Here is a 129,442-nt window from a genome sequence, read left to right on the forward strand (position 1 = left end):
AACTTCCTTCTGCAAGAGGCTATCCAACCTGCCCCACGCACAAGCTTCCTGTCAGGCTGCTTGGTAAACCACCATTACTCTAGGTAACCACTTGTATCTGCACTCTACATCAACTTCAGTACTGACGTCTTTATACATTACATTACACCCCTTGAATAACTTCAGACCAAGTGGGATCAAGGTTTCAAAGCTTTACTTAGAAAAGTGCAAAAAATATCTCACAGTCCAACATGTGACGTCAAAAAGGTTCGGAGCCTCTGGATGACATCATCGGGTGGTCATGCCCCTTGGCTATATAAGTATTGGCACCTGGCGGCCCTAGCATTACACCGGGAAAGAGCGCCAAGAGAGCATCGGAAGAAGAACAGAGGGAGAAGACAGCAGGGGAAGAAAGTGGGAGAAGAAAGTGGGAGAAGACAGCGGGAGAAGACAGTGGAAGAAGACAGTGGAAGAAGGAGAGCGGAGACAGCGGTGGCAGAAGTCATCAGCGGTGAGACCCCGACAACCAACGGTCAGGGTTGTCAGGAAGAGGCCCTTGTCCCCATCAACAAAGCACCCACCCTCCATGTTGAGGGCATGTGGCCTGGTATGGTCCAGGAGGGGGGTGCTTGCTCATCCCCCCCTTTCTTGACCTGCTGGGCTGCATGCTCGGATAAGGGTCTAGTATAGATTTTGGGGGACCCCCACAACATTTTTTTGCCGTGGGTGTTCCCCTTAAAAGTCATACCAGACTGAAGGGTCTAGTATGGATCTTGGAGGGAACCCCACATCGTTGTTTTTTTTTCTTCATTTTGACGTGGGGTTCCTCTTCAAGATCCTCAGCGCACAAGTCGCACTGCAAGTCAGATCATCACTTCTGGTGCGACTTCTATTCAAATCAATGGGCTCTCATAGGGAACCACTGATTTTGAATAGAGGCAGAGAAACGCCGCAAAAAGCTAGTGTGGTTAAACGTGCATTATTATAAAAAGCTACTAAAAGCACGTTTTTACAGCTGCTTTTTCCTGGTGTTGGTAGTGGCTTTGCAGCTAATTTTTTCTAAAGCCCTGTGTGCATAAGCACTTATATCCCTAATCCTAACTGAGGCTATGTGTTGTGCTAGCATAACTGCAAAAGGTAGAGTCCATATAGAATCAAGGAATCCTAAAGTGGCATTTTCCAATGTTGGTTTCACTGGTGAGGAACACCAGGTCCTGATAAGCTTTTACATCATAGAAGTAGCGAGTGACATTCTTTTACACCTCCTGGGTGCGGCTCTCTGATCTTATCCCTCATGGGGTTCTCTTACAGGCTCTAGACTGTAATTAACATGGATTTAACATGGATTGTTTGAGGATTTGCATCATTTAATTTACAGAACATGCCCACTACTTTGAAGATGTTTTTTTTTTTTTATTGAGAAGCAAACAACAAATAGGACCAAATAACAGAAAAAGTCAATGTGCATAACTATTCACCCCCCTAAAGTCAATACTTTGTAGAGCCACCTTTTGCGGCTATCACAGCTCCAAGTGCTTTGGATAAGTCTCTATGAGCTTGCCACATTTTACCACTGAGATTTTTGCCCATTCCTCCTTGCAAAACTGCTCCAGCTCCTTCAAGATGGATGGTTTGCACTTGTGAATAGCAATCTTTAAGTCGGACCACAGATTTTCTATTGGATTGAGGTCTGGGCTTTGACTAGGCCATTCCAACACATTTACATGTTTCCCCTTAAACCACTCAAGTGTTGCTTTAGCAGTGTGTTTGGGGTCATTGTCCTGCTGGAAGGTGAACCTCCATCCTAGCCTCAAATCACACACAGAGTGGTACAGGTTTTGCTCAAGAATATCCCTGTATTTAGCACCATCCATCTTTCCCTCAACTCTGACCAGTTTCCCAGTCCCGACTGCTGAAAAACATTCCCACAGCATGATGCTGCCACCACCATGTTTTACTGTGGGGTGGTGTTCTTGGGGTGATGAGATGTGTTGGGTTTGCGCCAGATATAGCATTTTCTTTGATGGCCAAAAAGTTAAATTTTAGTCTCATCAAACCACAGCAACTTCCTCCATACATTTTGGGAGTCTCCCACATGCTTTTTCGCAAACGCAAAATGTGCCATTTTGTTTTTTGCTGAAAGTAATGGCTTTCTTCTGGCCACTCTGCCATAAAGCCCAACTCTATGGAGCCTATGGCTTATTGTTGCACTATGTACAGATACTCCAGTCTCTGCTGTGGAACTCTGCAGCTCCTCCAGGGTTACCTTAGGTCTCTGTGCTGCCTCTCTGATTAATGCCCTCCTTGCCCGGTCCGTGAGTTTTGGTGTGCGGCCATCTCTTGGCAGGTTTGCTGTTGTGCCATTTGGTTATGATAGATTTGATGGTGCTCCTAGGGATCATCAAAGATTTGGATGTTTTTTTATAACCTAACCCTGACTTGTACTTCTCAACAACATTGTCCCTTACTTGTTTGGAGAGTTCCTTGGTCTTCATGGCAGTGTTTGGTTAGTGGTGCCTCTTGCTTAGGTGTTGCAGCCTCTGGGGCCTTTCAAAAAGGTGTGTATATGTAATGACAGATCACGTGACACTTAGATTGCACACAGGTGGACATCATTTCACTAATTATGTGACTTTTGAAGGAAATTGGTTGCATCAGAGATTTTTATGGGCTTCATAACAAAGGGGGTGAATACATACACACATGCCAATTATCAGTTTTTCATTTCTGGAAAATTGTTTTATGTATATATTTTTCTAATTTTACTTCACCAACTTAAACTACTGTGTTCTGATCCATCACATATAATTTAGATTAAAAAAACATTGAACTAAAGGCTGTAATGTAACAAAAAAAAAAAAGCCAAGGGGGTGAATACTTTTGCAAGGGACTGTACATGATTATTCATTGAACAGTGTAATTAGATGCTTGTCTTTAGTTCTGCTTTATGATTTATTAAAATCGATTCCAGCTGATACATGTGTGAATCCCAATGTAAGATCCTTAATACACGCAGTCACTCTTCTGCCATGTACTCTGGAATTCTATCAGGTCACTGTTCGTACTGCACAAACACGTGTTTTAAATTGTTTGTGGGGAACTCATGGTCTGTATTCCACAGAAAAACTTCCTTTTTCATTTTACTGCCTAGCCAAGTCTACACAGCACAAGATAAGGTGATTATGTAAACTTTCCATTGTCAGGTAACAGAATTTATAAAGGTAAAATGAATGATGAATAAACAGAAAGGTTTATTTAGGAAATCACAAGCTAAACAGTGAAAGACAGCCATGAGATCAAATCATGAGATTAGGAAGGGAAAACAAGTGTAGAATGTTTCTGCTCCAAGTCAAAGACTATCACTGTATTCTATCAAAAGAAAGAATACAGATATATGCAGAAAGAAAGACCGTACATACCCATGTATACTGCAAAATGTTATAAACATTATATTTTTAAACAAATGTAGCACCCTGGTGTTAGGCAGGGTGGCTAACAAATTTACTGGTAACTAGCCTGGCTAATTGTAAGGGGGATACACTGACTTTTGATGCACCTCTCTCTTCTGTCACTAGATGGCATTGTTGTCTGTGGCATTGGAATGACAGGGGGCATAGTGAATTTAGACTGGAAGTGGATAGGTTGTTTCAGCCAATTGGCAGGGGTTTTCTTCGGCCCCTTGGCCTGCTGGGAGAGCCAATTTATTCGGGAGGAGTCAGGTGATCGGGGTTCTGTGCCACCTGGACGGCTGTCTGGGTGGACATGTGTTACAAGGTTCCGGGTCACTAGGCCAGAATCCTGAGGTCTATCCTGGGAGCACCTGGCTGCTAGGCTGTCTGAAGCCTATCCAGGTATGAGAGAAGCAGCACGGGGTTGGGGCTTTTGGACGGAAGCCCAACCAAGTTGCAGCAGTTCCACCGGACGGGGAACTGCATCGTTGCCAGTGGTGAGAGAGAAGCAGTTGCCACATGGGACGAGCACTCCTGCATGCTTACATCACAGCGTGCTGCATTTTACTATTCTACTATCTCTATGATTGACAGTTCTACAGTGCTACACCCAGAAATCAAACCTGCCTTGTTCACTAACTAGCAGGGATACTTTCCAGCCAGAATTGCATTTATTTGTCTGTGATGACTAATGCTTTTTTCAACACTGTAAAGACTTAATGCAGCAGCTCTATAGGCATATAGGGAGTCTGGAGGTCCATGGTTAAGCACATTACGGATACCGACATGTGCTACCAAGGTTTCCCGGAACTCACCTTGCCTAACATATGTAAGCATTATATATTAAGTCACACTTAATAACTTGAGATGACTAACACGTGTGGATGACTGGGATATGGCTGAGCTCATGGGCATGCGTTTTTAAGTGACAACGTTGTCAGTTTTTACCATGTGCAATTTCCTATTGTTTATGCTTTCCTTTCAATGATAAATATTTTTTTCTACTAATTGTTCTAAAAAAGTTATATCAGGTTAAACCGCAGTTTGTTCCTTTTCTTTCACTGAAGGCAAGGACACCTTGGGTCCTATTCCCACTTCCCTTTTATTTTGACTACTTCTGTTTTGATAAGGAACACCACCCTATTAGGTGAGCCAGTAACCTGTTACCTGAATTGACCAACAACACTGGTCATCAGGACCCCACCAATTGCATTTTTTATTACAATTTGTATACCAGAGGCAAGTGAGGATAAAGGTCAGAAGATAAAGGAGACACAGTTGCCATTAAGGGACAACCACTTTGGTTATCAGAAGCCAGTTATGGAAGTCTGAAGAAGTACCAGAGCAGCCTTATTCACTAGCTGGGGACGGTGAACAAGTGGGAAAGCTTCCGCAGAGTGCTAAGCCAGGGACCCAGCGGGTTAGCAGGGGTGACGCTTGAGGAGAATACAGCGGGTTAGCTGTGGAAGAGCTCAGGGGATCCAGTGGCGACAGGGATCTTGAAGTCTATTGAGAGACTGGGAGTTTATTGAGTGCAGATCTACAGTTGGATACTGTGAGATGTAAGAGAAGATCCGCAGCGAAACACTGTAAGTTAAGTGTACAGATCTACATTGATGTTCTAGAGCAGTGGTTCTCAACCTGGGGGTCGGGACCCCCTCGGGGGTCAAATGACGATTTGCCAGGGGTCACCAGATCCTGGGCTGTTCCTGAAGCCCACGCTGCTCTCCCAGCCTTTTTGCGGCCGCCCAGCAGGACCCAATCTCCTGATTTTGGCATTGATGTCGCTGCGAGACACTACAAAGTCGATAACACTACCTGTGAATAGTGTTGCCATTAAAAGTCCCCACTACAGTTCTCAGATCAGCAGATGACCTTGATCAAGAGCACCTAAGTTGGCTGATCAGAACTCCCCCCCCAGCACTGCCACTGATCCCATCCCCCACCAGCACTGGCACTGCCACTCATCCCAACTCCCCGCCAGCACTGCCACTCATCCCATTTCCCCCCCCCATGGAAGGGAGAGGAACAAAGAAAAAGGAAGGGGAAAGAATAAGAGAAAGAACAAGAAAGACGGCTAGAGAGAGGGATGGGGAAAAAAAACAAGAAATTAGGATAGAGAGAGATAAAAGGAGAACAAAGAGAAAGAGTGGTACATCCTAAAATGTACCATAAGGGGTTTTAATACTGTATGAGTGGAAGGGACTCAGGAAGCGCTAAATGTCCATGGGTTAGGGGCACAAATTACTTGTCTTGCCTTGGGTGCTGACAACCCACGCTACAAAAATAATTTTACTGTTAGGGGTCCCCACAACTTGGGAAATTTTATCAAAGGGTCACGGCACTAGAAAGGTTGAGAACCACTGTTCTAGAGTTTAGTTGCCATAGGAGATAGCAGTTCTACCAAATACAGTTACTGAATCCAGTTTAAAGGCCCTCTACCTGTATAGCTGTCTGCCTATTTTTGTCTCGGAGTCTGCCAATTGCTATTGCATCTGCCTAAGGCTCGGTTCACACCTAATACCGATGCGGCTCACAGCAGGGGTCCTGTGCGTCCTGGTTCACCGTTTCAGGTCCGATTTCAGCCCAAATTTTCGGACCTTAAACGGACCAAAAGACGCACAGGACTCCTGTGCAAATTCCACAGAGAGAAAGTCACAATCTCCTGCTATTTCAAATTGGATGAGGGGATCCCTCATCCAATTCACAATACTGTGAACCGAGCCTAAGGGTGCCCTGGCCCTAAACCCTCTCTTCCTCAGTTCTTGTTAAGAGACAATAAATCTCTTTTGTTCGCATTCAAAAAGTGACTGGCGCCCATGTTTTCAACTTGCATTACACCCACGATGCCTATTAACCCATATTGTGAAGAAGGATGTCAGCTCTCTCTAACTCTGGAGGTCACCATTAGGCCTCTAGGGGTCGTGAACACCGCTACACAAGATTAAATATGTACACCTACAGTGCACAATTTCCAAAATCCATCTTCCAATTACAAATCTTAACTGGTGGTAAACATTCACATCTGAAGTTTAGGTGTCACAATTTTCACATTGTTATCGACCAATGTAAGTAGGTATCTGCCATACCTGTGAAATATCTGTCAAAGCTGGAAATCACTTAGTAGGTGCTGTTACTACAGTTATCTCCACTGTTGCCTTGTTAACACAGGAGGTCGCTCGCTAGGCACAGGTGCCATTTCAGAGAACACTTTGCATTTCTTCTTAATAAATGCAAAGCGTTTCCTGATTGCATGAGCTGGAGAGGTAAACCTGACAAGCTCCACATTGCCAAATCAGAAAATTGCAAAGGGGTCTCTGACTGGTACCCATGCCAAGCAAGTGACTTTGTGTGTTCACCAAGCAGCAGGGTAGCCACTTAGCATGGTAACTGAAAACCAGTGGTAATCAATGTAGTAGCAGTGCCTAGTACAGCAATTTTCAGCTTCCACAGGATCAGCCAGGTATGGCACATACATACTGCAAACCAAGATGTTTGTGAGACGCTCAAACTGTATGGGAATGAAGTCCTGTGCCCACTGTTGTGAGTGCTAGCCGGGAAGGAAGCTTGTCTATGCTCCAGGCAATGGTTGAGGTGATAGGTGTCCCAGGAGCCGCACATCAAGTCAAGACCTGTTGTATGTTAGTGAATGGCAGGCTCAACCTGGATCCCTGCCAGGCCACGCCCCCAAAACATTTCACCTTATCCACCAGAGCTTACCTATTAATTATTCCTGGTGGGCAGATCGAAATGCAATGGGTACGTGGCCTGGCGGGGGTCCAGGCTGAGACTGCCATTCACTATCATACAGCAGGTCTTGACTTGATGTGCAGCTCCCGGGACACCTATCACTCTCTACCATGGAACATATATACTTACATTGGACCAATGTGAATATGTAAAAATCGCCAATCGCTCCTATGCTATTTCTGTCTCTGTTGTGGCCGACAACAATACCTAGTGATCCTGGGTACAATGGAGCTTATGACCTCCTATGTGGCAGTGCTCAAGTCTGGTATTAAGTCGTTAGAGTATAAAGTGCTGACGACTTATCAGTGTATTGCTGCTCCTTTATTGTCCAATTAGCAGGCTGCAGATGGGTGGTAACATGACTGTAATCTCTAAAGTGATTTGGCACAAAAAAATGTCATACTCAACTTTTCTGGTGGCTGTACTGCGAAACACCGTTCCATTCACAAGTTCTCATGCCCAGATGTCTGCTAGGAATCTGACACTTTTGTAAGTGTCAATCTTGATTTCTCCGCAGCACTCAATGGTTCCTGTTTCATTGCTCTCTCCTGCAGTAGTGAGGGAAAAGAGAGGAACCAGGGGAGCTAAGAGGACCCATGGAGATTAACACTCCTGGAAATGTCAGTTTCCTATTAGGGATTCATAAATAGCCTGAAATATGTGCCGAGTGCGCTCCTGCAGGCACAAGCCTAAGACCTGCCCCGCCCTGCCCCTCACTTCCCTGTCAGGCGGAGTAATCACCGCCCGACAGGAGCTTCTTTGTCACGGCTGGTGTGACATCACTGAGAGGCCTCGGAGTCTGCCAATTGCTATTGCATCTGCCTGAGGCTCGGTTCACACCTAATACTGATGCGGCTCACAGCAGGGGTCCTGTGCATCCTGGTTCACCGTTTCAGGTCCGAGGCGGGATGAGAAAGGAGCATAGGGTGCTGCCAGTGCCACCCACCGGAGAAAGATCGAGGAGGAACCAAGCAGGTAATCACCCAAGTAGGCAGATTGCCATCTGCTGATGACATGATTAACTTTGAAGGGGGGGGCAGCGGCTGAGGGGAGTTTGCTTAATTAGCAATGGTATTTTTAATATGCAGCAGGAAAGGGGCTAATGTACTGTCACTGATGTATTAGTGACCAGTGGCAGTTAATTAACCCCTTTATGCTGCATTAGTGGCACCAGTGGGTTAATCAACACTGACACATATTACAAATAACATTGCTGATTAACCACTTGCCAACCCACCGCAGGTGGCAGCTACAGGCACCAGGACATACCCACTCATCGCTGCCTGTTTGGGGTGCATGTTCCTCCGACCTACTCCCCTGTGATTGTACACAGTGGGAGTCTGTCAGCAGATCCCAGCCAATGATTCATGGCTGGGACCTGCTGATCGGTTGTGCCCAATCACAGCCCAGAGCTATGTGCTGACAATCAACACAGGGCTCTGGACAGAGGGAACGATTGCTTTTTTTTTCTTTTCCATGCAAAGAATAGAATATAAACAAATCAATCAGTAGTAAAAAGCAGCACACATTACACATTGTTAGACACAGTTAAGTCCTTGATTGTCCCTAGATGTTAACCCCTTCCCAGCCAGTGTAACCCAACTTTGAAGCCTCCCCGCACAGCATGATTTCAGCACAGCTTGCAAACGACTCCTTTAATAGAATTCAATGCAAGCTGCTCTAAAGTCAAGTCACCCCCAAGTAGTGCAGGAACTTTTTCCTAAGTTGGAGCGACTTGAGTCGCTCCGATTAGAATAGTTCCATTGCACTGAATGGAGCGTGACTTGTCAGGCGACCTGACAAGTTGCCTTAGTGTGAACCATGCCTAAGTCACTGATCACTGACTCTATTTACATAGGGGGGGCTTGGGGAGCAGTTTTCCATCTTCGCCCTGGGCACAGCATGACCGTGTCCCGGCACTGGGTGTAGTTATCATGAAACGTGCGTATTTGCTGCATTCTTTACAGATATTTTACTAATAAAAGCATCAGAACAAAATGACAACTGCTTTGGCAAAAAACAAAACAAAAAACTGTGTACATAAAGTATGTGTATTTCAACATAGTTAACTATTTTTCTGGAGTTCATCTAGAATTTCATCCCATTCACAACCTGTATATTGACACTTCTCAGCATGATGCTCCATGACCCACTCCTATGGTAGTTCTGTGATTGCACTGTACCTGACAGCAGCCCTGTCTGATTCAGTGATTTGTAACCAATCAGTGTGGTTCCCGGTCATATGGTCACTAAGACAGTAAACAATAGTTATCAATCCTCTCTTCCATTGGCCATAGTCTCCTCTGTTTAGTCCTTCTCTCCCACCCTTTTCCTATCCTCCCACTCCTCCCATTCCCCCTTTGAGGTGCTCATCACACTTTGACCGTTGTTGTCAGATCTAAGAATTTTACAGTTTTTGTGTATTTAAAATGAATTTAAAGCAAAGACATGGACAGGCATTCACAGGATTTCTTTACTTAATCACACACAGGAATACAGGAACCATAGATGTTAAAGAAATACATAGCTCTACCAGAATATACACAAGTGAACATATTTACAATGCTTCCCCCTACTGGATGGAGAGCAGTATAACACATAACACTCCTTCCCCCTAGACCTCAAAGTCTTTGAGATAACTGGGAGGGTGAATATTTCTCCTTGGACGCCTAGAGACCACTGTTTAAGACAATTCCCTGGGACCCTCAGTTGGGTGCAATTTTTCTTCTTGTGCTGAGCCAGAGGGACTGAGAGAAACTGGCTCTGCAACAACATTTCCTGAAGGAATAGCACCTGTATCAACCAATGGTTCACCATGATCTGGCATCACTGGAATCCCAGTACCACTAGAACCAGCAGCAGGTCAAATTTCACCACTTCATTCTCGGATATGATTATGTGCCTTCGTAATATTCTACCATCAGTAATTTGTACTTTGCATGACAAAGGTCCTGTAGCCACAAGCACCTTTGCCGGTATCCAACGAGGCCCAGCAGCAAAGTTTCTGACATAGACAGCACTGTCAGGCTCAAACACTCTCACAGAAACATTACCATCCTATTTAAAATGCAATTCTTGCTTTTCTTGTAACTCCGATGTCAGATCAGGGTGTAAACGATCCAAACATGTTTTTAGACGACGGTTCATTAGGAGCTCTGCTTGACTACAACCAGTGCTTGAACATAGTGTCACATGTTGTTGCAGAAGGAAATTTGCAAGTCTCTGATATCAATTTCCTTGAACAATTCTCTTCAATGAGTCTTTGGTAGTCTGAACCAGTGGTGTAGCGTGGGTTGTCAGCGCCCAGGGCAAGGCAAGTAATTTGCTCCCACTAACCTATAGGCTTTCAGCACTCACTGAGTCCCTTCCTACAATAGTACTGACCAGCCTGATTCCTACTCGGACCACTACACTAACCTACCTGATTCCTACACTGACCAACCTGACCACTGCACTAACCTACCTGATTCCTACATTGACCACTACACTAACCTACCTGATTCCTACACTGACCTACCTGACAACTACACTAACCTACCTGGTTCCTACACTGACCTACCTGACCACTACACTAACCTACCTGATTCCTGCACTGACCCACCTGACCACTAGAGTAACCTACCTGACCACTACACTAACCTATCTGCTTCCTATACTGGCACCACACTGACCTACCTGTCCACTACACTACCTAAATCCTACACTGCCCTACCTGACAACTACACTAACCTACCTGGTTCCTACACTGACCTACCTGACCACTACACTAACCTACCTGATTCCTACACTGACCCACCTGACCACTAGAGTAACCTACCTGACCACTACATTAACCTACCTGCTTCCTATACTGGCACTACACTGACCTACCTGTCCACTACACTACCTAATTCCTACACTGTCCACTACACTAACCATTACACTACACAGACCTACCTGACCACTACACTACACTGTCCATTACACTGACCACTACACTACACTGTCCACTACACTACACTGACCACTACACTACACTGTCCACTACACTACACTGACCACTGCACTACACTGTACTGTCCACTACACTGTACTGTCCACTACACTGACCATACACTACAGTATTCCTATACTGACCAATACTGACTCTAACTGCTTGTCTATTCTCTCTCTCTCTGGCTGGCTGCTCCCTCTCCCCAGACCGTATCCACGACCCCCGGGGCCAGCAACATGTCCCGACTCTCATGACAGAGTCTCACCTGCAGCTTGTGACTTCCATCAGCCTGGAGGAGATGAAGACAGCACATCGATCCAGAGGAAAGGGGGAGCCTGGAGGAGGTGAATACAGCACATCGGTCCAGAGGCTAGGTGGAGGCGGGACTCCAGGAGCAACTGCGATCGTGCATATTCCAGCCCCGCAGTGATCGTGGATAGGCCAGCCCCACCGTGATCGCGGATAGGCCAGTCCCGCCATGGCTGCTGCACATGACCCCATTTGCCGAATCGCAGGGCGCCAGCCACAGGGACACAGGAAGTAAACATTAGGGGGACAGAGCCAGCAGTGACACACACTGCCTGGCGCGTGACCTAGTCACTTCCCAGGGATGTACTGAAGCTTTAGGTGGAGCATGACGGGCGGATTGACATGGTACACAGTTCTGTACCCACTTCTAAATAACTTCATCCATTTTAGGCCACATAACTTCTGGCTAACACTTTCATGCAGGCTATTCCAGGATGTCCTTCATGGAGAGCATGCAGTACTTGAGCTTGTCCTGCCTTTGGAATTACCACTCTGTTTCCCCATAATAGCCAACCTTTATAGGCAGACAGTTCATGTTGTCGTACTAAAAATGGTTTGAACTTCTCTTCAACTTTTGATTTGGGCCATCCCCTCCACACCCAGTTGAGCACACGGGCCAGCACAGGATCTTTAGCAGTTATACCAGCAATGTCTCTAGCATGTAACGGAGGGTTTGGAATGGATTCCAACATGGGAACCTCAGGCACAGGGGGGACAAGGAAATCAGGAGAAAACAAAGGCAACCGGCTCAACCCATCAGCATAAGTGATATTCTTGCCAGGACAATATTCAAAATCAGTCAGCATAAGTGACCATCTGATCATTTGTGTGGAAAGAATTTGAGGAGTGGGAGTACTTCTGGTGAACAGACCCAGCAAAGGCTTATGGTCTGTTACAATGGTAAACCTCCACCCATACAAATAGACATGAAACTTTTTTACCACAGACACAATAGCTAAAGCCTCCTTGACAATTTGAGCATAATTCCTCTCTTTCGTAGACAAGGTCCTTGAATAGAATGCAATAGGAGCCTCAACACCAGTTTCCAAAACATGACTCAAAACAGCTTCAATGCCATATGGAGAAGCATCGCAGGTAAGAGTGAGTGGTTTTTGTAAATCAAAGTGTACAAGTACACTTTCAGAAGATAACAGCTTTTTTGCAGCATTGAAAGCTGTAGAATGAACGACAGTCCACTTCCATGGAACATCGTTATCTAGTAAATAAGGATGCACTCAGGCGTGTTCGCAACCGCCGCAATTCGGCACTGCGCTGTTCACTAGCAGTGAAACATTTCCCAATATGTGCAGCCGCGGATCGGGAAAATGTCTCACTGCCTGTGATTAGCGCTGTGCAGTGCCGACTTCCTGGCGGGCTCTGCACGTGCAGTTGTGAACACACCTGAGCCCATCCTTACTAGTAAACGATGCAGGGGTTCAGCAACAGTAGCTCTGTCAGAAAAGAATGGTAAAATTTAAGTAACCCTATGAAAGATTGCAGCTCTTGTTTGTTTGTTGGGACTCGAGCTTTATGCATAGCTTCAACCTTAGAATCAGTTGGATTAATTCCGTGTTCATCAATTCTGTATCCAAGGAAATCCACGCTGTTTACCCCAAAAAACAACTTTTATTTTTTAAGTTTGAGACCAGCATCAAGAAAACGTTTCAAAACAAGTTGTAGTAGTGAAGCCAAAGACTGAATGCAATCTGCTCAAATAAGAACATCATCAAAATAAGGTACTACAGCTGGAAGTCCAGATAAGAGGTCCTCTATCAATTTCTGGAATATGCTGGGAGCAGTGGAAACGCCAAACTGCAAACGTTTTGCTCAAAAAGCTCCTTTGTGTGTTATTATTGTTTGTGCATCCGCAGCATCATCGTCCACAGGTAATTGTTGTTAAGCTTGTGCCATATCCAGTTTGGCAAATACCTTCCCTTTTGCTAACATAGTCAGAATTTTATGTACAGCTGGAATTTGATAGGGATGTTCCTGCAGTGCTTTGTTGATTATACATTTATAGTCAGCACAAATTCTAACGTCACCATTTAGCTTCAATACTGGAACTATTGGGGTACACCACTTAGGGTGTGTTACAGGTTCAAGTATACCTTGCTCCACAAAACGTGTAATCTCAGCATCGATTTTTGGTCTGAGAGCTACCAGGTTACTGTAGGGTCTAATTTGGAAGAAACAGGAGGGCCTTTATACATGCCTAGGCCTTCTTCAAAAAATGCACTAAAGTCCTCTATCACATTCTGTAGAGTAACTGGAGATACATTCTGAACTCCTGATAATGAAATTCCGAGGGTTCAAACCACTCTCTACCCAGCAAACTTGCTCTTTGTCCCTTAGTAATTATTAAGTGTAAGCATCCTCTGAAATTTCCATATTTAACTGGGACAAAGCAAGCACCCTCAACTTCCACAACTTGTTTGTTGTAGTCTACCCACTGGATATCACAGGGTGCTATTGAAGGAGCTTTGTGAGGCCATAATGTGGTAAACGTTTCTTCTGAATTCAAGGAATATGCATACCCTGAATCTACTTCCATTTTGCATGGAACATCCTGTAACACAATCTCGGTGTAAATCTTCAGTCCTGGTGTAGAGTTTTCCACTTTATACACATAGTCATTTGTATAAACACCTGTAAAGGTTTCATCATTCGGAACAACAATTAGCGCATTAATGGAGTGTGCTGCCGTTGGTATTGTATTCACATTTGTAGACCGATCTTTAGTCTGACAGACTGTTTGTATGTGACCTCTGCATTTGCACGTGTGACAAACTGCATTTCTAAAATGACATATATTACGCTTGTGTTTCCCGCCGCAGCTGTAACACTTCCCTGTAAATGGAACTGTGACATCAGTGTGTGGTGGAAAGTCCTTTGATTTAACATTTACCTTTGTCACTTGATATATATATGGTGAATTAACTTTGCTGGAGGAAGATTGAATTTCTTTTGAATGAATGTATGCAGCCTCATATGCAGGCGCTTCCTCTTGTGCAGTAATAAAAGTTAAGTTCTGTTTGGCTAGAAGAGTCTCCTCTGCAGTGCTTCATCTTGTACTCCACACACTAGCCTGTCCCTGAGCAAGGATTCTAAACTGGCACTAAAATTGCAATTTTCAGATAGCTTCGCAGTTCTGCAATATATGATGCAATGCTCTCACCTGGTTGTTGGTTTCGTCTGTTGAAATGGAAACGCCTCACTGTTTCAGATGCAGTAGGTGAAAAATGATTTTTTTAACAGTGCCAGTATTTCCTCATATGGGCAGTCTTTTGGTTTAGCAGGAGATATCAGTGAGTGGACAATATCAAAAGTCTTATCCAATAACACTCAGTAACACAGCTCTTTTCTGCACAGCATCGGCCACCTTATTAGCTTCTAGGAAAAACTCTAACCTGTCAGCATACGAGTCCCATGAAGATGGATTAGCCACACCAATTTCCTCCATGTGTCCCAGAGAAGCCATGCTGGAGATATTTATAGATGTGTCTCTAAAACACAAGTTCTGATTCTTCATTCAAGCTGATTTTGTGTGTTTCTGCAGTGTCCATCCACTGAAATCCCATGCTCATCTCCAGTTTTGTGTATTTAAAATGAATTTGAAGCATAGACATGGACAGGTATTCACAGGACTTCTTTACTTAATCACACACAGGAATACAGGAACCATAGATGTTAAAGAAATACATAGCTCTACCAGAAATATACACAAGTGAACATATTTGCAATGCTTCCCCCTACTGGATGGAGAGCAGTATAACACTCTAATACCGCGTACATATGACTGTTTTTTCCGTCAGAATAAACTCTGACGTTTTTTCAGACGGAGTTCCGACGGAGTTTCGCTAAAACGCACTTGCCTACACACGATCACCCTAAAGTCCAGTCGTTTAGAACGCGATGATGTACGACGGGACTAGAAAAAGGAAGTTCAATAGCCAATAGCTGCCCTTGCGTCGTTTTTGGTCCGTCGGAATAGCATACAGACGAACGGTTTTCCCAATAGAAATTAATTCTGTCGGAAAGATTTAAAACATGTTCTATTTCTAGGTCCGTCAGAATGTTCGAAAGAAAAAGTCCGATGAAGCCCACACACGATCGGAATATCCGATGGAATGATTCCGTCGGATCTTTTCTGCCGGAAAGTCCGGTCGTGTGTACACGGCATAATACATAACAGCTGAAGTTACTGGCTTTAGTATATATATTGAGTATATACTGGGTTTTCTCTTTTCTTATTGTTTCCAGTATTGTACGTGTGCATTTGTACTATTATGTTATGCCATGTTAAAAGTAATTTTTTTGTATGTTGTATTGTGCAACACCTGTAAAGCACTCCTGTTTTCTAAAAAAACAAAACAGAAAAAAAACACAATAGTTATCACATGCCTTTGTTTACAAATATGCTGGCAACTGTTTTTTTAAACCTCCTGGCGGTAATCCCTAGTGTGGCTCGGGGTTAAATTTCAGTACCATTAGCGGTAGAATCCTGGTCCAGGTAACTTGCCTTGTCACCAGGATCCTGCGATGTCCCCCCGCTGTGTCCTCCGCCCGATGCTCTGTGTGCCGGGCTCTGTTCCCTGCAAGTGTTGTGACACATGAGGGCTGAGCCCTGCGGCAAATTCAAAAAGTTCAAAATATATAACATATACAGTACACTGTAACCTTACAGATTACATTACTGTATCAAATCATTTCACCTCCCGTTTATCCCTAGTGCTTTGTCCACTGCCCTACATGCACTTTTATATTATATATATATATATATATATATATATATATATATATATATATATATATACTGTTCTTTCTGTCTGGAAACTTTAGATTGTCCATGGCAACCAAAAAGTGTCCCTTTAGTACACTAGAACACTTGCAGAATTGAGCAATAGTGATTTGTGGGGAAATTCATGTTATTATTATTGTATTATTTTTTATAATTATTTATAGTTATCTATTATAGTATAATTTATGATTTTGTGTTTCAAACTTTATCATACCCGGGATATCTACTAGACACTTGTTTGCACAGATTTAAGTGTTATTGCTAAGAATTACAGGCCTACAATATAAAACGCCAAATTTCTATGCAAAACAATTGTACCGCTTTGAGATTAAAAAGTCTGACATAATCATACTGCCAGGGAGGCTACTAAAGAAAAACCTGCAAAAGAAGACCCTAAATCCAAGTATAAAAATGCAGTAAATTTCTGTTTACAGTCCTTAGATGTGGAACATTTTCAGCAAATACAGAAAATGCTTGTTTGTATTGCCAAAAATGCAGTGTATTTGTCCATTTATGGCACTTTGAGACAGAATTCGAATGAGCATCTATGACTTTATGAATGTCACAGACTGTGTTCAGTAAAATGACAAAGAAGTTGGTCAGGTTATTATTACTGCCTGTGTCTTCCTATCTCATTGACAACCATGCCCCTAAATTCTGCTGTCTTAGAGCCCTTTCACACTGGGGCGGTTTGCAGGCCCTAGTGCGCTAATAATAGCGCCTGCAAACCGACCCGAAACAGCCGCTGCTTTCATTCCAGTGAGAAAGTCCCGAGGGCTTTCACACTGGAGCGGTGCGCTGGCAGGACGGTAAAAAAAGTCCTGCCAGCAGCATCTTCAGAGCGGTGAAGGAGCGGAGTGTTTACCGCTCCTTTACCGCTCCTGCCCATTGAAATCAATGGGACGGCGCAGCTATACCGCCGGCAAAGCGCCTCTGCAGAGGCATTTGCGGTGGTTTTAACCCTTTCTCGGCTGCTAGCAGGGGGGTAAAACCGCCCCTCTAGCGCCCGCATACCGACGGTAAAGCGCCACGTACAATAGCGGCGCTTTACCGCCGACAATGCCCCCGCCCCAGTGTGAAAGGACCCTAAGAGACAAGTGTCACTGACAACAATAAAAAATTACTTCTAAATCAAAAGCGACTGCACTTCCAAGTGCAATTGCAGTGCACTTGTAGTGCAAAGTGGATTTGCCTTTAGTAAATCAACCCCCCTGTCTTAGAGGGGTTGATTTACTAAAGGCAGATACTGGGGTCGATTTACTAAAATTAGAGAGTGCAAAATCTGGTGCAGCTCTACATGGTAACCAATCAGCTTCCAGTTTTTTTTGTCAAAGTTTAAGAGCCCATTCACACAGGGACGACTTGTCAGGCGACCTAGTCGCCTGACAAGTCGCCTCCCGTTCTGTGCTATGGAACCGTTCTAAGGGGAGTGACGCAAGTCGCTCCGACTTAGAAAAAGGTTCCTGTACGACTTCGGGGGCGACTTGGGGCGACTTGCATAGACTTCTATACAGAAGTCGTTTTGCAAGTCGCCCGGGCAGTCGTTTGCAGGTCGCCTCGCTGAGGCGACCTGCAAGTCGTGTTGCCCCTGTGTGAATGGGGTCTAAATGAACAAGCTGAAGTTAGAAGCTGATTGGTTTCTGTGCACAGCTGCACCAGATTTTGCACTCTCCAGTTTTAGTAAATCAACCCCAGACTGTGCACTTGCACTTGCAGTCTGCAAGAGCAGTTGTTCCAGTGCTTAGTAAATGAGAAGAAGATGCTCTGCTGATTTCCATCATCCAATCATGTGCGAGCAAAAATTCTTTTTTTTTTTTAATTTTCCTTGCATGCAATTGGGTATTCTTTGCAAAGTTGCAGCTTTACCTCATTTACTAAGCTCTGCTTAACTGCACTTGCAGAGTGCAACTACACTTTGCAAAAGTGCACAGTTTAGATGCCTTTAGTTGGTCAACCTCACAGTGTCTCCACTCTGGCTAGAGAAGCAATGGAGATATCCTTGGACAGCAGCATTGTCAGTCTGTGGGGAGGGTAGTGTTAGCCTAGCAGATTTAGATGGACTTGACTAACAACTTAAAGCTGAACTGCAGCTAACACATTTTAAGCAGTTACAAAGACAGTCCTTTGGGATAAAGGTTTTTTGTAAATGAATAAAAACTGACCATAGTGAGCACCCCTGTCAGCGTTAAATGGTTTCCATCAACACTCTATCACTTTTGCTGTTAAAGGAAGTTGAAAAAAATAAAAGACTTGCAGACTGGATGGATGGCCAGATGAAACTAAAGGGAAAAAAGGCTAAAAAAGAGAACGAATTCAACCAATACATCTAAGAATCAATAAGCAATGTTCATGGGGTCCTCTTGCTCTAAAGTTCTGGAAGATGTGTGTGCAGGTGGTTTGGTTCGAATTGCAGAAGGCAGACTCGGTGATGAATTCCTGTTTTGTATATTGTTTTTTCTTCTGGGGTAAAATGCCCTTCCAGCTAAAAAGAGAATGTTTTTCTTCACTTGCCTGTTTGTTTTTGCATCCTACCAATGTAATGTAAATTGATATTTTCACTTATTCAACATCTGGCCAGTGACCACAATTTGTGTTGATTCAGAAGTATGGCACTTGAGCAATCCTTTGAATGAAACATCAGTTCTAGCTGCAGCCAGGGGAATACTTCTGCACTTCGAAGGCACTGATCCGTTTCCAACCCGTACCTGAGACACTACAGAGCGCACGTTCCAGCGGCAGCACCTGCACCCCCGCGAATGAGCCTGTTATTTTTACCAGCTGTTACCCAGAAACACATCGCAACTGCCAGTAATGCCAGGAAGGATCGGGAAGAATCATTACATGAAAGTTAAACTGAGTTTCTTGTTTATCTCATCTTAGTTTCTTTTTTTCATATTAGTTGAAGTATAGGTCACCCAAATGTCTTCAATGTAATTTGCAAATTACTGATTACATTCCTGACAGATGATCATATATTATACAACCTGAGGGTACAATCACCTTTAGATCTATCAACAGCTGTGTAGTACAAGGCAGTGCTGGGACAAGGCCATCTGGTGCCCAGGGCGAAGATGGCAAACTGCGCCCCCCCCCCCCGGTATAAAGCAAGAGTCAGTGTCCTTTCAAAACCAGAAAACACATAAAACAATACAACAATACAATACAATAATACAATACTGTAGCTGCAGCACCGTCGCAGTATATGTGGTAGCGGGAGCTGGAGGGGGCTGGTGGTGGCAGGAGGTGACGGTGGTGGCAGGAGCTGGAGGGGGCTGGTGGTGGCAGGAGCTGGTTGGGGCAGGAGGTGATGGGGGCAGGAGCTCCTGCCACCACCAGCTCCTGCCCCCATCACCTCCTGCCCCAACCAACTTCTGCCACCACCAGCCCCCTTCAGCTCCTACCACCATCACCAGCTCCTGCCACAAGCTCTTCCTGCCCCCACCAGCTCCTGCCACCACCGTCACCTCCTTCCACCACCAGGCCCCTCCAGCTCCTGCCACCACTGTCACCTCCTTCCACCACCGTCACCTCCTGCCACCGCCAGCTCCTCCTGCCACCATCACCAGCTCCTTCCACCAGCTCCTCCTGCCACCATCAGCTCCTCTTGCCACCACCGTCACCTCCTGCCACCACTGTCACCTCCTGCCACCACCGTCACCTCCTGCCACCGCCAGCTTCTCCTGTCACCTGCTGCCACCACCAGCTCCTGCCACCAGCTCCTCCTGCCACCACCAGCTCCTCCTGCCACCACTGTCACCTCCTGCCCCAACCAGCTCCTACCACCATCACCAGGTCCTGCCACAAGCTCCTCCTGCCACCATCAGCTCCTCCTGCCCCCACCAGCTCCTGCCACAAGCTCTTCCTGCCCCCAACAGCTCCTGCCACAAGCTCTTCCTGCCCCCACCAGCTCCTGCCACAAGCTCTTTCTGCCCCCACCAGCTCCTGCCACCTCCTGCCACCATCACCAGCTCCTGCCACAAGCTCCTCCTGCCACCGCCAGTTCCTCCTGTCACCACCAGCTCCTTCCACCTCCTGCCACCATGACCAGCTCCTGCCACAAGCTCCTCCTGCCACCGCCAGTTCCAACTGTCACCACCAGCTCCTGCCACCTCCTGCCCACACCACCATCACCAGCTCCTGCCACAAGCTCTAACTGCCCCCACCAGCTCCTGCCACCTCCTGCCCCCACCAACTCTTGCCACCATCACCAGCTCCTGCCACAAGCTCCTCCTGCCCCGTCACCTAATTTATTTATTACCTTAAAGCAAGGGAGTCTAAGAATGCAGGCTTGCCCTGAGCTGGTCCATTTGTGCTGTGGATGCCTGGGCAGCTGCTGGGCTGTTACTGAATTGTCTGGGTAGACCACCGCCGGCACCACAAAGGCAAGACTCCTCCATTCCGCGGCCAACTGCTCAGCTACTGTATTTTCAAAGGCTGACGCGCCTGGCGGGATGCGCCATGACATCACTCGCATCGTAGTGCGCCACACATCTTCTGTCAAATCCGCCCCCTGGGCCCGGGCGGAATACAGGATCGGATCGGCTCGACGGCTCAGCTCGGAAGTCAGGCAGCTCGCCGGAACTTCAAAGCCGACCCGGTCACGGCTATTATTTACGGGCGCGTTTGTCCCATCATGGACATTTATGGACAGGGAGAAAGTGCCTTGTTTTTACGGCGGTTGGCAACACTGGTTTAACAGCACACTGCCAGCACTCGCCCCTTCCTACAATAAATTGCCCCGCCCAGGGCATCCGTCCCTTCCGCCCACCCCTTGTACCGGCCCTGGTACAAGGGCCTGAACACTTAGATACAAGATGAAGATGACTCCTCCTGCCAGCCGATATGTCACCACAGGATAGGATAATGACACAGCAAAATAGCAATAGTGAGAAAACATTTTTCTGGTTTGGCCAGGACATAGAGGTTTATTTACTAAAGGCAAATCCACTTTGCACTGCAAGTGCACTTGGATGTGCAGTCTCTGTAGATCTGAGGGGTAGATCTGAAATGAGGGGAAGCTCTGCTGATTTTACCATCCAATCATGTGCAAGCTAAAATGCTGTTTTATATTTTTCCTTGCATGTTCCCCTCTGATCTACAGCGACTGAACTTCCAAGTGCACTTGTAGTGCGAAGTGGATTTTCCTTTAGTAAATAACAGTGTCTCCCTATCTCCTGGACAGTCTCTGTATCTCCAGGGCGGTGTATCTGTTTCCACTGGGCAGTCTCTGTATCTCCAGGGCAGTGTATCTGTTTCCACTGGACAGTCTCTGTATCTCCAGGGCAGTGTATCTGTTTCCACTGGACAGTCTCTGTATCTCCAGGGCGGTGTATCTGTTTCCACTGGACAGTCTCTGTATCTCCAGGGCGGTGTATCTGTTTCCACTGGATAGTCTCTGTATTTCCAGGGCAGTGTCTCTGTATCTCTTGGGCAGTTTCTCTGTATCTCAAAGCTGGTGTCTATCAAGCTAAGCCAATGTGTATCTCCAGGGCAGTCTCTCTTTCTCCGGGGGGGAGTGTCATTTCAGGGCAGTGTCTCTGTGTCTCCAGGGCAGTGTCTCTCTGGGTCAGTATCTCTAAATCTCCAGGTTAGTGTCTATCAAGAGCAACCTCTCTGTATCTCCAAGGCAGTGTCTTTCTAGATCAGTCTATCTGTATTTCCAGGGTAGTTTCTCTGTATCTACAAGGCAGTTTCTGTATCTCTTGAGCAGTGTATCTCCAGGACAATCTCACTGCATCTCTAGGGCAGTCTCTATGTCTGTAGGATAGTGTTTCTCCTTTGTAGTCTATCTATATTTTCAGTATGTGGACAGGTGCAGTTTATTTCCTACACTGCAGGTGGCGCTCAACCACAGCAACCCTGCAGCTGGAGAGGAAGTCTGGAGGAACCTGGTTCCTCTATGGTTTCCTGGGTCACTGGGGAAGTGATCCGGTTGGATGCTGTTGCCCCATGTGACTCTGGCAGCCATCTTGGGTCAGTCAAAGGTCGTGGTTCCCGGGATTGGCACTCTTTATGCGAGTGGGTAGTGTAGGCAGTGCCGGGACAAGGTCATTTGGTGCCCAGGGCGAAGATGGCAAACTGCGCCCCCCCCCCCCCCCCCCAAACACACACACACAATATTTTCGAGCCCGCAGCACAGCATTGGAGCTGATTATGGCAGTCAGTAATTGCTTAACCTGCTATCCTCTAGCCTGCAGAGGCAGTATTAGGGCTAGAGGATAGCAGGTTAGGCAGTTCCTAATGGCTCAGTCCCTCGGATCAGTAAAGGATAATGGCCGACAGGCCCTCTTACCAGACCCAGGGAAACTGCCGCAGTGATCCTTCCAGATAGATGTTTGCTCACTCTGTGTTTCCCAGGGGCGACTCTGGTCAGTAGTGTAGCATGTCTGTACCCTGGTAGTGGCTCAGTGTGGCTCTCTCTGGTGGTTCTGGTTAGCAGCATGACTCTCTCTGGTGGTTCTGGTTAGCAGTGTGGCTCTGGTTAGCAGCGTGGCTCTCTGGTGGCGCTGGTTAGCAGCGTGACTCTCTCTGGTGGCGCTGGTTAGCAGCGTGGCTCTCTCTGGTGGTGCTGGTTGGCAGCGTGCCTCTCTCTAGTGGTGCTGGTTGGCAGCGTGCCTCTCTCTGGTGGCGCTGGTTGGCAGCATGGCTCTCTCTGGTGGCGCTGGTTGGCAGCGTGGCTCTCTCTGCTGGCGCTGGTTGGCAGCGTGGCTCTCTCTGGTGGCGCTGGTTGGCAGCGTGGCTCTCTCTGGTGGCGCTGGTTGGCAGCGTGGCTCTCTCTGGTGGCGCTGGTTGGCAGCGTGGCTCTCTCTGGTGGCGCTGGTTGGCAGCGTGGCTCTCTCTGGTGGCGCTGGTTGGCAGCGTGGCTCTCTCTGGTGGTGCTGGTTGGCAGCGTGGCTCTCTCTGGTGGCGCTGGTTAGCAGCGTGGCTCACTCTGGTTAGCAGCATGGCTCTCTGTTTGGCTTCCCTAGGTACACTCCTTTCTCTCTGTTTCTGTCTTTTGGAGCAGTTAAAGTATAGCACTCATTCCCCCAGCTTGTTTCTGGGTTCCGGGCTCGCTCTCTCTTTTTTTCCCCCAGCAGATTGCATGCTGGGAGCTGTAGTCTTTTCCCTGTGGAGAGCAATGGGTCGCTGTGATTGGCCCTGTGTTGTGGCCAATGGGATGGGGAAAAGAGCGGCAGGAAGCTGGGCAGCGAACCTAATGAGAGAGCTGCTATCTCTCCTCCCGCACTGCTGACAGGAGAAAGGGGGGGCGAGTGGGGGAAACATTCTGACATCCTGCAGCTCGCCTCTTCCCTGTCACGCCGCCACAATCAGAGCTTCACTGACGGGGGGTGGAGGGAGGGGGGCTTGACAGCACCCACTAAAATTGCCAGCTTTCTTTATGGCGTCACCCAGGTGCGGTCGCCCCCACCCCCATCCCCATAGCAACGCCACGCCACGCCACTGCTCCTATCCCGCCTCCGGCCAGCCTCTCGGTGTGTGACGCTGGGCAGGGAATACCAAGTGCCTGTCAGGGGGAGTATCTCCTCTGACAGGTGAGTAAATAAGTGAAGCGCTGATCTGTTCTAGGCTTGTGCCGGGTGCAGGAGCGCACTCGGCACATATTTACAGGTGTAGGTATTAGCGGCTGGTGCGTCCAGACAATTTTAGAAGCACACAGCCAGCATTTCACATGCGCCCCCTTTCCTCCAGTAAATAGTTCCGCCCAGGGCATCCGCCCCTTCCGCCCCCCCCTTGTACCGGCCCTGAGTGTAGGGCATGGTACCCCGTCTTTTGGGCACAGTACTAGTGATAGGGAAAGGTTCCTAAGAGGGGGAAAAGTGTAGGGTCACATTCCTTCTGGATATCTTCCTGATGGGGCATGAAATGGCCAGGCTGAATTCTGCCCCTCTCTACAGATGCTGTCATTCTGTCTGGAACCCGCTCTGTTCACTTTGCTGTAACCAGCATCTGGTTGGGCAGTTTTCCCATCAGTATTGTTGTGAATTTTTGCTACATTGCTTTAATTCAAGTTTATCACCACACCTGACTGTGTGAATTCTTGTCACAGCACACTGCTGCACCCCACCTACAAGTATATCTCCAGCGTAGTCTCTCTGTATCTCCAGTGTAATGTATTTATTAAGTTTGTACAAGGTTTAGCACAATTATTCCTACAGTTTCACTTTGTATATTGTGGCAGTGCTGTGCCCTGCCTGAGTATAAAAGGAGCTGTTGGCCCAGGATTCTCAACCAGGTAGATTGAGGGGTTCCAGGGTTTTTTTTTTTATTCAGAGATTTCCCAGAGATCTGGGAGGGATGAAATCTCCATTACTGGGTCCTGGTTTTCAGGACCACCAGCACACTGGTTGGTCAAGTGTATGCTGGGCTTTTTGTAGAGACCTGAGCATAGGTCTGGGCTCCACCCTCCTAAGGAGTCTGTGTGTGTGCAAAGGAGCAGCCAGAGGGATGCACACATGTATGGGAATAGACAGAGACCAAAGCCTAAGGGCCAGGGCAGCATGTGGCTGCTAGATATGCAGACAGTGTGGGTGAGAAAATGGTCTGTAGGAGACAGTGGAAGGCCCTATTGGCAATGCCGTATATGTAAGACAGGAGGCGGAATATCTACTTATTTCCTAAAAAGAGCCAGGAGGTTGGATATTTACCGTAATTTTGTTTTAATAGTGAAACATCCTGCGTGGAAAACCCATGGATTTTTTTTCTGGAACTTTGAACTTTCTTTTAAATAAAAGCGGTCCAACAAGCCCTTAAATAGCGAAATCTGGCGTGAACTATACTCGCTAGCAAGCGCTAATCTTGAGCTAGACAAAGCTAACCTTAAGCTTTGTAGATGCAAATTTGGTGTGGATTTTTATGAATGTGTTTTTCTGTCATATGATATATTTTTAAGGCTAGGTTCACACCATTGCGAATTGGAAGCAGGATCCCCTCGGCCAATTCGCAATAGCAGGATATTTTGACTGCCTCTCTATGGATCCGGTTCACATATCTCTGCTGCGGGTCCGGTGCGTTTTGCACAAAGCTGTGCGTCTTTTGTTCCATTTCAGGTCCGAATTCAGCCCAAAATTCTTTCTGAAATCAGACCTGAAATGGTGAACCAGCACGCATCGGACCCCTGCTGTGAGCCGCATCGGAACCCCTGCTGTGAGCCGCATGCGGGTCATACAGTGGGGACGGAAAGTATTCAGACCCCCTTAAATTTTTCACTCTTTGTTATATTGCAGCCATTTGCTAAAATCATTTAAGTTCATTTTTTTCCTCATTAATGTACACACAGCACCCCATATTGACAGAAAAACACAGAATTGTTGACATTTTTGCAGATTTCTCCCATCTCCGCATCTCTGGAGCTCAGCCACAGTGATCTTCGGGTTCTTCTTTACCTCTCTCACAAGGCTCTTCTCCCCTGATAGCTCAGTTTGGCCGGACAGCCAGCTCTAGGAAGGGTTCTGGTCGTCCAAAACGTCTTCCATTTAAGGATTATGAAGGCCACTGTGCTCTTAGGAACCTTAAGTGCAGCAGAAATTTTTTTGTAACCTTGGCCAGATCTGTGCCTTGCCACAATTCTGTCTCTGAGCTCTTCAGGCAGTTCCTTTGACCTCATGATTCTCATTTGCTCTGACATGCACTGTGAGCTGTAAGGTCTTATATAGACAGGTGTGTGGCTTTCCTAATCAAGTCCAATCAGTATAGTCAAACACAGCTGGACTCAAATGAAGATGTAGAACCATCTCTAGGATGATCAGAAGAAATGGACAGCACCTGAGTTAAATAGATGAGTGTCACAGCAAAGGGTCTGAATACTTAGGACCATGTGATATTTCAGTTTTTCTTTCTTAATAAATCTGCAAAAATGTCAACAATTCTGTGTTTTTCTGTCAATATGGGGTGCTGTGTGTACATTAATGAGGAAAAAAATGAATTTAAATGATTTTAGCAAATGGCTGCAATATAACAAAGAGTGAAAAATGTAAGGGGGTCTGAATACTTTCCTTCCCCACTGTATGTAATCCGAAACTAAAGAAGCAATGCAACTAATTTTTTTCAGTTTGTATTTGCTGTTTTATTCTGGCAACTAACGAGTCCAAATTTCTTTATTGTAACTAAGCGCAGAGTTTTTTTGTTATAAATAAATAAATATATCTACACTTATATCCACAGCTTGGAGCTCTCTTTCCTTTATTCTACACCAGATGGTTATCCCAAGTGCCCGTCAAGGCTCTTTTGAGCACCAGAGCTGCCTAAGTACATAATCTTTCTATCGAATTGGGGCCCTCACCTATGTTGAAGTCCAGTGCTCTACCACCTCAACCTATGAACATGTTTTTTATTGGGGTCTGTGTCTCCATTGGGAATTTGCCTTCGCTATTTGTCCTGGTGACGAAAAAAGTGATGAGAAATCCAAAATTTTACACTTGCCATTGAATGCTATAGTTGTCACAGAACACTTCAGTGAGACTTCTCCAATGTTCCAGTGACAACATCTGAGAGGGTTTCAACCCAACACTGTGAAGAGATTGCTCTCATCTCCTGTAGTGTCTCTGGGACTAGAGATCCACAAGCAAAACACACAGTTTTGTGGAATCGTTGTCAGACACACAAGGGGATATTGTTTTGTTAGATTGGGAACGTAATGTGTTAAATTCACTGTTTTGAAAACAGTTTAGTCCTTCAGTCCTTGTTTTTCGAAACCTCTCTTGTTTTTTGTCCAGATCATAAAGTGTCAGCTTTTACAACATGTTCCAGCTATGTGTAAACAGACAAACAATGAAACTGTTCCATATGGTAATTTCCACTGTCGTCTCCAAATATATGTTTATTATTCCTCTTACTTTCCCAACCTAAGTAGAGAAAAACCTGGCTTCAGGCCCAAGGCGCAATGGGTCATATTTAATAAACAATAGAAAGCCGAGACGCACACAATGGCATATTTTAGCGATTGTGCCCGAGATATTTAAAGAAAAATGGAACGTAATATTGTGTTAATGTTCTTTATATATATGCTTCCCTTAAATAAACTGAACTGAGATTTCCTCACACTGCTGTTTCTTTAACACTTGTCGGACAAATAGAATGATTCCCATATATTGCATGATTCATAGGGGAGGCCATTTAGCAAGTTAAAACAAGACCACTGGCTACATGATCCTTTAAAGGATAATTAAACTTAAAAACCAAAAGTGTAATATATCACAGTTTGCCAGTCCTTAGATACTGTGGCTGCATTCATTTTCTTTTTTCAGGCTTAGAATATTTTCACCATGTACAGAAAATAACTTTTGATCTTACCAGAAATGCAATGTCCTTGTCACTTCCTGAGGGTAGAACAGGCAGTAGTTTTTGAAAATTACCAATCCCATGATCCCCCATGTATTGGAGATAAACAAAGGAAGATATGTTTAACCACTTGCCCACACACTTGCACACATGTTAAAATCTGCATTTTTTGGTGGAAATTACTGTAAACCCCCCCCCCCCCCCCAGATATTTTTTTTGAAAGGAAAGACCCTGGAGAATAGAATGGGGCTAGTTGCAATTTTTTATGTTCCACAGTTGTTTGCATGGTTATTTATCAAATGTATATTTTTAGGAAAAAATACACTAAAATTAATTTTAGTGCAAACAAACACAATATTGTAACTTGTTTTGGTAAAATATAAAAGATGGGGTTGTGTTGCGTAATTAGATACCAAACATGTCCAGTTTTAAAATTGTGTACGCCCATGAATTCGCAAAAAGCAATGGTACCCCAAATTCTTCAAAGGTGACACTTTAAAAGCCTTTTCAGGCCATCAATTTTGAGTTAACTGTGAATTTTTGAGTTAACTGTTTCAATTTAACTGTGAACTTTACTGTACATGCATGTTCTCACCCTACTCTGCGCTTTTTATTTGGTGTGTGTGCGGGGGTGGCAGATGTGCTTTAATTTTTTTTTATTATTTATTTGTATTCCTTTTCTACAATTCTTTTTATTTTTTACTTTTAGATTTTTTTTTAACTTTATTGCCATTACAAGGGGGCTAAAGACCCCTTGTGTTAGACCCCCAATATCTCCTCTGTCATCCAATGCAGCTATTCAAGCGTAGATCGTGTTTGAATAGCTGCATCATTGGCTATCCGAGGAATGAAAACTGTGACCCCAGAAGTACTGTAATACAGGTCACATCTGAGGATTATTAGTTGCAGGAGTGATTCAGGAACGTCCGTCACTGGGGAAACAGTTTCCTCCAGTCCTGGGCTTCCCGGTGGAACCGGAGCACACGGGAACCACCACTGGTGCCACCTGTGGGGGCTTTGAGAGCTCCGTAGAGCAGCTGGATCATTTTTATCAGGAATCCCCTCGCTGGCTCTTAAAGCTGGTACCAAGCTTGATTTAACCATTTATCAACCATGATGTTTATAGATGTATCTTGATAGACAAGTGGTCCAGCCTATGTTCACTCCTCCACCATTATCACGCACAATGGTCAGCTGTCAAGTCATTAGGATGGGACATGGTTACTGGTCCAAACATGGCAAGAGGATTGGCTTCAACTTAGCATTGCAACCAGAACTGCCAGGGAGGAATACTGCAGAATAAGAAAAGCATTACTCTGTGTTAGATTATTACAGGTTATTTCATTTTTTTCAATATCTGAAGTTAGGCTTTAAGCTATGCAGCTGTAGCACCCCCTATTGTTGCTAGAGTGCTAGTGATAGGTTTTTGTTGTGTTGTGTGTTTTTTTCTGGATCAGATGAGTGACTTAAGTAGACTGGATGACTGGATGAGCAACAGCTTCTGTGGTCATACTTTCCAACTTTTTGAGATAGGAATGAGGGACACCTATCAGCAAAAGTTTACAATCATAGAACACACCCCTTGCCACGCCCTCTCAAAGGAGAATTGTACAAAAAAACAAGAATGGTTAAACCCACAAGTGCTTTTTTACCATTACTATTCCTTTATATTGGCTTTTGGAATTTACAAATGCAGCAATTTAGGAATTGGATGAGAGGTTTAGCTCTGGAAAACACTTTTTGATAGTGCATTTTATATACATTTATATAGATCAGACCAAAATGAGGGACAAATGAGGGGGAATGAGGGACAGAGGGTCATTGTTCCAAACCAGGGACAGTCCCTCCAAATCAGGGACAGTTGGGAGCTATGCTGTGGTGACTCCCCCTGCTATCTGGAAACTGGGAGAAGATTCTAGAAGCAGTTGGGAGGGGTCTAGGAAAAGCAAGCTGGAGTGTTCTAAGGGTCCTGACCAATCCCTAGGTTTCAGTGGTTATACCAGGGTCATGGTTCCAGATGCATTCATGACATTCATGTATGTTAAATCGGGGAGTCCGGGACTGAAACCGGTGGACGCGCTGGCTGGCTATAAACATGAGAGAGGAACTTATGTTCCCTGTTCATTTCTATGGTCTATGACACTGGGAGCAGCAAGGATTTTGTCACTTCTGGTTTTGGTTTGTTGTTTACAAGCCGTTACCAGCCTGTAAAGCATCTGATCAAACCAATCTCGGTTTGATCAGATGCTTTTGAGGGCCGAAAAGAGACCTGGGGTATAATAGACCCTATGGAGTTGATTTACTAAAGGCAACTAGACTGTGCACTTTGAAAATTGCAGTTGCACTCTGCAAGTGCAATTGCTCCAGAGCTTAGTAAATGAGGTAACACTTCACTTTGCAAAGAATACCCAATCACGTGCAAGGAAAATAACAAAAAAGCATTTTTGCTTGCACATGATTGGATGATGAAAGTCAACAGAGTTTCTGCTCATTTACCAAGCTCTGGAGCAACTGCCCCTGCAGAGTGCAGTCTGTTTGTTTTTTTTTTTTTTTTTTAAAGAGACAGCATAAAACAAATGTAAATAAAAACAAAAAAGTAAATAAAAAAAAATGTAAGCTCTCCCATCCCCACATTACCACATGCAAAGGCAAATGCATAGGAAAGTCTTGCATGCATGCATACATGAACAGTTATAGCACAACCAATAATTCTCGAATCAGACCTCCTGTGTAAGGCTGGCCATACACTATACAATTTTCTTATTCAATTTCCTTTAGATTTACCTTCAACTATGTATATATATATATATGTAGTGCAAGGGCCTGTCTGATTGCATACAAATTGAAAGGGTTTAGGTTTGACCTTGTATTATATGGTTTTGGTAAATCTAAAGGAAAGTTGAACAAGAAAATTGTATAGTGTATGGCCAGCTACTCTAAACTTCAAACCTGTAAAGACATTTAAAGCATTGCCTATGGAGATTTTTAAGTGCCGTAGTTTGTCTCCATTCAACAAGTGTACACAATTTTAAAGTGTGACATGTTACATATCTATTTACTCGGCATAACATCATCTTATATATTTTACCAAACTATTGGGTATTTTAATGTGTTTTGTGCATTAAAATTAATTAAAGTGTATTTTATTACCAAAATATTGCATTTGAAAACCACTGCGTAAATATCGCATGACATAAAACATTTAAAAACAAACATTTTTTTCCCTCAGGCCTTTGCTTTCAGAAAATATATAAATATATAATGATTGGGAGTTCTAAGTAATTGTCTAGTAAAAAAATAAGATTTTTACATGTATGTGAGAAGTGTCAGAATTGGTTGGGCAGTTATTAGTTAAAATACTCCTAGTCTATGTACTTGAATCTATTTTCAGAATATTCCTGCACAGCCGAAATGACAGAGGAAGGGTGGCACTATGAACCAATCAGGGCTGACCATCTAAAACTGAGAATTTCATGAAAAGAGTAATGCCCCGTACACACGGTCGGATTTTCCAATGGAAAATGTCCGATCGGAGCGTGTTGTCGGAAATTCCGACCGTGTGTGGGCTCCATCGGACATTTTCCATCGGATTTTCCGACACACAAAGTTGGAGAGCAGGAGATAAAATTTTCCGACAACAAAATCCGTTGTCGGAAATTCCAATCGTGTACACAAATCCGACGGACAAAGTGCCACGCATGTTTAGAATAAATAAAGAGATGAAAGCTATTGGCCACTGCCCCGTTTATAGTCCCGACGTACGTGTTTTACATCACCGCGTTCAGAACGATCGGATTTTCCGACAACTTTGTGTGACCGTGTGTATGCAAGACAAGTTTGAGCCAACATCCGTCGGAAAAAATCCACGGATTTTGTTGTCGGAATGTCCGAACAAAGTCCGACCGTGTGTACGCCCTATAATGATTCATCCCTTTGCTGCTCCTTCCTTGTCCAATCCCATGCTGGGGACTGTTCTAGACTAGGCTATATGTTTTAACTTCAATGTAATCTGCAGAGACAACTCAGAAAGTGCAGAACCTGGCCGTGCTGTCTGGCAGGCATGTCTGAATCACAAGACATCATTTCAAGCCTTTGATAGGTAAAACAGTTTAATTTGCTCACATAGCAGCTTGCTTGGGGTTCTATTGTCTGTAAAGCCTATATAAGCCTATATGAAAGAATAAATGTTAAAGCATTTTCCCTGTGTTTTCAATACCAGCCACTCACAATAGTTTCATCATCAGACGCAGAGTAAAAATTGTTGTATACTAAAGAGCAAGGAGATCACATAGAATTCTGCAGCATGATATCAACTTGCTCAAGCACTACAATTTTCAGGTATAATCTTTATTACATACTGACATTGGTCCAGCTTGGCACAATATAAGTGTGCATATCTCATACCTGAGGGTCTGCTGGGGACGTTGAAAATCACTGCAGTAGTTGGCACAACTACAGTTTTGGCCACAATCTACTGAGTCCTCAGGTTCTATGTGAGTGGCTGTCACACTGAATACTGACCACAGGGGTCACTCACTTGGCACCACCACCATTCACAAAATGTCTTGTATTTATTTAAGTGAACACAAGGCTTTCTCTGATTGAATAAAGTGGAGAGGAGGGGCAGTAACATCATCATCTCCATCTCGTCAAATCAGAGAATGCCATGTATTCATTGAAACAAATATAAGGCTTTCTTTGAATAGCGAAGGTGTCAAGTGCGCGTCTCCCTGTGGTTAGTGTGCAATGGGGCAGCCTAGAACCTGCATAGGAACTGGATCATTATGACTAAGGCCTGTGCCAGAGGCTGAAACACGTCAATAATTACAGGTATTGATTCCTTTTAATGGATGAATCTAATAAAATCTTATATGTTTTATTTTTGAGGCATCATGTTGCCAGATTTTTTTTTCCTTTTTCATTGGACCTGGAAGAATACAGGGATCACTGTAGTAGTGCCAGTGATTTCCAGCTTTCCCAGCAGGCCTTCAGTTATGAAATATGTATACTTATATTGTGCCAAACCAATGTAAGTGTGCCATACAAACTATTCCTGGAGTTCAGCATTAAGTGGAACTTTAGTCTGAAAATGAAGTCCTGCTAGATCACTTCAGGCTGGCCACTTTTGCAGGAATAGTTATGGAAAAAAATATAAAAATAAGTACCTATACTGTTTAAAATCCAGTAATGCACGGTCTCACCCGGCTCTGCATATGCTCAGTTGCTCTCTATTTTTAGGCATTGTGCAGAATTTGTAGAGGCCGATCTGCTGACAGCCTAAAGATTTACTGCTATTCTGGGCTTAAAGCGGTGTTCCGCCCAAAAAAAAAAAAGAAAAGCCAGCAGCTACACATACTGCAGCTGCTGGCTTTTAACAATAGGACACTTACCTGTCCTGGCGCCGCAGCTGTTTCCATCAACTGTCGGGTGCTGCTGACGCCATTGCGGGTTCCCGGCAGTGTAGCGCAGTGTATGCGCGAGGCCCCGCTCCTCTCTCCTACTGGCCCGGCGACAGCGTGAGGAGGAGGGAGGAGGAGGGAGCCTTGCTGTGACATCACAGGCCGCAGCCCGGACACCCGGAAGGTCAAAGACAGGTATCCTGTCCCCCATCCCCCCCGAAAGGTGCCAATTGCGGCACCGGAGGGGGGGAGGAGACAAATGAGTGGAAGTTCCACTTTTGGGTGGAACTCCTCTTTAAGCTAATTGGCAGCCTCCAGCAAGAAGAAACAGTAACAATAATGGAAGCAATTTACAGCACACACTAATTTTGGTAGTATAATTATTAATGTGGAATGAATATTCCTTGCTAAAGAACATTATTTTTTACCAAGTTGTTGTGATAAGGCAATACAGTATAATGTTATTTCTAAAATATTATTAATAATGTAACCCTATCAAAAATGGGACCCTAATATCTTTACATGCAGCTTATTGTTGTTATAGCAATATGTCCTATCAAACTTTAGGAGCTGCCTATAATTTGTGTGTATTTGTTTGGATTTACTACCATGCAAAGTGTCAGGTGTTTGGGGGATACTCCAAGATGCTACAAAGTAGAGTGAGAATCAGTCAGGGGTAGAAATCGCTTTTTTAATTTTGCATCCTGTGTTCTGCTGGTTCAATATTCTATTCTTTGTTTTACTGGTAACATTTGTGATTGTGGGACGGAAAGAGCAGTTTATTTTCTCATAATAATATGTGCAGTCAGTGGTGGTGATGTATATCTAACGTGACTGAAACACTTTAATGCAGGAGGCTTCTGGAAAATATAGGGAGCACTGATGGGTTCATGTCTGCAGAATTTTCATCAGCATCTGGTATTAATCTAAACGTGCAGGACGCATGTGAATCTTCATTATGTGCTGTTCATTTCAGTATGGATGACCATTCTGATTCTTTAGCGTAAAATGTCATAATAAATGAATCAGGTCTGTAAAATGCAACTTATGCACAAATCTTGCTGACTAGTGATGCAAAACTGAATCTTCAGTCCTTATTTATGGAGTTTTCTTTGTATAGTAGGCAGGGCTGATGCAAGGATTTTTGACACTCTAGGCAAAACCACATTTTGCTACCCCCCCTGGCTCCACCCCCTTTGCCCTGCCCATGTATACCCCACCTTTTTAATGAAGTGCCCATCAAATGCAACCTGACCAGCGCCCATCAAATGCAACCTGACCAGCGCCCATCAAATGCAGCCTCACCAGCGCCCATCAACTAATGTTTGCTTGCTTCCATTCATTCGGGAGTCAGGACACAGATACAGTCCTCCAACGCTGACACTATGTGCGAACAGAGTGGCGGCTGCCTTCTGACACTGAGACTTAGTTGCTTACTGCAGAGAGAAGAGAGTAGGATTACCAGTGCATAGTTGCCAACATTGGGAAAAAAAAATTCGGGACACTTTTTTTGGCTGTAGGCGGAGTCAGGCTATAATTAGGGGGCGGGGCATGCGATAGTAGGCGGGGCATATGAAAAAGGAAACATGCGGCGCGCGGAGCGCGCCGCGCAAAAAATGGGCGTGGTTTACGTGAAATAGTGGGCGTGGCTTACATGGGCGTGGCTAAATGGGGTGTGGTTAGAGTCTGAGATGAATGAGGGATGCAGAGGGAAAGGGGGGTAGAGGGATGGAGGGACAGCAGACCCAGATCCTACACCATAATAGCAATGTGTATTCCAGAGTTTAATAATCAGCAGATAAAGATACTCCAAACACCTGGTGTTAGCACTTCAATCATCCCGGCACCATGGTTGTTATAATGTCAGGATGATTGAAGCGCATTATTACTATTATTACATTGTAATATAAATAATGAAATCATTCAACTCACCATAATGCAGAATCAGTGGGACCCCTGAGCGTGTCACCTGCCACGTCACCTGCCACCAGATGCCATCAGGTTCCCCCAGCAGAGTCTGTCCTTACATAAGGTGCCCCCAGCAGAGGGGGGAGAAGGGGGTGCAGGTATGTTGGTGACACAGGGGGGAGAGGGGGGTGCAGGTATGTTGGTGACACAGGGGGGAGAGGGGGGTGCAGGTATGGTGGTGACACAGGGGGGTGCAGGTATGGTGGTGACACAGGGGGGTGCAGGTATGGTGGTGACACAGGGGGGTGCAGGTATGGTGGTGACACAGGGGGGGAGAGGGGGGTGCAGGTATGGTGGTGACACAGGGGGGGAGAGGGGGGTGCAGGTATGGTGGTGACACAGGGGGGGAGAGGGGGGTGCAGGTATGGTGGTGACACAGGGGGGGAGAGGGGGGTGCAGGTATGGTGGTGACACAGGGGGGGAGAGGGGGGTGCAGGTATGGTGGTGACACAGGGGGGGAGAGGGGGGTGCAGGTATGGTGGTGACACGGGGGGGGAGAGGGGGGGTGCAGGTATGGTGGTGACACGGGGGGGAGAGGGCGGTGCAGGTATGGTGGTGACACAGGGGGGGGAGAGGGGGGTGCAGGTATGGTGGTGACACAGGGGGGGAGAGGGGGGTGCAGGTATGGTGGTGACACAGGGGGGGAGAGGGGGGTGCAGGTATGGTGGTGACACGGGGGGGAGAGGGGGGTGCAGGTATGGTGGTGACACGGGGGGGGAGAGGGGGGTGCAGGTATGGTGGTGACACCGGGGGGGAGAGGGGGGTGCAGGTATGGTGGTGACACAGGGGGGGAGAGGGGGGTGCAGGTATGGTGGTGACACAGGGGGGGAGAGGGGGGTGCAGGTATGGTGGTGACACGGGGGGGATAGGGGGGTGCAGGTATGGTGGTGACACAGGGGGGAGGGGGGTGCAGGTATGGTGGTGACACGGGGGGAGAGGGCGGTGCAGGTATGGTGGTGACACAGGGGGGGGGAGAGGGGGGTGCAGGTATGGTGGTGACACAGGGGGGGAGAGGGGGGTGCAGGTATGGTGGTGACACAGGGGGGGAGAGGGGGGTGCAGGTATGGTGGTGACACGGGGGGGAGAGGGGGGTGCAGGTATGGTGGTGACACGGGGGGGAGAGGGCGGGGCAGGTATGGTGGTGACACAGGGGGGGGGAGAGGGGGGTGCAGGTATGGTGGTGACACAGGGGGGGAGAGGGCGGGGCAGGTATGGTGGTGACACAGGGGGGGAGAGGGGGGTGCAGGTATGGTGGTGACACAGGGGGGGAGAGGGGGGTGCAGGTATGGTGGTGACACAGGGGGGGAGAGGGCGGGGCAGGTATGGTGGTGACACAGGGGGGGGGAGAGGGGGGTGCAGGTATGGTGGTGACACAGGGGGGGAGAGGGCGGTGCAGGTATGGTGGTGACACAGGGGGGGGGAGAGGGGGGTGCAGGTATGGTGGTGACACAGGGGGGGAGAGGGCGGGGCAGGTATGGTGGTGACACAGGGGGAGGAGAGGGGGGTGCAGGTATGGTGGTGACACAGGGGGGGAGAGGGGGGTGCAGGTATGGTGGTGACACAGGGGGGAGGGGGGTGCAGGTATGGTGGTGACACAGGGGGGGAGAGGGGGGTGCAGGTATGGTGGTGACACAGGGGGGGAGAGGGGGGTGCAGGTATGGTGGTGACACAGGGGGGGGAGAGGGGGGTGCAGGTATGGTGGTGACACAGGGGGGGAGAGGGCGGTGCAGGTATGGTGGTGACACGGGGGGGGGAGAGGGGGGTGCAGGTATGGTGGTGACACAGGGGGGGAGAGGGGGGATGCAGGTATGGTGGTGACACGGGGGGGAGAGGGCGGGGCAGGTATGGTGGTGACACAGGGGGGGGAGAGGGGGGTGCAGGTATGGTGGTGACACAGGGGGGGAGAGGGGGTGCAGGTATGGTGGTGACACAGGGGGGAGAGGGGTGCAGGTATGGTGGTGACACAGGGGGGGAGAGGGGGGTGCAGGTATGGTGGTGACACAGGGGGGAGGGGGGTGCAGGTATGTTGGTGACACAGGGGGGAGGGGGGAATCAGGTATGGTGGTGACACGGGGGGAGAGGGGTGCAGGTATGGTGGTGACATGGTGTGCAAGAGGGGAGCCAGGACCATCAATGTCCCCAGCCAGCGGAGCCCCAGTCCATCCATGCTGGACCTCAGCCTTTGAGAAGTGTACTGCAGGGAAAGCTCCAAGCCTCCCATACACTGAGTACACCCCCTCCCCCTATCTCTCTTCTCCCCCACTACACTGACAGGCCACTACTCACAGGTCAGACAACTCCTGAACAGCCAGATGAAAGCCTCCCTTCTTCCCTCCCGTCACTCCCACTATTCCTCAGAGCTCCGTTGGACACACGGGGGCGGAGGGTGATGGCAGTGGAGGCTGATCACGTCTTCCTTGTGTTCAGTGTAGAGCGGGGAGGGGTTGCCAATCCCTCCAGCCAATAGGCTTCAGTGTACAATAGAATTTTCTATTTGTACACTGAAGAGAGAAGCGGATTGGCTGCCCCTCTCCCCTGCACTGAACACAAGGGGAACTTTGTGACTGACTCGTGGAGGCAACGGCGGCCATTTTTGTGGAGCCGTTGCCGTTTTTTACAAAAACACTCACGATTTTCTCGGGACAAACCCCAAAAATTCGGGAAAACACCCGGGACAAAATTAAATCGGGACAAGGGTCCCAAAATCGGGATTGTCCCGGGAAAATCGGGACTGTTGGCAACTATGCCAGTGGCCGGGTGCCCTAGGCAGCAGTGCGCCCTAGGCGGCTGGTAGTTTTCCTAGTGATAGCACCCAGAGGCGTAGCTTGAAGCTTGTGGGCCCAGATGCAAAAGTACACCTGGGCCCTCCCCCACTACCACCCACCACTTCCACCATGTGTGCAGATACACCCACCGCACGCCAAGATACTGAAAGTGGCTTAAGAGTTTAGAGTTCCCAGGGTTCCTCCTTACATTAGAGGACAGGGATCACCCCTGGTGAATCAGAGGACACAGGGATCACTGCTGGAGAATCAGAGGACAGTGACCCCTGACAGGTCATTTGGCAGAGCTCCTTTCCCATTCCAGCACTGTAATAAACAGCCCCCCCCCCCCCCCCACACACACACACACAATACACAGGGCAAATGCAGTAGGCAAATACACTCTGTGCAGATAATGGCTGACTGGCTGTGTTGTAAAGGAATGTGATTTCAGCCCTGGGGAGGAGGAGCAGTATAGATTGCTGTACTAGGAAAGAAGCTCAGCAGCGGGCATAGCATCCAGGGTGGAGGGGGTGGTCAAGGGGCTTTGGGTTGGGGGAGCTGGACTTTGTGGAGGATATGATAATATGAGAGGGAGGCTGCAGAGGCCCCCTGGAGCTAGGAGCAGGGTTGCGGTTGTGACCCCTGCAACCCCTTATGCTACGCCCATGGTAGCACCGGCCCTGATAGTAGGTAAGGTTTAAGTAACAATGATGTCTTTCCCTACAGTATTTTTCTGGGAACCCAGAAATGACTGAATACATGCCCCCAGGGGGTGGGACCTTGATGCACTGTGCTTACAGAAAGTGATCTGAATAACAAAGGGGGTCATGAAGAGGACCAGTGGGGCTGGATTGCAGAGTGGTGAGTCTGTGGGAGACAGCACTGCAGAGAAGATGAATATTTTACCTTGTTTCAGCATATAATTACTGTGTGATATATATAATATATATGTGTGTGTGTGTGTGTCAGGCAAATTAGCTCGTTATACTGTACATTAGAGGGTAACTTTCATGGGGAAAAGAGAACAAACACAAAAAGGAAAAATAATATAGCGTATACAATTGTGACGTAAAGCGGGGGTCCACCTATCTATCGTTTTTTTTTTTTTTGAGTTCATTCACAAACTTTTCTTCTCAGCATTACATGCTCACATATTGTGTGTAATATGTCCGCCTGTGTCAGATTTAGTCGGAAAGAATAACTTATATTATTCACTGCAGGCGGTTTCCATCTTCATTGTGGGCATTTGAAGCCCACAAGCATTTATTTCCTGGATGTGGTGAATGCTGTGCTCCCAGCATTCACCGCTCGTTCCCGCACATGCTCAGTGGCATCCTGGGAAGCCTGAGACTAGCTCCCAGGAGTCTGGGAGAGGCTAGAAACACGCCTACTCCCATGGGAGGAAAACCAGGAAGTGCAAAGAAGAATAGAAATATAAAAAGGTAATTACAGCGATTTAAATTTTTTTAAACGGCATGTCAGCATCTAGGCAAGGAAGAGAATACATACAGATATTGTTCAAAATTTGGGTGGAACCCCGCTTTAAGTTAAATTGTAATTGAATATTATTAAAAATGACCTTTCCTTTTCAGTCTACAGCCGCTGTATTTTCTGTAAAATGCAATGCAATATGGCTACCTGGAGATGTTCTGTACACAGATGGTGTACAGAACGTCCCCTGAAAATGTGATTTCCTGCTTGTGTGATTGGCTTACTGATTTTCCCAGAAGTCTGAACTAAGATAAAAGTCAGATTTTTGGCATCCCCTGCAACAAAAATGGCATTTTTGGTGAGATACTCCCAAAAGGGTAATCTAAAGGGATGCAGACCTTGCCATTTTCCTCATTAGAGCCCTGCAGGTGCAGCAGCTGATTGATAATTATAAAACCACTTCCATACAGATTCACTCAGCACAGACAAACAAACAGCAATTTCTTCAGAATGACAAAGGGTAGGAATCTGTAACAATTTTTTTTTAAATCCTTGCAATGTACATAGATCTCCCAGAGCGGAATGTTTTTTTCTCAACAATAATGGAGTTACAGCTTTGTGTAATTCAAGCTCTCCTTGGTCAACAATGCTGCCAATTACTGTACTTCAACTACTCTATTTAGTTGCAAGTTAGGCCAATAGGGACCTTCACCAGCACTTTTGGTATAGTTATAATTTTGTTCTTTTCTTGCATAAAGCAACAGGCATCACAAACCATTGTTACAGGACCCCGCAGGATCCCTTTTTCGAGACAGAGTGCCTTAAAAAGGCATCCTGCAGGGTCCCAAAATGTTGGCCTGTGAGGTCTGTTATATGCATAAAGGACTATTACAAGGTGGGCTGGTAAAGAACATTGACATTAGAGATAATTCCCTTCCACAATGTGAGCAAATAGTCAAAAATTACGTTTAGTTGCATGCTAAAAAAGCGACTCAATTGTGACGGAGCTGTGGGGAGGAATTATCTCCAGTGACAATGTTGTGGAAAGGAATTATCGCCTGTGTCAATGCTGAGGAAGGGAATTATCTCCAGTGACAGAGTTGTGGAATGAAATTAACTCCAGCTACTGTATGAAGATGTGGTAGGGAATTATCTCCAGTGATGGGGCTGTGTAAATAAATTATCTCCAGTGATGGAGCTGTGGTAGGAAATTATTTCCAATGATAGTACTGTGGAAGGGAATCATCCCCAGTTGTGGACCGTTATTTACCTCCAGTGACACTTGTGAAAACGAATTATCCCCAATACAAGTGCTGTGGAAGGGACTTTTCTCCAGTGACAGTGTTGTTGTCACTATCTCCAGTGATGGACCAATGGAAGGGAATTATCTCTAGTGGCAGAGCTGTTGATTTATCCCCAGTGACATTTGCAGAAGGCAACTAACTCTGGTGACAGACCTGTGGAAGGGAATTATCCCCAGTGACTGTGATGTTGAATAGAAATTTTCACCAGTGACAGAGCTGTGGAAGAGAATTATCTCCAGTGACTGAGCTGTGGAAGGGAATTATCTCCAGTGACCAAGCTGTGGATGGGAATTATTTCCTGTTACGGTGCTGTGGAAGGGAATTATCACCAGTTACAGTACTGCGGGGAGAAATGACCTCCAGTGTCACTTGTGTAAGAGAATTATCTCCAGTGACAGAGCTGTGGAAGGAAATGATCTCCAGTGATGGAGCTGTGGAAGGGAATTATCTCCAGTGACCGTGTTGTGGATGGGAATTATTACCTGTTATGCCCCGTACACACGGTCGGACTTTGTTCGGACATTCCGACAACAAAATCCTAGGATTTTTTCCCGACAGATGTTGGCTCAAACTTGTCTTGCATACACATGGTCACACAAAGTTGTCGGAAAATCCAATCGTTCTGAACGCGGTGACGTAAAACACGTATGTCGGGACTATAAACGGGGCAGTGGCCAATAGCTTTCATCTCTTTATTTATTCTGAGCATGCGTGGCACTTTGTCCGTCGGATTTGTGTACACACGATCGGAATTTCCGACAACGGATTTTGTTGTCGGAAAATTCTATATCCTGCTCTCAAACTTTGTGTGTCGGAAAATCTGCTGGAAAATGTGTGATGGAGCCTACACACGGTCGGAATTTCCGACAACAAGGTCCTATCACACATTTTCCGTCGGAAAATCCGACCGTGTGTACGGGGCATTACAGTGTTGTGGAAGGGAATTATCTCCAGTGAGGAGCTTTGGAAGGAAGTTACCACCAGTGTCAGTGCTGTGGGGAAAAAACACCTCCATTGACATTTGTGGAAGGGAATTATCTCCAGTGACAGTACTATGGAAGGGAATTACCTCCACTCACAGTACTGCAATGAGGAGTTACTTCCAGTGAGACTTGTGATAGGGAATTATCTCCAGTGACAGTACTATGGAAGGGTATTATCTCTAGTGACAGAGCTGTGGATGCAAATTTTTTCCAGTGACTGTGCTGTGGAAGGGAATAATTATCTCCAGTGATGGAGCCATGGAGGAGAATTATCACCAGTCACAGTATTGCGGGGAGAAGTGACCTCCAGTGACACTCCAGTTAGGGAAATTATCTCCAGTGGGAGTACTATGGATGGAAATGATCTCCAGTGGGAGTACTATGGATGGAAATGATCTCCAATGACAGTACTATGGGAGGGAATTATCTCCAGTGATGGAGCTGTGGATGGGAATTATCTACAGTGACGGAGCTGTGGATGGGAATTATTTCCAGTGACGGAGCCATGGATGGGAATTATCTCCAGTGACAGTATTATGGAAGGGAATTATCTCCAGTGATGAAGCCGTAGAAGGGAATTATCACCAGTTACAGTGCTGCGGGGAGAAATTACCTCCAGTGACACTTGTGGAAGAGAATTATCTCCAGTGACAGTACTATGGAAAGGAATTACCTCCAGTTACAGTGCTGCAGTGAGGAGTTACCTCCAGTGACACTTGTGGAAGGGAATTATCTCCAGTGAGGAAGCTATGTTAGGGAATTATCTGAAGTGACAGTGCTGTGATGGAGTGAGAGGGAGGTATCTCCAGGGGAGTGTATCAGGATTACTAGTACTGAGTTGCTCCCCCCACAAGGATAAATGAAGAGCAGTTTACTCACACTCCTCACACACTATAGAAGTGAAGCTGCAGCTCTGTTCATACAAGCTAACCAACCATCAATGACTACACTGCATCTTCAGTCCCCCCCACAAGCCAGCCAGGATTGGAGGGAAGTCTCATTTATCACTCATTTCTAAGCAGGGCTGCTAGTGATTAAGGCTGCATTTGGAAGAAGAAGCAGCAGCACACAATCTCAGGAGCTGATTATTGAATCCAGACCTGGATGTGCAGTGTTGCAATGTGGTGACCCCCTAGGGGGGGTGTACATGTGTGACCCGTTGAAGGAGGCTGCGCCTGAGCTCAGAGTCTTGGTCATCCATTCTACAGGAAACAATCTAGAGAACACTATATCCACAGCTAGAGCCTGGCAACTTTCAAGGAGAATAAGAGGAAAGCCATCATTATCTGATAAAGGTGAGTGTCATGTATCATGTTTTCCAGGTGACACCTTTGTCCTTTGATGTCCCAGGCACAGTGACAAAGTGACACCATCAGCTGATTCAGGTCTCAGTGTGAGTGAAACCAGTTGTTGTTTTGTGTTTACATTTCACAACTTATAATAGGGGAATGCAGAGGAAGTCCATTCCCTGTGTTTTGGACATTGGTTTCTAATATGGGAATAGAATTTTAATAATAGCACTTAGTTCTTGTACTAGTTATAATCAAGTTTATTATGTTATTGTTGTTGTGGTACGCATACATCACATTTAAGTCTGTAGCCTATTATTTGTTTCTTGTGGAACTACAAGCATCAGCATGACTTTAGGTTGTATGTTTATTTTTGGTTCTTTGTTGTGATCCTGCATAGCTAAGCATAGTATAAACTGTGTGGGGGGAATTCTGTTTGTGGTACTATTCATATGGAAAGGTATAAAACCTGTCTAAGTTGTCCCAAAAACATTAAAAGCCTAAGTTGGCCAATAAAGGGTGTCACTTAAACTCCAATCTTTCTGCATTCATTGATGGTTAGAATGCTACATGGCCCTACTACTTGTGGTACTACAAATCCCATAAAATCAAACTGTGTTCTTGTCTTCACCTGTGGTGGGACTACAAGTTCCAGCAGGCCTCACTAACCCCTAACCGAGCTCAGGCATTTCTGTTTTGTACAACATATGAGACTGGAATGCAGGGACTTACAGTTTCATATTAACTAGACACCTCCACATTTAGACAATACACTAAACTCACAAACCAGTATGAGTTTGCACGTGTGGTTGTTATTTTAAAATATGAAATAACATGGCAGTTTACGTCTAATAATGTTGCTCTTGGTTGCTAAGTCCTGGAATCTACACTGAAAGAACACCAGAGGAGCCCCACACTGTGCTGACTGTGCACTTCTCTCTACAGCCCCCTGCATAGATAGCATTGTTCTGTTCTGCAGTGTGTCACCCTCTCCTCTGGCAGGCCAGAATAAGCATTCTTTGCACAGCCTCTACTCTACATTGTCTTCACAGCCTATACAGTTATCATATATATATATATATATATCTATATAGATATAGATATATACATATATATCTATATCTATATAGATATATATATATATCCCAGATCCAGGCAATGCTGATCTGTACAGACACTCACAATACACAGCCCAGAAGATTGTAAGTTTTTATCTGAACCTACCTGACCTCCGTTGTCATGCTGTGACATTAATTTAGCATTCTTATGTGTGATTTTTAATTTTACACAAGCCCAAGAGTAATATGATCGTATGTCGATACAGGCAGTTGGTAGATCCACGAATATAATCCAAACAGAAACGATATGGTCCTATGTCACATTATGACCAACAGTGACATTAACTATGCAGTAACATGAACAGGAGTGCAACTACCCGCGCACCAGGATCCACTGGGCTAAAAACATCAGTTTTATTCAGCCCAATTAAAATGCAAAAATAGTGCCATATAGTATACTGTTAATGCCAAATTGCATGAAAAAACTTCATAACCCAGGGATACAACTGGGGGTGTCACACCTTTGGCTCATATAACTGGTCTTAGTGTCCACATCTAAAGGAGCAGAGAGATTGTGGACAAAAAAGGACAAACATGTCCCCTTCAGGCTGTATAAGGGCTTTGGCTCTATACTCTAACACAGTGGTCTCCACACTGCAGCCCGTGGGCCGGATGTGGTCCTTTGCTGGCCTTTATCTGGCCCTTGGGGCAATGTTCCACCAATTGACACCAATGATGGGGTACCATTCCCCCTACTGACACCATCAAAGGAGTTCTATTCTCCTCATTGATGTCAACAGTGGGGCACTATACCTCTCATTGGAACCAATGATGGGGTACTGATGCTGGGGCATTTTCTACTCTCACTGGGCACAGTCTGGCCCCCTAAAGCCTGAAGTACAGTAACAGGCCCTTTGCTTAGAACTTTGGAGACCCCTGTCTAACAGACCATCATTTGCTTGCTGTGCTCCACTCCAAAGTTTGCATCCCAACTGCAGCAAAAAAGGTCACTATACAAATTGTTTTGTTAAACCTGAAACAGTCTAATGTTACATAGTAAGCAAAACTTGCGGTATACAGTTAAACATAACTATTAAAGAGGTTGTAAACCTCTCTGTGGAAGTTGTACCTATAGGTAAGCCTATAATAAGGTGACCAGATTTTTTAAATGAAATCCGGGGACATATATATATATATTTTTTTTATTGGCAAATGGTATACTATTTTATATGCATTCAATGGAAGGCACACTCAAGTATGCTGTCCATTGAGAGTGCTGTGCCGAGACCGTGGATCCTGTGCGCTTGTGCAAGAGTGACGTTATCGTGGCTTTGCCATTCAAACAGCCAGTGCCCGCGTACCCGGAACAAAGACTGTGTGCAGATTGAATACCTGTTAACAGTGGGAGCATGCCGCTGGAGAAATCAATTTTATAAATATATTTGTCATAATGTACTAGTATGCGGTGAATGACGTGAGCCTGCAGGGATCCTTTTGTTTTTTTTCCCATCAACTTTATTACTGCTTTATGCCCACCATAGATGGTTGGAAATCCCAGTCGGTCCCTGCTGAACCGGGCATGATTCGAACCATGGGCAGGCTGATAGCACCTAAGTTGATCCATTGGTTAACTTGGGTACAACCAGCATGTTGAATTTCTAGCATGCGATTATGATTATTGCCACAGCTATAACCGCTAGCAATAATCATTGTATTCTTCCAACAGGAGCTCCCGCCGGGAGAACACAATAGCTCCACGAGAGGGATTTCCCAGGGCCGGCTCTCCATGGGTCCCGCTGGGTCCATTGGACCCAGGCACCACTTTGAGAGAGGCGGCAAATTGATGCCAAAGAAGATTTTTTCCCCCAGAAGTTTGGTGTGCATCAAATCAGATGTACAGCTTTCCTCCACCTGGCCCAGCAGGCGCGGCAGGTCTGTCCCTTCCATAAGAACGCAGCACCTTATATACACAAGACAGGAAGCCTGGCAAGTCCGGACAAAGAACGGGACCTTTCAAGTTAAGAAGTGGGTGATTGGTTCCAGCAATCAATCACCTACCTTTCACATGAAAAGTCCCACCCTTTCTCTGGACCTACCCTGCTTCCCATCTTGTGTAAATAAGGTATGGGAGGGTGCTGCGATCTTATGGAAGGGGCAGTCTGTAATATCGATGGAGGACTGTGATGGGGGGTCTGTGATGGGGGGGGGTCTGTGATGGAGAGGGGTCTGTAATGGGGGAAATCTGTGATGGGGTGCTCTGTGATGAGGGGAGTCTGTGGTGGGGGGATCTGTGATAGAGAGGGGTCTGTGATGGGGTGGGGATCTGTAATAGGATGGTCTGTGATGGTCTGTGATGAGGGGAGTCTGCAATGAGGGGAGTCTGTGATGGGGGGGATCTGTAATGGAGAGGGTCTGTAATGGGGGGCTGTGATGGGATGGTCTGTGATGAGTGAGGGGAGTTTGTGATAAGGGGAGTCTGTGATGGGGGGGATCTGTGATGAGGGGAGTCTGTGATGGGGGGAATCTGCGATGGAGAGGGGTCTGTGATGGGATGGTCTGTGATGAGGGGAGTCTGTGATATGGAGTTTGAGGTTTGGAATGGAACATAATGGTATGTCATATAATTTTGCATATAGACAAGGTGCTGTTGCATGTAAATCTGGCTTCCTGATAAATTTAATTTTAGTTTTAATGATTATGATATAAAATAATAGATGTGGGTACCTTCTGGTGGGCATGATTTTTTTTTGGGGGGGGGGGGGCAGCATTTCATTCTTGGACCCAGGCAGCACAATGTCTTAGGCCAGCCCTGGGATTTCCCCATCAACACTGACTGTGTTGATGGGGGAATCAAGTGATTTTCTTTCATGCAACCTGTGGTTGCATAATGTATGGCCTGCCTTGCAATTTATTTTTTTAGAAAGGGTTCCAGCCTGAGCAGTGCCTGTCCCCTTGTCAGTAGCTCCAGAGTGGGACCCTTGCTTTCTGCGATGAAGCAGTTTTCACTCTGCAGACCAGGAGGACCGGCTCCCAATCACAATGATCACTTGTTTGAAACGCCTCCCGCTCTGTAAGGAGAAAAAGATACAATATATTGTGGAAGACCTCTAGTAGACAAAAAATGTTAAAAATCCCGTATTTATTGGCGTATAACACGCACCCCAAGTTTAAGAGGGAATTTTAAGGAAAAAAACTTTTAGGACTGAAGTTTAAGGAAAAAAAACTTACATTTAAATGTCCATCAATGCAGCCTTATCAGTGTCCATCTGCAGCCTTGCCCAGTGCCTCTGCAGCCTTGCCAGTCTCTTTGCAGCATTGCCCAGCCGCTGATCATTTAAAATTGGCGCCGATCTCCGCTGACTGTGACCGGAGAGAAGCAAGCGCCGGTGAGATACACAAAGCCGAGTGTACTTGGCTAGTTTCGGTTCCTCTCGCAGTCCCGCCCATCTCCACTGAATGCGAGAGGAACGAGCAGCGCCGACAAACACATAGCCGACAAGTTTCGGCTCCTCTCACAGTCCCGCCCCTGACTGTGAGTAGAGCCGAGAATAGCCGAGTACACTCAGCTATGTGTATATCGCTGGCGCTCGCTCCGCTCACAATCAGTGGCGATCGGCGGAGTTCACCGTATAACACGCACCCACAATTTCCCCCTGATTTTAAGGGGAAAAAAGTGCGTGTTATACGCCGATAAATACGGTAGATAATACTGTAAAGGTAAAACAGTTGGATCAGGGCTTGATCTAGGTTAATGTTAGTGTCAGAGTTAGCATTATGGTTGGTGTCAATGTTAGTGTCAATGTATATTTATAAAAAAAACAAAATGAGTACTATTGTTCCTGGCCAGCCCTCTGGGCGCAAACAGTAAATAATGCAAACATATGATATATCCCCTTGCATGTCAGGAGTAGGAAACTTAATTTTGGGTTGTTTTTTTGGTGGTGGGTCATGGTAATGGTAAGAAATATACAGCTGACGTTTTAAAAATTATATAGTTTTTACAGTTTTTCTTTGACAATAAAAAAGAAAACCAGGAGATATCCATTAGCATTAACTTCCAAATGAATGTCCAATTTGTCCTGACAAAAAAGGTATAAGTTACTGGAATACCCTATGTACTTGCAAAGTTTTAGTAACACATGCCATATTTGCAAGAGTTTTGGTATTTAAGTAGAATTCCTGCCTTAGGCCCCTTTCACACTGGGGCGGTGGGGGCGTCGGCGGTACAACAGCGATATTTTTAGCGCTGCTGTACCGCGTTCTTGCAGCGGTATTCGGCCTCTAGCGGTGTGGTTTTAACCCCCGCTGGCTGCCGAAAAAGGGTTAAAATCCCTCGTACAGCGCGGCTATAGCCACGGTATTACCGCGGTATAGCCGCGCTGTCCCATTGATTTCAATGGGCAGGAGCGGTGAAGGAGCGGTGAATACACCGCTCCTTCACCGCTCCAAAAAAGCGGTTTGCAGGACTTTTTTCACCGCCCTGCCTGCGCACCGCTTCAGTGTGAAAGCCCTCGGGCTTTCACACTGAACAAACAGCGGAGGCTGTTTAGGGGCGGTTTTTTAGCACAATACCGCCTGAAAACCACTCCAGTATGAAAGGGGCCTAACAGTAACTATTCGAAAAATGTTCCCTATCCCCTCTTGCTACCTATCCTGCCAACCCTATGTACGAGGGGCATACGACATGGCAGACAACAGTGTTAGGGCGTGCATGGAACAGCGTGTGGTGATGACGTTTCATGTGAACGAAGGCCCAAAACCCACAGATATCTACAGAAGACTTCAAGCACAGTACGGTGATGAGACGCTCAGCCGCAGTACGACATTTGAATGGTGTAAGTTTTTCAAAGATGGCCGTACATCCGTCAGTGATTATTCTGGCTGTGGTGGTTCCCAGCCCACAGCAGTCCATTCCTGTGAACATTCAGCGCGTGGAACACCCGATTTTGGATAATCGATGCATAACCTGTCATGAAATTGCACAAGAGACTAATCTTTCTGTGATAACGGTGAACACAATCATCACCAACATTTGCATTTTTGAAAAGTTAGCACACGCTGGGTACCAAGACAACTTTCCGCTTTTGACCGGCACAGAAGAGTTGACGTCTGCACTGCGTTGAAGGAGCGTTTTGACAGTGAAGGCCAGGATTTTCTGGATCGCATCATTACATGTCACGAAACCTGGGCACATCATTTTACTCCAGAATCAAAACAAGCATCAAAGCAGTGGAAGCATGCGGACTCGCCCCCACCCAAAATTTTTTTGAGTTATTTCCACCTGTTTGAAACCCTAAAAGAGTTTCTGGGAGGTCAGCATTTCAGCACTGATGATGAAGTGAAGCAGGCTGTCCTAGGATGGTTCAGGCATACTGACAAATCTTTCTATGCCAAAGCTTTCCAGGCATTAGTTATACGCTGGGATAAGTGTATAAACAGTCAGGTCCATAAACATTGGGACATCGACACAATTCGAATCTTTTTGGCTCTATACACCACCACAATGGATTTGAAATGAATCAAACAAGATGTGCTTTAACTGCACACTCTCAGCTTTAATTTGAGGGTAATTACATCCAAATCAGGTGAACGGTGTAGGAATTATAACAGTTTGTATATGTGCCTCCCACTTTTTAAGGGACCAAAAGTAATGGGACAATTGGCTGCTCAGCTGTTCCATGGCCAGGTATGTGTTATTCCCTCATTATCCCATTTACAAGGAGCAGATAAAAGGTGCAGAGTTCATTTCAAGTGTCCTATTTGCATTTGGAATCTGTTGCTGTCAACTCTCAATATGAGATCCAAAGAGCTGTCACTATCAGTGAAGCAAGTCATCATTAGGCTGAAAAAAACAAAACCAACACATCAGAGAGATAGCAAAAACTTTAGGTGTGGCCAAATCAACTGTTTGGAACATCCTTAAAAAGAAAGAACTCACCGGTGAACTCAGGAACACCAAAAGACCCAGAAGACCATGGAAAACAACTGTGGTGGATGACTGAAGAATTCTTTCCCTGGTGAAGAAAACACCCTTCACAACAGTTGGCCAGATCAAGAACACTCTCCAGGAGGTAGGTGTAAACCATTGGTGAGCCTCAAAAACAGGAAGGTCAGATTAGAGTTTGCCAAAAAACATCTAAAAAAGCCTTCACAGTTTTGGAACATCCTATGGACAGATGAGAGCAAGATCAACTTGTACCAGTGTGATGAGAAGAGAAGAGTATGGAGAAGGAAAGGAACTGCTCATGGTCCAAAGCATACCACCTCATCAGTGAAGCATGGTGGTGGTAGTGTCATGGCGTGGGCATGTATGGCTGCCAGTGGAACTGGTTTTCTTGTATTTATTGATGTTGTGATTGCTGACAAAAGCAGCAGGATGAATTCTGAAGTGTTTCGGGCAATATTATCTGCTCATATTCAGCAAAATGCTTCAGAACTCATTGGACGGCGCTTCACAGTGCAGATGGACAATGACCCGAAGCATACTGCGAAAGCAACCAAAGAGTTTTTTAAGGGAAAGAAGTGAAATGATATGCAATGGCCAAGTCAATCACCTGACCTGAATCGGATTGAGCATGCATTTCACTTGCTGAAGACAAAACTGAAGGGAAAATGCCCCAAGAACAAGCAGGAACTGAAGACAGTTGCAGTAGAGGCCTGGCAGAGCATCACCAGGGATGAAACCCAGCGTCTGGTGATGTCTATGTGTTCCAGACTTCAGGCTGTAATTGACTGCAAAGGATTTTCAACCAAGTTCTAAAAAGTGAACTTTTGATGGATGATTGTTAATCTGTCCCATTACTTTTGGTCCCTTAAAAAGTGGGAGGCACATATACAAACTGTTGTTATTCCTACACCGTTCACCTGATTTGGATGTAAATACCCTCACATTAAAGCTGAAAGTCTGCAGTTAAAGCACATCTTGTTCGTTTCATTTCAAATCCATTGTGGTGGTGTATAGAGCCAAAAAGATTAGAACTGTGTTGATGTCCCAATATATACGGACCTGACTGTATGTAGCAGGGGAGTTGAAAAAATGGATAAATGTAGTTTCCATTCCTTGAAATTTGTTCTTTTATTATATAAACTCAAAAGTCCTGGTTTGACTTGAACACACCTCCTAAAAAAAGATCTGTATACTTACCTTTTTTCAGTCATGTGATTCTGCAGCTCCAGCTCAGCTGGGAATTCTGGATCGGTGACATCACTCATAGACTCCCATAGCATAGCCATTGCCGGTGCTCCCTTCTCTCTTCTACAGCAGTTGCTCACTGACAAAATGGAGTCAGCATTGAGGGATCACATGACCAGAGCAGCCTGAAAATAGGCAAATATAGATATCTTTTTTTACATAGGTTAGGTAGCAGGAGGGGATATTTATAGGAATAGTTAGACTAAAGCAGGAATTCTCCTTTAAGGCTTGTTTTACATTTGTCGTTAAGGAGTTAAACAAAATCTTTCAGACAAAAAACCCAAAGCGACCCCATGCTAGGCACCCACTGTATTTTCACAGCTCTTATATTAAAAAATTATTTTGCAGGTGGAGATTAAACATCTTTTCTTTCACGCTTTTTTTAACTTAAAGGATCACTAAAGATAATTTTTTTTTTTTCAAAATAACAAACATGTTATACTTGCCTCCACTGTGCAGCTCGTTTTGCACAGAGTGGCCCCGAACCTGGTCTTCTGGGGTCCCTCGGCTGCTGACTCGGCTCCCCCCCGCAAAGACTCAACACTTTCATACAAGCTCCCTCGCATGGTGTTGAGTGCTTGCGGGCGTGCTCCCATGATACAGCCGGCGACCATAGCCGCTCACTGTATCACTCGGCCCCGCCCCCCGGCGCGCCACGTCATTGGATGTGATTGACAGCAGCGCGAGCCAATGGCTGTGCTGCTTTCAATCCATCCACTGTAACCAATAAATGGCCAGGCTGAGTGGTGAAGAGGATGTCGGGGGCGAGCGCGGGGCTTTCGAGGGGTCAGGTAAGTAAAACCGGTGGGCTGGGGGGGGGGGGGGGGCCAGTATTGTCGGATGTTTTTTCACCTTAATGCATAGAATGCATTAAGGTGAAAAAACTTTTACCTTTACAACCTCTTTAATAGCTGTCCTCTAAATTGTTTATATGGATCAATTATACCTTTATGAAAGTAATCTGAAGTGTAACTAACCCCAAAAATGTAATATATTACAGCTAATATTTCCTTAGATGTGGTGGTTGCATCCTTTTTTTTTATTCAAGCTGTTTTCTATTTATTTTCATTTATTAATCCTGCAAATACTACACTTCCTGTCCCTGGATGGCTACACTCATTCACTCCCTTGTATCTATGGAGGCAGCTTTGGTTGTCACACTGGGCTGCTCTCCTGGTTTGGACTATTAAAACACTTCTTCCTCTCCATTACATGTGGGCTGGGGAGCTTCTAGTTTACAAAAAGTAGCTTGGAAGGGAGATAAGACACTGTTCGGCAGCGCCAGCACCTATGCTGGTGCAGTGGGTCCTGGGTTCCTCCTGGTGTATGACAATGCCGGGCCTCATGTGGCGAGAGTATGCATCCAGTTCCTGGAGGATGAAGGAATTGATACCATTGAATGGCCCCCACGTTCACCTGACCTAAATCCAATGGAACACCTCTGGGACATTATGTTCCAGTCTATCCGACGCCACTAGGTTGCACCTCAGTCTGTTCACTAGCTCAGTGATGCCATGGTCCATATCTGGGAGGAAATACCACAGGAAACCATTTGTCTTCTCATGACTGCTGAGAAGCATAGGCTCATTTATGACCAACTAATAACCAATACCTTGCCCCCCCAAAGAGACACAGAAGCCGATTAGGTTGGAAATAGGGCAAGGCTACAGCTTTATTGAACTTTCCAAAAGTACAACTTTCCAAATGTACCAAACAACAATGACAGCCACAGTATACCATATGCACCCATAAAACATAAACTCACATAGTCTAATGCCCTGTACACACGATCGGACATTCCGACAACAAAATCCATGGATTTTTTCCAACGGATGTTGGCTCAAACTTGTTTCGCATACACACGGTTGCACAAAGTTGTCGGAAAATCCGATCGCTCTGAACGCGGTGAAGTAAAACATGTATGTCGGGACTATAAACGGGGCAGTAGCCAATAGCTTTCGTCTCTTAATTTATTCTGAGCATGTGTGGCACTTTGTGCGTCGGAATTGTCCACACACGGTCGGAATTTACGCGAACGGATTTTTGTTTATTGAAAATTTTATAGCAAGCTCTCAAACTTTGTGTGTCGTAAATTCCGATGGAAAAAGTCAGATGGAGCCCACACACGGTTGGAATTTCCAACAACATGCTCCGATCACACATATTCTGTCGGAAAGTCCGACCGTGTGTACGGGGCATAGGAGGCCTGTCCTTACCATCAGTGCCAACAGGCATTAGACTGACCCCAGAATTTAACTTGAGGGCATAGCCCATAAAGCAACATCAATTGCTGGCAAGGTGCATAATGTGTTGAAATGCTCTTTTAAATCTCCATTGGAAGCCTAAAGCTACATTCACACCAGTGATTCCTGATTCCTGCTGCAGCTCTAAACAGATAGGTGTGGACACTGACCACGTTCACTATAATGACAGGTCGCTGTGTTTGCGACTATCCGCAAACCATCGATTACCTGCGATGATCGCTGCTGGACGCACTTTGTGTGCGTCCAGCAGCGATCACTGCAGGTAATCGCTGGCTGTGCAGCGATCCGTGAGTAGCTGCAGCCACCGGCCCCGTTCACTATAATGACAGGCCACTGGCAGCCGCAGCTATTCGTGGCTCTCTGCACAGCCAGCGATTGAGAAGTGATAAGTGACCCTGCGCCACAGTATCTATCAAGTGAATGTATGTAATCATAGTAATGAAATCAAAATAAGTGGGTGCCGCAGTTATCAAAAATATATGGGAAAAAATTGTGTAAAAATTAGGAGGGGAATTTCTGCCTCTACCTATTACTACCACCTAGGTGGAGAACAAAATCGGATTATGAAGTATAGAAGTGGCGCTATTCTTCTCTTAGTTAAGTATGGTAAAAAGAAATGCCTGGCAGTTTATTACATCCTTGGTTTATCACCAGCCTTACACAAAAAGTTAAAGAAACAAAAACAAAGAAAAAAAAAAATATTTTCCAAAGAGAAAAGAAGAGTGAAGCTGTGGAGAACGGTATTATACCCTCTGTCTTTATTGAATCAGGCAACTAAGGCAAAAATTATGTGTAGTGGTTTTATTCTCCCTAGAAGGTATAGTGAAATTCAGATTCCCAGACAGATTTGGAATCAGAAAAAATGATGCGAATGTGTTACACCCCCTGCCTGCCACAAATAAAAACAAATAAATGATGTACAATTGGATATTCCTAATTACATAGAAGATTGTGCAATAAAACTGATGCTAAAAAACAGCAGGGTGGATATAGTGTGTTACACCCTCTGGTGATCGCTGTTGGATGCACCTATCCGCTTAAGTAATAGGGTGACAACACAGGAGCACAATTAGAAGGCAGAGATAGGGTGAAAAAGGAAGTGTCTAAACAAGGACTTTCATAACAGGATCACCATGTATCATCTTAATAGTAACTGCAGATTTATAAATAATGTCAATTACTTTTGAAACATGAACATGTTAAATCCTGTATGAGATTTGAGTGATTGGGTTTAGGTCTACTTCCCTCACTGTTCTTCTCAGTACACGTTCTCCAGCTCTGTTCCTGCTTTGTGGTCCCCCGGGACTGTTTTCTCTATCTTACTGCCACTCCTCTCCTTTTCTGTGACTGCCAGGGTCATGAAAGTGCCAAAAAACAGGAATGTTTCCCAATCCGATCATAAAATGCCTGATCTGGCAAAAGTTCTTGAATTTTTGTGGTCACTTCAAGTATAACTAAAGCAAAATCAGTTTTTCTTTTAATTTAGATTTGGATAGAGTGGCGGGGGGTAGAACCACTGTCAGGTTTTTATTGCTGTTTGTGCCCCCATTAGTGAGATCCATTGTCTCTAATTGTCCTGATCTCCGATGTCACCAAGAATAAAGGGGAGGGTAAAAGAGCTGTATCTAACATAAAACATGTCAGACAGAATAGAACTTGTTCCTGTTGGCTATTTCAATAAAGGAAGATTATTTTTTTGCATCTTGGTGTGCGGCATTCCTGTTGCTGGTATGGATGACTTCGGGGGAACCGAGCCAGCATCTGAGATGCGATTGTGGGGTGTGGAGCCTGATCTTGCCTGGAGTGGCGTGTAAAATATTTGAAGTGTATTTTTTCATATATTCATACACTAAATTACCAAAAGTATTGGGACGCCTGCTTTTACACGCACATGAACTTTAATGGTATCCCAGTCTTAGTCCGTAGAGTTCAATGATGAGTCGGCCCACCCTTTGTAGCTTTAACAGCTTCAACTCTTCTGGGCAGGCTGTCCACAAGGTTTGGCGTGTGTCTATGGGAATGTTTGACCATTCTTCCAGAAGAACATTTGTGAGGTTAGGTGTTCTTACGTGTTGAGGTCAGGACTCTGTGCAGGCCAGTCAAGTTCCTTCACCCCAAACTCGCTCATCCATGTCTTTATGGACCTTGCTTTGTGCACTGGTCCAAATCATTTGGTGGAGGGGGAATATGGCATGGGGTTGTTTTTCAGGGGTTGGACTTAGTTCCAGTGAAGGGAACTCTTAAGATGTTAGCATACCAAGACATTTCGGACAATTTATGCTCCTAACTTTGTGGGAACAGTTTGGGGATGGCCCCTTCCTGTTCCAACGTGACTATGCACCAGTGCACAAAGCAAGGTCCATAAAGACATGGATAAATGAGTTTGGGGTGGAGGAACTTGACTGACCTGGGTCCTCACTTGATCCAGTGCTATACAAGAAAAATAACCACTGCTCCAGGTGTGTGATGAGAGACTAGTTGGAATGTCTCATAGAGTGCCAGGCCCGGCCCACCTCCATGGGAAACTTGAGAAAGAAGAAAGAAATAGCTGCAGATCCAGAAATCCCGATTACCTTTTATTGTTCACAATATGTTGGTGACCATATGTTGGTGTCTTTGGTGTTATCTTTGTGAACAATAAAAGGCAATTGGGATTTCTGATGTGCAGCCATTTATTTCTTCTTTCACGATCCAGTGCTATGCTAGCCTGTAGCGGCTCTCTCCTTGTGTTCATAGGACAGAGAAGCAGCAGAGGGAGCCATTGGCTCCTGCTGCTGTCAATCAAATCCTGACAGTGGGGGGCAGGGTCGAGCCGCTCTATGTATGTCTATGGACACGCACAACCCAGCTCAGGAGCAAGCCTGCACTTCTGCCCTCATAGCAAGCGGCTTGCTATGGCGGCAGAAACAGAAGAGACGCGAGGAGCACCAGTGGGGGAACCCAGAAGAGGAGGTTTGGGGCCGCTCTGTGTGATAACATTGTACAGAACAGGTTAGTAAACATGTTTGGTATTTTAAGAAAAAAAAACCTTTATAGCCACTCGTATATTTAGTGAGATTTGTTTTTGGTCACTAATGTTTCACAAAGCTAGTTAGGTATGTTACAATTTCACTTGTATTTGATGTATCACACCTGTGTTTTTGGAATGAGGTAACTAAGTATGGTATTGACAAATTAGGCCAGCCATGGACGGTTCAAATCTCGGCCGGTTTAGCAGGAAGTGGTAGAGATTCAAACCGTGGGCGGCACAGTGGTGTAGTGGGTAGCACTCTCGCCTAGCAGTAAGAAGGGTTGCTGGTTCAAATCCCAACCACGACACTACCTGCCTGGAGTTTGCATGTTCTCCCTGTGCCTGCGTGGGTTTCCTCCGGGTACTCCGGTTTCCTCCCACACTCCAAAGACATGCTGGTAGGTTAATTGGATCCTGTCTAAATTGTCACTAGTATGTATGAATGTGTGTTAGGGACCTTAGATTGTAAGCTCCTTGAGGGTAGGGACTGATGTGAATGTACAATGTATATGTAAAGCGCTGCGTAAATTGACGGCACTATATAAGTATCTGAAATAAATAAATAATAAATAAATAAACCGTGTATGGGCAGGCTGAATGTACCAAGTTGAACGATCAACTTGGGTACAACCAGCCTGCCGGATTTACTTGCAATTATCGCTAGCGGCTGGTATAGCCACTAGCAGTAATCACTCTCTTCTCCCAGCTTCCCCCAACCTCCTTCCAACCTATGGTTGCAGGAAAGAAATTGGAACTGTCTATGGCCTGCCTTAGTGTGGCTTGTCTACAGAACAGATTCTATGGGACATCAGTGGTCACAGTAAATGTCTACAGTGAAGATAAGTAAGGTTAGGGACCTGGCTATGGTGTTTGACAGGGGTGAGTGAATATCAAATCAGACAGAATTACATACAGTGATCAGCATAAATGAGTACACATCTTTTGAAAAATAAGATTTTAATCAATATCTCAATGAACACAAGAACAATTTCCAAAATTTAGTTTTATAGAACATTTGTTTAGCTCCATTACATGAAAATAAGGTTACTAATATAATTGAGATTACAAAATCTTCAGTTTTACTCAAATTAGTTGATGCAAAATAATAATACACCCCACAACAAAAACGACTACATCAAGTATTTTGTATGACCACCATGATTTGTAAGGACTGCACCAAGTCTTCTAGGCATGGAATGAACAAGTTGGTGACATATTGCAAAATCTATCTTTTTCCATTCTTCAAGAAAGACCTCTTTTAGAGCCTGGAAGCTGGATGGAGAGTAGAGCTCCACAATTAACCGTTAAAAAATTGTGATCTCGATTCAACCCCCCTGACGATTTCTATTGCAGTTTGCCAATTCTTTCATATAACAAGTGGAGAGACTTATCTGCTCACTCAGCTGTCAAAAGAAAATATCCGGGAAGTCTGCCAAGTTTGTAACATGAAATATTGTAACTAACTCTTCCTTCTTAGATCCAAGGGATAAACTTCTTTGTGAAATAAATCCAGGCAGTCTGCCAAATTTTTAAACAACGTGTAAATACCACTTAAAGTCTAAATCTTTTTCTGACACTTCTTTCTTAATAATTTAAAATCAATATTTTTTGCTAGAATTAAAATTAAAATTAAAATTACTTGGAACCCCCAAACATTATATATATTTTAGCAGAGACCCTAGGAAATAAAATGTCAATTGCTGCAATATTTTATGTCACACTGTATTTGCCCAGCGGTCTTTCAAACGCAATTTTTTGGGGAAAAAATACACTTCAATGAATAATAAAAAAAAAGAAACAGTAAAGTTAGCCCGATTTTTTTTGTTTTAATGCGAAAGATGATGTTGCGCCACGAGAATTGTGAGAGAATCGTGATCTATCTTCTAAGCAAATAAATCATGATTCTCCTTTTAGCCAGAATCGTGCAGCTCTAATGGAGAGTGATGGTCGTCTCTTTAGAATTCCCCATAGGTGTTCGATTGGGTTCAGATCAGAAGACATACTTGGCCACTGAATCAATTTCACCCTGTTCTTCTTCAGAAATGCAACAATGGTCTTAGATGTGTGTTTTGGATCATTGTCATGTTGGAAAAGTGCACAACGACCAAAGGTATGGAGTGATGATAGTATATTCTCTTTCAATATGGAGCAGTACATCTGTGAATTCATGATACCATCAATAAAATGCAGCTCCCCAACACCAGCAGCACTCATGCAGCCCCACAGAAGGTCACTGCCCCACTATGTTTCACTGTAGGCACCATGCATTTTTCTTTGTTCTACTCACCTTTGCGACGCCATACAGTTTTAAAGCCATTAATTCCAAAAACATTTATCTTGGTCTCATCTCTCCAGCATACAGAGTCCCAGTAGTCTTCTTGTTTTTCAGCATGGGTCCTGGCAAATTCTAGGCAGGCTTTTTGTGCATGGGCTTTAGGAGAGGCTTCCTTTGTGAATGACACCCATGCATGCCATTCCTCTGCAGTGTATGCCGTATTGTGTCACGGGAAACAATCACCCCAGTTTGGCTTTTTACTTCTTTAGCTAACTGCAGTGAACTTGCATGGCAATTTTCTTTAACCCTTCTCATCAGAAGACGCTGTCGAGCTGTTAACTTCTGTGGATGACCTGGACGTCTTTGTGAGATGTTTACAGTTCCATCATTATTAATTTTTTTTAATCACTTTTGCTACAGTATTTGCTACAGTAAAGTATTTGTTACACGTTTGCTACAGTAAAGCTTTGCTGATCTTCTTGTAGCCTTCACCTTTCTTGTGTAAAGAAATTATTTTCTTTCTCAGGTCTTGTGACATTTCTCTTCCATGTGGTGCCTTGGCTGACAGCATGAAATGGGAAGGGGTTCTCGTTGTTCAGTAACGCCCTTTTACATTCAACTGTCTGCTGCACACATGTTTCATGAATAATTAGACTCACCTGTAGTTGAATTCTTGTTAATTATGATTTTGTTGTCTAAAAATTAGCTTTGCTCCTAAGACTTTTATTGGGGTATATTCATTTTTTGCAACATTGTCTTGAAAGAATTTGTTAGGAAAAATACTTTTTTGTGTGTGCAAATTAACAAATCTCGGTTGCAATCAATGGTCCGCATTTGTGGGAGTATTTTGTAGTATAGTGTCCCATAGAAAATGTTCATTCTGAAAGGAAAGTAAAGGTTTTCTGATAAATCTGTTGGGGTGTACTCATTTATGCTGAGCACTATATCTTTCACCAGGTTAAATGGTCCTATATATGTATTTTAAAGGCGTATTTAGCTGCCGTCTTAAAGTTTTGTTTTGAACAACCATTTAACATGGCATATAATATGTATCATAAATGAAGTGTATGTTGACCATAAGGAAACATTCACTTTTATCCCAGGGAGTAATTGCTTCAGATAATTCAAAGTGACAAATAAAAGAAAAAACAAAAAGAAATAGGCTGTCCAAGGGATCTGACAATAAAAATGATACATAAAACATCCTCAACAAACTCTTTATTTTATCAGTTAGCAGAAGTTTAATTTTCTTGACTGTCAGTATTAGCAAACACGTGTTTTCCTGCCAAAAATAATACAACTTATTACATTTTCCTGAGTGGAACAAATATATAATAAAAATGTTATTATGTTGACTTTCGAACTCTTTGCATGCATAACCTCTTGGATGCTCTTCTAGAAAACATTCCCGCTATAATTATACATCTATATAATGCAGACAGTGACCTGAAATAACTTGGTAGACTAATCAGCAAACTAGTACAAATCTAATAAGAGCTATTAGAGCGATTTGATTCGATTTAGTAAAGTACTTGTGTCTGTTATGCCATACAATTCAATATGCACTGCAATTGTCACTAGATAAAACACCAGATAATGAATTATACTGGACATCCATGATGAGTCATACTACTACCTTCTTTCTCCTTCTAATTTCTAATTTCTACCTTCTTTCTCCTTCTAATTCATTCCTCTCTTTTAGCTTCAGTTGATCACTACTACACGCAGTAGTTCTTTGGCATGATCTCATGACCTAAAATAAAGAATCCCATCACTTTCACCATAGTAACGCTTTGTGTGTAGACATTTAGTTTAGTGATCAGATCTTAAAGAGATCTCTATCCAACCCCAAGGAAACTGATTATATATATCAGTGGTCGCCAACCTTTCAGACTTCACGGATCACTGACATGAATTTTACATGCCTTATACACACAATGCTCTGCCTCTTTGCCCCCCTTCCTCTGCATCACACTGTTGCCTTACACAGACTCATCATTGGATCTCACCTCCTTATCCAGCCATATGCTCAAGCTCCGTGCTCCCTCCCACAGTCTGTGATCAGCACTGCCATTGGAAGTCCCCTCCTTCTTCACCTCCCGCTCTCTGCACTACTCCCAGCGCCTCCCTCTGAGTTCACAGGAGCCGGAACTACAGAGGGGGTATTGGGTATCAATGAGCACTGACAGTATTGACTATCAGCATGCATTGAGTACAACACTGGAAACAACATTGGGCAGTATACTGTACATCTGCCACAATGTTGATTTGCGGCAGAACCCCTGGGGAACACCAACATTTTCTCTATGGCCCACTGGTTGGTAACCGCTGATATACTGTATGTGATTTAAGACTTTCAAAATAGTACCAGTCAAATAACAAACACACACTTAAATTCATCCTTTCATGAAAAATAAAAAAATGAACGAATATCTTGGCCACCCCATCTGGACCTCACTGCACATAGTGGCCATGATGCCCAGCGTTGCTGATGTAGCAAGCTGTACTCTGTTATACACAGCCCCAGAGTGAGTATCCATCATAATGCCCAACCATGTGACCGCGCTACCAATGAGAAGTATTCGCCATTGTGAGTATTATGATGGATACTCACTGGAGCTGAGTATAACAGAGTACAGACTGCTACACTGGCAGCACAGGGCATCATAGTCACTACATGCAGAGGTGTCTGAAGGGGTGGCCAGGATATTTGGAGTTCACTTTTTAATTTCTTTGTGAAAAAGAATGCATAATCGTTTTTATTGCTTAGCATTGGTATCAGTCTTCTAATAGTACATTTCACTTTGATAATTACATGGCGCAAGGGGAGGCGCCTGTACAAAATGCCATTGTTATTTACAGTAGGTGTCCCTAGGGCAACAATAAGGTCCATATACAGCCCAACTAAATGTATTTGTTTTCAACATCCTAGGAACTTTCTGTTCCCACACTACAGAATGTCAATCAAAATGTGTACCATAGCTTTATCATTAACAGATTACACTAACTGAATATGTTGTGTTACTTTTAAAATGTCTGAAGCTTAGGTGCATAAATGCATGTGATGGGCTGGTGCTGGTCTTATAGAAACAATGAAAGAACACCAATGGCTTGCTCAGAATGTCATTACAGAAAGCTTTGATGGTGTGAAGAACTCAGTATTTAATAGTCAGAAATAATTTAACTGATTTAGCAACATTAAATTATAACATTGGTTGGTATGAGATACTAAATTGTGCACACCCATAACTGCCCTTTGAACTGCATTTCAAATCCTGCAGGGATTTCTCATATATACTCTAATCAAAGATCAGGGGCTACTGAGTGTAAAAAAACTCACTTGTGTCTTTCTTTAGTGCACCAATATGGTAATTTCTTGCATCCTGTATGATGGTAGTCAACCTCCTTGCTTACATTTTTTATTTATTTCCTAAAAACAGGGTTTAGTGGCTACAGACCATTTGTTACAATGTAGAAGATTCAAGAGTCAGCTGGAAAGCGCTGTCTTCTCTTTTCACATTGGAGTGGTGAACCCAATGAGTCCTCCTCCCTCTGCCACTGCCCATGCTGGGCTCCAGAGAATGGGGAGCAGTAGCTCCACTTTTACTACAACCAACTCACTGATTAAAATCTGTAGAGATCACAAGGGAGGAATTAACTGGATGAGTTTGAGCCCCGATGGGTGTCATCTGCTGACTGCCAGTGAGGATTGCACAGCCCGTCTATGGAGAACATCTGACAATCAATGCTGCAGGTTGCTGCAAGGTGAGTCTGCACCACTACTTCACCTGTTTGAAAACAAATGTCAATTAGCATGATTACTCATGGTAGTAGATTGCATAGACTCTATCCAGTCCTTACAGACTTATCAGTGAAGCAATGGAAGGTTGTTGGCCATTGGGAGTCAAAACAACCTGCACATATACTGTATACAGTACTGTACATGCATACTCATAGCCTATGAATGCACATAGACACTAAGCCATGGCATTACACCAGCTAAGTGGTAGTAATTATCTATAAAATGCATTCTGCCTATAATTACCGCTAGGAGAAAATGGAGCAATACACAAGGTGTCCTGGCAGATCACAGCATTGCCTTGATTATGCTCTATGATTTACTAAAGGCAAATTGGGTGTTCACTGTGCAATGACATTTTTTCTTAGTTTAGTAAACATTATAAAAATTCACTTTGGGAAGAATACCCAATCATGTGCAAGGAAATTCAATTAAAAAAAACTTATTTTAGCTTGCACACGATTGGATGATGGCAACCAGCAGAGCTTCCCCTTATTTGCTAAGCTAAGGGAAAATTTGCTTGCAAAGTGAAAATTTCCTTACAAAGTGAACAGCTTATTTGTCTTTAGTAAACAAACCCGTATAGACTGACCTTGTCCTAGTCCAATGCTCAAGAGTCAGTAATAAGAAATTCAAACGTTAGAGTTAAGCTGAGTTGGAGTTAAGTAATGTTAGAGTTAAATCAAGGAAAAGAGGGTTGAAAGGTGTTAATTGCCCTCTCGAGTCTGTCACATGGGTTGCATGAGAATGACCAACAGGACCCAACACTAAATGGTAAGGTAGATGTCTCCATAATGGTTGTTCTTAGAAAGATTTCCCTCTACATCCCTTTGATGCTCGGAATTATCTTGCTTAGAAAAGTCATTTTTATTCGTTTTCAAGGTTATCATGACCATTTTATTTTGTTTTTTTAGTTTCAATATGCCATCTGGCGTCCCTAATAGCCTCCGCTGCACAGAATCCAAACTATATCCTTAAATAAATGGTCTCAAATAGGCTAAATGCGGAGGGCAATGTTCCTAAGAACAACCATTATGGACATCTACCAGTCTACTTTAACACTGGTCTCTGTTGCTTCTACTCATGCAATCCATGGGGCTAAAGAGCCAATGGCTCCCGCTGCTGCCTCCATGTCCAGTGAGGAGTGCAGAGGGACCCGCTGCTTTCTGGCACAGCACTGGATTGAGATCGGGCTCAGTTAAGTATAAGTGGCGGCCTGGTCTCAGAAGTTTTTTTTTTTTTATCTTAATGCAGGGAATGCATTAAGGTAAAAAACCTTTAGCCTTTAGAACCACTTTAACATCTTTCAACCCTCTTTTCATTGACTTAGCTCTAACTTAAAGTATAACTAAAGGCAAAACTTTTTGTTTTTTCGTTTTTGATGGTGTGAGAGGGATTAGAACATCTGTCAGTTATTTTTAGGGTTTGTGCCCCCATTAAGGAGATTCACCCTCTCTATTTGTCCTGTTTACCATTATCATTGAAAGTAAAAGTAAATAACCCAAATTTTGGGTTGTCCCCAGAAAAGTAATAGTGAGGAAATCTTCTAATGGGTACACTAGTTCTGGTGACCTGGGGGTCCCCAAGAAATTCCCTTGATTTACATGGATTTCCCTTCACTCCCTGTTTGGCTATGAAACAGGAAGTGAAGGGAAATCTCCACACTGGGACACAAATGTCGAAAAAATTTGACAGGGGTTATAACTCTAACTTGCTCTACACAAAAAAGAAAAAAAAAGAGTTTTGCCTATAGTTCCACTTTAACTGTAACTTCTGAGTTGCTTATTACTGCCTCCTGAGTGTTAATTGGGATGAGGTCAGCCCATTTGTAGCAACACTCACACTAGGATTGGCCAGTCTATGGCATCTCAAAATTTCCAATTTTTCCAAATGGGTTTCAGGCCCTGGCGAAAAGAGGATGTGAGGCAGTGTGTTTTTGCTGATAATTCTAGAGCTCACGGATGAAGAATGGAGGTAAAACATTGCCACAATAAAACAATAGATAAATGCAATATGCAGTCAACTGGACTTGTGATCCAAGAACACGTTGGTGGTCTAATCCTGATTTGCCGATATAATCACGCAGAGTGTCATAAAAGGACACCGCAATTTTCTTAGAAAGCTGTGCTGTATATTAAACCTGGCTGGGAGACAGGCAGACTTCTCTCCAGAGATTAATTTCCCAAGTTTTTTCCAGTTGACAATTCCAGAAGCAAATGTTACTTTAATCAGGTTTCATTTTATAATTAAAAGCTTGTTCTGTTATTGCGCCAGAACACTATCTTGGCAAGAGTCTCTCAGTTTCAGCTGACATCAGACCTGGGTTTTATATACAAGCTTATACTGCATAGTAATTGAATTGACATTTGAATTGAACGAGGACATGGAAGGAAGAGAGACTTTAAACTACGTGGCAAGGTTGGCAAATGCAAAGCTGTAATTTGGCAGTTTGGTAAGGGGAGCAGTTTTTTTAAATAAATCTGTTAAATGATCTGCCATGTTTTTGAATAAGAGCAGCATTTGATGCAGTAATTACTACATAATAAGCAGAAGTCATATTTTATGATAAATCCATTTTTAGTGGCCCTTCCAAAGCACAATTCTGGCACACACAAAAAAAATTGTAGCAAAGAGAGAAACTGATATTGTATAAATGTGAGTTTTGGTGGGTTTAGGACTTTTATTAGTTTGAACCATTTTGTGGTTACAAGCTTTAGATGGTTGCTGGTTGTACCTATCACTCTATTTTGCAGAATTTGATACTAAAGCTGGAAATAGACAGACAGTTGTATATCTCCACAAAAAAAGATGGAAGGGGAGGTATCTTTCTGTCCTTAGATAAATTGGCTGAACACTAGGACCCGGTGGTGACAGCATGTGCAGTTTTCTGATCCTTTCCTAAGCTCCATAGCAGACAAGCTAGAAAAACTCCTTGTAAGCTAATAAGTATCTCGACCAACTAAATAGGCGAAGACTTCCTACTTTTCAAAAGTGATGCCCCACATAGGAGAATTGCTTGTAATTGTCGTTTTTTGGGAAATCTTATTCAGTAAGACCCAGGTAATGTCCAACATGCGGTAGACAGTTCCAAAACCACTCTCTACCTGTGAAGCCAGGCACAAGGTAGGTGTAAACGTTGGTGCTGCAGCCCAGCGTACTGATCCCCAACAATACACCTGACATATGTCCTTGCTAAAACATATCTTTTTTTAGCACAACGGGTAAAATTACAGCAAGAGAGGCTGACATGTTTCGGCAAACAGCCTTAGTCATAGCAAGTGCTATGCCAGCAGCAAGCACCTGGAAATTATTAAGTTATCGCCTTACAGTAAACTGAAATCTGATAGCATAATTGGATTATAAAATATTGTCATGTTTGTTACTAGCATGCACAGCCTAATAAAAGCATGGCATGTGATGAATTTGTGCAAACATTTTGATGATTTGGCCATGTTAAAGCTACACCAATCTCTGGTTTAAAAAAGAAAATTCTATTCAAGTATATATTCGTAACTAAAAAAAGTACCTTCTATTGCTCTCAGCCTCCTTCAAATGTCCAAATTATTTTTTTTGTTGCTGTGATCCAACTTCCTGTTAGAGGGTGGCTACGTTCCTTCTCCATGGCCCCACTGTATGTAGAAATGTAGCCACCCTCTAATGCTCACTCCCATGATGGACTGTGGACTGTTGGATTTGTAGCGTGAATATGACGGCAAATAACGTGCGCTGCAAACAGAAGTGAGGGGCGAAAAAGAGAGGGCTGTGAGCTCACTGAGGGACTTTACAAGATGGCTGAAAAAACACAGTAAAAAATAATTTCATGAAAAATAGATTGCAAAGGTGTTAGGTAGTAGATGTGTATGGATTTTATTGGAGAATAAGGACAAGGTTTATATCTTTTTTTGTTTTGGATGGAGTGATGAGGGTAAAGTCCCTTTGCCAGGTTCTAATTGATGCCTGGGGTCTTTTAGGACCTAGCAATGTTCCTGTTACAAAGTGACCACACTATATAGCCTCATGCACATCATGCACACTGGCCATTTTTTTTCTTCCCTTGGACACCTTTGGTCCTGGCAGCAAAAAAGCAGCTTAAAAATAAGCCTAAAGCCGTGTTTGGCACAGAGTACAAGCGTTTGGGTGTTAATTGATTCCATTGGGCAGAAAATTAATTTATTCTGGCCCTTGGAATAAATGAACACTCAGGCCTTAAACACTTGTAGCTTTTAGGTGCATTTAGACGCATTTACACGTATTTAGGTGCATTCTGCATTTTTTCCTGCCCAGAAGCTCCTCTCCTGAACATGCCAGTGAGAGTTTATTTTTTTCAGCCTCTAAACACTCCTCTTCTAAAATGCCCATGAATGCCTAAGTATGCATGGCCACATAGGCTAACATAGAGGTGCAGAGATGAAAAGGATCCGGAATCCGCTGCACTTCTTCAACCCTTAGGTTAGAGGTTATGAGTAAGTGCTAACTGTAGCATGAAACGCGTTAACTTTGATGTGTACTCCTCACTGACTGTGGTGATTTTAAAGAAAATTCAATAAAGGTTAAAGAAGTGCGGATCCTTTTCTTCTCTGTGGCTTACAGATGAGCTGTGCTAGCACCTTCACCCTGGGTGGTTAGTAGGTGGACTGCTTATTACTCACCTGGAGCAGTTTTGCTTGTATAACATAGAGGTGCGTTTACAGGCTGAAAAAAAAAAACATCAAATGCCTATAAAAATGGTGTTTTTTAAGTCCATTGTGCATGAGGCCTAAGATCATAGAACGCACTTCCCTTCAGCTGAATTTATAAGTATTTTCTCTTATAATAGGAACCATTCAGCAACACATAATGGAATTGGCTTAGCAAAATGTATATTTATAACATAGTAATAGTTTACATTGGCAGGGTTGTAATGTCTTTGTGTGTAGTAAACTCACAGTCCGCAGGACTCTTGTAGCCCTAATATGCACAGCGTCAGTGGCAGCGGAGACTCGGGGTGTGCCAGAGGTGAAATAGTCACTGTGAGTTCATCTGTTACCTCTGTTGTGTTACAGTCTACGCTCTCCCTGCACTACCATTGGATGGCTTAAGGTGCACAATATTACATTCTGTATATTGCGAGAAAATAATGTTCACAACCACTATGCCAATATCTCAGGGTTTCTGACATTGTTTATATAATCACAAAGAATAAGAATTCAATGTAATATTTCAATTGAACAAAAACAATCAAAATAAAGCAGAACTGAAGACAAACTTTTTTTATATTTTTTTTTTCGGTAGGGTTATAACCCCTGTCAGTATTTTTTTTTTGCTGTGCCCCATTGGGGTGATTTCCCTTCACTTCCTGTTGCAAAGCTAATACAGTTAGTCAGGAAATCCCTTCAGAGTGAGGGAAATCCATGGTAGTTCCCAGGGTCATCAGAACTAACGTCCCCATTGGAAGATTTCCATTCTATTCCTCAAAATTTGGGATTTACTTTCAGTGACAACAGTCACTATGATAAATAGAGAGGATGAATTTGTCTAACAGGGACACAGACTGCAATAAAATCCCAACAGGTATCCTAACCCCTCTCCACTCCATCCAAAACTAAAAAAAAAAAAATTTTGCCTTTAGGTATGCTTTAGGAACCGACTATTATACAAGGAAATACGCAGCTTACAACCTGTCAAGAGAGAAATATCCATAATCTGCTTCTAAAAATGCCAGTTGCCTGGCTTTTATGCTGACTACTGACCCAGCAACAAGTATGCAGATAAGAAAAGGCAGAACAGTCAGAAGCCCTTATCTCTATACTTGTTTCAGGTCACTGACTCATAGTATTGAAGACAGACAGCCAAGCAACTAGCATTCTCTGAAGGGTAGATTAGTAATTGCATAAGTAAAAAGCCAAATCTTTTCCTTTTCATTTTGTATAGAGCACAGAATAGTTAAAACCCCATGTCAGGGTTTTATTTGCCATGTGAATCCTAATGGGGGGATGTTCCTTACTTCCTGACCTATAGACACAACAGAAAGTAAGAGGAAATCTCTCCAAAGTGAGGGGAACCCACTGTTAAACAGCTGTCATCGCAATTGAAACCTCATTGAAAGATTTCATTCCTGTGCTGTTTTCCTGTTTTATTCCTGTTCTGGTCACATCAACAACGTTGGAATTTTAAGCGATCACCATGACTAATAGAAGGTTTATCTCCTCAATAGGGACACCACCTCACCATTCTATCCAAAACTGAAAAACGTTGTGCTTTAGATACACTTTAATGTATAGCATAGTTGACAATATATTAAAGATGAATTTAAGGTATGAATGTTTTCTACATAGTCATAGTTACCTTGGTCCAATCAATGTAACTACAGTGGGGACGGAAAGTATTCAGACCCCCCTTAAATTTTTCACTCTTTGTTATAGATATTATAATGTTTGCAGCCATTTGCTAAAATCATTTAAGTTCATTTTTTTCCTGTATGTACATACAGCACCCCATATTGACAGAAAAACACAGAATTGTTGACATTTTTGCAGATTTATTAAAAAAGAAAAACTGAAATTTCACATGGTCCTAAGAATTCAGACCCTTTCCTCAGTATTTAGTAGAAGCACCATTTTGATATAATACAGCCATGAGTCTTTTTTGGGAAAGATACAACAAGTTTTTCACACCTGGATTTGCGGATCCTCTGCCACTCTTTCTTGCAGATCCTCTCCAGTTCTGTCAGGTTGGATGGTAAACGTTGGTGGACAGCCATGTTAAGGTCTCTCCAGAGATGCTCAATTGGGTTTAAGTCAGGACTCTGGCTGGGCCATTCAAGAACAGTCACGGAGTTGTTGTGAAGCCACTCCTTCCTTATTTTAGCTGTGTGCTTAGGGTCATTGTCTTGTTGAAAGGTAAACCTTCGGCCCAGTCTGAGGTCCTGAGCACTGTGGAGAAGGTTTTCGTCCAGGATATCCCTGTACTTGGCCACATTCATCTTTTTCTCGATTGCAACCAGTCATCCTGTCCCTGCAGCTGAAAAACACCCCCACAGCATGATGCTGCCACCACCATGCTTTACTGTCGGGACTGTATTGGACACTTCCCTGAAGACGTTCACTACGAAACGTACGTCGGAGCGGTACGTGGTCACATGTCCTATCATCCAACAACATCCGGATCCTTTGGCTGCCCCCCTGTGTAAGCTGGAACGCACGCCAGCGTGGAGGAGACATGAAAGGCTTTTTTTGACTGCGAAGTCACCCTGACATGCAAGCAGCCCCAGTGCCGGGTAGGCACCCACCAATGTAAGCGGCCATTTGGCTTTTTAATTTATTTACTTTTTTAATAAATGGTTTGCTATGGAGACTGTTTTTGTTTCCTATGTATCCTTATCCTATCTTGAATGAGCCTGACGGGAATGATCCATGCCTATAATACCAACCACAGCCCGGCCATCCATGTGAGCAGGCACAACCCTGCACAAGCGCTAGTGACTCTCTTTTTAACCAAAGGAGTCATTGGTATCTGGTAAGCAGATATCTACTACTTCGAGGTGTTTTCCTTTTCTTTTGTTTCTTTGGTGATGGAAAACCTTTTGTTTACAGCAACAAGATTGGGATAATATTGAAAGATATCACTTCAGCTACTTCAATCACTTTTTTATGTGGACAATCAATCACTATATATGTTTTCACTAATGTGGGCACTTCAATGTGTAATCTATGATTTGTCAATATTATGATTTTCATTTTTTTTGGTAACACAGGAGATATATTTATTTAGAGCACTTGAATAGTATGGTATCTAGCGCCCCCTAGCTTTCTTACATTTCCATTTTTTTGGTAATGCAAGTGATGAGCAGTGCCTGGTTTTCTCCACACATACCGCTTAGAATTAAGGCCAAAAAGTTCTATCTTGGTCCCATCAGACCAGAGAATCCTATTTCTCACCACCTTGGAGTCCTTCGGGTGTTTTTTAGCAAACTCCATGCAGGCTTTCATGTGTCTGGCACTGAGGAGAGGCTTCCGTCAGGCCACTCTGCCATAAAGCCCTGACTGGTGGAGGGCTGCAGTGATGGTTGACTTTCTACAACTTTCTCCCATCTCCCGACTGCATCTCTGGAGCTCAGCCACAGTGATCTTTGGGATCTTTGGCTTCTTCTTTACCTCTCTCACCAAGGCTCTTCTCCCTCAATAGCTCAGTTTGGCCAGACGGCCAGCTCTAGGAAGGGTTCTGGTCATCCCAAACGTCTTCCATTTAAGGATTATGGAGGCCACCTGAACCTTAAGTGCAGCAGAAATTTTTTTGTAACCTTGGCCAGATCTGTGCCTTGCCATAAGTCTGTCTCTGAGCTCTTCAGGCAGTTCCTTTTACCTCATGATTCTCATTTACTCTGACATGCACTGTGAGCTGTAAGGTCTTATATAGACATGTGTGTGTGGCTTTCCTAATCAAGTTCGATCAGTATAACCAAACACAGCTGGACTCAAATGAAGGTGTAGAACCATCTCAAGGATGATCAGAAGAAATGGACAGCACCTGAGTTAAATATATGAGTGTCACAGCCATGGGTCTGAATACTTAGGACCATGTGATATTTCAGTTTTTCTTTTTTAATAAATCTGCAAGAATGTCAACAATTCTGTGTTTTCTGTCAATATGGGGTGCTGTGTGTACATTAATGAGGAAAAAAAATCAACTTAAATGATTTTAGCAAATGGCTGCAATATAACAAAGAGTGAAAAATTTAAGGGGGTCTGAATACTTTCCGTCCCCACTGTATGTATATACCATACCTGGCCGATGCCCTAGGAAGCTGGGAATCACTGTAGCAAACATCGCTACTCCAGCTTGGCATGGGCTCCATTCAGAGAATGCTTTGCACTTTCTGAATGAATGCAAATCATTCTCTGATTGGATGAGGAGGAGAATGTGATGTCACCAATCCACATCTCTATCAGATCAGTCAGTTATAGCAGTATGCCCTGCTGTACTGTATACACAGAAGGTTGACTGCTTGGCATGGGTGCTGTTCAGAGAATGCAAAGCATTCAGAGAATGGAGCTCCTGAATAAATGCAAAACATTCTCTAAATGGGCGAAGTAGAAAGCTGAAGCATTGACATGAGCAGGGTTTACTTCCGTTTTTTCAAGCTTCCAGGGGCTTTGACCAGGTATGATATATACAGAGTTAAATTGGTCCAAGCCGGAGATAAGATTGTAAGCTCTAACAAGCAGACCCTTTAACTTCTTCTGCATTAAATTGTATTGTAACTATACTGTCTGCACTCATGTTGTAAAGCGCTGCTCAAACTGTTGGCGCTTTACAAATCTTGTATAATATTAATAATGATATATCTATACCTGGGATTCTTCATTAAAAAAGATGATTACACTGATTACACATTAAAGGCGTTTTTTTCTTCAATTGTTTACCTACGTCCACATTACAAAGGTTCCATAGTAAACACTGGAGATCAGGGAGTGTATAAGGCTGTCATGACACCTCTCTTTGTCTTGCATGTATTTGGTCATAGGACACAGCAGCTACATCACCTTTTGTCATCTGGAGAACGAGGTGGCGTTCACATGCAGTGCAGACCACTCTGCGAGAAAGTGGGAGGTAGCAACAGGACAGTGCCTGACCGTGTACACAGGACACACGTCCATTGTTAATAGGTGGGTAAGCCGTCCCTGGACCAGCTGTCATAATGTTTGCTAGATGTGATTTGCATGGGTGCAACGTGGGGAGTCTTCTTTGTTCTTTGTCAGTATAATTAACAGCAGTTGCCCCCACTGGTATTCTGAGTCATCCATCAGCAAAACTTATAAGTGGAATATTGTCTGGTCTACACACATGTATAAAGTGTACATACATCATCTAACTATATAGATATATTTTGCAGTACTTCAAAGGGTTAGTCCATACATACTGTAACTGAAATGTCAGATTTTGATAATATGAAAAAGAGCTTAAGCCCAGTTAAAGTCACAGAAATGAATATACATCAGGATTGACATTATACAGGCATACCCCGCTTTAAGTACACTCACTTTACGTACATTCGCGAGTACGAACATACCCGCGAGTGTACGTAAAGTACCTCGCAAGTACAGACTTCCTGCACCATGCAGCCGCAGTATGGCCTGGAAGAGGCGGAGCTGCCGCTCAGGGTTGTCGCCAGTGATGAGAGTTGCCCGCCAGCCAGCCCAGAGTTGCTTGCCAGCCATGCCTGCCAGCTAGCCCAGAGTTGCCCTCAGCGATGCCCGACAGCCAGCCCAGAGTTGCCCACCAGCCATGCCCACCAGCCAGCCTAGAGTTACCCGCCAGCCAGCCCAGAGTTGCTGCCTAAACTTAAGTGGATTACTGTACAGTACTATAAACTTCACTCCCTGACCCCCCCCCCCCCCCCAACTACAGCCATGGCCCTCCACTATAGGCCCTGATCCCCCCACTACAGCCCCTGACACCCCCAGAAGTGAAAAAAGCTATTGATTCACTTTAAGTACATTTTTTCATTTTAAATACATGCTCTGGTCCCATTGAGTACTTAAAAGTGGGGTCTGCCTGTATAAAGATGGATATCATTTTTGTTGTTCAATTTTCTTTAGATTTACCTTCAACTATGTAGTGCAAGGGCCTGCCCGTTGTCTCAACTCTTGATTGGATAGATTGATAGCAGCGCAGCCATTGGCTCCTGCTGCTGTCAATCAAATCCAAAGATGCAAGGCCCCCGGGGGCGGGGCCAAGTCAGGCATTCTGCTTCTATGTACAGTAGATCTGTGTAAATGTCTTATTTCAAACTGTTTTGATCTGGTCACATGATGCAGAAGCTTCATCTCCCCTGTGTCATTGATTGCTTAACAACAGGACTGAATTTTGGAAGCCCATATTACCCACTGGCTTCCATTGCCCATCCATTGTTGCCGCTCCCTCCTCTTCCCTGCAGCTGCCGCTCCATGACGTAGGGAAGCCAGAACTTCTGTGTCACGTGACCTGGCCAGAGCGGATTGAAATAAGGTATTTACAGAGAATTTTTTTTGCAGCACTATACAGCATAGATAGGGAGAGAAGGAAAGTAGTGGTTTAAAGTGGAATTAACTCTCAGTATTAACTATTTTAATCCTTATGCTGCTAACATTAATAAATCGATAGGAAGGTATATTATATTTACTTGTTTTTCACCTTTTTATTACATTTCTTTAATTGCTTTCTGGTTTCCAGGCCTAGGCCAAAATTATGTCATACATCCCAGGAATCCTCATGAGCATTTGTTTTTCATTTGGAGGGGGAGAGGAGGGTCTTTCTCAGCTAAGCATGCTCTCCTGCCTGCATCCCTGAGCCAAGGGCAAATGTGTTCCAGGAAGTTAATGCTACATGAATCATCTGCCCTTACTCAAGATGGCCGTGTCTAGAAATGCTACGGGGGTGTTTTTTAAAGTGCTTTCTCAACAAAATAAAGCATAGAGACATGGATGGATGGGGAATTTGCTTTGAATATTAAAAAAAAAATTAAATAGGATTTTCGGTTTGTGGTACTCATATACAATTTAGTTCCACTTTAAGTATATGTAGCCTTTACTTCCACTTTAAGATGTCTGAAACGCTTCAAGCAATGGGTGGCCCTGTTGGCAACACCCAACTCAACAAGAGTCAAATAAAAAAAAAATCAAAGAAGTTGGGTGGAAAATTATTGGCTGAAGAGTGACTACATCCTATTATATGCAGTCACTGTTTGGGTATTCAAGCAGGCGTGGGTTCGCGGACTTGCAGTTGCTTAAATATACAGGTAATAGCTGGCAGGGAAGATTCCTCCATTCACACTGGTTAGTGTTGATAGAGGAATCAAGTGATTTTCTCTCACTCAGCTTGCAGGTTAAATGAGTGAATGAAATGAAGTTTGCATGGCTAGGTTTACCTTCACTTTCCTGTTATAGCAGTTGTACAAAGTTCAATACACACCAGAGTTTGATGACCACTCTACCCTGTATGCATTGTAGTCTATCAGACTTGGTCAGACCCCCTCCCCTCTTTAAATGCGTTTTACATGCGGTAGCATTGAACTCTATATAATGTGCGTTTTGATAAAAGATCAAAGATGCAACAAGCAGAATTTTAACGCACAATATTACAGGAACATGAGCAACAATATATTTGGGGTTAGGTATGCCTTACTTAAGAAAATAGGTCACTGTTTATTCATCTCCCACAGGATTCTGGTCAGCAGGAATTTGCTCTTCAGTGGTTCTTATGACCGGACAGCTCGTCTATGGGATGTAGACTCTGGCAGATCTCTTCAGGAGTTTCAGGGTCATAGAAACTGTGTGTTGGCCTTAGCTCATTTTTCATCCAGCGATATCCTGGAAGCATCCAACATGGAAGGGAAGGAAGTGAAGGAATTTCTGGTGACTGGGAGTACAGACTGCACAGTGAAAATCTGGGAAGCCTTTAGAGGTTGCTGCCTTCAGACCTTACAAGGACACGTAGGAGCCATACTGTGTATTGTGCTGGATGTCCCCAATAAGGAACTGTTTTCAGGAAGCACAGACTATACCATCCGAAAGTGGAACATGGTCACAGGAGACCAACTCAAAGTGTTCAGAGATCACCAGGGATCTGTTATCTGCCTGGAGGTAGGAGACATAATTATAAATTAATTCATTGATAACAGCTGTGTTGCCTATGCTATGATTGGCCTACAGCTATCACATGGTACCTGGGCCAATCACAACACCCTGTACCATGTGATTAACTGCAGCCAATAAAAGATCACTAGTGATCACAGCTGTCATGAATGGTTAACACATTCATGACAGTTGAAAACTTTGCTATTACAATGATCTTCATTGTAATAGCAAACAAAGTGTAAAAAAAAACCCTGATCACCCCCCAGAGTGGTACAGTATTACTATGGTGGCAGTGAATTACTCTGATAAAAGTATGTAAAAAACACATAGTAAAAAAAATAATTAAAAAATAGTTTTTAAAAAAGTGAAAATAAAATGTTTAAAAAATTTAATAAAAAACTATTACATTTTTTTTTCCACATTCTGTCACCAGTCAGTGTCTCTGATCACCGCCACACCGGTCATATGATGCACTGTGACTGGCTGGAGTTGCGTGACGTCACTCTCACGCATGCGCGCGGGAGCCGTCAGTCACGGCATGACCCCCTTTAGAAAGGGCGCGATCTGCCATCGGCGCACGGCTTTATTGTAAATATCTTCTAAAACATGGAGGTTTAAGAGATATTTCCAGCACCTACAGGTAAGCCTTAATATAGGCTTACCTGTAGGTAAAAGTGGTTGTACAGGGTGTACAACCACTTTAAGGAAGAATTCCAGGCATGGTATATCTTTACCAGTATACTTACAGTATGTATACACCATGCTTGGCTGATGCCCTTGGAAGCTGAAAATCACAGAAGTAGACCTTGCTACTTTGGTTATCTTCACTTGCTTCTGGGTCCCGAGCCAAGAGGCTGCACTGCTGCTTACTGAAGACAGGAAGTCAGCTGCATGTGCCATTCAAAGAATGCTTTACTCTTTGTGAATGAATGCAAAGTGTTCTCTGATTGAACGAAGTGGAGAGGTGGGGTGGTGATCTCACATTCTCCACCTCATCCAATCAGAGAACGCTTTGCATGTATTCATAATGGCAAGTGGCCTACCTCTGTGTCCACAATGCATCAGGCCGGCTGCTCAACACAGGACCCAGAAAGCAAGTGGAGATCACTGGGGTAGTGGTGTCTACTTAAGTTATTTCCAGCTTCCAGGGCATCAACCAGGTATGGTATATACCAGGGGTAGGCAACCTGGGGCCCTCCAGCTGTTGCAGAACTATATGTCCCATCATGCCTCTGGGAGTAATTGTAACTGCTAGACTTCCAATGCCTCATGGGAAATGTAGTTCCACAAAAGCTGGAGGGCCCCAGGTTGCCTACCTCTGGTATATACAGTTACCTTGGTACTATGTATTAAATATCCATATCTGGAATTCTTCTTTACTTATCATTTTGATTGACATTTCTTCTATGATCCTCAGAACCTACTGATCAGTATTCTTGGAAACATTTTCATGGTTCTGATTGGATATATATCCTGGAGAGAAAGAAAAGTCGGAATAAGACTTCCTTTTATGTGAAAGGTCAGGCACAGAATTTGGAATTTCTCAGTGTACATTGACCTTCTCTTGTATCTTGCGGGCCAGTGTACTCAAGGGGAAGTTATTTTTAATCCTAAGCATCTTAAAAAATAATATTTCTTCTATTTTATCTCTATTTAACCCATTGCACCCTGCTTATGTGTAGAATACAAGTTTTATTTTAGTTGTTTTTTGATACAAGTATCCAAGCTGTTATTATATTGAAACTGTTGTCTGTATAAACAGTTCTGTATGTGCAAAGGGGTCTAAAGAAATAATGTACTTATTTTTGAATGTGATAAAATTGGGCACTTTCAGTTTTAAGAAGGTTTTACTGTGCTATATATACATTGATTAGAGTTGAGGGTTTTTGATTGCTATTATCTCATTGGGTTCCAAGCCCTACTGTCTCATTGGATCCCAAGGCATACTCCACAGAAGCCATAGCTTCCATATACTGCACTGATGAAAGCCAAATAGCCTGGAACAGCTGTATGCCACTTGGAATAAATGACACTGTGATTTTAGACTATACCGGTGTCTTATCGAATTCAGTCCCCTATCATATAGTGTCCTCCCTGTACTGCGCAGGCGCAGTACGGAGGACAAAAGAGACTCCGAAAGTCTCCGAAGTTCAACAGCTGATCGTCAGCTGTACACGGCGCCTGCGCATTTATTCTTACCCTATGTCCAGGATCATTCCCTACTATCCAAGTGGACATAGAGTTAGAATAAATATTTGCCGAGCGCAGCGAGGCCGTGCCCGAAGCGTGGCGAGCGAAGCGAGCCCGCGAGGGGCCCTCTTACACTGCCATCGCTAACAGGTGCCCGAGCGCCGTGTACAGCTGATGGTCAGCTGATCAACTTCGGGCATTTTCGGCATCTCCTGCTCCTCCGTACTGCGCAGGCGCTGCGCCTGCGCAGTACGAGGCGGACACTATCTGATACGAGGACACTATATGGCAGAACACCGGCACTATACACCAGTTTATGGTCAAAGGGGTGTAAAGCAATTCTTCGCATGTCTCTGCCCACTGAAATGCAAAATAATCCTTTTGTTTTGGGATATGTGGTGGGATGAGTAATGTAAAATACCTTCTGTTTTAGAAGGTTTTACTGAGCTATGCATTGATTCGAGTGAGAGCTTTTGGATTGCTTTAGTTCCTTATCAACATAAGCTATAGAAATTATACTGTACAGAATATAGAATTTGTTTTGCAAAGACATTTAATACATGACAAAGGATTCCCAGTGTACTAAAGCCATAGCACAGTACTGTGCTTTGTTTTGACTGAAACCTCCTATATTTGATTATGGATGAAATTACTATGTTCAATGTAAATAATGAGAACCATCACCGGTTTTCAACATTATCATAGAAAATATTCTATACTGAAAACTTAATGTGGTTATAGTTTTTGGTGTGTGTATATATATATATATATATATATATATATATATACACACACACACATAATATATACAACCCCTATTCCAAAAAGTTGGGTTGCTGTGTAAAATCTACATAAAAACAGAATGCACAGACCTGCAAATCCTATAAACTCATATTTTATTCGCAGTAGAAAATAGAAAACGTATTGAATGTTTAAATTGAGAAAATGTACCATTTTAGAAAAAAAAAGGTAGTTTTAAAATTGACGGTGGCAACATGTCTCAAAAAAGTTGGGGCAGGGCAACAAAAAGCTGGCAAAGAATGTGGTATTAACAAGAAAGAGCTGGAAGAACATTTTACAACTAATTAGGTTAATTGGCAAGAGGTCAGTACACGACTGGGTCAGTGGCGGCTGGTGAAGTTTTAGGATGGGGGGCGCCAGACACCACCCTTCCTTTTTGACCCCTCCCACTTCTAATAAGCCCCACCCCTGTATTCCACTTGCTTCCACCCATAGTTTCAGGAGTATACAGCTCAGCATCACAGGCCAGAGTATATAGCTCAGCATCACAGGACAGAGTATACAGCCCCAGAATCACAGGACAGACATTATAGCTCTGCATCACAGGACAGAATATACAGCCCCAGAATCGCAGCACAGAGTATACAGCTCAGCATCACAGGACAGAGTATATAGCTCAGCCTCACAGATCAGGGTATATAGATCAGCATCACAGGTGGGGTATATAGATCAGCATCACAGATTGGATATATAGATCAGCATTAAAGATACGGTATATAGATCAGCATCAGAGATATGGTGTATAGATCAACATCACAGATATGGTATATAGATCAGCATCACAGATAAGGTATATAGGACTGCAGCACTGCCCAATCCCCCCTCCTCCCATCCGCAGCATGGGTTTCCCTGCACTGACAGCCCCCCCGTGGGCAGCGCTGGTCTCCCTGCACTTACAGCACCCTCCCACCCCCGACGCGGCTCTCCCTGCACTGATAGCGCCCCCTTTGCGCAACGTGGGTCTCCCTGCACTGACAGGCCCCCCGAGGGATGGCACTTACCGGGCTGTGTTGTGACCTCTTCTCCTGCTGTGTCTCCTCCAGTGCAGGCAGCAGCGGCGGGGGTGCCGTTCCTCCAGCTTCCTCCGCTCTGTGTCTCCTCTTCCGCCAAAGCGCTGGGCATCCAATAGGATTGCCTGGTGCTTTGGCCAATCAGGAAACAGGTCTCACTGACCTGCCTCTTGATTGGCAGGGGGCACTGTAGTGTGAAAATAGCGAAAGATCATTCACAATGGTCACACAATTGGGTGGGATCAGGCCGAATTCTCTGCACCCCAAGCCCACCCTTTTTTGAGGCCTATTAGAGCCTCTGTGCTTCAAAAAAGAAAAAACACCCCCTGTCACCCCCGCCATAGGAGTCCATGAGTCCGGTGTCTTGAAAGGGGCCGGGTGCATGGATAGGGAGGTGGCGGCAGGGATAGGTGGGCGGTGCCCGTACGCCCACAGTGCACAGGCCGCCACTGGACTGGGTATAAACAGAGCACCTTAGAGAGTCAGAGTGTCTGTAAAGGTGGACAGAGGTTCACCAATCTGTAAAAAGCTATGTAAAAAAATTGTCGAACAGTTTCAGAATAATGTTCCTCAACATAAAATTGCAAAGATTTTAAATACATATCATCAACGGTACATAATATCATCAAAGGATTCAGATTTCAGAGAAACTGGAGAAATCTCTGTGCGCAAGGGACAAGGCAAAAACACAATATTAGATGCCTTTGATCTTTGGGCCCTCAGTCAGCACTGCATTAAAAACAGACATAATTCTGTGATGGACATCACTGCGTGGGCTCAAATCCACCTTCCTTCATCCCCATGGTCAACACTAGATATGCTCTCACCTTCTCTCCAGGATCAATACATTATAATAGGCCAGAAATCGCTTGTTTTCCCCTTTTTTTTATATTGGGATCCTCGGGATTTCAATTCAAGCCAGTGCTTTTTATCCTCTCCAATTGTCAGGACAGATGGCAAAAAAACAAAAAACACCACATACTGTTTACTGCTTAAGAATCTTTATTAAAAACAAATTCCATTAAAATCCACTCACATTTCATAGTGCACTAAGCCCCGGTGCACAGAAGTGTAAAGTGCTACAAGTATATTACACAGTGGGTGCTTAGTGGCCAGTATACATACAAATTGCGGTTGCTTCCTGGTTTGTACATGCGTAATGACGTCATCCAAGCTCCTTCCAACGCATTTTGTCACATGACTTCCTCTGCCCTGAGAAATTGAAAGGATAAGAGGCACCAGCCTTTAATTGAAAAATCTGGGGCCTTAATATAAAAAAGGGGAAACAAGCGATTTATGACCTATTATAATATATGGGTCATGGAGAGAAGGTGAGCTCACATCTGGTGTTCACAGAGGTGAAGGAAGTTTTATTTGAGTACTATAATAATATTGGGTACACAAGACACTGTGAAGTGTTAAAATTGGAAAAGAAACACAAAAGAGACTCATTTTCATTTTATAATTTTTATTGTGTTATAGAGCACCATTTTTTTGTACAAAGCTTGGGAGTGACTCTATGTTATTGTTTTATATGGAGTAGCGCTGCGCTCTTTTTTTTATATTATTTGACAATGATAATTTTTTAAATATAAGCACCATCTGTTGGTTAAATCTGGTATTGTAACATGACCATAAAATACTATGGTTAGTCATAGGAACCTCTGTGTTTCACTGGCTGGACTGGCAAAGAATGGCAGTCAGTTACATAAAGAATATATGTTTATGTTTGTGTTTTGTGGCTTTATGCAGAAGACAGTATAATTATCATCATTTGCTTCCACAGGAAACCAGATTATGTACAATATCTAACAATTCTGAGAAAACAGTGTACGTCAATCATGGGCAATATGTTGTAATTTTCAGTCTGCTCTTCTTTCTTTTTTTTTTGTTGCAGTAGCATTGCTTTGCGTTACCTATATTACATGATCTAGCTTTTTTAAGGCAGCAAATAATGTGCAGAGTAACAGAGTAATGCCGCGTACACATGAGTGGACTTTTCGACCGGACTGGTCTGACGGACCAAGTCCGGCGGACAATCCGACCGTGTGTGGGCTTCATCGGACTTCCGACAGACCTTTTCGGGCGAAAATCCAACAGACTTTAGATTTGAAAAATGTTTCAAATCTTCCCGCCAGAACTCCGCCGTACCCAGTTCCTATCGGGAAGCCCGTTCATCTGTATGCTGATCCATCTGTATGCAGCTACAGCACCTGCCCGCGAGAATGTTTCCAGCGTGATCCTATCGCGCTGGTTCTCGGAGACAGGGTACTGTACATCTTGCGCTCGCTGCAATAGGAAAAACACATTTTCGAGCGGGAGAGGGAGGTGACAATGCCCCTTAGGTCTGGTATGGATTTTAAGGGGAACCCCCTACGCCGAAAAAATGGCGTGAGGGTGCCCCCAAAATCCATACCAGACCTTTATCCGAGCATGCAGCCCGGCCGGTCAGGAAAGGGGGGGGACGAGCGAGCCCCCCCTCATGAACCGTACCAGGCCGCATGCCCTCAACATGGGGGGGTGCTTTGGGGGAGGGGGGGCCTGCGACCCACCCCTCCCCCAAAGCACCTTGTCCCCATGTTGATGAGGACAAGGGCCTCTTCCCGACAACCCTGGCCGTTGGTTGTCGGGGTCAGCGGGCGGGGAGCTTATCAGAATCCGGGAGCCCCCTTTAATAAGGGGGCCCCCAGATCCCGGCCCCCCACCCTATGTGAATGATTATGGGGTACATTGTACCCCTACCCATTGACCTGGGGGAAAAAAGTGTCAATAAAAAAAACACACTACACAGGTTTTTAAAGTAATTTATTAGGCAGCTCCGGGGGTCTTCTTCCGACTTCGGGGGTCTCTTCCGACTTCTCCGCTCTCTCCGGTTTTTCTCCAATCTTCTTCTCCGGTTCTTCTGCCGGGCTCCTCCGCTATCTTTTGCTCTTTTGCTAGCGGTGGCCCGGTCTTCTCCGTCATCTTGTTCCCTCTTCTCTTCTTCCGATGTTGACATGACGCTCTCTCCCGCTGTAATGCTGTGTGAACGGTGCTGTCATATTTCCCCCCTCAGAACACACAGCCAGGCACGCAGCATTTTCTGCATTCTTCCTCTGTCTCGAAGATAAGTCTAAGGGTTTATTTTTTTGTTTTTTATTGGAACAGCAAATTGGATAGGGATGGGAAACATTCAATACACCAGAACTGTAGAACTGTATAGCTTAAGGACTGCTTGGCTTCTGACTGTATTGCACAACCCCTGGCTGTACAGGGCAAACTTTGGTGCAGTAATGTACAAATGTTTGCTATCATGCACAACTCCTGGCTGTACTGGACTGGCAAGAGAAATTTCCTGCAGGACTGTTTGCACCAATAGTGGCCTACACTCCCTAAGGAGTGGCTCTTCCTCCCACCAACTTCTGTCTAGCTCTGCTCAGTCTCTGGACAAAGTTCTCTTCAGGAGGGCCCCCAGCCAAGCCTAGCTGGGACCTCGGTGTCTTCACCTTGGCTCCTCTACCTGCCAGGTCTAAGACTACTTATAGGCTCTCCCTCCACCTTCTGGGCACACCTCCCCAGGGATATCCAGGCTGCCTGTCATGCTGTCCCTCCAACTATACCTGTAGAAGTCTCTAGAAGACAAGGGGGAGAAGCAGAACAGCAGCCCGTGAAACACTGAACAGACCTAAGCAATCAATCCCTGCTCCACTGTTTACAGAGGAGCTAACCTAAATTTACCTAGCAGCCTACTCTGAACTAGAAGGGTGCTACATCCGATTTCTTCTCCCCAGGCAACCGGAGGTGGAGGGCAGGACCAGGGGGCATGACCACCTCATTCCCTCTTTGCACAGGTGGTTGCTATGACAAGAGGAGGAGGAAGGTGGAAGAGGAACGGAAATTGCAACCCTGCAGGTCTTTTGTCTCAAGTGGTACATGGCTGAAGGAAAGAAGCTTCTCCAGCAGAAATTCCATGTGTCTGCACACAGACTGCCCTAGTACCACTGCATACTGTCCTATCCTGCCACTAGATACTGCACACTGATTTTTACAGGTATAGGGCAACTCTGCCTCACAAACTACTGACCACTTAGCTTTGCCTCACTAACTACATTTTAGGGCTTAAACTGCAATAATTTGTGAACTCAAGGTGCAAAATATGCAAAAAAACTTGCAAATTAAGCAGAATGTAAATCAAAAAAAGCAAAACATTGTGCAAAAAAGTAATACTGCAATCAAGCAATAAATAAATTAAAAGTGTACAAATAAATTCAGTTGATATCAATATTCAAAAAGGATCATAAAGAGTCTGTTATTTAAAAAGTCCTTATATAAGAAATGGTGATAAAGGTGCTCAGTGCTCAAAAAAGTCCTCCAAAAGGTGCTAAAGTACTCAAAGGTTCTCTTTCAAAAATAAGGTGGCCGCTTACCAAACAGTATTGATCCTGAATTACAGGGATCAAAAGAGCATGATATCAATCTCCAGGTGAGAACTCCCATACAATACCAAATGGTGACAATATGCTTTCTCAGCGGACTGCAATGGACCTTTTTGAGAACCGGCCCTTAGCCTTGAAGCAGTCCAGAATATATTTATTTCGAGCAAAGAGCATGAATTTCCCTTAATATCACATTTTAGGGCTTGTTCACACCAGCTGCTGTGCAAGACACAATGTAGATATTTTTCAGCATACCATGGATCTTCAAGTTGATTCCAAACATTTTTTGATTGAAGTATGATCACATCACAAACAAGAGAGTGGAATGTTTCAGAGTCACGCAGGACCCCTTCATCAGGCATGTGCTATGCAAAAACACATGCTAAATTGCGTGGTTGAGAAACACTGTTCTACAGGATACTGAAGTATTGCAGGCCATACTGTGTACATCAGCATACTGCAACTTAAAAAAACTCCTAAGCGTTGGAATATTGTGTAAAAGAGAAAGAAATAATGCCATTACCCTTTCTCACAGTTTCCTAATGTGTATTTGAGAAGTAAATAGCGATTTAAGAAGCCCTTATTCCATACTTGGAACTGTTATACTGGCAGGGGCTTCAGTGATGAGATTTGCATATTAAGTTGCTTAGTGAAAGAATGCACTAAGCTTAGATTACGATTTTCTTCATTTTCAGGACCGAAACCTTAGGAACACTTTGCTTTATAAGGTTTAAAGAGGTTGTAAACCTCTGAAACACCACCCCCCCCAAAAGAAAAAACAACCTGCAAGACAAAGGCAGTATGCATCACATACTAGCTCATTATGAAATATTTAAACAAAGCTGTTGCAGCGGTCCCCGTACACCACTGTCACGGCAGACATCTTACCCAGAGCTTTTTCCGGGTTCGCAGGCTCCGGCGATGTGATTGGCAGGAGCCCCGATGACCGCCGTTTATGGCACGGCCTCGGAAGGAATAGCACCCGTGAGCGCACAGTGATGTCACTGACTGCATGCACTGGAATTATCTCCTAAACTGTACAGGTTTAGAAGATATTTTCAATACCTATAGGTAAGCCTTATTATAGGCTTACCTATAGGTAGGGATGAGCTTTGAGTTCGAGTCGAACTCATGTTTGCCTCGAACATCGGTTGTTTGCCGAACAGCGAACAATTTGGGGTGTTCGCGGAAAATCCGAAAGCCGCGGAACACCCTTTAAAAGTCTATGGGAGAAATTAAAAGTGCTCATTTTAAAGGCTTATATGCATGGTATTGTCATAAAAAGTGTTTGGGGACTTGGGTCCTGCCCCAGGCGACATGGATCAATGCAAAAAAAAGTTTTAAAAACTGACTTTTTTTGGGAGCAGTGATTTTAATAATGCTTAAAGTGAAACAATAAAAGTGTAATATTCCTTTAAATTTTGTACCTGGGGGTGTCTATAGTTTGCCTGTAAAGGGGCGCATGTTTCCCTTGTTTAGAACAGTCTGACAGCAAAATGACATTTCAAAGTAAAAAAAGTCATTTAAAACTACTCGCGGCTATTAATGAATTGCCGGTCCGACAATACACGTAAAAGTTCATTGATAAAAATGGCATGGGAATTCTGCACAGGGGAACTCCGAACCAAAATGTAAAAAAAAAAAAATGACGTGGGGGGTCCCCCTAAATTCCATATAAGGCCCTTCAGGTCTGGTATGGATTTTAAGGGGAACCCCGCGCCAAAATTAAAAAAAAATGGCATGGGGTCCCCCCAAAAATCCATACCAGACCCTTACCCGAGCACGCAACCTGGCAGGCCGCAGGAAAAGAGGGGGGACAAGAGAGCACCCCCCCCTCCTGAACCGTACCAGTCCACATGCCCTCAACATTGGGAGGGTGCTTTGGGGTACCATGTTGATGGGGACAAGGGCCTCATCCCCACAACCCTTGCCCGGTGGTTGTGGGGGTCTGCGGGCGGGGGGCTTATCGGAATCTGGAAGCCCCCTTTAACAAGGGGACCCCCAGATCCCGGCCCTCCCCCCTGTGTGAAATGGTAAGGGGGTACAAAAGTACACCTACCATTTCACAAAAAAGTGTCAAAAATTAAAAAAATGACTGTGTGACGCTTCTCGTCTTCTGATGTCTCTTAAATAACGGAGGGCGGGGACACCCGGTGACCCCGCCTCCCTCTCTGACGCACGGGGACTTGACAGGGACTTCCCTGTGGCATTCCCCGTGACGTCAGAGAGGGGCGGGGTCACCCGTTACGTAACTGTCTCTTTTAACATTTTCGACACTTTTTTGTGAAATGGTAGGGGTACTTTTGTACCCCCTTACCATTTCACACAGGGGGAAGGGCCGGGATCTGGGGGTCCCCTTGTTAAAGGGGGCTTCCAGATTCCGATAAGCCCCCCGCCTGCAGACCCCCACAACCACCAGGCAAGGGTTGTGGGGATGAGGCCCTTGTCCCCATCAACATGGGGACAAGGTGTTTTGGGGGACTACCCCAAAGCACCCTCCCAGTGTTGAGGGCATGTGGCCTGGTATGGTTTGGGGGGGCGCTCTCTCGTCCCCCCCCCTCTTTTCCTGTGGCTTGCCAGGTTGCGTGCTCGGATAAGGGTCTGGTATGGATACGCCATTTTTTTTTTTAATTTTGGCGCGGGGTTCCCCTTAAAATCCATACCAGACCTGAAGGGTCTGGTATAGATTTTAAAGGGGACCCCACGCCATTTTAAAAAAAAATTTGGCCGGGGTTCCCCTTAATATCCATACCAGACCTGAAGGGCCTGGTATGGAATTTAGGGGGACCCCCATGCCATTTTTTTTAAATTTTGGTTCAGGGTTCCCCTGTGGGGAATTCCCATGCCGTTTTTATCAATGAACTTTTATGTGTATTGTCGAACCGGCAATTCATTAATAGCCGCGAATAGTTTTAAATTACTTTTTTTCCTTTGAAATGTCATTTTGCTGTCAGACTGTTCTAAACACGGGAAACATGCGCCCCTTTACAGGCATACTATAGACACCCCCCAGGTACGAAATTTAAAGGAATATTACACTTTTATTGTTTCACTTTAAGCATTATTAAAATTACTGCTCCCGAAAAAATGGCCGTTTTTAAAACTTTTTTTTGCATTGATCCATGTCCCCTGGGGCAGGACCCAGGTCCCCAAACACTTTTTATGACAATAACTTGCATATAAGCCTTTAAAATTTGCACTTTTGATTATTCATGTTCGTGTCCCATAGACTTTAATGGTGTTCGCGTGTTCGAACACATTTTTTTCCTGTTTGCATGTTCTGGTGCGAACCGAACAGGGGGGTGTTCGGCTCATCCCTACCTATAGGTAAACATTTGCAGAGGAAGTTTACTTCTTCTTTAAAGTGATTGTAAATGTTAGTTTTTTTCCTATAAAAATAGCAAACATGTTATACTTACCTGCTCTGTTGCAGTGGATTTGCACATAGCAGCCCCGATCCTCCTCTTCTCGGGTCCCTCTTCTGTAATCCTGACCCCTCCCTCCTGTTCAGTGCCCCCATAGCAACCGAGCCGAAGTCACAGCTCCCTGTGTCCATTCAAACATGAAACCCTGACCCGACCCTGCCCCCTCTGTCCCCTGATTGGCTAGCTGACTTTGATTGACAGCAGTGGCACCACTACTGTTTCTCAGCTAATCAGGAGGGAGAATCTCGGATGGCTGAGACACTGGTGGACATCACTGGACAGAGAGGGACCTCAGGTAGGTATTAGGGGCTGAGGGGGGCTGCTGCACACAGAAGGCTTTTTATTTTAACCACTTGCTTACTGGGCACTTAAACCTCCCTCCTGCCCAGGCCAATTTTCAGCTTTCAGCGCTGTCACACTTTGAATGACAATTGCGCAGTCATGCAACACTGTATCCAAATTAAATTTTTATCATTTTTTTCACACAAATAGCGCTTTCTTTTTGGGGTATTTAATCACTACTGGGGTTTTTATTTTTTTGCTAAATTTAGAAAAAAAAAACATGTTTCATAGTTTGTTATAAAATTTCGCAAACAGGTAATTTTTCTGCTTCATTGATATGCGCTGATGAGGCTGCACTGATGGGCACTGATGGTCTGCACTGATAGGCACAGATAAGGCGGCACTGATAGGCACAGATGAGCATTGATAAGACGGCACTGATGGGCCCTGATAGGTGGCACTGATGGGTGGCACTGATAGATGGCACTGATAGGTGGCACTGATGGGCACTGGTAGTTGGCACTGATAGGCAGCACTGGTGATGAGGCACTGATTGGTGACATTGATAGGTGGCACTGTGGGCACTGATGGGTGGCACTGGTGATCACTAGTAGGCGGCACTGTTGTGCACTGGTAGGTGGCACTGGCAGGTGGCACTGGTGGGCACAGATGACTCCACGGCTGCTTTCCTTGATCGGGACTGATGTCCCTCTGACAGCCGCTGGTGATCGGCTATCAGCGTGAGGAGAAAAATTAGCCAATTACCAGCTCTGTTTACATCACATGATCAGCTGTCATTGGCTGACAGCTGATCACGTGGTAAGGGTTCGGGATCGGCCCCTTACTCCAATCTGTGATCAGCCGAGTCTCATAGACTCGCTGATCACAGAGAGCGCCGCGCGCCCTGCAGGGGCGTGCAGGCCACTCGAGCACGGGAGGACGTCTATTGATGTCCTCTCAGCAAAGTAGGTCCGCGCTGTAGCCGTCAGTCGGCTATAGCGTGGACTAGAAGGGGTTAATGCATAGAATGCGTTAAGATAAAAAAACTTCTGCCTTTACAACCACTTTAACTTTATTATAAAATATATATATTCTGTACATCCAAAACTGGTATAGAGGCACTCGTGCATCTTGCAGCAGAGATAAAGCAATGCAATGCAACGGTATTTACTGTTTGCTTTGATTTATTTCTGCTGTAAGATGCAGAAGTGCCTCTATAACTGTTTTGGATGTGTATGGATATTTCTTTGTGGATGAGTACACAGGCCTTTATCTCACACATTCTGGGGAATTTACTAAGCTTCCTTTATTAACTAATCTTACATTATAATGGCGCAGGAAACTGTCAGGGGTAACGTGGGCCACATTAACTGAGCAGATAGACCTGTTTTAGGTCTACAAAGTGAGGGGGCAAAACTCTCATAAATCATAAGAACTGTTGGGAGAGGACCCTAGGATGGTGGAGCGTGGGGTGCAGATAACTGTGGGGAGGAGCAGAGAGTCAGGTAATTGAATCGAGTAAAATGGAACAATTAACCATAGCAGTTTGGGCACAGCCCCTTTGCAAGATATAATATTTATTTGCCCGGAGTTGGGCATTAATGATTAAGGTCTTTGTCTACAGTAAGCAATTAACATGCCAGCTCTGATATCATTTGTTTCTTTCTAGGCCCGGTGTGTTAACTGCATATCATAAATGTTATATTATCGTTTTATTCGGAAACAGTAACATAATAAATCATTTTGTTATATAGCTCTATTTGATTTATGTGTACCGTGCTCTTCTCAGGCTTCCAGCAGCAGGCCACACGTAAGACACGTACAATTCCACAACATGTTACAACTTGCATTGAAGATATTGCCTCTTACCGGGTTACAGGAGCGGAAAAAACAACGATCTGGATGTTTGTGCCAGTGGGCTTCCCTGCTGAGCAAATCCTTTAATACTTTACTTTTATATTTAAAGGCCAAGCCCTTCCAAAAAAGGATTTTCCTGTAATTGCTGTTTGGATTATTTATTCGCTGCCGTCTTATGACTCTTGCCAGCAAAGATCTATGGATCTCCCATAGATGCCATGAATTCTAGGCACATTCCTTACCCCCGAAGTCATACCTGTGGGTGGGTTTACATTTAGGGGTTGTGGTTTCTAAAAGCATAACATAGGCTTAGTTCACTTTTGGGCAGCAGCTGAAGAATGATTTGCAGTGGATTGCTTTTCAGAAGGCGGCTAATCAGCCAATGTCTGGCGTTCAGGAGGCGATCCTGACGCCTCCTGAATGCCTGTTTGTTTTTCTGTTTTTTTTGCCAATTGGCAATTTTTAACACGCATTGACGCCAATGCAAAACGTTGATAAAATTGCGTTTTTAACGCCGCTTTTTTCCTGGCGTTGGTACTAGCTTTACAGCCCGTTTTTTAAAACGTCCATGTGTATGAGGCCTTAAGCTTTTAGGTGGGGGTCAGGGGGTTACAAAACCTGCGGCCTGTTTTTACCATACCCTGACTTGAAAACAGCTTTATAGTTCCCTCCCTGGCTGGAGGACATCCAGCATCATTGAGATCTTTCCTCTCCAGCCTGGTGGTTCCCTGGCCTACCACTTTCATTCACAATTTTTTATGAGACTAATGTGTGGTGTAAGCGAGAGCCAAGCCCTATTGACTTGAATGGGCAAGCTTGAAAGGACACGAAAAGGCAGGTTACATTTTTTAAGCTTTTAAATGGGGGTCAGTGGGTTACAAAACCAGCAGCCTTTTTGTTACCACCCAATGTGCCTCCTAGAGCTCTGTTCTATCAGGAGATGATTGGGGACAGTAAAAAAAGGGAGGATTAGAGAAGACAGGATCAAACAGTCTTTTTACAGATTGCAGAGTATTACCCCTTAGGTTCCATAGTAAATATAACAAGCATGCTTTACTGCATATACAGACTGATTTTACTGTTGTGGCTTTAGTAACACTTTAAATAAGATTAATAGCTACATTAACCACTTGCCGAGTGCCGCACACCGATGTATGTCCAAACTTTGGCGGCGGATATCGTTGTTATGGCAGCAGCTAGCTGCCATAACCCCGGCATCCCCGTTTTCATGCGGTGGTCGGCTTTAAGATAAAAGTGGTCTCTGCGGCGGATTCGCCGCGAGATCACTTTTATTGGTGGCGGGAGAGGGCCCCCTGCCGCGATCCGGTGCCCTCCACTGCTTACCGGAGCTGTCGGTAGCGGCGGAGGCGATCACGTTCTTCTCCATGCTGTGCCTGGAGACGAGTGAGGCTAAGATGGCGCCCACTCGTCTCCATGACACTGCTGGGCGGAAGCAACGTAAAAACGTCACTTCCGCCCATACGTCTTAAAGGCACATTTTTTTCAATGTCATTTTTTTAAATGACTTTTTTTTTTTTTTTTTAATTGCATTTTAGTGTAAATATGAGATCTGAGGTCTTTTTGACCCCAGATCTCATATTTAAGAGGTCCTGTCATGCTTTTTGCTATTACAAGGGATGTTTACATCCCTTGTAATAGGAATAAAAGTGACACAATTTTTTTTTAAACTGTGTAAAAATAAATAAAATCATGTAAAATAAATAATAAAAATAAACATTTTTTTTTTTTAAAACCCCCTGTCCCGACGAGCTCACGCGCAGAAGCGTACGCATACATGAGTAGCGCCCGCATATGAAAACGGTGGTCAAACCACACATGTGAGGTATCGCCGCGACCGGTAGAGTGAGAGCAATAATTCTATCCCTAGACCTCCTCTGTAACGAAAAACATGCAACCTGTTGAATTTTTTAAACGTCGCCTATGGAGATTTTTGAGGGTAAAAGTTTGACGCCATTCCACGAGCGGGCGCAATTTTGAAGCGTGACATGTTGGGTATCAATTTACTTGGCGTAACATTATATTTCACAATATAAAAAAACTGGGCTAACTTTACTGTTGCCTTATTTTTTTATTCAAAAAAGTGAATTTTTTCCCAAAAAAGTGCGCTTATAAGACCGCTGCGCAAATACGGTGCAAAAAAAAGTATTGCATTGACTGCCATTTTATTCCCTAGGGTGTTAGAAAAAAAACAATATATAATGTTTGTATGTTGTTATAATGTTCTAAGTAATTTTCTAGCAAAAAAAACTGTTTTAAACTTGTAAACACCTAAAATCTAAAACGAGGCTGGTCCTTAAGTGGTTAATTTGCTAACTTCTGTGTTCTCTGGAATTGTTACATTGCATCTCTTGCTACATATAAGAAAAATAAGGAGGGAACTGTTTTTCGGCTCCATCTAGTGGCCATACTGCAGTATTTTACTACTTCCCATAAAGAACATTTGTTCAGAAAATAGCCTAATAACATTTGTTTTTGCCAAATTCGCACAGAACAAATGTAAATGCAGACTGACTGGATGAATGGCTAAGCAAATTTTATATAAATAGAGCTTTATGTCTGCAACTCCTCATGGACATTTCAAGGAACATATTGCTGTTTGACAAATGTTAAAAAACAAAACAAAACAGAACTGTCATTGAATATCTGAAACTGCTGCAAACTCTGACTGTACGTGGTTACAATTACAGCATATCTAAGACATTGGAAAGAATGTATAATGTTAGACAGAAAGGACAGTTAACCTAAACTTGTTTTGGTTGTTTAATGCACCAGCACACCTAAATATTAGCAGATTCAACCACAACTGTACAACCTACCGGGCCAATTCTGACACTTCTCTCATATATGTAAGAATCTTTTTTTTTGTTGCTAGAAAGTAACTTAGAACCCCCAAACATTATATATATATATATATATATATATATATATAGCAAAGTCTTTAGCCTCTTCCAATCTAATGGGGACCTCTAAGGCCAAAGATAGCTGACATCCTTCAATATGTAGTGGGTTGTGAGGCATAGTGGGTGCAAAGATGGTAAAAGTCATTGGACGCCAGACACTTCTTGGATGTCAAAGAGGTTTTATTTCTCTTAACAATCCTTTTTGTATTTTGGGGGGAAAGAGGGTTAGGGCCAGGACACCCTTAAGTAGTTGTAGATTCAATTGTCAGACTCCGGGACTTCAATAGGAGGACAGCTGTGCAGGGAAAGGCCCCAGCAAGGCACCACATCTGCACATGGAGGAATGCTGTCTCCTATGGCAACAGACCTTTAACAGTTTCTCAAACTCACACGTAACAGTTCCTTCAGCTTCACTACAACTGCTTGTTGTAGTTCTTCAACGCTGAGCTCCCAGTCTCTCACTAGACCCACTGATTCACTGACTCAATCTCTTGAGCACCTCCAATCTTTGCGGTGGTATCCCCCTCAAGAATCACCCCCGCCTCTCTGCTGGGTCCCTAGCTTGGCACTCCAGATACTCCTCAAGCTTCACCCCTGCTGACCGGCTCGGTCCCTGGCTTGACACAAAAGGCTGCTCTGCAAGCATCAACTCCGCTGGCTGGGTCCCTGACTTAATCCCCTCGTGCAGTTTCCTGATTCTCCACCGTGCCCGTTCGGTGAGAATACTGTTCTGGTACTTGCTTCAGTTACTCACTGTGGTCCCTGGTAAAAGTGGTTGGTCCCTTAGTGGTGACAGCTCCATTTGTACCTCCGACCACGACAGGTTCTCCGGCCGGCAGAACCATCACTTTTGGTTGGACTGCAAGCCGCAGTCCCAACCCTGCGCTGCCCTCTTACTTCTGGATAGGCCCTCACACAGCCTGGCAGCCAGATGCCCCTGGGGTAGGCCCAATCTCTGGTCTAGCAACCTGGGGGGCTTATGACACACGTCCACCCAGACAGCCGTCCAGGTGGCACAGAACGTAGATCACCTGACTCCACCCAAATATATAGGTGCTCCCAGCAGGCCAAGGGATTCAAGAAAGCCCCTGCCCATTGGCTGAGATTCCCCATATAACCATAACCTGATCTTGGGTTGCCCTTCTCATATCTAGTATCACCAAGTACCTGGCCACCTAGTGGTAGAAGAGAAAAGTGCAACAAGGCCAAACTTAGGGAGAAATCAATTGATCTCTATCAATGAACCAGGATATCTAATCCTGGCAAGTAAATTTGTGAGGAGCTCCCTGCCTAAGCTACAGGGTGCTACATATAGTTTTTAGCAGAGGCCCTAGAGAATAAAATGGAGATTGTTGCAATTTTTTATGTCACATGTATTGGCACAGTGTTTTTTCAAATGCAATTTTTTGGTTTAAATACACTTAATAAATAACAAAAAAAAAATGTATAATCCAAATTTTTATACTTTATGAAAGGTGATGTTATGCTGGATAAATAGATACCCAACATATCATTCTTTAAAATTATGCACACTCATGTAATGGTGGAAAACTACGATACTTTTAAATCTCCATAGGCGACTCTTAAAAAATTTCTACAGGTTACCAGTTTAGAGTTACAGAGGAAGTCTGGTGCTAGAATTATTGCTCTCACTCTGACAATTGCAGAAATACCTCACATGTGTGGTTTGAATACTGTTTACATATGTAGATGTGACCTACATATGCCCTCACCACTGAGCTGAGCACAGGGGGACAGGGGCGATTTAAAAAAAAAATGTTTTAAATATTTTATTACTTTTTTTTATTTTTACACTGTTCCTTTAAAAAAAAAATGATAACTTTTATTCCCATCACAAAGAATGTAAGCATACCCTGTGATTTAAATAAGTAGTGACAGGTCCTCTTCTTTATGGAGAGATCTGGGGTCAATAAAACATCGATCTAATGCTTTAAAAAAATAAAAATAAATGGCCTTGTTTACATTTGGCCGGAATCAGAAGTGACGTCATGAGGTTCCTCCAGTCCTCCTAGACCATAAAGATGAATAGAGGCTATCTTTCCTCCGCTCATCTCTATTACCAGCCGCCACAACCACCAGATCATTTCTTCAGAACCATCGGAAGCGGCGGGAGGGGAGGGGGAGTGGTGACCCCTCCCGCCACTTCTAAAAATGATCCAATGGTGCATCTGCCACTCGGACTACTTTTATGAGTTAGAGAATCTCCTGCTGAAAAAAACAATACTGGGTTTGTTGCATATTGCTGCAGCCATAACCCCGGTATTCGACTTCTGTCCGAGGACGTCATTTGTCTATGGCCCAGTCGGCAAGTGGTTAGTGCAGTGTTTAACATCTAATTGGTACTATAACTGACATATATCAAAAGTAACACTTTGAGTTATGGAAATATATGTGTTGTCAAGTGCCCAAGTGATACAGCTTTAAAAGGGAACCTGTAAAGATAGAATAATGGCAGCTACTACTGCCATCAGTAGTATCACTGATCATCAGGAAAGCAGGTGCTCATGCTTGGAGCTTGCTTCCTACTGGCTGCAAGTGGTAGACAGGATTTCTTTCAGCCCTGGACGTTATAAGGAAAATAGATTATACAGTCCCTTAAATTGTTTCAAACTTTGCTATTCAGGCATTGGGAGGTATGTATTAATCAGAGGTAGACTCCTGCAATGGTCCTCTCAGATTGTTTGTGTCATCACTCCTGTATATTTGGCTACAGATGATTTTTGAGCCATTTCATACACATTTTGGAGATCTGAGTTGATGTGAGGGGAAAATCTAGCCCAGTAAGTTTGTTTTAACATCTTATTGAAATAAATGAATCTGCTGACAGATGGTAAGAATGTTCTGCTGTCAATACAGAATACGATATGTTCAAGGGAAAACGAGAAAATAAAAACGCCGCCTGCTTTTCTCGATCCATGCTAGAAATACAATTCTGTGTGGCGAGTTGATACTGAATGTGACGTCCCACACAGCGAAGGGTATTTTTTGTGCTGTGTTCAATTTTCTTTGCAAAAAATCCCACCAAAGAGTTTTTCCCACCGAACAGATATTTTCACCGGTGGCCTGAAGTCCCCTCTGCCATCTTTAATGACTCAGGGAGTTCAGCAGTAAGTTCAGTTGCTGGCTCTGTTTCACCCATCATGGAGTCTATGACCTACCTCCAGGAGGAGCCTCATTCTTCTCTGTACTTTCTCAGTCACAGAAAAACAAACACTACCATCCAACATCCCTTCATAATGTTTCTGAATACGAATGGCCCTGTAGAAGCACTGATCAGATTCCACATATGTATATGTATGCCGTGAGGTATCTGAAAAGAAGGAACACCCATGATCGGTAATTTGGGATCATTAAGCATGTTGGAACTATGCTCAGTAGAGTTCTCTCAGGAGCTTATTGTAAGCTAAAAAGCTTAGTCACAGAAGTACACTGCGGTAATGTGCTTATTACCACATCAGTGAATGGTAACACACTGTACATTCACATACATTAGAGGTTTCCACTTCCATCTTGATTTGCACACCTATGCACCTTCACAGTGTAGCACAGACCCCAGGCTGGGCTGGCTATATTATCCCAGGTTCCATTCGCTGTGAGGCACATGGCTGCCAGGCACACAGCAGTTCACAGTCGCTTAACTCTGAAAGCAGGCAGTGCATGCCTTTTTTGTAGTTTATTTGCTGATATAACTGTGTGCGGATAAGCCTTGGGATACTCCAAACTAGTAGAAAGATTATGGAGGACACTTATAACTGCACTGTCTCGTCAAGGTAAAGCCACCCTCTTGTATTCAATGTTTAGTGAACGATAACTCAGGGGACCCCTTTGCGAAGGTAAAGACTTAGTCAGAAAACTGGAGTAAGCTCTTCCAAAAGGTGACACGGACAGTCTCTGGGATCTTTAATGCCCTGTACACACGACCGGTTTTCCCGTCGGAATAAACTCTGAAGGTTTTTCTGACGGAGTTCCGACGGAATTCCGCTCAAGCTGTCTTGCATACACACGGTCACACCAAATTCTGACGTGACACGGTGACGTACAACACGTACGACGGGACTAGAAAACGGAAGTTCAGTAGCCAATAGCTTCCGTCTCGTACTTGCTTCAGAGCATGCGTCGTTTTTGGTACGTCGGAACAGCATACAGATGAGCAGTTTTCCCGATAGGAATTGGTTCCTTCGGAAAAAATTAGAACATGTTCTCTTTCTAGGTCCGTCAGAATTTTCAACTTAAAAAATCCGATGGGGCATACACAGGATCGGAATATACGATGAAAAGCTCCCGTCGGACTTTTTCTGTCGGACATTCCGCTCGTGTGTACATGGCATTAGGCTTGTACTCACTGTGCCTTATGCACTTCCATGCTTTCTTGCTGTACCAGCCAGCCTCTATACTGGATGCCTCAGGTCAGATCCTTTGTGGACTTTCTGCACTGCTCTTCAGGAATTCAGGAAGTGGGTCCCCTAGCTCTTTAGCTGAAGCTGGGACCCAGATGGCCTCTTCTAAGCTGCAACTATCAGCTCAGAGGGCCTCAGCCCTCAGGCTGGGTCTTCTCCCATAGGAACAAGGACCCTGCTGTTCAAGGCCCCAGCCTATTTATACCCACCTCAGCCCCATACTGGCCACTCTTTCCTGCCAGGGATTGACTAAGGTGGTATAAATATGCAATAAATTCTGGAGCATTCCAGAAATCCAGGGAATGTAGTTGAGCCTGCACCATAACCCAGAACAGCCAAAAGCAATTGAACACTTCTCCCCTGCTACAGAGGAGCCAAAAACTACATTTGCCTTAACTATTAGCAACCTAGTTAAGAGGGTGCTACACCAGTAAGCAGGAATGTGCGGTCAAAAGACTAACATGCATTGCAGTGCAACTGCTGAAAAACATTTTGCATACCTCCCAACCTTATGAGATGGGAATGAGGGACACCTGTTACTAAGAGTATGCAGGCATAGGACCCACCCCCTGCCATGCCCCTTAAAGGAGAATTATACAAAAAAATAAATGATTAGTTAAACCCACAAGCGCTTTTTTTTACCACTACTATTTATACTTTATACTTTTATATTGGCATTTGAAATTTACAAATGCAGCAATTTAGAAATTGGATGAAAGATTTAACAGTGGGAAACACTTTTTGAAAGCTATAAAGTGCATTTTAACATACAACTATTTAGAACAGACCAAAATGAAGGACAAATGAGGAGGAAAGAGGGACAGAGGGACTTTGTTCTAAATCAGGGACAGTCCCTCGAAATTAGGGACAGTTTGGAGTTATGCATTTTGGTTATTTGTGGTGCATTATGCAGCCCAATGATACACAAACATTCCACAACTGACCTCAGTGGTGTGAATAAGGCCAAAGACTATACAAGAGGGGCCAGCAAACTTTCAAGCTAACCAACAACAACAAAAAAACTAACTTATCAGTTTAGGTTAACTACTCAGGTTAGGTTGCAAACATTTGCAGATCTAGGGTGGAAGCCACACTGTCAGGTCAAGGCATCTCTGATAAATGTGGCTGTAAACTATCTAAGGCTGGATTCACACCTATGCATTTTTAGTGCTTTTTGCATTTTGCAGATTTGCACTACAGTCCATTTAACATGGTTTCCTATGGAACACGTTCTGTAGTACAAATCTGCAAAATGCAAAAAGCAATAAAAATGCATAGGTGTGAATGCAGCCTAAGGCTCCCTACGTTTTTAAGTGCCCACCACCACAGAGCAGTAGTGTGAACAAGGCTTGGGACTGCACCATGCAGAGATGTCCAGCGCAGTCCCAGTGCAGCTAGTGTGAAAGGGCCTTTCAATAACTTATTAAATCAGTCTGCATTTCTTATAGAGTTCCTTGGGGAACTAGAGCCAGATTAAACAGGATTGTGATTACAAGCTTGTCTCTGCTCTGTTTGAGGATTTCATTTCATCGGTGGTCAACAAGACCAGTAGTGGAAATAAACATTGGGATAAAATTCTGAGGCACTCTCTTGCCTGTGCTATGGTAATGGTTAGTTGTGATTACCATTTGTATACTTTTAGGTAGAACTCAAAATGAATGTAATGTACTTTTTGCGAACAAAGCAGATGTTTGCGGTATAGCACTGAACACTGCTTTCCATTCAATGCTGGCATCACCATTTTTTGAAGCATTAAATATTTATAATATACCCTTCTTATGTTTTCTCCTGGGTGGCTACTCAGAATCTCTACTAGGGATGTTAAACCTGTATTTGTTAAATATTTTCCCTGCTGTTATATTATGTAGCCAACATTTGTGTAAATGCAGCGTGTGAAAGTATAACTAAAGCCAAAAAACAAAAAATACATATATACTTCAAGTTTCAATTCTCAATTATTTCTTTAAAATGTTCTGTGCATCAAATCCCCATAAATATCCCAGATATCCCCACCTGCATCCATTTTCTTTATGCCTGTGTCTACATTTCATTCTGCTCTCTTAATATGTGTAGTCACCCATTAAGATGCACTGAGAGCACAGAGTGTAAGTTTATAAGAGAGATGAGCTTGAGTGAAAGAGAGTGCATTCTTGACATCCCTATAGATGAGTATGTTCCTCCCTGCTGGCCCATGAATGGTGCAGAATTTAGCTGTGCTAATCATTTATACTTGATTACTGTGCCAGAAGCAGGTCTGATAGAATGTATTCAAGCAACTGATGAACAGGCTGCAAAGCTATAATATACATCATTCAGTGGCCAACTCCCTCACTGGAAAATGTACGTCTAAAGGGTGTCCAGGGATGTGTTCTTTTACTTTTGCAATCAACAGGAAGTTGATATATCACTACTCCTGCTGGCTGTACTGAGCAGGAAGTACTAAAGAACAGCAGTTGAAGCTACAGATATGACTTAAGATATGCACATATTTTCAAAGTAAGAAAAATATAGCTCAGCAATACTATCATACTATCACAGCGCTTTGGGTCAATGATTAATGTTCTCTAATAATAATGTGATAAATGTGACTTTAGTACTCCTGTAAGTGGTTTGTGGCTATGGCTGTTTACCATGCATTGAGTTTACGTAGACTATCAGGGGCAAGATTGGACAAGGTGGCAAGAGAGCCAAAAACCTACTCAATGCTGTTGTCACCCCCAGTAATTTGGTTTTGTCTTTCCTCTCTCCTCCTGTCCTTCCCAACCCTGCAGAACTCTGCTGATGGCTTGCCCTGAGAGTGGTTGGATCATTCCTGGGTAAAGGATTGCCATATACTAAGGACCTTGATGTACTGCTTTAACTGAGTTCATGGCTTCATTTTATACTACATACCAACGATGCCTCAGAATTTCATACTGATGGCTCGACATGGCCCAGCAGGAACACATACCCATCCCCTTGCCTCATGGGACACAGCTCCTGCTCCCTACACAGCCTACTTCCCAGTTGTAGTGGGGCAGAATTTCAGTAAATCTCTGGGGGTCCATTGGGTGCTGTGCTTTAAAGAGTAATTCCACTTTTGTTGAGAAAAGACAACCCCCTCTAGGTAATCAATGTATATTGCAAAGATTTTAATAATCTTTTTTAACAGACCCCTACCTGTTTCTGCTCTGAAGAAATAGCTTGTTTATTTGTCTTTGTCCAAGTGCAAAGTGAATGCGAATGGGGTGACTTCTTCATTATTGATCAGCTATTGCACTTGCAGGGTTCTAATGAGGAAAGTGGAAGGGTCTGGATCACTTTAGATCTGATTAACCCTTGGCAGTATCTCACCAAAAATATAATTTTTGTTGCAGAGGATTCGAGGATGCCTAAAATCAGATTTATATCTTAGTGTAGCCTTCTGTAAGCCAATCACACAAGTAGGAAATTACATCTCTGGGGGTTTTCTGCACACCAACTGTGTACTACTGCAGTGATCTCCAAACTGTGGCTCACAGGCCCATGCAGCCTTTTGCTTGCCTTTATCTGACCTTAGGGGCACTATTCCTCCCACCAATACCAATGATGAGGCACCATTCCTCCCAATCACACCAACAGTCAGGCACTATTCATTCCACTGACACCAATAGTGGGGAAAAATTCTGTCCACTAACATCAGTGATAGGGTACTATTCCTTCCACAGACATCAATAATGGGGCACTATTCCTCCTCTTACTGACCACAGGCGTTGTAATCTTTTTTCACCATTGACCACCAAGCCTGAGACATTGTTTACGTCCAGTGATGCTGGGGAATTTTCTTCTCCCACTGGCCACAGTACAGCCCCCCTAAAGTCTGAAGGACCATAAACTGGCCCCCTTGGTTAGAAAATACAGAGACCCTTGCAATATTGCCTTGAATTTTACAGAAAATTACCATGCTGTAGATTGAAATGAAAAGGTCATTTTTGATAACAATAAATTACAACATAACTTCCTTAGAAACTGTATATACCTCTGTTATTTTTATTTAATTTTGTTACATTTGTTCCACAAAAATTTAATTACCCTTTAGGTTTGCTTTGTTTTAAATCTTCTAAACTAGAGACAGTGCATATACCCAGGGGTTGGATACTGTGCCCCACAATGAACAATGAGAGAAGCTTTACTTCTGTGTATAGTTTGTAATATATAGTGCCTTGAAAAAGTATTCATACCCATCAACATTTTCCACATTTTGTCATGTTACAACCAAAAATGTAAATATATTTTATTGGGATTTTATGTGATAGATTAATACAGAGTGGCACATAATGGTGAAGTGGAAGGAAAATGATAAATGGTTTTCAAATTTTTTTTACAAATAAATATCTGAAAAGTGTGGCGTGCATTTGTATTCAGCCCCCTTTACTCTGATAACTCTAACTAAAATCTAGTGAAACCAATTGCCTTCAGAAGTCACCTAATTAGTAAATAAAGTCTACCTGTGCATAATTTAATCTCAGTGTAAATACAGCTTTTCTGTGAAGCCTTCAGAGGTTTGTTAGAGAACCTTAGTGAACAAACAGCATTATGAAGGCCAAGGAACACACCAGACAGGTCAGGGATAAAGTTGTGGAGAAGTTTAAAGCAGGGTTAGGTTATAAAAAAATATCCCAAGCTTATAACATCCCAAGGAGCACTGTTCAATCCAGCATCCAAAAATGGAAAGAGAATGGCACACCTGCAAACCTACCAAGACATGGCCATCTACCTAAACTGACAGGTCGGGCAAAGAGAGCATTCATCAGAGAAGCAGCCAAGAGGCCCATGTAGGGTTGCCACCTCATCCCTTTAAACCCGAACATATATGAATTACACAGGTTCTGAGGCTAATTTAATGCAGATAAGGCACCAAGTGAGTTTAATTACCACCTTAAGCAGCCATAGAACCTGTGCAATTAATATGTGTTCGGTTTTAAAGGGATGAGGTGGCAAACCTAGGCGCATGGTAACTCTGGGGGAGCTGTAGAGATCCTCAGCTCAAGTGGGAGAATCTGTCCACAGGACAACTATTAGTCGTGCACTCCACAAATTTGGCCTTTATGGAAGAGTGGCAAGAAGAAAGTCATTGTTGAAAGAAAGCCATAAGAAGCCCCGCTTGCGGTTTGCGAGGAGCCATGTGGAGACACAGCAAACGTGGAAGAAGGTGCTCTGGTCAGATGAGACCAAAATGAAACTTTTTGGCCTAAAAGCAAAACACTATGTGTGGCAGAAAACTAACACTGCACATCACCCTGAACACGCCATCCCCACCGTGAAACATGGTGGTGGCAGCATCATGTTGTGGAGATTCTTTTCTTTAACAGGTACAGGGTAGCTGGATGGAGTCAAATACAGGGCAATCTTAAAAGGAAACCTGTTAGAGTCTGCAAAAGACTTGAGACTTGGGAGGTTCACCTTCCAGCAGGACAACGACCCTAAATATACAGCCAGAGCTACAATGGAATGGTTTAGATCAAAGCATATTCATGTATTAGAATGGTCCAGTCAAATTCCAGACCTAAATCCAATTGAGAATCTGTGGCAAGACTTGAAGATTGCTGTTCACAGACACTCTCCATCCAATCTGACACAGCTTGAGCTATTTTGCAAAGAAGAACGGGTAAAAATGTCACTCTCTAGATGTGCAAAGCTGGTAGAGACATCCCCAAAAAGACTTGCAGCTGTAATTGCAGTGAAAGGTGGTTCTACAAAGTATTGACTCTGGAGTAGAGCTGCACAATTAATCGTTAAAAAATCGTGATCTCGATTCACCTCCCCTGACGATCTCTCCTGCTGAGTTTGACGATTCTTTCATATAAACAAGTGGAGAGATTATCTGCTCACTCAGCTGTCAAAAGAAAACATCCAGGCATTCTGCCAAGTTTAGAACTTGAAACATTGTATCTAACTTCCTTCTTAGATCAAAGGGATAGAACTTCTCTGTGTAAACAAATAACCTGGGCAATCTGCCAAGCTTTAAACAACCTGTAAATGCAGGAAGTTTAACCACTTAAAGTCTAAATCTTTTTCTGACACTTCTTTCTTAAGTTAAAATCAATATTTTTTGTTAAAAAAAATTACTTGGAACCCCCAAACATTAGAGATAAAATATATATATATTTATTTATTATAATATTTTATAATATGGAATAAAATGGCAATTGCTGCAATATTTTATGTCGCACTGTATTTGCCCAGCAGTCTTTCAAATGCAATTTTTTGGGAAAAAATACACTTCAATAAATAAAAAAAAAGAAACAGTAAAGTTAGCGCAATTTTTTTTGTTTTAATGTGAAAGATGATGTTACGCCGCGAGAATCGTGAGAGAATCGTGATCTATCCTCTAAGCAAAAAAATCGTGATTCTCATTTTAGCCAGAATCGTGCAGCTCTACTCTGGAGCTGAATACAATTCCATGCCACACTTTTCAGATTTGTATTTATAAAACATTTTGAAAAACATTTATCTTTCCACTTCACAATTATGTGCCACTTTGTGTTGGTCTATCACATAAAATCCCAATAAAATACATTTACATTTTTGGTTGCAACATGACAAAATGTGGAACATTTCAATGGGTATGAATACTTTTTTAAGGCACTGTATATCCATGTAGCAGCTGTATTAGCTTAATACATATGCAGGTCCTGTTTCCTGCTTAGCAGAACTGAATACTGTTTGTATTTCTCTGCTCTTCTAGGGGCAAGCCTGTTTGTCTGAGAGTCAGTGTAATCAAAAACAACAAAAATGAAAGTCACATTACTAAAACTAAATCTAATTCTAAAAATTACTTTAGAATAATAACTTAAATATGTACTAATGGAAACTGCGCTAGAGTTTCACTAAACTGCAATAGCATGAATAATGTGTTCTTAAGTGATCCTTATCTACTCTATTTTATTATCTCGCTCCAGAATCTGGGCACACCCCTAACTCTGCGGAGAGACGGCTCCATGGGTTGGCCAGTGATCTGCAGAGCTGCTCAGGCTGGCTGAGGTGCATTAGCTCCCAGGAGGGAAAGTATCATTTTTTTTCAGCACATATTTTAAATTAGTATTGCAATGTCACATCAAGATTTTACCGTTTATCTAAAAAAAAAAAATAAATAAATAAATAAAAACATTGAAATTAACTAACATACTCTTTAAGGCCCCATTCACACTAGCGCGTTTTTTGATGCATTTTGCATTTTGCAGAAATGCACGGGAATTTTTTAACATGGGTTCCTATGGAACATGTTCACATCAATGCTTTTTTGTATCTCTGCGTTTTTGGAAAGGGTCGGGGACTTTTTTTCATGCAAAAAGCAGCGTTTTGCATGTAATGGTTTTCAATGGACAAGCATCAAAAACGCAAGTGCACCGTTTTTGCAGCGTTTTTGATGCGTTTTTGGTGCGTTTTTGGTGCGTTTTTGCCGTTTTTTGTTTTTTTTTTTGTAATTTTTTTTTTTTTTTGTAATTTTTTTTAAGACTGTAAAAAAAATGAAAAAAAAAAAAAAAAAACGCAAATCGCGGCAAAAACGCGGCAAAAACGCGGCAAAAACGCTGCTCAAAAACGTGGCAAGCATGAAAAAAAAACCTCCAAAAACGCTCAAAAGCAACATGCATAGGTGTGAATCGAGCCTTAGAGTTTAAACCAAACCATCCCTTTCCCTTCTTCATGATATTATGGGCAGTCAGGCTCCATTCACACTAGCGCGTTTTTTGATGCATTTTGCATTTTGCAGAAATGCATGGGAAATTTTTAACATGGGTTCCTATGAAACATGTTCACATCAATGCATTTTTGTACCTCTGCGTTTTTGGAAAGGGTCAGGGACTTTTTTTCATGCAAAATGCAGCGTTTTGTATGTAATAGAATTCAATGGACCAGCATCAAAAACGCAAGTACAGTGTTTTTGCAGCGTTTTTACATCGTTTTTGATGCGTTTTTGGCGTTTTGTTTTTTTTTAGACTGTATACAGTCTAAAAGAAACTGTAAAAAAAAAAAACGCAACACGCCGCAAAAACGCTGTAAAAACGCTGCAAAACTGCTGCTCAAAAAACGTGGCAAGCATCACAAAAAACACTGCAGAAACGCTCAAAAGCAACATGCATAGGTGTGAATCGAGCCTCAGTGAATGCTGGCAGTTTATAGGGCTAGATTCACACCTATGCATTTTTAGTGCTTTTTGCATTTTGCAGATTTGCACTACAGTCCATTTAACATGGTTTCCTATGGAACACGTTCTGTAGTACAAAACTGCAAAATGCAAAAAGCACTAAAAATGCATAGGTGTGAATGCAGCCTAAGACTATGAGAGTAAAGGCTGCTGGTGGAAATGTAATCTAATTTACTTGGCAGCCTTTCATTGCAGGTTTCTGTGAAAGAGGAACGTCTTTCCCCTGTGTCCCTCTGTGGTCTTTTGTTTTTCGGTCTGTTCATTCCTTTTATCCTGAATTAACATAATCACCCATCCAGCAAATCTAGCTTTGTTCTCCTTGACTCTCCTGCTCTGCTGCCGCAGACTGGGTCCCGGGCCATCTTCCTCTCTAATGTCATCTGGAGCTAGTTGTCTCTTTTAGGGGTAGGGCGGAGTTAAAAAATAGGCAGGATGAACTATTCGTGTATGTGTTCACTGTGGCTGTCAGAGTGGTCAGATGATCCTGATCAACAGGACAAAGTTAGTTTGCGGAGTCAAGTTCCACTTTAGCACCCAACTCTAGTATGGGCACCCACAAGACTTTTGGCACCTTTCTTTTCAGAAGCCTCTCCTTCACCACAACCATTCTTTTGTTCAGTGTATTATATACAGTACAATGCCTTGAAAAAGTATTCATACCCCTTAAAATTTTCCACATTTTGTCATGTTACAACCAAAAACGTAAATGTATTTTATTTGGATTGTGAAGTGGAAGGAAAATGATAAATGGTTTTCAATTTTTTTTTACAAATAAATATCTGAAAAGTGTGGCATGCATTTGTATTCAGCCCCCTTTACTCTGATACCCCTAACTAAAATCTAGTGGAACCAATTGTCTTCAGAAGTCAGCTAATAAAGTAAATAGAGTCCACCTGTGTGTAATTTAATCTCAGTATAAATACAGCTGTTCTGTAAAGCCCTCAGAGGTTTGTTAGAGAACCTTAGTTAACAAACAACATCATGAAGGCCAAGGAACATACTAGACAGGTCAGGGATAAAGTGGTGGAGAAGCAGAGTTAGGTTATAAAAAAAAATCCCAAGCTTTGAACATCTCACAGAATGGAAAGAGTATGGCACAACTGCAAACCTACCAAGACATGGCCGTCCACCTAAACTGACAGGCCGGGCAGGGAGAGCATTCATCAGAGGAGCAGCCAAGAGGCCCATGGTAACTCTGGAGGAGCTTCAGAGACCCACAGCTCAGGTGGGAGAATCTGTCCACAGGACGATTAGTCGTGTACTCTACAAATCTGACCTTTATGGAAGAGTTGCAAGAAGAAAGCCATTGTTGAAAGAAAGCCATAAGATGTCCTGTCTGCAGTTTGCGAGAAGCCATGTGGGGGACACAGCAAACATGTGGAAGAAGGTGCTCTGGTCAGATGAGACCAAAATTAAACTTTTTGGGCTAAAAGCAAAATGCTATGTGTGGCGGAAAACTAACAGTACACATCACCGTGAACACACCATCCCCACCGTGAAACATGGTGGTGGCAACATCATGTTGAAGGTGCTTTACCTCAGCAGGTACAGGGAAGCTGGTCAGAGTTGATGGGAAGATGGATGGAGCCAAATATAGGGCAATCTTAGAAGGAAACCTTTTGCAGAGTCTGCAAAAGACTGGAGACTGAGGGGGAGGTTCACCTTCTAGCAGGACAACGACCCTAAACATACAGCCAGAGATACAATGGAATGGTTTAGATCAACGCATGTGCCTGTGTTAGAATAGCCCAGTCAAAGTCCAGACCTAAATCCAATTGAGAATCTGTGGCAAGACTTGAAAATTGCTGTTCACAGACACTCTCCATCCAATCTGACAGAGCTTGAGCTCTTTTGCAAAGGAGAATGGGCAAAATTTTCACTCATTATGGTAGATACATGCCCAAAAAGACTTGCAGCTGTAATTGCAGCGAAAGGTGGTTCTACAAAGTATTGACTCAGGGGGCTGAATACAAATACACGCCACACTTTTCACATATTTTTTTGTAAAAAAAATTGAAAGCCTTTTATCATTCCACTTCACAATTATGTGCCACTTTGTGTTGGTCTATCACATAAAATCCCAATAAAATACATTTATGTTTTTGGTTGTAACGTGACAAAATGTGGAAAATTTCAAGGGATATGAATACTTTTTCAAGGCATTGTATACTTACCTTTTTTAACTGTCTTAGGACCAGCCATGTGATGTATGGGGTCCTGTTAATCTCCTGGTCTTTTCTGGTATTGGTCAGTCCTAAATGCTGCAGAGGACTTTGTTCAGCATTTTGTCTAAGCGGTATTCTCCTGTAAGCCCAGTTTGATGTTGCTCCCCCAGGGGGTGTGTCCTTGACACCTCAAACTTACAGGAAGCCGATTGAATGACGTTTCACCCAAAAAAGGAATGCTGCAGGACAAAGCGGTGAGTCTACGAGGGACAGCACCAGGTAGGAAGTGAGTATTTCTGCTAGGGCTGCTCTTTCTATTTTAAGGAACCTTTGGCAATTGTATTGAAAGTTTTTTTTATTAAACTGAATTTGGTCTTTAAGTCCTGTGCAGTTGTGAACCAGGTGTGCTTCCATTAAAAAAAAATATGAATATACTCTTACAGTTCTTGACAGCAGTCAACCAAAATAGAGCTCAATGAGGCAGATGGATCATCTTTGTGTATATAGACGTCACATACACTTTAGTTTGATGTTAATTTTGTTTTACAATAACGCACAAAGTATCAGGGAAAAGCCAGAGAAATCAGCAAGGAGTGGAGTGCCTCTCACGTCACCTGTAGGTCCTGGCCGATTAGTCTATGAAATTCTATCTTAAGATGATGTTAAACAATAGAAAAAGAAAAACAACCATCTGGCTGATCTCTGTGCAGGTCTGGAAATCCTGACCGTTGTCTCGGTATTGGTCTCCTATAATCATCACACTTTAGCTGAGCTGTTATTGGGCAGAGCAGAGATTTCTCTTGGAGAAGAAAGGAAACAGATGATTTATCGGACAGCATGCTACATGAGATAATATTGACAGATACATGGACAGACTGTTTACATGGGCTGCCCTGAGCTGGCCTTTATCTCACTGTAGTTAGCTGGAAGAGGGAATTAGAAGACTGAAATGTTGTTCTTGGTCTGTAATTTCTAATGATATCATCAGCTTGCTTCATATTCCTGGCTTCTCTATTATGCTGCATGAGCTCCTGCTGGAGGGCAATAGGAGGACATTGAGGCTGAGTTGTCATCAAATGAAAGGGACATGGAGGGTATTGTCCATAGGAACCTGTCCGATACCTACTTTTATCGGATGACCTGAATTAGACAGAATACAACGAATGACATCCTTTGCTATTGGTATGTCATCTAACTTTCTTTCTTTTGGTCTTTGTATTTCAATTTCAAGCTCTTTATATTACAACACTCTATAAAGATGCCAAGGCTTTGCAACCAGGTTTTAGAGCAGTTATTCTCAACCAGGGTTCTGTGAAACACTAGCGTTCCTCTAGGGGTTGCTAGGGATTCCTTGAGCTGTAGCTGATTGACTTCCTAGTTGATGGCTCCTGCATAGTTCCAGGATCAACATCACAAGGCAGAGCCAGTACCATGACACCAATAATCTTTTCATCTGTCTTTAAGGGTGACATTCTGATCACTACTGTACGCTACATGCCAAGGTGCAAGAAACCATGACCCCCACTGTAAGGGGCGTTTCCCATTTGACCCATGATGAACTGGATTTATAAGGGTTCTCCGAGACCTCAAAATTATTGAGGGATTACAAGTTTGCAAAGGCTGTTTTGGGTGTAGGGCTTACCCCTAAAGAAGCTGCTTGTGTTGGGTCTTCTGTTGTGTGCCTGCGACTCTGCTAGCAGCTCTGTACTCTCTAAAAATGCCTGCTTGGACCGAGGATATAGATGCAGACACCTGTGCATAAAAATACCCCCACATACAGCAGCACATATGTACTAGAAAATGACAGACACGTTTAAGTATTTGTTTTTACAAATGAAGTATCATTTATTTAAATTGTAAACTGGTATGAGCAAGAAGAGCTATACTGGGGTATATCAGGAAGGAAGGTTATATTGAAATGGGTTGACCATCAAAGATGATAACGCAGCAGTTTATGATCAAACATTAGCAAACAGTAAAATTGTGATGATTAACTGGAATTATTAGCAAGCTGTAAACAGTGAACTCTTAGTAATTCACCACTTTTCTTTAATTTACAGAGGGTGGTCACTGCAGCAACAGTCAGTAATCCCCATGTACTAAATCTTATGCTGGCCAGCTTGTTGGGGCCCAAAACCTTGTGTTGGAGCGCGCTAGGTATTGTCCCTTTTTAGAGTTGGTGCATGCAAAAGTCCAGTGTTCCTAGCTGGCGAGCCTGTCCCTGTGCAGTGTAAGGCACAAATGCCTTACTCTGGTGGTATCCTCAGCATGTGGCTCTTTACTACACAGCAGGCTCCCCACAGTCCAGGTCCTGATCCAAGGCTCAAGGATAGCATCTGCTCTGCTTCCCCTGTGTTCAGATAAAGATGCCCAGCTTACTGCTCTCACTGCACACAGGTGGGTTATGGTCTATATCAGTGCTGTTCTCCCAGAAGAAAGAGAGCTTTTTTTCTCTTTCAACTCTGGGAAATTGCTGCTGTTCCTTCCCTTTAATATCTCTCTATTGGGAATTGTAGTTTTCCAGTCAGCCTGTGGTATAGCTCAGTCCCTCCTGCAAACTAGACTTCCCACAATCCTTCATGATTTTCCTTAGCATCTCTCTTGTAATTCATGTTCCCCCCGGCACCCTCTAGTGGCAGTGCTATGCTATGGGAGGTTCTTGAATAAATAAAAGATATTGGTACAGTTTACTGCAGAATTCACGTTTTAATGTTAAGTTCTCTTTTTTTTGTTTGCCATTTTTTCAGACAGTGCTGGTTGCCCAGCTGGACCGCACATGACTTCTCATATATGAAGGTTGCCACATCTGACCTTTTTCCTTTTTATTGTCTTTTTAAAATAACAAATGCAATCATCTAGGAGGTTGAATAAAAAGTTTAGTGCAGCATAATACTTTTGGTAGTAAAATAGTATGTTTGAATAGAGATGTACACATTAGACCAAAAAGAGGGGCAACTGAGGGTGCATGAGAGACCAAGGGATTTGGTCTCTCATGACAGTCCCTCCAAACAAGGGACAGTTGGGAGCTATGGTGAAGGCAGAGACCACCAAGCATAGAGTATTTTAAGAATTAGGTCAGCAGTGGAGGAGGTCTCAGTACTGGTTCCTCCAAATATTAGCACTTCCAACAAACAGAGAGAAGGCACACTACAAATGTACAACCGGATCACAGGGAAGACTGTAGAATGGTACAGGTTCATGGTTAGATATGACGTTTTTTGTGAAACATCTGCTCATCTGTGGTCAACCTAAAGATCTCTTTAGCAAGAGAAAATGTGTGCCTGTTCACAAATAACTGTCACATTCATTAAAGGCAGATCTAGGCAAATATAAATGACACACATTAAAGCACAACTTCAGTCCGCCTCCCAGGTGCCCCCCCCCCCCCACACACACACACACTCGGACGCCATCATTTTCGCGCAGCCTTTGGGTCCTGGCAGTGCCCATCAGTACAGCTTTGCACACTTAGGTGATTTTCCACACTTGTGCAAAGATAAGAAAGGTTTCAGACTCCCCTGGTAGCAGTCTTTGTGTATGCATGGGAAACCCTATATGTGCAGATGGCCGGGGAAACATGCTCTCTGGGGACCAGAGCCCTGCAGCACATCTGTGCAGGGACTTGGGAGAGATTGAAAGCGAGTTGAAAGTGCCACTTTGCAGCACAAATAAATGACTACAAAAAAGAAAAAAAGTATATTTGTATTGCCTGGTACACATGGGCTGAACGAAAAAAAAACCTGAAGAGCTCTGGAGGAGCTCGCTGTACTAACTATCCAATGTTAGTACATTGATCTTCCCGCTGACAGGGGGACTGCCCCCACTAGAGCACCGGTCAGCGCTGGCAGCCATTGGATGCTGATCAGATGCTGGTTTTCCAGCATGCCCGTTTGATTGCCTCATACATATATGACATACACAAAGTTTGAATAAAGTAAACAGTCTTAACAAAAAACTTACTTATTTTCATGCAAAAAGTAATGGCCATACAAATGAAATACAATCATCTTGTGCAAATTCCACCCATAATTTCATCTTTGCTGCAATGGCTACAGTCCTGCATCATAAACAACATTTGGTTTTTCTTTTTTCTAGCTCCGTGTACCTTGTTACTAGGGTGTCTTGTTTTTTATTCCTCCTTTGGTGCCGTGGCGATGTACGTCTGCGGTGCCTCTGCTCCTGGGAGATGTGTGTCATCGTTCCCAGGAGTCAGTGGGCATCGCTGCCTGTTTGTATGGCGCTACGCCCAGTGTGTAATGCGCAATGCGCATGTGCGAGATCGGGAGGTGCATGCTGGGTAGCCAGCCGCACCTTATCCCGGAAAACAGTCCTAGTGGGTTTCAGATGCCCACAATCAAGATGGAAGCTCTCAAGGAGAAAAAGGTTAGTTAAAAAAAAAAGATGTACTAGAACGGCGGATTTTGTAACAACATTCCTTTACAGAATGTAATTAATAACAGCAGAATGAGTGCCTTAAAAATATAAAAATAAAATATGTGGGTGGAACTCCGCTTTAAACAAAACAATTTTAATTTTGCCCAAATCTACTTCTACTACTACTACTGCTACTACTACTACTACTACTACTACTACTACTACTAAAGCGCTGCGTAAATTGATGGCGCTATATAAGTACCTGAAATTAAAAAAAATATATATATATATATATATATACTACTAGAAAATGAGAATTAGCACTTGCTGTTATGGAGTGGCACAAAATGTTTGATTAGACTATACAAATTTAAATATAGGCCAACAGCAAGCCAAGAGATGGTTGGCGGTCAGCACTATAAGCAGTGTAGGGTGTGTTTTCTTTATTTCTTTCAATTGGAAACCATTGATTGGGACAAGAAGGAGGGCTGTATAGTGAATGTAAATGGTATTTTTTATCTGACCCTCACTGACCCCCTGAAACTCATCCGTGGACCCTACATTAAGAAGCCCTGCTCCAGGTGGAAGTTCTTAATAGCAGTTATTGTACCTGTTAATGGGCTAGTCATATTTATCTTGTTTTTGGCTTGAGTTCTACTTTACGTGAAATTAATAATTCTATATCTTCCATGAAATTTCCGGTCTTACAAAGCTTAGATTTATAGATCTCTGCTGAAATAAAGCACTTGTGACTGCCTGTCATGTGTGCGCACAGGTTCCTCATGCTGGATGTTTTCTTTTTTTGCAGATGGTGGGACGACACTTGTATTCTGGGAGTGTGGACCGAACAGCGAAATGCTGGTTGCCTGACACTGGTGAATGCGTCCGGACATACAAGTCTCACAAGCACAGCGTTAGCACTTTGAAATGCCATGCTGGAATATGTAAGTCACAGCTATATCCACAATCAGACTAATTGCATTGTAGCCCTATACACATATAAGCAATGATATGGAAACTACAGGTGCTATATGGAAGTCTGATAAAGGGTCAGTCCACCCAGACGTTAGATTTATCATTATATGATCTTCCCCAGTTTTTTATATATGGTTACTGGTTCAGTGGCCCTCATAACTACAAACATTTAAAGGTTTGTACATAGACTAATTGTATGGGAAGTCGTGGTGAGTGCAGAACTGTGATATGTACTCCGCTGTTTATATCTGTGTGACACAAGGTTGCTATGTCACTATGTGCATGAATGATCAAACTACATTGCAGTTAATTAAAATGATCAAGGCATCTGGTATACAAAGGCCACTGAGCTGCTTTTGCTTTAGCAACCAACTTGTTATAGTGATACAAAATTTAAAACTGAGAATAAAAGATGTTCAAAAATGAAGACAAGAAATATCTCTAATCATAAATGTTTGGTTCTCTATTTCTTGTTTCTAAAGCAGGTTATAAAATGAAATAGTTGGAATGGTCAGCACAGGTTGTTGCCCTCTGGAAACGTAATGGGCTCATTGATGAAACAACAATGAAGCAAAACCTACCCTTCTCCTTTTCACCACACCAATCCCAAGATCAAAAGTGTCAACTTACTATAGGGACTAAAACATCAAGTCCTATTCAGGGATGAGCTCAGGTGTGTATGGATTGGTGTCTGAACCCACCTGAGCAAGCCCGCCAGGAAGCTGTCACTGTACTGTGCCAGTCATAAGCGGCCAAGGCACTCCCTCACCCCAGCCGCACATATACACACCCATTGTATATGGGAATAACCCGGCCACAGATGATTGGCCCAGTGCAGTAAGACTAGGATCTGACACACCTGAGCTCATTACTAGTCCTATTAGCTTTACATAAACCCAATCATTAAAATGTTATATAAGATTTAACATGGTAATATTATTTAAAAAAACATTTTCAATATTTAAATGTGCAACTTTGATTTAAATAACACAAGGTGAACCTTGGTATACGTATTTTGTTCAGAGACTTCCTGTTCCAAGGTGACCACATTGTGTTCCTAATAATAAATGAGCAATATCACCCAGTACATCTAAGAATTTGTAAACTGCAATATACAGATGGTACTATGGTATTTGTAGGTCCTCCTGAGTCGCCATGTCTGTTCAAATGTAAATTGTATGTACTGTATGGTGTTGGTTTTCAATTTTGAACCCTGACAGCTCAAAGACTGGGGACTTTAAAGGTGGGTGGTCTCTCAAAGAAACATTTACACTAACATCTTAAAAACAAAACAGCTTTATTTTGTAAGTACTTCAAAAGTATTTTGAGGATATATGAACCCCTTTTCCTAGAACAGATAGCAAAGTTGTTCAAAACTTAATATGGGACATAAACCCCAATTCAAGTAAAGATACACAAATCCTTAATCCCAACACTTATAACTGATGGTACAAAATATGTCACTATCTGAATTTGATCCGATAGAGTGTTGGTGTAGATCAATATAATTTTAAGCAGAGCAAATGCCAACGCGTTTCACCCAGAATGGGCTTCCTCAGGGAAACAGTGGGGTTATGTTCTGTAGATTCCAGTTATATCTGTGGTATGCCCGACTGTATCCAGATCAGCCTGGGGTGCCTTTAGATGTCTTCAGGGGTGCCTTGGCAAAATACCTAGAAATTGCCCAACAACTGTATACAAGCCAGCGGTTGAATCAAGCCTACCTATAAGTTACACAAAGCCACAGATTTTCAATGTGCACCATTACAGCCTTCCAGCTGCTGGTCCTAACAACCACTGATGTAATCGGTTGATAAAAAGGACGTCGGGCACCTACCCCTCTCCTTTAGCACCAGGGCTGAGTGAGGGAGATAAACCGAGTGAGAAGAGAAATATAAGAGAAATATTGGAATACTAAATCAGTACCAGTGTGCAAGGATGTATTTGCTTTGGAAGAATAAATCACCACTAATGTTGGGTGTCATAAGCATGTGGATGTTGCAAAACTATTAGTTTTGTTTTTTCAATTTTAGAATGGGGTGTCTCGAGATTGTGTGGAATTTTAAAGGATGCCTTGCCTGAAAAAAGGTTGAGAAACACTGATCCAGATCACATATCAATAATAACCAAGAAACACCTTCAGTAAAGTAATTTGCTCATTATAGAAGGAAATCCTCAACAATTGTCCTCCACAAGTATATTAAAGGGCCAACTGTCTATCAAATTTTCACACACCAGGAAATTTACAGTGCCTTGCCAAAGTATTCACCCCCTTGGCTTTTTACCTATTTTGTTACATTACAGCCTTTAGTAAAATGTTTTTTTAAATCTGAATTAAATGTGATGGATCAGAACACAATAGTCTAAGTTGGTGAAGTAAAATGAGAAAAATATATACATTAAACTATTTTTCAGAAATAAAAAAATAATTGGCATGTGCGAATGTATTCACCCCCTTTGTTATGAAGCCCATAAAAAGTGCAACCAATTGCCTTCACATAATTAGTGAAATGATGTCCACCTGTGTGCAATCTAAGTGTCACATGATCTGTCATTACATATACACACCTTTTTGAAAGGCCCCAGGGGCTGCAACACCTAAGCAAGAGGCACCACTAACCAAACACTGCCATGAAGACCAAGAAATTCTCCAAACAAGTAAGGGACAATTTTGTTGAGAAGTACAAGTCAGGGTTAGGTTACAAAAAAATATCCAAATCTTTGATGATCCCTAGGAGCACCATCACATCTATCATAACCAAATGGAAAGAACATGGCACAACAGCAAACCTGCCAAGAGATGGCCGCACACCAAAACTCACGGACTGGGCAAGGAGGGCATTAATCAGAGAGGCAGCACAGAGACCTAAGGTAACCCTGGAGGAGCTGCGGAGTTCCACAGCAGAGACTGGAGTATCTGTACATAAGACAACAATAAGCTGTACGCTCCATAGAGTTGGGCTGTATAGCAGAGTGGTCAGAAGAGAGCCATTACTTTCAGCAAAAAACAAAATGGCACGTTTGAGTTTGCGAAAAGGCATGTGGGAAACTCCCAAAATGTATGGAGGAAGGTGCTCTGGTCTGATGAGACTAAAACTGAACTTTTTGGCCATCAAAGAAAATGCTATGTCTGGCGCAAATCCAACGCATCACATCACCCAAAGAACACCATCCCCACAGTGAAACATGGTGGTGGCAGCATCATGCTGTGGGAATGTTTCTCTGCAGTCAGGACTGGGAAACTGGTCAGAGTTGAGGGAAAGATGGATGGTGCTAAATACAGGGATATTCTTGAGCAAAACCTGTACCACTCTGTGTGTGATTTGAGGCTAGGATGGAGGTTCACCTTCAAGCAGGACAATGACCCCAAACACACTGCTAAAGCAACACTTGAGTGGTTTAAGGGGATACATGTAAATGTGTTGGAATGGCCTAGTCAAAGCCCAGACCTCAATCCAATAGAAAATCTGTGGTCAGACTTAAAGATTGCTGTTCACAAGCGCAAATCATCCAACTTGAAGGAGCTGGAGCAGTTTTGCAAGGAGGAATGGGCAAAAATCCCAGTGGTAAGATGTGGCAAGCTCATAGAGACTTATCCAAAGTGACTTGGAGCTATGATAGCCACAAAAGGTGGCTCTACAAAGTATTGACTTTAGGAGGATGAATAGTTATGCACATTGACTTTTTCTGTTATTTTGTCCTAATTGTTGTTTGCTTCACAATAAAAAAAACAAAAAAAAAACAAAAAAAACATCTTCAAAGTTGTGGGCATGTTCTGTAAATTAAATGATGCAAATCCTCAAACAATCCATGTTAATTCCAGGTTGTGAGGCAACAAAACACGAAAAATGCCAAGGGGGGGGGGGGAATACTTTTGCAAAGCACTACAGCTGCATCATAACCATCCAGGTTTTAAGTCCAGAACATGAAGGATTGTGACTTTCTCCTTCAATGTCTTGGTTCGCATAGCACGCCTTTCAAAGTAGTGTGTACTTTTATTGCAGTGCAAAATTGGTTATGAATAAAGTGACACTAAACAATATCCCTGTTCACCAAAAATAATCCGTACACTTTCACTATATAATAGCCCTGTAATCTATTTTTTGGAAATTGTTTCCAAGGCCAGCCATACACGGTTCAAGTCTTGGCCGGTTCAGCAGGAACCAGGCCGAGAGCTGAACCATTAGTGGGCAGGCTGAATGCACCAGCCTGATGGATTCGCTTGTGATTATCGCAAGTGGCTGCTATAGCTGCTAGTGTTAATCACTGTCTTCTCCCAGCAGGGATGGCTTTTCCCACCTGCCCCTGCAGCCAGGAGAAGGCAAGGTCTCGGCTGGAGGGATTCCCCTGTCACCACTGTCTGTGTTGATGGGAAAATCGAGCCATTTTCTTTCCTGCAACCCATGTTTGCAGGAAAGAAATTTGCTTTGTGTATGGTTTAGGCCTTCTGGTTTTTTTTTTTTGCCCCCTTGTTATGTCCTCTGTGGGCTTCTAAACTTCTCCTTTGGAAGGAGCAGAGCAGAGCACGTTAGTTGTGGGCATGTGCACTGCTCCATTCACACTGCAAATCCCATAGTCCATAGTCTATTGTTCATCTTGGGAGCAAGCAAGAGAAGGTGCTATGTTCCTACATACAGTGGAACTGCAGAGAACGAATGTAGCAACCCTCTAACAAGAAGTCAGATCACAGCACCAAAAAAAAAAAAAAATGGAGGTTTAAAGGTGGCTGAGAGCAACAGAAGGGACTTTTTAAAAAGAGTATACATAGTTGAAAAAATGTTCCTTTTTTATCAGAGTTTAGTGTCACTTTAAGTTTGCATTGCCTTTGCTACAGTTGTGTTTTGTTCACAAATGTGATATATGATCTTTGCTTTATTCTCTTTCCAGTATTTACAGGAAGCGGTGATACTTGTGCGAGGGCATTTAATACAAGGACCGGAGCTTTGCAACAAGTCTTCCCAGGACACACATTCATCATAAACTGCATTCAGGTGTGTGAGGACTCCTATGTGGATCCAGTGATGGAGAACCTGAAGATTGCAGGTTTTGCATTTTCTGGCTATGGAAGGCTCTTGCTCCTCATTCAGTCCGTGTCACATCAAAGCAGAATTCAGGATGACATTTTGGGGGGATTTAATTGCAGGTGTCATAGGCACTCTTTAGAACTCTGTCGGGCCTCCACACTGAGATTGTGAGTGTTTGCCTGATATTCATGTAGCTGTCAGAAACCGGTGCATGAATGTGTTGGGGGGCAGTCCTCAGGTCGGAGTGACAGGTTCTTAAGGTGGCAATAGAAACAACTACCTGAATTTGGCACACGTGTCAGTAATGTTACTGAAATTAGTGCTTGGCTGAGTTAGGTACAGGCAGTACTAAAGTGAGCTACCATCAGAAAAATGTCACTAAAGTTGTATGAAACCCTATTAAACACTCAGCATTTAGGTTAAAGCAGAGAGCACATTAAAACAAACATTACCCAGTAAAATATTTGTAAAAATTCTTACCAGAACACTTGCAGTTTACGACTATTAATGCTGCTGGTTCCTGCTCTCTCAACTCTGCCTCCCTGGTCTTCACAGGAAAGAGTTAACAGTGGACAATGCAGCCTAGAACCAGTCTGTTAGCTTGGAGAAGGGAGGAAGATAAAGGAAGAAGGGGCAGGGGAGTGCCTTACCATCCTAGGCTACAGGGCTGTCAGTTTCTATTGATGCACACACTGTGGGAGGCACAACTCTAGTCCCTGCATGCAAGGGTGGCACCATAGGATGCTGCAAGATAAAGGCGCCACCCTGAAACAGGAAGCCTGGAGCAGTGGCCATGGCTTAAACTAGAGCATAGGCAAAGATTAAAAGATAAAGAAGCTGCAAACTCAGTAAATTATTTAATCAGCTGCAGAAAGTGCTTAAAAAACTGAGGGTTTAACCCCTTGGGGCTGGCTGCAGCTGGCCCTTTAAGGGGTTTGCTATGCTGGGAGGTGAGACAGGGCTTATGGCCACGTGACCACCGTGATTGGCTGTCAGGGTGCTCACGTGATCGGGAAAGTCTTCCCGTGAGCCGCCGGTCACTGTGTCAGGAGTACACAAGGTGTGCACTCTCGGCACAGCACTGTCGATGCTATTGCACACACATATGCAGCCAAGAGGTTAAAGTGTCACTAAACCCACAACATTAAAAACTATCAATAAATGATATATTACATGCTGTTCATACTCACTCAGTCACTATGGGATTCATTTTCTGTATTCTGCAAAAAAACACTCTATTCATGTCCCCAATTCAGATAGAGATTTTGCAGAGCTGTGGTGGCAACTCTGCACATGCATTTCCTCCCTATTACATCTGAGCAGCCCATGTGACTATAGCGTCACACATATGGGCGTATACACAGTGGTAAATGACAGCCCACTCCCTCCCTCCTCCTCCATGCTCACTAACCAGATAAACACAATAGTGGTGGGTTATTACACATAGATTTATGGAGGAATCACCTCCCTTGTATTCTAAGACACAGGCTGGAGGGGTGTGACACAGCCTGTGACTGGTAGACATCCGCCCACACCTTGTTATTGCCAAAAAATAATAAAGATTTGATTTTAAATATATATTTGTATGACAATTTAAAACAGTTTATTGATATTATTTATTTTTTACTTTGTATTGCAAAGGCTGTTTTTCTTATTTTGAACATGAAACCAGCAGCAGAGGATCTGCTTATCCCTAGGTTCTTATCTCTGCTTTCTTGTGACCCACGTTTAAATAGGCTGCCATGCCTATGTTCGAAGAAAAAGGTGCATGCACCTTTCTCAAAACCTGTCCCGTAGGGATTTCCCTGCAGTTGCTGCACCTGCAAATGCGCTGTGTTTTTACATGTGTGGTTGTGGCATTCAGAATGAATGGCAGCCCCACGCGTTTTCTCACAGCAGCGCATTTCCTCTGCGGGTGGTTGCGGGTGCAGGAATCGCAGCAATTCCCGCACCCACAGCCACATTCATAGGTGTGAACCAAGCCTATGTTTCCCTGCAGATAGGCTGGGAAAGATCTGGGCCACGTGACAGCTGTATATCGATTAGGAAAAAGATACTTAGATGTTTTTTACAGTACCATCATCCATAAACAGAAATAGAAGGGACAGTGCAAATTAAACAGTGTGTGTTTAGTATCACTTAAAGTGGTTGTAAACCCTAGGACAAAAAAAAAAAACCTGCAAGACAAAGGCATAATGAGCTAGTATGCATAGCATACTAGCTTATTATGAATTACTTACCTGAGATCGAAGCCCCTACAGCCATCCTCGTACACCACTCCGGCGCCTGACATCGCTCCCAGGGTTACTCCCGGGTTTTGCAGGTTCCGGAGCCGCGATTGGCTGGAGCCGCGATGACGTCACTCCCGCGCATACGCGCGGAAGCCGCCGGTAATGGCACACTCACTGAAGCAACGGCACGTATGCGCCATTGCTTAACTTTGCATCAGAGCGCATGTGCCGATGATGTCGGCACATGCAAATACAGGGGATATCTCCTAAACCATTCAGGTTTAGGAGATATCCAGGGTAGCTACAGGTAAGACTTATTATAGGCTTACCTGTAGTAAAAAGTGTGTTGTAAAGGTTTACAACCACTTTAATGCTTTATTGAACTCCCTAGTTTGTGTTTAGTCTCTGGAGGAACATTCACTCATTATTGTCCTGTGATTTTTGTTTGCAGATATATGACAATGTTTTATACACGGCTTCTCATGATGGAACTCTTAGAGTCTGGGATATAAAGGAAATCTGCTCTCAGAACAAGCACCAGAAGAAGACATCAGTGCGGAGTAAACTCTCTCAGAAAGGAAGCTTGCCTCACCTCTTCCATAATAAAGTAGGCTGCTCACCAGAGGAGAATGATGACTGTGAACCAGTAGAATTGCTATAAAGGCTGGAAGGCTTTTTATTCTAGCAATACTGGAACTACTGCAATAACTGCCCACATGACTGCTATAGGACCCTGGGACAAATCGGGGGCCAAATGAAGTATCAGTGTGAGTCTTTCCTTTTATAGAGGTCCGCTTTGTGGTTCTGTACAGGTACCATAACCACTAAAGCAGCAAAGTACTTGTTAAATTTCATACCTTAGCACTTGCAGTTTACAATGTTTAATTCTGCTGGCTCCTGCTCTTTCAGGGCTGCTTCCCTGAACTTCCAGTCTTCCCAGGAAAGCGTTAACAATGGTCAATGCAGTCTCCAGTCAGTCTTGGAGAATAGAGGGGGGGGGGGGAGAAGGGAGGAAGAGCAGGTAAGTGTCTTGCCATCCCATGCTCTGGGGCTGTATGTTTCTATTGATGCACACAGTGGAGGAAGGCACAACTCTAGTCCCTGCATGCAAGGGTAGCTATATAGGCTGCTGCTGCAAAAAAGCAGCCACCCTGAAACAGGAAACATGGGTCAGTATCATGTAATGTCATGTTGTCATGTGACCTTAAAAAACCGTCAGCACCAGAAAAGCACAGCTTAAGGACCGCAAAAATGTCTGTTGCTTTAGCGGCGCTTCAGTGTGAAAGGGATCTTAAAGATAAAGAAGCTGTATACTCAGTGATTGAATCAGCTGCTGAAATTGATTAAAAATTGAGAGTTTAATATCACTTTAAAGCCTCGTACACACAATCAGATTTTCGAATGACCGTTCATCCATTTTTCGTTGCATGCTAGTCTCATATCGAAAGTGAAGAGGTTACTCACCATACAAAAATTTTCTTACGAAAGAATATAACTTCAGAAGTGATGTAATGTGTTGAATAGTTTTTGTATGCATTCTTTCGTTTCTGAGTATGCATAGTCTTGCTCTTGCGATTTTTTTGCAGACAAAAACCGTACTAATTAAACAAAAATTGGACGTTGAGTTCAAGTACGATAAAAATTTTATAGTCTGTACATCCAGGTTTATGGGACAAAAAAACCATAATCGGCTGTCGAAAGCATCATATTAACAATACGGAAATCAGAAGAACGTTCGTCTGATGAAATTTTACTTCCGATTTTCCTGTAGAGAGATTGTACAAGACTGTACAAGATTCACACATTTCAGACATTTTTCTAATTGGATAAAATTGAGAACAATGTGCAAATGCTGGGTAAAGGTTGTGTGAAAACATTTACACTGTGTGCACAATTATTAGGCAAGTTGTATTTTTGAGGATTCATTTCATTATTGAAAAACTACTGTGCTCTCGGTCAAACCAAAATGTTATTAAACCTCAAACCTGAATATTTAAGAAAGTGAGGTTTTGGCTTTCTCAGGAGAATATCTATGTGTGCAGAATTATTGGGCAACTATTAGTGTGCAGAATTATTATGCAACTAAATAAAAAACGAACATTTTCAATAACAGTCATAAGCCCTCCATTCATGGAGTCTGTCAGTTTCTTGATCTGTTGACGATCAACTTTTTGTGCAGCAGCAACCACAGCCTCCCAGACGCTATTCAGAGGGGTGGACTGTTTTCCTTCACCCTAAGGCCCCTTTCACACTGGGGCGGTGGGGGCGTCGGCGGTACAACAGCGCTATTTTTAGCGCTGTTGTACCGTCGTTCTTGCAGCGGTATTCGGCCGCTAGCGGGGCGGTTTTAACCCCCGCTGGCGGACGAAAAAGGGTTAAAATCCCTCATATAGCGCGGCTATAGCCGCGGTATTGCCGCGGTATAGCCGCGCTGTCCCATTGATTTCAATGGGCAGGAGCGGTGAAGGAGCGGTGAATACACCGCTCCTTCACCGCTCCAAAAAAGCGGTTTGCAGGACTTTTTTCACCGCCCTGCCTGCGCACCGCTTCAGTGTGAAAGCCCTCGGGCTTTCACACTGAACAAACAGCGGAGGCTGTTTAGGGGCAGTTTGCAGGTGGTATTTTTAGCGCAATACCGCCTGCAAACCGCCCCAGTGTGAAAGGGGTCTAATTCTCCAGTTTAAGAAGGGCTCACAAGTTCTCAATAGGGTCTAGGTCAGGTGAGGAAGGGGGGCCATGTCATTCTTTCATCTTTAAGCCCTTTACTGGCTAGCCATGCAGTGGAGTACTTTATGCATGCGATGGAGCATTGTTCTGCATAAATATCATGGTCTTCTTGAAAGATGCAGACTTTTTCCTGTACCACTGCTTGAAGAAAGTGTCTTCTAAAAACTGGCAGTAGGTTTGGGAGTTCATTTTCAGTCCATCTTCAAAAGGTCCAACTAGCTCATCTTTAATAATACCAGCCCATACCAGTACCTGGCCTTCACTTTGCTGGCGTCTGAGTTGAAGTGGAGCTCTGTGACTGTTACTGATCCAGCCATAGGCCTATCCATCTGGTCCATGAGTCACTCTCAGTTTATAAAACCTTTGAAAAATCTGTCTTCAGATATTTCTTGGCCCAGTCTTGATGTTTCAACTTATGTGTCTTGTTCAACGGTGGTCCTCTCAAATCTTTGGCAGTTAATTTGTGTCTTTTTTTCTCGACACGTTTATTGCGACCCAGTTGACTATTTGCAACAAAAAGTTTGATGGTTCTGTGATCATGCCCAAATATCTTAGCAATTTCAAGAGTGCTGCATCCCTCTGAAAGACTTTTTTGACTTCTTAGTCAGTTAAATTTTTTTTTGGGCCCATTTTGCCAGAGGAAAGTAGCTGCCTAATAATTATGCACACCTTGATATAGAGTGTTGATCTCCTTAGGCCACACCTCCCTCATTACACAAACACACATCACCTGATATGCTTGGAGTTGAACAATATGCATAAAAATGATAATTTGGTCAAAATACTCACTTGCCTAATAAATGTGCACACAGTGTATATAGACCTCTTAGTCACAGTCTCCTGGTAAAACGAGGCTGTGTATTTGAACACTATGGGCACCTCCACTGACCTAGTCATGTGACATCACAAAAGCCCTCCATGTCCAGGTTATTACTTGAAACTTCACTGCCAAGTCAAATCTAAGGCCCCATTTAGGGTCATTTTGCCCCAGTGCATGTGGCTCCAGCATTTAGCCATGGGCAGAGGGCCTATTAACTGCTATGAGACCCCATAGGGCTAGGACAGGGCTGGGTGGTGCACTCAGCAAAATCTATGTTAAGGGCAGTATGCACCTGGGAACTAATGCCCTAAAGGCAGACTTTCATTCCAGGCATCTACACTGGAGATCAAAATTAGAGAACAATTTATGAACACTTGATTTTTTCAGAAATAATGTAATCTTCATTCTCATTGCTCAACATTTAGTGGATTTTTTGTTGTGGCTATACTATGCCAATAGAACAGTGTTTTTCAAAATAACCAAGGCAACTCAACAAAAAAAAAACCTTTATTTTGTAGAAAACACAGTGATCAAATTAGAATACAGCAATGACTGTAGCACAGAGAAAGATTACAACAAAAATTTCTGAAGGTTACAACAATCAACAATTAGTGTACAGGCCCTTGCTTTGAGTGACTTCAGCACATCTGCAGCCATAGGACATCACTAGTCTCTTGCACTGCTCTGGTGTGATTTTTTTCCACTCTTCTTCCAGTCTCTTCCATAGTTCAGTGACTGAAGTGGGTTTCTTGGCCATAACTTTGTTGCAAAGGATTTTCCAGAGGTTTTCTATTAGGTTTAGATCAGGACTCTAGGCTAGTCATTTCATTATTGCAATGTTTTCAGCTTCAAGGAACTGCTTTACCCGTTTTGCTGTGTGACAGAGGGCAATGTCGTGTATGAAAATTGGTGGCCGATTGGGTGATGAACGTAGGGAAGAACGCGCATGTTATCGGAGAAGGTTCTAATAAACATTTGCATTCACTCTGCCATGTAGCTGTATAAGAGGCCCAACTCCTGCTGCAGAAAACATCCCCCAAACCATGACGCTTTCCCCTCCACCTTTCACTGACTTCTTTACACACTTTGGGTTCAGTCTTTCCACAGTTTGATGTTGAACATAATGTTTCCTATTGGACCCAAATAAATGAAACTTGCTTTCATCGCTAAAGTGAATTTTGGACCATTTCTCTTCTGTCTGTACACCATGCTCCTCAGCAAAGGTTAGTCTAGCCTTTTGATTCATTCTGCTAATGAGAGGTTTGGGCATTGCAGAGTGGGCTTTCAGTCCAAATTCTCTTAAAAAGCAAGACACTGTATGATGAGACAGATCCTTACTCTGTTCAGCATTGAACTGACGAAGCAATCCCAGCTGCAGTTTTGAACCAATTGCCCATTGAGATTCTCTGCATTATCCTGTCCTCTTGCATTTGTCTTTCGTGTACAAGCAGCCATCTTGGGGTACTTAAATGAGTTTGTGATGTTGTACAGATGCAATATTCAAGAAATCACAGATTTGGAACGACAAACTTCTCTTGCTATGGCTGAAAGGGCCATCCCTTTAGCTTCATCTGGACAACTTGTTGCTGGAAAGTTTCATTCCATTTAGAACAGCTCACCATCTTGCAAAGTCAGTGAAAACTGGAACGTTAGGCTGTCAGTTAAATAGGCTTTGTTAGATAATTAAATCAATTAGCACAAGGTTAGAGATTAACTCCAATAACTGGGAGGTATCTCAAAGTGTTCTCTAATTTTAATCAATGTTCTTTTTCAAACCTCATTTAAGTTTTTTATTCTGTGCTTTAAAATATATGTAACTCATTAAATATGCTTAAGAAAACTGCTCTTTTACTCTTGTTTAGATCATTTCAAATTTCTCTAATTTTGATCTTGGTGCATATGGCCCTAAACCTACATATTGTGAGTGCACCACCCAGCCCTGTCCAGCCACAGCAGCTGGCAAACTCTCATAGAGGCTGTGCTCTCTGCTTGAGGCTAAATACCCTCTGTGCATGGGGCCTAAGCCTTTTGGTGAATGTTATGGTACTTTCAGAACTACAAACGTCAGAAATGTGTTGGGAAAGAAATGTGTGTGCCTTCCTAGGAAAATAAATACACTTTAACCTGTTTGTGCAAACGATATGCTGTGCAATGTAGTGGACTATTTAAAGTCAACATTGTATATAAGTAGATTTTTAGCTGTTTTTTTTTTTTACCTCTTTGGACTGCAATGGTGTGATCCATGAGTACATGTTAGATGATCACTAGACTTTGTAATTATTATATTTCCTTCAACATTGATATGCTTAATATTTTCTTTTTAATGTGACAATAAGAGATGCAAATTAAAGTGTATATAAATCCTAACAGCAAACTTCTCTTATTTGCTTTCGTTTGTCTGTTATATATTCCATTGGAAGCGTAGTGTTATATCTGTTTGATGAGTTCACAAAAATACCTGTTTTCCTGATTGAGGGCAAGCGAGCATTATCATCCTAGGACTGGAAGTGGGTTACAGGCAGAACCACTATGTAAAAATAAAGGAAAAAGATCTCCAAAAATACTGTATTTATCGGCGTATAACACAGACTTTTTTCCCCTTAAAATCAGGGGAAAATCGTGTGTGTGTGTGTTATACACTGATCCCCCGCCAATTGTGAGCCTTTTGGCGGCTCTCGGCGGCTTTTGGTCGCTCTCGGTGGCTTTCGGCTTTTCTCGGCGGCTTTCGGCCATTCTCGGCGGGTCTCGGCGGCTTTCGCCCATTCTCGGTGGCTCTCGCAGTCCCGTGTGAGCCGCCGAAAGCCGAGTGCGTCCGAAAGCCGTTGAGAACAGCCGAAAGCCGCCGAGAGCTGCCGAGAACAGCGGCGCCATTTTCAAACGACAGATTTCTGCAAACGAAGGGCAAGGCTACAGATGGACACTGACAAGGCTGCAATGGGGGACAAGATTACAGATGGACACTGACAAGGCTGCAATGGGGAACAAAGCTGCAATGGGGGACAAGGCTGCAATGGGGGACAATGCTGCAATGGGTGACAAGGCTGCAATAAGGGACAAGGCTACAGATGGACACTGACAAGGCTGCAGATGGACACTGATGAGGCTGCATTGATGGGCATTTAAATGTAAGTTTTTTTCCTTAAACTTCCCTCCTAAAAGTTTTTTTCCTTAAAATTCCCTCCTAAACTTGGGGTGCGTGTTATACGCCGGCGCGTTTTATACGCCGATAAATACGGTAATTGAATGCAGCCAGCACATCGAATGAGTGGTAAGCTGAAATACATTCTTATTTTTTGAATTAGATATTCTCTAAAGGCTACCCTGAACATTCATCGGCTTTAAAGGACAACTAATACATGCTCCCTACTAGGGATGAGCCGAACACCCCCCAGTTTGGATCGCAGCAGGACATGCGAACAGGCAAAGAAATTGTTCGAACACGCAAACACTGTTAAAGTCTATGGGACACGAACGTGAAAAATCAAAAGTGCTAATTTTAAAGGCTTATATGCAAGTTATTGCCATAAAAAGTGTTTGGGAACCCGGGTCCTGCCCCTGGGGACATGTATCAATGCAGAAAAAGTTTTAAAAACGGACGTTTTTTTCGGGAGCAGTGATTTTAATACTGCTTGCCCCGGGACTGTGACGTAATAAGGGGTGGGGTCACCAGGTCACATCACCCAGTGACCACGCCCCATCCCTATATAAGTCATTGCGGACCGAGCACACGGCATTACAGTGGGAGAGAGCGTTGTGTCAACATCGGAAGAAGAGAAGTGGGAAGAAGATGGCGGAGAAGACCGGGCCACCGCCAGCAAAATAGCCGGCAAAAGAGCAGAAGATAGCGGAGGAGCCCGGCAGAAGATACCAGAGAGCGGGAGAAGAACCGGAGAGCGTGGAGAAGAGGCTGGAGAGCACGGAGAAGAAGGAAGAGACCGCGGAGAAGAATGAAGAGACCCTGAAGTCGGAAGAAGACCCCTGGAGCTGTCTAATAAATTATTTTAAAAACCTGTCTAGTGTGTTTTTTTTTATTGACACTTTTTTTCCTAGGTGAATGGGTAGAGGTACGATGTACCCCATACTCATTCAAATAGGGTGGGGGGCCGGGATCTGGTGGCCCCTTATTAAAAGGGCTCCTGGTTTCCGGTAAGCCCCCCCGCCCGCAGACCCCGACAACCAACGGCCAGGGTTGTCGGGAAGAGGCCCTTGTCCTCATCAACATGGGGACAAGGTGCTTTGGGGTGGGGGGGCCACAGGGCGCCCCCCTGCCCCAAAGCACCCACCCCCCATGTTGAGTGCATGCGGCCTGGTATGGTTCCGGAGGGGGGGGGCGCTCACTCGTCCCCACTCCCATTCCTGACCGGCCGGGCTGCATGCTCGGATAAGGGTCTGGTATGGATTTGGGGGGGGGCCCCGCCGTTTTTTCGGTGCAGGGGGTTCCCCTTAAAATCCATACCAGACCCAAGGGCCTGGTATGCTCTTGGAGGGGGAACCCATGCCGGTTTGTTATTTAAAATTTGGCTCGGAGTTCCCCCTCAAGATCATCTGAGCACAAGTCGCATGCCAAAGTCGGATCATGCGAGACGGCGATCCGACTTTGATCCAACTTCAATGATAGTCAATGGGCTGAAGTAGGATCAAAGACGGACCAAAGTAGTACAGGGAGCATTTTCAAAGTTGGACCGGCTTGTGTCAGACCAGTTAGGATGGCTCCCATAGGGAAACATTGATTTTCACACGTCATGCGACATGAGCTCCCAATGTCGGAGCGCTTGCCGCACTAGTGTAAACCCGGCCTGAAAGTGAATAAAGTGCCAATTCAAAGCTGCTAAGCATTAATCACAATCCCATAATATGTGAGAAAATGTATAAAAAATAATAAAGAAAATGCATCGCTATGCGATAATAACCTTAATGCTGTAAAGGTACTATTATAAACAATATCATCAAAGATGTATAAAAGAAGAAAAAATCAAAAATATATAATAAAACAAAATTTGTGTATCAAGCAAGTTCACATTAAAAAAAATCTTTCCATTAGTATCAAGTGTCCAAAAAACTTTGTTCTCAATCATCTTCAAATCCACAAAAATTGAAGTGTATGTATACAATGATGTTCCATAAAGTGACTCTTGTAATGAAAAATCCTGGTTTAAAAGAGGGTGACTTTGCACACGTGCTCCCCCCCCTGCGTGACTGTGCTCACCTCAAATAGCGTGACCGCACAATTAAGTTTGGTCCACATAAGCTGTTGAACCACACTCCTGGGCTCTGAGTAAAGATGGGCTCAGCAGGATCCCACGGGAAAATCCAAAGAATGTTAAAATGTTAAAATAAGAAAGAGGCTGGATAGTTCATTATCGTTTGATTATAAATTTATTTAGAAAAAAGAACATCAGGGTACTCACATTTTGTAGGTGCTTCCAGCGCACCAAACTGTAAAAAACATTTAGTATCAACATCCTCTCCAAAGTAGCTTCAAAACTTGTGTTTGCCAGTAGTAGCTTGCTCAAATGAGCATGAGACTGTCTCCTCCACCATCCTACTGACCTCCCTGTCCAACGAGGCCAAAACGTTGTCTTCCACATGCCAGTAGAGAGCCGGAATGGCCTTCCGTGAAAAGAAATGGCATTTTGGAACCTGACACTGAGGTACAGCACATTCCACAAATTCACAAAAGGGGGCGGAGTCTACCAGCTGAAAAGGCAGCAGTTGCAGTGCTAGCAATTTGGCCAAGCTAGCATTTAGACGTTGAGCATGTGGATGGCTGGGACCAAATTTCTTTTTACAGTTCAGCAACTAGGGTAGGGAAATATGCCTGCTAAAATCAGATGGTGGTGTACTGCTAGCAGATTGGCTGCAAGTAGTTGGGACACCTATTGCTATACCTTCATTCCTCTCAGTGCAGGTTTTGGAGGTATAGTAGGGTTGGAGATCCCAGATGAGGAGCAAGGAGAAGTCTGCCTTTTTCTTTGATGTGGGTCTTTCAAGTGTAATCACTGCATGAGCAGAGATGGGATGTGAGCAGCCTGCTGCCAACTCACATCCTGTACAACAGGTCACACCTAGCAGGAATCTGTGGCAGTTTTCTATATGGAAAAATGCTGTATTCCCCCTGTTAATCTGGTGTTAATCTCCCTGTGTTAATGTGGTCCATGCCAGTTCTGACAGTTTCCACCACCATTATAATGGTGCAGAAAACTTAGTTAGTTCCCCCTTATGTGTAATCAAATGAGTTACATAAAATATGTTAGCAGATCAGTAAATCTAAAGTTAAAAAAAAGTGTAATTGTGCATTTTGAAACCTCTGGTATTATTGCTGCAGACTCTTATGCCCTCTTGGGTGTAAATCAATTATTAGAATACTGACTTGTCTGAAATGCTACACAAAATACATTCATGTTCATGCTCCTGCTGAATGCCACCTCTGTCCGTCCGGTGCTGGAATGTCTCCTCACCAAGCCCAGTCTCCTTCACCAAGACTCATGGTGGCAGCCATGAAGGGCATCTGGTCATGATATATGTGAAGGACAAGTGGAGGTACTTGTACTGTACCTATGGATAGGAACCCACAAAGACCACTGTAAATTTCCTCATAAATTGATAGGTTATGAAGTCCTGAATATTGGTTCAGACCACAACATACTTTGGCTCCATTATGCATAGGTCAGGTATAGGGATGAGCCGAACACCCCCTGGTTCGGTTAGCGGCAGAACATGTGAACAGACCAAAAATTTGTGTGAACACGCGAAACCTGTTAAAGTCTATGGG

General features: G+C 43.6%; 1 protein-coding gene across 1 annotated transcript; it reads left to right on the top strand.

Moving 5' to 3' along the window:
• The first annotated feature begins 42,246 nt into the window (after window positions 1-42,246).
• WDR86 (WD repeat domain 86) lies at window positions 42,247-121,581 on the top strand. Its single transcript, XM_073629994.1, has 7 exons — window positions 42,247-42,683; window positions 61,917-62,241; window positions 71,778-71,919; window positions 74,454-74,874; window positions 111,702-111,837; window positions 116,756-116,859; window positions 119,575-121,581. The coding sequence occupies exons 2-7, from the start codon at window positions 62,013-62,015 to the stop codon at window positions 119,782-119,784; spliced, it is 1,242 nt and encodes a 413-aa protein (XP_073486095.1). The 5' UTR covers window positions 42,247-42,683; window positions 61,917-62,012; the 3' UTR covers window positions 119,785-121,581.
• The last annotated feature ends 7,861 nt before the right edge of the window (window positions 121,582-129,442 follow it).

The sequence above is a fragment of the Aquarana catesbeiana genome, linkage group LG05 (assembly GCF_042186555.1).
Source record: "Aquarana catesbeiana isolate 2022-GZ linkage group LG05, ASM4218655v1, whole genome shotgun sequence".
Taxonomy (NCBI): domain Eukaryota; kingdom Metazoa; phylum Chordata; class Amphibia; order Anura; family Ranidae; genus Aquarana; species Aquarana catesbeiana.

What these genes read in the sequence shown, in the direction of transcription:
- WDR86 (XM_073629994.1), top strand. Translation starts at nt 62,013, where the DNA reads ATGAGTCCTCCTCCCTCTGCCACTGCCCATGCTGGGCTCCAGAGAATG. An exon ending in ATGCTGCAGGTTGCTGCAAG is followed by an intron (nt 62,242 to 71,777) that starts GTGAGTCTGCAC and finishes ATTTGGTCATAG; the next exon opens with GACACAGCAGCTACATCACC. An exon ending in CACACGTCCATTGTTAATAG is followed by an intron (nt 71,920 to 74,453) that starts GTGGGTAAGCCG and finishes CATCTCCCACAG; the next exon opens with GATTCTGGTCAGCAGGAATT.